This window comes from Cyanistes caeruleus, chromosome 13, assembly GCF_971803275.1.
Source record: "Cyanistes caeruleus chromosome 13, bCyaCae1.hap1.1, whole genome shotgun sequence".
Lineage (NCBI taxonomy): Eukaryota > Metazoa > Chordata > Aves > Passeriformes > Paridae > Cyanistes > Cyanistes caeruleus.
In genome coordinates, this window is record NC_141713.1 from 4546375 (window position 1) to 4675319 (window position 128945).

General features: G+C 43.4%; 1 protein-coding gene and 1 long non-coding RNA gene across 3 annotated transcripts; one reads left to right on the plus strand and one right to left on the minus strand.

Moving 5' to 3' along the window:
* The first annotated feature begins 24318 nt into the window (after window positions 1-24318).
* LOC147650659 (uncharacterized) lies at window positions 24319-89562 on the plus strand. 2 transcript variants are annotated; one of them, XR_015276017.1, is made up of 5 exons: window positions 24319-24503; window positions 48950-49187; window positions 82829-82927; window positions 84732-84984; window positions 86145-89562. XR_015276017.1 is itself a non-coding variant. In XM_086849768.1 (4 exons), the coding sequence occupies exons 1-4, from the start codon at window positions 24442-24444 to the stop codon at window positions 84792-84794; spliced, it is 462 nt and encodes a 153-aa protein (XP_086705894.1). In that variant the 5' UTR covers window positions 24319-24441; the 3' UTR covers window positions 84795-89562. The 2 variants fall into 2 exon arrangements, 1 of the variants encoding a protein (XP_086705894.1); XM_086849768.1 differs by having other exon boundaries at window positions 84732-89562.
* On the minus strand, window positions 83523-92374 carry LOC147650660 (uncharacterized). Its single transcript, XR_015276019.1, has 2 exons — window positions 86530-92374; window positions 83523-86331 (listed from the first exon to the last, which is right to left on the minus strand). It is a non-coding gene; the product is annotated as an uncharacterized LOC147650660 (long non-coding RNA).
* Window positions 92375-128945: the final 36571 nt, after the last annotated feature.

Sequence of the window (128945 nt, forward strand, 5' to 3'; positions counted from 1 at the left end):
TGCTCTCAGATGGCACTGCTACCCAGACAATGTTATATTCCTTACTTGACTTCTGGCACAAATGCTGCTTGCAATCAGGCATATTTAGAATTTTTGTACGTATCAGCTTAAAGCTTCCTTTCCTTGCTGTGCAACCCAGTGCAGTTTTGTTTCATAAAACGTCCACAAAACAGCAAGGTTATTTCAGACAGGAGTACAAAAATGGGAAAAGGAAATTAGGGCTAATTCCAAGTTGGGGTTGTTTGTCTGACAGTACTTAAAATTAGTAATTTATAATGCAAAGTTCTTCTCTTCCTTAAGAATTTGACCCTCAAATTTGGTTTAAAAATAATACTGAGATATGCCATCGTGTTTGACATAAATGCTGTTCTATTTTTTTTTTCTTTTAAACTGGGAAATCTTTAAGAATGAATCATGCTCCAGTTTTTTTGATGGCATTCAGGATCATGCCTGAAATACTAGCTTTTCCTTTAAAAAAAGAATCATATATACTTTATCATAGTATATTTGATTTTGGCTTAGTAGATGCTGCGATTATTTTTGCACACTCCTTCAAAATAAATTTCCTGAAAAAACCCCACAGAACTAAAGTACCAGCTAGCCATTGCATTTTTATGTATTCATTAAAGATAAGATCTTAAAGGAAAGAGGGAAAATACGGACATTAGTAACTCTTACATATACTCCTCGGTGCTATTATATTTTAATTAGCACAGTTTGCAGGCTGTAACCTTTCCTAGGCCTACATGATGCATGAATATTTTATTTGCATTACTATAAAGTAAAAATAATTTGATTATCATTCGTACTATTTATGATTACATGTTTCTAGACACGCACATAGCCTCTATTCATAGAGGACTTTAACGTTCTTAAATAGCATAGAGTGCTGACAAGCAAAGTATTGATGTTTACAGTATCATGCAAACCCCGAAGCCAACCATGCTCACATCCCTTTGAATTACTTTTCCAATTCGAAGCCTCTAAGAACCCAGTCCTCCTTTATCTCTTCTCGTTATAAAAAGTGGCAGGAGGCAGAGTGGCAGAATGACCCACAAGATGGCACCTGTCACCAGTGGGATTTCTTCTGCCTTCTGCAGGCCAAATTTTGTTTGAACTCACTATGGCCTCTGTCATATCCTCATTTTCCCTTCCACTCTTGCCTCTCCTCCTTAATCCCCTTCGTGCAGGCTCAGGCTCTGTTTACCCAGCTTCCGAAACCTTTTTTCTGCAAGAAGCCAAAGTAAAACTTTATTGAAAGAGGGGCTCAGGATTAAGAGGCAAAGCCCAGCGAGGAGGAAGCCGACCACAGCACCTGCTGCCTTCGCCTAAAGACAGTTCCTGCTATCCACCATTACCAGGCTCATTCTTATAGATGGGCATCTGAAATACATGATTACTTTAGGTCTCAAAGGTGAGGGAGCTGATTAGCTCTCTAATGAAGCCTTTTGTTATTACTTACAGACAAAGTACATCACACAGATGGAACCTACCAGAAGACCGGTTCCTTATGTCGGGCCAGACATATTTTAACTGGTAAGATCATCCAGAGCAATGAGGTGAAGCAGTTGCTATAAATACAGAATCAGTGGAATTTTTTAAAAACAGATTAAAGGCAGTGACAGAAAACAACGAACAACCACTGTAAGACCGTTATGCCTAAAGCCCCAAGGATGAAACCGGTAATTCATCTGCTGCATGAGTCATTCTGTACTTTGTCCAAAATTACATGGGGTAACATTAACTATCTGCCTAATAATAGAGTTATAGTTGCCTATTAATAGAGCTATGGCCAGACCATAAAGATGATGTTGATGGACATCCCTCTTCTCTTTGACTAAGGGCCAAACCAAAATGCTCTTACAGAAACACAACACACAGAGAAAACCCCTCAAGCTGCAGGTCATTGCATCACTTCATTTCACCAGCTGCAGCAGAGAAGTGTTCTTCCACACAAAATTACACAGCAGATCACAGGGACCTGGAGCAGCAAGCAGCTCTTCCTTTGGGGAATGCCACACTGGCGGTTGATTTCTTTCTTTAATGACTTCGTCATTTGGAAAGGGAAAATATCCTACAACCCGTTCCTCATCATCCTCATTCCTCCTTTTATCAAATTCAAAAATTCACCTAATTACCCCAAAGCATAAACAGGGTCTGTGAGTAGCCAGCAGCAAGGGCAGGAAGGGTTCACAGTTTTCCTTCTCCTAATGAAAGATGGCACAAGCCTTGAGTCTTACCTAGGGAAACTTCTCAAGTCATTAAGAATCTCACAGTTTCATCAAACCTAGTGAAGAAAGTCTTGTCTACATTTAGACAAGACAAATATACCTTTATACCAAATATATCTTTATACCAAGACAAAATTATTTAAAACAGTGCAGCTACATATAGACAGCAGTTAATCATAGTGTTAAAAATAACTATTGCTATTATGAAACCTTTAAAATATTAACATCACCCCAGTGATTAAGGGTATCTTTTCGATAACTGTCTACAATTAACACAAAGAGCAGATTGCATTTCTGTAGCCCATAAGTTGCTTTTGCTACAAACACCAGAAATAATTCTCACCTCTCCAGACAAACAATCAGGCCATAAATACACGTTTTACTGAAATTCATCAAAACCTGGGTATCAATACAGTTCCCAAGATGCCACCTTCATTTCAGTGCCTCCTCCATAAGCAACTGAGGGATAATCTCAGGGTATTTGCAGAAAAACAAGGAAAAAAACCCAAAACAAAACCCCAAAACATCAGTAGTCTCTATTTGAATTGGAAAATGTGGACTAATAACACTGAAGTGGGTTTATGAACCCTGACAATTTGCCTTGAGATTTTGGGGAGGGGGGATTTGTTTTGACCTTTTTGATTTTTCATTTTGAAGTGACTTTTATTTCAGGCTTTTTCTGGTAAATTATGAAATCAAGCAAGTCCAACCCAGAATGAACCATTTTGATCAATCTGAAAGGCAGCTTTTTTTGAGACTTTTCTTCTGCCAAGAATTTGAAAATGTCACATTTCATTCCAGGATGAACAGAAGCCAGATTTCGAACTCTCCAAATCCTTTGCGAAACAAAATTTCTGTCTCTTTCACAGCTCCAAAATTAATTTTTTTCCCCTCAAAGGCTGCAGGGTGGCTTAAGATAGTGGTCAGCAATTACAGATAACACGTGGGTGGATTTTAATAGCATTAGCGTGGCGGGGGCAAGGGTGGGATGGTGAAGTCGGAGCATCTCGAGGGAAGACTGGAGCACCAGCACTCCCAGCTCCTGGCTCCCAGTGAATCCCAAGCTCAGGAGAGCTGGGCTCCAGTGCCTCTCCTCAAAGCAAGATATAGACGCCGGAGCGAACGCCAGCATTTCCTAGCTCCCACTGAGTTTCTATCAATATTCTTAAACTTTAAAAAAGAAAAATACAATCTGCTGTAACAGCCCTTGAAGACTGCTGACTACTGCTACAAGAAACTCTCTACGACTGGAACCTATAGAGGGATATAAATCCAAGGGCTGACCTGTAGCTTTTCACCCAGCCAAGGAAGCTATTAAATTCTTGCTGATTTAAGTTACTCTCCAGTAATGTGCCATTTCTTGAGAAGATAAAAAAAAAAAAGTCCCAATGTCCCTTCAAAGGGCAATTACCTAAGCATTGTGATTTTTGCCTCAGAACTATTTAGGAAAACTTGGCAGTTATGAGGCCAGGTCTGCAGTGGCATCAAGGCATCACACGTGTTCTTGTGGCTCTGCACAGGGACATCTCACCCTGCCATAGACCCTGCAATTATTCTGGCATAGGCAATAGCACCACTCAGGTGAAAATATTCTCATGAAGGTCACACAACCACCAAGCCAGGCACGTAAAAGCCGTGGCTGCCACTTTTGACTGGTGCATTCCACAGACATCCAAACAGGCCCAAACACCGTTCTTTCTCCTCAGTGGACCAACACCACCCCAACATGGGATGGGCTCCTTCCCATTCACACCACGGCTTCTGGGGCCTGCAGAGGGCACAGAGCTCCCTGCTGGGCTTTGCACAAGTTGCCTGTACTTTACAATAAAACAAGATAAATTATTTGCATGTCAAGGACAGATATCATTCTTGCTTTTTTTATCACTGTTGTTTCACAGCTCTATTGCTTCTGCCACTTTTAACTTCCATCCTGCTCCCTGGGAGTGATATTTAAGGTCAACCAGTACACATTAGTTCCTGCCCAGAGTAAAAATTTCCCCCTTACATTGAAAATGACAGGCCTGTAAAACAAAACATGAATAAAAAAAAAGCCATTCATTATTTATAAAAAAGCAGAATGGCAGGGTTGTCTTTTCTTGCATTACACAAATCCAGTATGAAAACTCTAACCTGTATATTATTATAAAAGCTCTGTCCCCTGTAATATCTCTTTGTTTTTGTAATTATTTTAGGCTTTCTACTCAGGAGGAATAAAAAGAGCTTATATTTTCCCAGCACTCTGATGAAATAACTTTGAAATCACGCCTTGTAGTTTTCTTTGGTATAATTAATCTCAAGATGTCACTCCCCCCCACCCGCTATGATAGTCTCATTGCAGTGGGTTGTGGGGGGACAGTCGGGAGAAGGATATTTTGGTATTTTGGTTTTCAGCCCAGTTAACCACTCTTTCTCCAAAACTAGATCATAAAAATCAAACAAAACCTGGCAAGAGATAATCCCCCACCAATAAATTTATCAAGAGTCAATTTTCTGCAGGCTTGCTAAACTGTCATAAAGGAGAGGAGGTAGAGATCAAATATACTGTTGAGTAAGGAAACAGAGAGCACAAACTTTGTCCTCAGCTCGGGGACAATGATGCTCAAAGATTAAACCACCCTCTCAATTAACACCTCACATGAAAATCCCAGCAAGGTCATGGGATCTGTGCTGCAACTCGGTCAATCAGCATTGCCTGCCTCCATACAAACCAAGATCGAATGCAGAATTAACACTGGTCCCCCAAGCCCTCGCTCACAGACTCACGTCAGATTAAGCCCTTGCATGGAGGAGATATGAAAAGCATTTCTAATTAGGGTCTGAGGTTACTGGTTAAAATGCAGTCGAGCAGTCTACCAACCATTCTTCTCCCTTTTTTTTTTTATAATTTTAATTAAACTCAGATACTATTTAATTCCTACCTGCATATATTTAGTACTACTTGAATGCAAACCTGATAAAGAATACTCCTGATCCCCACTTAGCTGCCACAAGCACTTATTAAAAGGAGGGTGACTGTCTTCAAGATCTTCCATGGGTCCCTTTGCAATAATTACTTTTTCTATCAAATGAAAAGCATAATATTTTTCTGTAAATAGATTTTTTTTTTCCTTGTGAAATCTTGGCTTCCCTACTCTTGTGATGAAATTATAATTATAACCTCAGTGTAGTGGTTAGCTGCAGTCATTCCAGTCCATGAGGAGACTTTTTTCTGTATATGCTCTGCTCTTCTTTTTCCATTACTCATAAGATTCTTCAGACGTACACTTGAGGACATTTTGCACCCCTTTACTGTGACAGAAGCACTGCTGTACATCCTGTGTTTTGAGGAATGGGAGAGAGGGGATTTAGCACCAGTTGGATCCTGTTAAATTATTTGTAATTCTAGGCCACTCCACAACATTTCTGCCATTGTGTGATTAGCAATCTAGATCTCTCCATAACAATTTTTAATATCTACCATGACCCTGGAAGCCTGAGTGCTACATCTACAGCATACTAAAGCCTTGTGACTCCAAATTATAGCCCTGAATAATTCAGGAATTGTAACGGTAGCTCAGTACTTATTAAAGCACTGGGAAAACTTTGGGATTCTCATATCTACAGGCTCTTCATTATTATTCTGATTATAAAGATGTTTTAATATATGCTGTTGCTATTCTTACACATTACCACAATACCATTTGTGAGGAATCCATAAGTGATTCAACTCCTGTATTAAGCAGCTACACCTCAGAGTATCAAGGGATGCAGTAAAATGAAGTTTCGTTTCTTTTCTGGGAAGATGGGAATTATCTAATAATCTATACATTAAATTTTAAAATCCCAAATTATGCCTTAGATATCATAACAAAAATCTGATACCAAACTTACTTAAGCAAAACAAAATCACACACATACAGAACAACCCAGTTTTTTCCCTGATAGACTCAATACCACAAATAGGAACAAAATTAAGTCTAAACAGTTTAATAACATATTAAACACATTCTGTCTTCTGTGCTAATCCCAAATAAGCGGCTCTAATAAGCCTTAGTGACAAGGAGGATCTAATGAAGAGTTGAATTTTTCATAGAGGTTTTATTAGGTTCATCAGCCTTCTCCAAAGTCCAGACCTTCAGTCATGACAGCTCTGAAATCTGGAAGAGATTATCTTCAATTTACTGAGAATAAACATCTCATTTCCACAAGGAAAATTCCATTTGATGACAAAATTTGTCCATGTCCTAAATTTTGAAACCCTGCCACTGGATGTCATACTTGAGTAGCTCAGGGTAAACGTAAAAATAATTAAGAGTGGCAATAATATGAAAAAATCCATGAGGCATTTTCAATGCTGGAGAAATACATAGTGCAGAAAGCATCCAAAGTACCATTTTGTCAAGTATTATTAATTTACCCAAGCTGTCAAAAAAACTTCATTACTTTCTGGACAGTCAGGTATCCAGACTTTTGTATTGACTGTCCTCATCTCACTGCCCCACAATGACAAGGACTTGGCTAATGGTTTACCAGAGGAGATGTCCCACTATCCCCTATTAAAAGGAGTCCTCTAAATTAATTATAACAAAGCGTCCTCTTCCCAAAACCTTGTGAAATATCAGATGTGTTGAGGGGGAAAGTAGCTTTAGCCTGTCTCACTAAATAAAGCCAGTAAAGTGGGTCAAACCAAAATATGAAATCCTAGTGTGATCACTGCTTATGTTTTCGGGTTTAGAACAGGTGATAAGGTTTTATTTACAACAATACTCATAATATCTGGCGTGGAGCAGATGATAAGGTTTGATTATTGCTGCTTACTTCCAAAAGAAATTACTTTGCATGTGTGTAAAGCTGTACATTAGAGGAGCCTTAGGAAATCTGACTTTCCAGGAGAAGGAGGGCAAAAAGTTCCACCATGTAATACCTTTAATGAGTGGGAGGTGAAAACTGCCTGCCTGCACCCCCTTCACAGAGAAAACAGACACTGGACTTTGCTGTGTGGGTGCCTCAGTGCCTTGCAGCACAGCAAGATAGGGGTCACGTCCCCAAAAATTGTGTTCAGTCACCAGAATACCAAAATTCTGACCTAAAACCAGTGTTAGGATGGCAACCATGCACACACAGGTTGGAAAATAACTCTGGCATCTTTGGGTTTTCCTTCATTCCAATTTATGAACAAGCAAATGAAAATGCCTGGTCTGTACAGACATCAGCTGCTCCCAGGAAAGTGACACTGTCACCCTTCCCTACACCAGTGGAACAGGTTCTCAACATTGGTAGAAACTGTTGAGAACTCTTTTGTCCATCCAAAACAATTTCATATTTAGTAAACATCCTCCCCTTTCCTCCACAGATATAACCTGGTTTAGTGATTAGGGATTGTTTTTTTTTTACTGTTTTTAAACTAAAGTTTAGTAATTTCATTATTTAATTATCTTTTAAGCTTCAGAAGGTGTGGAGGTGTTGTAGAATAAAAGTACATTAAAGGTTCTTCAAGAAATTACTGAAAAAAAAAACCTGTGTGGAAAGTATTTTTTTTAATACTGTTTAACTGCAACAGTTAAAAGAAATACTGAAAAATTTGCAAAAACACCTTTAAAAAGAGGAAAAACAAATTCTGGTCCTTACTCACAGTGAAATCATCTCCAATGATTTTCTGCTCCTGAAAGATACCACAAAATCCACTGAATGTTGCAAAGGAAGGCAACAGGAATAGGCAGCACAACCAGCATCCTAGAGAACTCCTCAAAATCCTTCAGGATTAAGGATACAGGCATCATAGTGGGATCTGTTTTAGTTCTAGAGCATTTACTTTTAGAGTATGTTCTGATCTGAAACAGATGGAAACAGTAGCTTACTACAGGAAAATTATGACACTATTTTCAGATAATGGCAACAAACTTAAACCTGAAAAACTCTATTACAGACAGGCAAGGAGTAAATGGGTAATTAATCATGACAGAAACAAACCAAAAAAAAACCCTCCTAACAAAAGATTTTTCAAACTTAAATGCACCATCACTTTTAATAAGATGTGCTTTGTCACTGTTACCTATCCTCAAATTACACCCGCCCCTTGCTCACAGTAATTCAGTTTATAATGCAAAAGCACTGCTTCCCTTTGGACATTAGGAGAGCTCCTGTACAGGTTACCAGAAAAAAAAAACTTGTAGCTAAAAGAGTAAAAAACTTTGGAACACATTGTTCTTTTCTGTAGCTCATCTCTCCCATTCAGCTAACTAGTACTCTTTTCATTTAATCTGCTCAGGTAAAAATAACCATTAAACATCACCTAAGTATCACTTAAATTCTATTTTGGGGATTTATGACTAGGATTAGCTTTGTGTCAGCTTTGTGTCACCTCTTAGTACAGGGTTGAATGACAGAAATTCATTTAACCACAGTTTGAATCCCATTTCTTCCGTACCTCTGGATTCATGTACATTTTTCTTTCTAACATATATTGATCTTGGAAACCCAAAGCCACTTTTAACACTTTATTAAACACAATATATACAAAGTAACATATTGAAAGTATAATAATGAGGCCATTGGTAATACAATAATGATAGTCGAAGCTCTATCAAATATGTAATAAATATTTTAATTATATACCTCATATATCTGCACCCCACTGTGAAAAATAACTGGGCCTAGCAATTTTCATGGACGATGACAAGATTACTATTACTAATGGTCTGAGGTACAAGTGTTTATTTTTAACATTATTAACGGTACTAATTATGATGAATATGATTATTTAGAGTCATTATGTGGTAGAAGAGTTTGATGATTCACTCAGGTGCCTAGAATTTAACACTCTCCATCTACCATCTATGGAAATTAATGACATAGCTTAACTCTGTTGTTATCGTACTCACTGCCAAGAAAATTGCTTTTAAAGAAGAAAAAAAGCAGAAGATCACCCAAGTGTGCTGCCCATTTCTTTATTACCCTGCAAACGTTCGTGTTTGCAAATCAGTAAGAAAGCCTGATAATAAGATGCTTCACACTGGAAAAAATGAGACAGTGACTTTTACAGATGAAGGGACAGGTTCCACAAGCCTTCTATAAAGAATTATTATTTTCATTATTGTGGGGCTTGGAATTGGAGCCCTTGGGCTAGGTACCAGATATCCAAAAAAGCTTATGTAGGCATGACAGACAAAGGAATATTTTGTAAAGCCCATTTCACAGATGGAAGCTTACACCACAAAGATCTGAGGCCTAAGACCATCTAGTTTATATCACTCAGAGCATCTTCATGGCCTATCACCTGTGGGCAGGGCACATTTCACCTCCTGCACAGTCTGTCCACCTCAGCATCTTCACAGCTGTTTCATACACGGGACATGCTGATGAATTTGGGCAGACAAGGTGCCACACGAGCTCAAGGACACGCTGCAGCTGTGCTTGCAGCCTCACAGGTATGAAAAAACTCATTTGGTGAGCAAAAAACACCCAACCTTGGGCTTGCTGTTGGCAGAGAGTGCTGACAGAGGCACAAAGACTGTGGCAGAGACAGGCACACAACACACATTTCCCAAAACCAGGGGTGCAAGCTCAGCGTGAGGCCACCACCAGTTCACCGTCAGGGGAATCGGCGTTAGCCACCCCTGTGGCACGGCCTCACGGGGCTCAACCAAGCACTGTCTCAAGGAGGAAAACAGACATCAGTTTGCCATGGATTTTGATGTGAATCCATGCTTAACCCTTTGCAGGCCTCAGCCAAACATCTCCCTCAGCACCCAGGGATGGCTGAGGCCGCGTCTGCCCAGTGACAATAAACAACTGCCATCTCTGCAGCGCGATTCCTGGCGGCACGCAGGAGAGAGGGCAGAATCGTTAACTAGTTAAATCTGATAAATACAGACTCAGCAAAAGGAGGAAGAAAATGGACCATTCTCACTTTGTAATGCATTTCCATCGGTGACTGGCACGCTATTAGGATCGGGATCAAAGGGGGTGGGATGCTGGTGTCTGGATTTGGGCCTTTCACACTCTCTGATTGATGGAACTGAAAGGCTTCTGCTTGTAAAGCAGTCACCCCAAACAGCTGTCTCCTGCTCCTGTCCTCCTCTCCATTGCAGCATATGCAGTTCAGATTTCATTTACCAGCCCCTTTGAATAGCAAAGCTCTCACCGTGGAACTAAAGCCTTGCCTCAGAGAGGATGCCTGGCAATTTGCATGCACAGTACTGCTAAAAGCATTGTGTGGCGTTAGTTGCCAAAGGACATGCAGCAATGTGTATCTCCTATCTTCCCTACTTTTCTGGTTTCTTAAATTATCAGTGTTTTACTTCCCTTTCATGTTCAAAGCATAGCAAATTTATTTGATATATTCTGAATGCTGGAGCATGCCAATGACATCAATCAAACTACAGAACACTGGGAAAGCTGCTATAGAGTAATCAGAATTGGCCATAAGCTATAAATATCTACTGTCTCATGATTCTCTTGGCTGCTATGCAAACTTTGATCATTAGCACTGATCAAAGATCATGAGGGATAAAATGGTATTATGATATAATGGCATGTATGCTACAGCTGATACTAAGGGCTATAGATGACCTATGCTTGACTATACTCTCTTTCTCTACACACCAGAAAGATTCATTAAAATGGCAGATCTCTTTTTGCAGTACCTTAGAGGATATGTAACAGAAAATCAGAGTGCAATCACAATTGGCATAACTATTCATCACCAGCCTGAGTGGTCTGTGTTTGTATTCTCTGCAAAAACAGCTCCTTATAACACTGTGCAGGGGACTCAGACAACATCTAATTGTGCCTGAGAGGTCACCAAACACAGCTAATTGACTTTTTATTGTTTTATTGTGTTTAGATGGATTGGATGTTTCCTCTCTAATAGCAGGACATACCCAGCACTTCACAGGTAGATCTTGTGTGGTAAAGTTACATAAGTTCAGTTTTGCATTTTAATCTAATCATTACTGCGCATAGTGTCCTGATAAACATGGATTTTATTCATTTGTAAAACACCTCCCAATGCCCAAATTAAGAAATAGAATGTGGGGTCTCTTACCCTGCCTGCCAGCACTTTGTTCCATACTCTGAATTAGGTATTTAAAAACCTTAACCAGAGCTCCAAAGCTTTCAGATAAACCAAAGCAGTATCCAACCTAACAGGTGTCAAAATCATATAGAATTGCTTTGCACAAAAGAAATGAAATTAATACAGCCTTGCTCATTAACTTTTGAGTGTTCTCACAGAAAATCCACCCAGAAAGAACTGTAACTGTTTAAAGTTCTCTTAATCATCTACTTTTTCCATGAAAATTAGAACATCTGTCCTTGAAATTTAAGAGTTAGCTTACACAGGAAAAAGGATGTCGTATGACTTGCATGGACATGCATTTCAGAGCTGTTATCAATAAAATTTACATAGCTAATTTGCACATTTCAAATTAAAAGTGCTGGATACACATGCACAGGCCAAATTACAACAACAAATCAAAGTGCAGTTTTCAAATGGAAGGCTACAGGTTTCTCAGATGTCTTCTTATTCAGCATGCAGATCTCATTCTGCTTTGCTAGTACCAAAAGCTTTCTTTTGCCTGTAGCTCCAACATTTTCAAATAATAACAAAGATGATTACAATTTTCCCCTCTTTACACAGCAGGAAAAAAAAATGCACAGGAGAGAGAGGTGATCTGCCCCAAGTCTGACAGAGAGGCTGAAAAACCATCACTAGAATGGATCACACCTCTACTGAATCTAACCTGAGTAATTTAAACATAAGATCCTTCTTCAGCTGAATTGGGGAAGGGAAATCAACCAGTAGGTGAACACATTCTCATTAACTGGTTCTGTGCAAACTGTGTTCTCCCAGCCCCCTCAGACTTGCTTGAATTAACAGAAAAAAAATCATTCATACAAGTTCTTTTGGTGGCATATGTAAACCAGCTGATTCATATACAGGCTTCACGCGCCAGGTCAGAACAAATTGTCCTCAAAAGCAGCACGGTTAAATTGAGTGGAACTAGCCTCCACCAACTTCCAAGGTACATAATAGATATTATAAACTTGTCTTACTTGGCACCAATTTGACAACCTCAGTTTGAGAGAACAGAGAGTGAAAATGAGTTTTAAGCATTCAGCTACAAAGAAGTACAACATTCATTATGTACAGTCCTTTAACAGATTGCCCAGATTGTGGACGCCTTCAGCAGACTTGAAATTTAATCTCCCTGGTGCAGTTTTAGTCACTACATGTACCACTAATATATAGCTACTACTACAATATAGATTACTGTTTAATCCTGAGGTTTTCTTATATTGTCCGTGTTGCTTAGCACATAAAACCCACTCTAGTCCTTAATGGATCTGGAAGGCAAGAACCCAAGTTCCACTCCACGTAACTGAACCTGAGAAGAAGAGTTGAGGATCAGTACTTATCCCAACACTGCCCAACAGTGGGATATCAGCCACTTTGAACCTGTCCTGGACTCTCACATGAGGTCTTACTAGCATCCATCAGGTCTGCCTTGGTGAAAAATTCTGTGTGTTCCAAAAAGGTGATTGAGAATCATGTGGCCCTCGTGCCATGCAAAAGTAAATTCAGCACAGCAGCTGAATCCCTACAGATACAACCCAAAATGGTTCAGTGTGCCATTTCTGATTTACATCTGTGTAAAGGAGAAAGGAGAAAAAAATATGTCTCCTGGAGAAGTATCTTATTGTGCCTTTGATTCTTGAAAGAGTTCTTTCCCCATTTTGGGAGGAAGAGACTATTTCATATGGTTTCTTCTCCTTCTGATTATTACTGATTCCCATATCTCACCTAAAAACAAAATAAAAGCCAGAGCGTAATTTGACTTTTTCTTTAGGTCATTCTCAAGGTCACTCTGGCAGCAATCTGATAAAATAAACAGCACAAACCAAGAGGAAACCTGAATTACAAAGTCTGTTCCAGTGCCTCCCAAAATCAATGCATGTCTGGCACTGGTTAAACTGGGCATTTGATCACTGTGTTGTCAGAGACAATAATCATGATGTTGCTGCAGTGCCTTGATTACACCCCTGTGTTTTTATCTATTGCACTGGCTCGTGTGCTGGAAGACATGAGCATTTCCCAGGGAGCTTTTGGTGTCACTTTCTTTTACAGCCTTTCCCACCACCATTACTGTAAGCCTAATGCTGCATTCACACAAACAAAAAAGTAGTCCTTGTGTTTGAATGGCAGATAATTCAAGTAATTTCTCTTATGTATTTCAAGTATACTTAACTTTGCAAAGTTCCGGTTTCACGAGTCAGATGGTCCACAGGATGAATATATTCTTTTGACACACACTTTTTATCCAGTCACGCACTTGAGACCACGTGTGCATTGTTACACACATACACCTGCATCTTCCAAAACACAGAGAGCATTGCAAAGGCATTTGTGGAGTTTGGAGCTGAGCTCTGACACCTTGCCCTTAGTAAGGATTATTCACAAGGATTCTAAAATCCCAACTTCCTTAATAAAGTTGCCATCTAAATCTTCACTGGATGCACCAATGGTGAAGAGAACCAAGTGATAACATCTGTGATAAAAAGCCACTTACATTTGAAGCCTCCAAAGAAGAAACCTGTGTCAACTTATTTTTCTAAGCAAAAGATCTATGGTAAACCTGGAAGTATGCTGTAAACCTAATTACATCAGGTTTTCTAAAGCAATCATTTTAAATTGCTTTGAAGAGAAACTCCCATCAATGCAAACATCCAGGAGTCATCTTTAAAGTTTGAAAATTGTCTTTTCATCTGCCAAACAGGAAAAAATGATTGATTGCATTTTCATAAATTTGATCCCTCATTTTTAAACCAGACACAGGACTTGTGAAAATATTTCTGAGGTAAGGCACAGTTTCACTATTCTGTTTCTTTTCCAAATATATATCTGCAATGAATATTCTGACTGTTCACTTGCCTCTTTTGAGGGCCACATTATGGCAGCCTATTTCAAATGCTTCTCTTCTTCTTTTCCCAAAATTAGTTCTGTATAATCTTAGAATTTTACCCTGTGTAGAGATCTTTGCACTTCTCCTTAGATTTTCATGAGGTTACCAGCCTTCTGTCTCTCCTTTTGCTAACCAGGGATTAAAAACACTACTCCAGTTATCCTCACCATTCTACATCCCCAAACATCCCAGAAATTATCAACCTTTTGATCACATTACATTCTCCACGTCTACCTAAGTATTAAAACACTCATCACCATAAAATCATAGAATGGTTTGGGTTGGGAGGGACCTTAAAGCTCATCTGGTTCTACCCCTGCCATGGCAGGGACACCTTCCACTGTCCCAGGCTGCTCCAAGCCCCATCCCACCCAGCCTTGGGCACTTCCAGGGATCCAAGGGCAGCCTCAGCTGCTCTGGGCAACCTCTGCCAGAGCCTCTCCAACCTCACAGGGAAGAAGTTCTTCATAATACCCAATCCAACCCTACTCTTTTTCAGTTTAAAGCTATTCCCTGTTGTCCTGCCACTCCATGCCCTTGTCAAAAGTCCCTCCTCAGCTCTCCTGTAGCCCCTTCAGGCACTGAAAGCTGCTCTAATGATATGATAATCACGATATGTGTTTTTTTCCAAACCAAAAGCAGCTTTTGTAATAACTCTAGCCCTTGATATGTAAGTACATTAAAAATGCCTTTCTTCTCTCCTGTCCTAATAATTAGCCTTCACATGAACTGCTTGGAATGATCTCTCGCAATCGCGCTCACACTGCCCACCTGTACACAAAGTTTCAGGTACTGAGACAGCATAATTTTTCTGAAAATATAATAAAATGACCATGGCAGCAAAGAGGACATTTAATTCTTCTTCCTTGAAGAAGAACAACCTTGGCTGTAGGATTTTGAAAATCAACCCTACAGTCAGTTTTTTCCTATTTTTTGACAGTTCATGGCAAAGACAAACAGCACTAATGCATGCCATTTATTTTAGATAGATCAAAGGAAGAAAATGTATCATCAAGAAAAGTTTTCACACTCTCACCTGCTTTTCTAGAGGTCTTTTTAATAGGAGTTACTGTCATTACCTTGACTGAACAGGGGAGCAGCATCAGGTCATGCAACAATGCTCATGCATGACCTTGGGATTCCTGAACATGTTCCTCACACCCTTGCAGCAAGCCTCACCTGAGGTTCCTTATCAGCACCCAAGGCACTGCTCTTCATTAGAATCTAAGAGAAATAACTCATGAGGGATAATGAAGACAACTAAGCATCTGTTTGAATGCTTATTGAAACCTTGGTATTTACCTAGACTAAAAAACACAGCAAAATATGTTCCTACTTATCTTACACCAGCCAATATTAGCAGTTATTGTCAGTTTGAAATATTTACAAGCCCTTAAAACACTCACTTCAGGGCAAGGGTGCTGGCCTTACGCTGGCCAGCAAATATATTGAAAATAAGCCTTGGCAAACAGTTTTGACAGAGATATTTTGGGCTTCAAGTTTTGGTGATAATGCACAGACACAATCAGTACTACATGGTATTTTTATTAAAACTAATTGTGCATATGTTTAAAGGGATTAAAAACTGGGTGATGGCTCTCAACATGTTGTTAATAGGGAATCAGTCAAAAAACAGCCATTTCTGTGAAGATGTGCCTTACACAGCTTGTCTTGAGATAATACTGCAGAGTGTAGACATCAACAAATCAGAAGGAAATAGAACAGGGATATACTCACAAATTTCCAAAGTAGATAAGAATATGCTGGATCACCAGCTGTGACTAAAATTTGTTTGTAATGCTTGGATGTATAAACAGGGATGAAAAACTGAGGGAGAACAAGCAATATATGCAGCAGTGATATTCAGTCATTAACAAATTACTTGATATAGAAAACTAAGACTGTTTCCCCCAAATTTTTAAAAGACATAGTCAAAGTTTGGAAAACCTGCTGTGCAGGAAGAGATCTAACATGCCCTCAATCTAAAGAGATTGTACATAAAACTTAGAGTTAGCCTGACTTGGAGGTAGAAATATATATCTGGTGAGAGAGACGCTTTTCTGTTCTCTGAAGAGAGTCATGATCCTTACAGGTACATCACATCCTGCTGAATGAACATGTCTACGGCCTCCAGAGGACAGAGTGTGAGACAGGAGCTGTGACAGGAGACAGGATGAACCTCATTCTCAGTCTTCTCCCACAGCTCCACCCAGGAAGGGACAAACCTCATGGTCAGATTTAGTTTCAGGCCTGACCAAATTTAATACACACGTTGGGGGTAAAGAGTTCTGTCTGCAGAAGTAATGCTCTGGGTAAAATTCAGTTCACTGAATTTAGCTTCCCAAAAGAGCCACTCATGTTTGCCTTGAGGATTGTTTTAGGGGAAGCTGTTCGTCATGCCAATATAGTTCCCTTCACACAAAAGCACGGTTCTGTACTGGATCCTGACAATCTATATAAAGTGATGTTATTACCAGAGTCACTATGTATATGTTGGCAATTACATATATTTTTCTTCTTTCCACTGTATAAATTTCCTCTCCCTAATAAAGTGTGCAAGGTTTCCCAAAGAGTTTAATAACCCAGACTCACTGAAGTGTAGCTGTTAAAATAAGCTAAACTGGTTTAACTTCTGAGCTGTCAGACCTAATTTCAAATGACGAGATGTGACCACTGTTTTCATGTGAATTGCTAAAATTAGGTAATTTCCAAACATATGCAATAAATACAAGGAGGAATGTCAAAGTTCAGAGGTTTTTTGTTGTGAATTTGCTGTCTTAAATGAAATAAGTGGCCAAGAAAAAGCCATCAATTTATTAAAATGATCTAAAATAGTTTAAACTGTTAACATACTAATAAGCCATGAAGAGTAGTGTTCCTGCAATCTAAAAAAGTTAATTTTCAAAAGGTATTTTAACTTTTTTTTTTAAGCTATCTGGTTCAATCCTTTTTTTTTCCTTCAGGCAGTAAAAGCAAATGCATATGGCATGAAAATCTGTTAAAACATAGTACTTTACACCTTTGTTTGTACCTGCTCCAAATATATTTGTCTATAAATTAACTGCACATGGCGGTTTTCACATTGGCTTATTTTATCCATGTGTTCAAGAAATTTAATACATCACTTGAGTTCCCTCAGCTGAAGTCATCAGACAAAAAGAGGTGGAGTATAAACATAGCTACGTATTTTTGCATTTTTACATGCAATTTATGCCCAAGGCATCAATCATATGCAAAAAAGGTGAGAAAGTAACCCTGCATTTCTTCTGCATCTCAACAATTGAATTCTCTTCAAATAACAAAGTGTGAAGCAAGTGGTGGATGCCCCATCCCTGGAAGTGTCCAAGGACAGGCTGCACAGGGCTTGGAGCAAACCCAATCTGGTGGAATTGTGCCTGTGCCCATGGCAGGAGGTGGGAGGAATGGCCTTTGAAGGTCCCCTCCAACTCAAACCACTCTGATTCCATGATTTTACAGACAGAAGAACACTTATTGGAAGTGGTCTGTGGGGCAGATCATCCAGCAGGACCCACAGTAACCCCATGGCGTCCATCCCAACACCAACCATTCCTTCATGCTCTCCACTCATGACAGCAGCTAAACGCTCCAACTGGGAGCTTTTCTGAAGGAAATCCACGGATCCCAGGTATTTCCTACATGCTCTAAAGACACCCCAGGCCTGTCTCCTGCTCCTGTGAGCCAGGGTCCCTGTTTCAGCAAGGCTGTATCACAGAACGCCCCAGGCTCTCCGCCAACTCCCTCGGCACACGCTTCCATGCAAAGCGGGACCGATGTTTGTTACATGTGGGCTGGGTCACCTCACCCCTCTCTTAATTTTAGTGCATGTGAAATTTGCCATATGGGCAGCTCTGAAGAGTGAAGCCCTTCACTTTCTTATAAGAGTAGTAGAGCGCAATCTTTTCCATTACTGTTACCTTAATGCATCTCATCCCTTGACAAAACTTTTTAGGAAAACTGAGCTGGATCACCGAGACCACACATTCCTTTTGACAGGCTGATCAACCCCCAGCAAGAACTGTCTGGTCTGAGGGTTCACCTTCTCTGTTCCCACCATTGTTCCTATTCTCAAGTTGCTTTGAGATTTACTCCTGGAACAGTTCAAAGATTTGTTCTCACTTCCACCCTTAATTTAGCACCGTGTTATTGCACCAATAATATTCTTGGTGTTATGGGCAGGAAAGAGAATTAAGATTCTTCTTCCCATTCCCTCCTTCCACTGTCAGGTACAGCAAGTCCATCTTTCCTTGTAGTTAGGCTGTGACCAGAAATCTCATTTCATGTCACCCTTTGCTATTAAATAAGCCTGCTCTGGATTCAGACAGAAAGTTGGGACTTGAACTCTGTGCTGCTTCACCTGATGCAGTGGTGCATTTATTTAAAGAGGTTATATATGGAAAAGGTTAATGCCACAATCCTGCAAAAACTTGCCTAAATGCCTAATTTCAGGCATATAAATAATTCCATTACATTCAAATTATTCAAGCCCACTGAATTCAATGTGCCTATGCCCATGACGAAATGATAAGGCACAGGACTGTGGATGTAGAGATCGTTATCCATGACCCAATTTGGTGGGTCCTCACATAAATCAGATAAGCAAATCCCTTTTGCTCATGTTTGCACACTGCAGAATCCTTGCAATCCTGGATGTCTTAAGAGATGAAAACAGGGAAAAGCAGCCAAGTATCACAGGCACTATGGTGAATTTTCAACCGTGGCCTCAACTATTTAGTTTGGTCACTTTTTAAGGAAAAAAAATCCGGTGTAAACAAACTTCAGCACAGTTTCTTGGTACTACTGACATGAAAAGATCCATGTTCCAAATTTTAACTTAAAACACTAACTATTTTAACTAATAAGCACTGCCTAGAGGGTGGAAATACTGGTTTTAGGGGCTTTCTTTAATTTTCTCTTCAAAGCTTAATTATATTACAGGAAATATTTGGCTAAGGTGTGGCTATTCATCATAGTATCTCTATTACCAGCATCATCAGAGAGGTTTCTGTCAATTTTTCATTTTAACCTGGCTTTTACTTTCATAATATAATTATAGCCCCTCATTTCATTTATGTTATAAAAAGAAATTACATCTCTTAATTTTCTTTTACTAAAAGAAAAGCTTTTTCTTTTAAAAAAACCTATGTGGTAGTGTGCAACATATTTAGAGCTTACGATCAGCAATTTCTCTAAAGAGGAAGATTTCAGGAAAAAAGTGACTCTAAAAGTAATTTCAGCAGCAAAGTAGATTAAATATCCACCATATTAGTCACAGAGTATTAGATGGAATTGGATTGACTGGGAAGAGGTCAAAGAGTTGCTGAAGGTTTTAGCCCACCAGAGGAGCAATAAAATTCAACCATACTTAAAATCATTAGCTTTAAACCCTTTGATATTAGATTCAAACCTCCAGCGCTCACAGAAGGAACCTCCAAGCACCATGCCAGGCCAAAAGGAAACCCTCTAAGACATCTACATTTCATGGAAACCTTGCAGTGAAATACAGGAGTGACAACAGAAAGAACCTGCACATGATGCAGGAAAGACGGAGCCACGAATAGAGGGGAAAGGATAATGCAGCCTTTAAGGAGAGTTGATTTATAAAATAGCAAAATATTCACTTTAACAAGCACTAGTGGGGCCCAGAGGACATTTTTTAGATGGCAAAAAAACCACCCACCACTTCCTGCATAGTTCTTCCACTTTAATTCCTTGTTCCCAGTACCAGTGCTTGTTTCTCCCTTCCTTTTCTCATGATGACAAGGCACATTCCCCCTCACAAAGGACACGTTTGCCGAGCAAGTTGGGCACCAAATCGAGACAACCAGGGATCTGAATGGCATGACGTGATAAAGGAAAGATGCCATGTGCTGGCAGCAAGGCAAGGAGGAAATCTAAAAACACAGAAGTCATCTAACACAGCAACAATCGAAAATAAAGAGAAAAAGGCAGAGGAGTAATTAAAAACCCTGAAGACAGTGATGGGCCTCAAGTTTTTGAATTGTCTCCCTATTTACTAGAAAGGATGGTTTCCACCCGAGAGAAGAGAGATAAAAGAGAGACTTTGCTGTAACTAATAACCAACTGACATATTTCTGTTGGTTTTGTACATTTCTTCACTCATTTTGAAAATGACAAGTATAATTAAAGTTGTTAAATACATCGAGAGACTTGTCAGTCAACTAAAATATCAACTCTTATAAATTCTTCACAATAAGCACTGCACACAGCACAATACAGAAGAAATTAATCTCTCACCAGAAAGATTTAGTCATTTGATGATCCTAAAACAAAACAAAAAAATCACAGATTTTCTATTTCCTGGGGTAAAATGAACATCATGTGTTTGTGGACATAAAATGCATGGGTTTAATTTAACTTCTGCAGTACAGCAAAATAAAAATCTCCAGAAGAATTTTGGTGTCTATTCTGCAATATTTGGGGGTTTAACTTTAATGCACTACAGGGGAGCACATTAGAGGGTTTTGTGGGTTTTTTTTGAACAAGTAAGTTTTTTCACAAAGGATAAAACAAAAGAAAAAGGATGCTCCAGAAAGGTGACTTTTAGGGACAAGTTTCAGTGGAGAAGACCCATGGCTGCACCCTGCTGCAAGGCTCAAACATGATCCAGGCCACAATTTAATTTTAGCTATGTAGCTATGTATATGCAGGATGATTTTAACCCCAGCACAGAAAACCCTCTTAGAGCTATAGCTCTGCAAGCCATTCAGAAAGAAGCCAAACCTTCAAAGTGTGATTTCAGCACTCAGCTAATCCATGTGTGCTAACAGGTATGACATGATCCAAAAGGCTAAAAGCCTCTCGGGAGAGAAGAGCCAATGGAAACACATGAACTACTTCAGAAAAGGTGCTGAAGGAAATAAACTACCCTGGAAGGTGTGTTTTTCCACTATTTGATAAGAAATAGTGCCTCAAAGCAGCCACCTTCACTCTCCAGCATCTTATCACATTCTGATGAAACAGTGGATTAACTTCACATAAATTCATGAGCGACTTGTGCATGAGCTGGAATGTTCTACTCAGCTCACTCCTGTGCTCCACATGGACTGCACAGATTTCACAGCCACACTCACCACATGTGTGGGAATGACCACTGCTCTCACCCTGGGGGAAACTGGAGCTGGGCACAGCTCAGAGCTCACCTGGCTGCATGGGACAGGAGGGCAGCAGGTCCTTCCCTCCCCTCCTGAGAGTCCCCAGGGTAAAAACCCTCAGAGAGGTGGGGGAAAAGCAGGTCCCCAGGACAAACTAAAACTGTTCAGGGAAGCAAAACCCACAGGAACATTAAGTGTATTTAAAATGATTCACGAAAAGGCATTCAAAACTGATTGGAGTTTACAACACTATCGGTAGTTGCTGTATAAATATAATCAGAGAGGAGCACAAAAAAAAAAACAAAACAAACAAGCAACAAAAAACACAGAACAAACAAACAAAAAAATTAAAAAGACAAAAAACCCCAAACCAAACACCATGGGAAGATTTCCCTTGGCTGCTAAGACACATGTTCAAGAGCAAAGTCTGTGTGACAGGAGAATAACTTCCACCTTGTCAAAACCTTCAGTAAGTGATTCCCTTCCAGGCTGAATTCCTTCTGGTACAATAACTATGAGCTTACTCTGGAGACTGGAATTGATACTGTTTAAATTAGAATAACTGGTGCTATTACCTGGGTTCTGATGCTATAAATGAAGCATCTCTGATTATAAAATAAATTTTAATTCTTGCTTGAAACCAACCCCGTCCCACATCCCCCATCCCCCCTCCTTTTTTTTTTTTTTTTTTCTCTCTCTCCTTTTAAAAGGCTGGTTTATGCTCTGGCATTTTAGCACCCTCACTTGTTACAGCAGAATTTTTGTTGTAGGGTTTCAAAGATGATCAGATGGGAGCCAGACCAGCCTCTCCCCTCCTGCCAGTGGAAGGTCAATCCTCAAAGCAGCCCAGGCTTTGTTGTTGTTTAAACCTTGACAACACTGCTGGCATTGTCAGAAATAAGTGAAGGTTATATACAGGGAATACCTGACCACTTGGAACTGGATTGGGATCTCCTGTTCAGAACAGATTATTGATGAAGTTTAAAAATATGCTTTATAATGTAAGAAGTTTCTTCTGAATTTTGTAAGAGTAAACATAGAGACATTATAAAATTTCTTTTCCCTGATGGAGTTGATGGCTTTAAGCCATTTTGATGAGTAGGCACCAGTGTTGTAGTAGAGTGAAATGTGTACTCGCAAATATTATCTGAGAACACTCTTAAAATATCTCCAAGGATTTTATATACTAGGTAGAATACACTATCATATCAAAACAATTCCTGTGTTTCATAATTTAAATCAGAGCTGGAAGAACAATGCTGGGGTGATCAATTTCTTTTCAGGGATAGTGACTGAAAGAATAGTTGACATTTCATAGGTTTTTTAGTGCCTAAAATAGTGTGTTTTCAATCTCTGAAGGCTTATTTTTCTTTCTAAAGATGGCGTGGGGCCTGGGGGACCCACTTAAAGTTTCTTGCCATACTTGGCCAAGAAACACAAAGTGTTGGTGAAGTATAAACACAGAGCCCTTTTTCTTTGACCCATTCTGCAGTGTGATGGGATAGTGTTGTTAGTTTATGTGAGAGAAAATAGCATAGGCTTTCTGAAAAAAAAAAAAAAAGTGGAATTGGATTAAGGCCTTTGTGCAAGCCTCAATGCTGAGGGGAATTAGCAATAGTTGTAGGCACTTAAAGGAGCTCTCATGCTGAAGCTTATCCCAGATTTTACACAATAAACATTTGAATATCAACAGTGTTTTGCAACTTGCAGCACTAATGTATAAACTTCTTCCTTTTGAAACTCCCAAATCCCTCCAAACGTTCGCAATACCCTCTACATAAACATGTAGGGCCTATAGTGGAAAACACACAGTCAGGGATGTAAGTCTGATTTTTTTATTTCTTTCTTTTTCATTCCTGGAATCTAAAATGAGATCTAGTACCATTAGCTGGTTTAAGCACTTCAGAAGTTCTGTATTTTAACCAACTTTTTCCCCTCCAGCCTTAGTTTCCATTTAAAAGACAAAGATGTCAATGAGACATGAGCTTGACTTGGGTATCCTAATATTACATATTTCATGCTACAATAAAAAGGCACTACAAAACCTTTGAAGTGATTCATTAAAATACTGATCTATCCCTCTTATCAGTATGTTCATAGCATTTTTTTTTTAGCTCAGCTAACGAGCTTAAACCACACTACAACACGAAAATGTGGGCCAAGGATTCAAGTCCCTTCCTTTGCACTCATCTGCAGGTGAGCAGGACTCAGAACACAAGGAGGAAAAGCTGGACTTCTTGCTGCTGGAACTCCCCTAACATCCTTGGAGCTGCTGTCATTGGCTTAAAGTCAAGCTTGGCAGTTTATGACAGACTGAGAGCTTATAACATTAGGTGTATAAATCCACGGTGACTAGAGCTGGGGAAAAGGTCTATCTTTTCAGATAGTGATCAGCCAGATTTGCAGTTGACATGGCATCCCTACTGGCTTTTCTAGATGCCACTTAATTTTGGTATCCTGTGTAAAGGATGACAGCTGATTCAGGAACAAATTACTTCCATGCTCTTGGTGTGAGCTCAAAGTAAATCTTCTCAATACAGTATTTAATTATAAAAGATTCCCCCACCAATTCCCTTTTTAACTCCAGTTAGGTAGGTATGCATGTAATCAATTTTACATCTTTTTATCTGTAGCTGTCCACTAAAAGATGGAACAAAGAAATAAGCCCATGGTGAAATAGCAGGGTGGGAAAAACTTGGAGATCATTTTTTGTTACAGTGTTTGTTTTGTGCTTGAAAGGACTGCGATAAGAAACTCATTGCATTAAGAAAAAATGAAGACATTACTGCCCTGTCCAGCTCTGAAGCATGTTGAAGCAGTTTGCCTATTGAATTTGATACAATGATGTATAGATGAATAAAGTTATCTCTAGTATTGAATGGGACGGTGTCAGTGGGAGGGTAAAAAGGGAGGAACTTGGAATCTGAAAAGAATACTTTTCCCCCCCTCTTTTTAAGAACTTGAAGGTCAGGGTCCAGCTGCCGTAAAAGGCTAGAGGACAAACAAAATGCTGCACAGGCCCAAATAAAGACAACTATAGACACATAGCAGAGGTTTCCTGCTTCAAGTAGCTATTATATTAACCTACACTTTAGGCAAAGAGCATTTTAGGTTTCACACTGATGAAAACATAGGATGAGCAGAAACATCAATAAAAATTGCACCTTTAACGAAACAGATGAAACAGGCCAGCAAAGGTAGGAAACAATTTTTTAAAAGAGGAAATTATATTGATTCTAGTTTTCTTGAAACTAATTATTTTGATTGAGATAAGGCAGTAAACTTGCTTTTCTCTTCTTTACATCCAGCCAGGAACAATTCTAACAGATCTGTTGCCTAGCTCCTTGCAAGGCCTGTATCATAAACAGCAAGAAATACAGAGTCTTGAAATCTGAGGTAGTATATGAAAAATATATACTTGAACTCATTGTTCATTCATCCATGTTTATAAGCTGTTAATATTCTGATAAGCTGGCTTTCACATTGTGGTCTGAGAAATAAGTGTAAGAATCTTCAGTGAAGTATCAGAAGGGTTAATATCCCTGATGAGAGGGGAAAACTGCATTAAAACATCAAGTTGAGCTGCATTTTGTCATTCATGCTCAGTGCTGCTTATTGTTGTCTTGTAATTACTCTAAATTTAAATGTCTCCCCATAAGATGAAAGAATGGCTAGTATTTTTTTTTCTTTTTAAGAATAAAAACTGTGCTGTTCAGCAGGAGGGGAGGAGGGGGCTGTATAGCTTTGACTGAGTTTGCTTGTCTTTTTTTAAAACAAAAAACCAGTGGAGTTAAAATAGCCTCATGATATCAGGTTTTTAATACACATAGGAATAAATTTAGTAGCTTCAGATGACCATTATAAAAACCAACCTAATCCACTGAATTACTGTTTTTTCAACAATGGTTGGTTTTAATTGTTTAGGGGGGTTTGCTGCTTATATTTTATATCAGAAGTATAAACATAAAATATGACATAAAATTCTAAACAATTGTTCAAATTAATTTAACTTATTGATTTAGCATATACATTTTGCAACAAAGAGATCTACTGATGCCACATAATCAAATAAGCTCTTTCCAAGTTAACTTCTAGACTAGGTATTTAATCACATAAGTTGGCAGAAAGGCAAAGGCAGAAACTCAAAAAAATCTTCTGTTAAGAAAAAAAATTTTCACCTTCTGACAAAGATGTTTTAAGAAATAAAAGCTGGAAATGAAGGTTGAAGTATAGCATGAAAAGAAAAAAAGATGCAACAGTTAAGCCTTAAAACCACTGTTTCCAGGCTAATGTGTGTTGTAGATCATTAGCCGAATGCATTGTCTAATGGGCATAAATGAGAGCCTTCGTTTTGAAGTTCCTCTTTCATCTGCAGTCAAACTTTGAGTTTGATCCAATCTATAAAGATAAATCTAGGGATTAATCTGGAGGTTTAAATGGTTTAGCCAAAGGTTGGTCCAGCTTTATAATAATGACAGCTGATTTGTGTTACTTTCCACTGAGATTTCTCTTTTTTTTTTTTTTTTTTTTGGATGACCCCCCTACATATTGCATCTTGCAATTAGGCTGTTGACAACTCTATTATGCTGACAGCAGAGGTAGAGCTACGTGGGGAATTATCCAGCATGTTGTGCTGTAAATGTTACTCACAGATGTCTTAAGAGACCGCAGCTTGTCCCATGTGTTCCTATCTCTGCTGCAGCACATCTCGAGCTGCAGTTGTTCCAGTCGGAATTGGTGGCATGCTGAGCCTAATGCAACTCTTACCAACAACTTTCCCAGATTAGGAGCCTGTCAGGATGATGTCAATGGAGGTTTAAGAAGCGCTTTCTGAAGTTGTTCTGAGTTAATAATTAATGGGTTGATTATTTTACTCCCTTTGATAGTTCTTTTTATATTTGGATGCAGCTGGCTGGAAATAACCACAAAGGGAAACTGATTTTATTTGCCATTAATTTTGACTTTACTTAGCAAATTATCCTGTGTCCCACCATCACATCTTTGCTAATCTGGCTGTGCTATAATGTGAAGATGAAATCTTTGATTAACAAAACAGATTAATCAGTTTCTAGAGTGTTTTGGGGTAAGATGCATGTACACACATCTCCTCCCAAGTAGTTTTCCAGTACATGCTTAGAGATGTGTTAAGTGCTGAAAGCTGTCGAGCAATCAGAATGTTTTTGATGTAGGCTGCATCTTCCTCTTGTAGAAATAAGTGTTTTGCCAACTAAAGAAGAAACGTTTTGTGTGCACAAGGTGAAGATTTGGCAGTGAATACTGGAAAATAAAAGTTTAGGGCTCAAACCTTGTATATTTTACACTCAAAAACTCAGCTTTACAAGTGAAACTAATCCAAGTTAATTTCCAATTTTACTTTTTGCTATGATAATTCCCACAGACGCTAAATACTTCCTAGATATATGCCAAGACTATGCCCTACCTTAAATAATTGCTATTTTACATTGATTTATTTTCCAATACTTGAAATATGTGCATATGTATCCTACCTACGCATTCCAACTCTGGCACAAGAGCAAATTCACACATATATGACCTTACTTTCCTTACAAGGAAAAATGCTGGAAGATTCAGCCCTTTATGAGATCTCTGTACTGCCACAAAAATATAGTTAATTTACTTTGCAAAATACTTTTGTCAGACTGACCCAGTCTATTAAAATTACTCCATAAATGAAATCAGGGAAACTGAACCAGAAGGAGGGGAAAAAAAAGCCTTCTGAGTATTCAGGGCTTTTGTCACTGCTTGAATATTTCCATCTACAAATTATAAGTAATAGATTACATTTATATCCTTAAATTAAAAACAGTATCTTTACAGTTCAGGTAAGAAAAAAATCTAGGCAAAAGATGCAATCAAATACATTTGTGCTATTTTCATATGAGAAAACCAATAGTTAAGCGTATTTTGTAATTACTCACAAATTAAGAATCAAAGCAAAATGTAGTAGTTAACCAAGAGGTCTGTTACTCTCCTGGGTGACCTACCCAGTGTAAATGAAATCCTATAGAGACAGAACACTTTACTGGTCAGATAATGAACAAGCAAGTTTATTGTATTGATTTTTAGAGAACACACATCTCTAAGTGGCATGACTAGACCATACTACCAATTTTCTAGCTATTAGATATTTGCCATTCTGTGAAATAAGTTTGGAGCTCTTAACAAGCACATATTACAAACTTTTGCAGTAAGATCAAGAAATAAAAATAGAAACTGCTGCTGTCTGTAAGGACACTGCAGTAGGGTCCTGTAGATGCAATAAATCTACATTTTGCTGCCTGGTTTGTAATGCAGCTGTGGAAATGGGTAGCACCTGTTAGCAACTCTGAAAAACTTCAACACCAACAGAGATATGACTCCCCCCTACCACCAGTGCACATCTCAAACACATCTGAGTGTTTGAACATATTTGTGAACTATGAAGGACACCCTTAGGAGTTAAGAGAAGCTTGACCATCATGTCACAGTTCTCACTGATCATCTGTAATTGAAAAGAGCTTTTACTGCCTCCCTGCCTTCCCAACCCGTTTAAAAATTGTTTTTAAAAGTTGACAGGCATCAGCAGGGAAGCTAAAGGGACAGTGAGGTCTTTTTTAATACATCCGTACCTGTTTAGACAGATTAAGTCAGGAAAAGATGCTGTTTCGGTCACCCTGAGAATGTGATTATTATTTGAGCTGGATTTGATATTTATCAGTAATGTGCAAGTAGGACAAATTTGCTTAATCTTGGTGAGGGAACTGTAACTTTTTTTAACTTAATAACAAATAAACATATACCTCATCCTGGTTTTATATACATATTTTATCAATAAAACACAAATACATTGAACTGCATTCAAGCATAAGTCATTATCCTCTGCATTCTCTCTCCCTTTTAAAAAAGTACAAAGATAACAGGGTATTGTAAGGATTTTTGTTAATGTGCACTCTATAAAACTATCTGATTGAAACAGTATATTCTCCTGAGAAACATTAAATCTGGTGTTCTGGAATGCACTCCAATTTTAAGATAACTACAGATAACTGATTTTGAAAGGCAGCATTATGAAAGCCGAGCTTATAATATTTCAGTGCCCGCTGCTGGACCTCACAGCAGCAATTTCTCCATGACTTGTTACTACTTTAAAATTGAATTTTTATAATAAGGGAAGACTTTAGTGTTTACTTTAGCATAAGGTTAAATTTTAGCTCAGTGTTGTGTTTTTAAATGTAGAGGAAAAATTCCCGAAGAAATACTTCTGAACAAATAATTCCATCACTTCCAAATTTGCCTGCAGAAAAAGCACGCATTGAGGGTGTCTATACCTGCACTTCAGACTTACCCAATCTAAATAACAAATATTTTCTGCAAATTTTAAGATAATCTATTTTGAAACTGCAAATAAACATTTCAGATAAATGCACAGTGAACAAAGCACATAACTAAATATAGGACTTTTCTAGTGTTATTTCTAAGAGCATAAAATATGCCCAACAGCAAAATATTTTAAATTATTTAAATAAGTAACTCCTTAAAATAGTCATGTCATAGCTATAAAATTACGATCCTCAGTTTCTCATAGAAAATATTTGGTTTCTAATATGGGCAAATATCTTGACAAGTGATTTTATATGGGGATATATAAAATAAGACAAAGGAATATTTCCTGCTGCGTTAGCTCTGTTTCACTGATGTGACTAAATAGATTTTTAGCATTCACCACTTCTTAAAGGTACATATAACCAGGGTGATGACAAGATATCTGTGTCACGGTAAATTGGGAAATAATTATTCTGTTCTTTGATTTATTACATCAGCTGTAAAGTATCTAACTCGAACTGGGCACTGCAACCTATGCACATGTGAATACCTCCCCTGATGTTATTTGTCTCAGTCTATTCAGTTTGAGTTTAATTACTCACGGGCGTAAAGACGAACAAAATTTGGACCTCAACTCACCACTTTCCCCCTAAATCTTTATTAGCCTCTGTCTAAAAGGCTATACCTGGGTAGCAAGGAAAGGAGCAAATTACACAGTTGCTGCAGTGTAATTGTTTTGGATGTTTGGAGCTTGAAATAAAAGCTGTGTTAATAAGTGCACAGCTGAAAGCTTCGCTTTCTATAGCGCCCAGACGCTTGTTTGCATTTGATGAAAATTATTAATACTAACACCAAAATGGTTTGGAAACTATTTATATGGAATACATACCTATCTCTTTGGTTAAAATCAGTGATCCATTAAGGCTTTTCTTGCTTTTTTCCAAGCTGTGAGCATACTGCGTATTTAAGTGTGTGTAAGAGGGAAGGTGGGGGGTAGGTTTAGCTGAATAAAAGATTGCTTGATATCTTGAAGTCCTTTGAAGAGTTTTATAGGCTTATAAAGCCCAGTGTGAATGAATGACATTTTTCCCCCCTTTACTTTTTACATATGGAAGTTTGTTAACCTGCGTTTCAATTAGAGAATAATTATTAATTATACTAATTACAGGTTTAATGAAAACCACATACTTTGCAAAAAAAAAAAAAAGTTAAGCTTAGGGCTGAAATTGTAGCTGCAGAAAGTGATGCTTCAATAAAGGCTGAAGCAACACTTTCATGTGGAGGGTTTTACATAAATGTATACATTTCTTTAACAAACAATAAAGCACTAAAGCAACCTTTTATAAGAAAATTGCACTGAGAACATATATCCAGGAAATTATATCAGGCAATCCTGGGCTTTTTTCACCAAGAGTAATAACTATTTACTTTGTTTTAAAACTAAAACTCCGCTGGATTCATTACAATCCTTACACAAAAAAAAACACAAAACCCAAAGCTGTCTTATTTGCTTATTTAAATATACACACAAAAAAAAAAAATCAACAAGAACAAATTGCAAGTTACCAAGTGCTAGAAATTATAATAATTTATTCTGACAAAAGAAAGCATTGCCTACATTATTTAAGCTCACAATCATACAGTTACACTGAAAAGCCAGAAAACTTAGATCTAATGCTGTAATTTTGTCCTGAGCAACCCCCTTAATTATATTTCTCCTGCCAATCTTTAAAGTCCAAGCTGAAGAATCCTTAAAATGAAACCTTTCTATTTTTGAATGTCAATTTTTTTTTTAATATGTTCTGTCAATTATACTTTCAAATAAACTTTTCAGAATCTTCTTACACTGGATATCACTTCTCCCTGGGAAAAGACACCCTCGATGTTTTAAGAAATGTACATGAATTAGAAGCTAGGTTATTTCTATTTTTTGCAAATATACAAAGTAACAAAACCTGTCACTTACTAGAAATCAGTTAGATTTTAATCTAGTGTCATTTTTAACTAAGGATAGAAAGCATGACTGAAGATCATTGTTTTAAAAGCTAAAACTGTCATTACTGCTCATTCATTTTTATATAGTTTACTGAATTTTCAATTGGTTTCAAAACATAAAATATTAAAGATATAAAACCACTGTTGCTATAAAAAAAAATGCCCAATTTTTTTTCTGGTTTTCACACCAGTTTTCCATTGTCTCCTGCATTTAGTTTAGCAAGTGTTCTAAAGCGCTGAAAACTGTTTCCACCACATTATTGCACAGCAACTGAGACATATTTGCATAATGAAAAATAATTATGTAGATAATATCAATAAGTATGATTAAAATCATCTATTTGGGGGGGTTTAAGTGGGAAGATGTAACTAATATTTATAAATTACCATTGTAAAATTAATAATGTTAAACATTTTTTTTAAAGTAGCATGCAAAGCAGACAGAAATTGTTTTATTTTAAACCTCTTTTTATATTATTGTTGTTGCATTTTCCACAATTAACTGGAAACTTAATCCATCAAAAGTACATACAATTAAATCAACTATACAGAGATGAAATTACTTTTCATATTTCTCTTCCCATGCAGAGACAGAATTCCAAAATTAAAGTAAATTAACTAGGTTATTGAAATCAACTTGCAATCCTGATTTTAGACTTAAACAAATATTTTAGCAAATACTTAGACAATTACTGTTTATATGGGAAGCAGAAAACTGCCTGCAGTTTTAGATGAACCCAATTCACTAATATTGACAAGTAAATAACTGGAGCTGGGATCACACTTAATTACTGTAGTCAACAACATTCATTATTGAAGGCAGTATACAGCTTATATTAAAGTATAACACTATATATTTACATATTTGTTATTTTCCCATTTTTCTAATAAGATAAATTAGAAAAGATGAAAAATGTATAGGATGTTTAATATGCTGGTACTAGAAAATGCAAGTATATTAATTCGGCAAACTAAGCTGCAAAAATCCTTTCCAACAAAACAAAAATATTCATTAAGTCCCTGTCCTGCAATCTGACCAAAATCTTTCTAACAGTGAATTCAGCAGGGCTCAGACCAGGATCCACAACAGGCTCGAGAATTTATTTTATTTGATTTGAGCTACTCTCAAATTAAAGAACTACTGCAGCTTGACTTTCCACCACAATTACTTGAATTTTCAGACAGCAGCTTCTTTTTTTTTCCCTTTTATAATCTATTTTAGGATTAATGATAATAATTTCTATTACTGCCTGTGCATCACTGACATTAAACAGCATGAGAAGATGTGCCTGTTCCCAGGGTTAGAGTCCTACTTTTCATTGTACATTAAGGCTCAGTAGGGAGCAATCTCTGGGAGGCTGCCCTTGCACCTTTGGAGTAGTTTTGGGCACACTGTGGCTTCTTTCCCTCTTGTCCTTCTGCAGAAATATTGGTGTCTGGGGAGCTTTCCCCAGATAAACAACATCAGCCTGCACAGAGAGGTCTCTGCTGGCTTTAGCCCAGGGTGCAACTCCCTCCTATTCAACAGCAGCACAGAAATAGTTGCAAATAGCCCAAAAAACCCCACAAAATGTGACAGGTCTGGACAGGCAGCTGGTGCACACATCACACCAGGGCTGTGACATGCAGCAGCTCTCAGGGCAGCAAGGCAGACTGCAATAAAAGCAGACAGCTGAAAAACAGCCAGCAGCAACTTTGGGCATGGACCTGTCAAAAGATTCACTCACTGAGGCTCCTTGGTCCCAGAAATATTGTGACTTCTGTGTTGGGGGGTCTGCAAAACCTCCTGTGCGCATTTGGAAGTGCAGAGGACCCACAAGGTGCCCAATGGCACAGTGGAACAAAGCAATCATGATTTCTTATAAAACGTAACTTTACATGCCAGAGGAAAGAAGAAATGGCCCAGTTCTCCAGAAAACACTGCACACCTCTAATTTCCACTTCAGGCCCTTTAACAACTTTCAAACCCTTTTTGCATTAAGCCTGTTTTATAGCAATTCCCAGAAAATTCAGGCTTTACTTCCAACATAGAAAACACTTCTACATCTTCTAACAATAAAACTTCCCATCCAGTGGATCACTCAGACCTGGGAAAAAAGCTTGAATAGCCCTAAATTCTACTTGCCTGAGCAAGGATCTGCTTTCCACCTTTGCAAAGAGCACTGCAAAGGGAACAACGATACAGGGGCACTGCTCAGAGCACACCAAAAGCAAAGCAACCATGGCCCCACTGGCTGCTCTCAGGTTCGGGAGGCAGATTTTCCTTTGCAGTTGCCTTATATGAATAATGTGGATTTTACCACACAAGGGGAGCTGACAGTGATCAATATATCTGAATTATGGTATTAATAACACAACAATTCACAATCACTGTGACTGGAGAAGAAACGCAACAGAAGCAAGTCACACCAAGGCTTACTCAAGCCCTGCGCTTCTCTGTTTTCAGGAATAACTCCTGAAATCAATGGGAATTTGCTCCAGTAAGGATGATAACCCTGAAGTTAAAATATCCATTTATACTACAGACCATTTCAAGGACTAGATCTGATTATTCTTCCTCAGCAATGGGGAAAGCTATGCTCTCACATTTCAAAATCAGGGGTGGGCTGAGAGGGCTGCCAAGTCTCCTCCAGCATCATGGCACCTCATTGTTAATAGTCTTCAGAAGCCCCTTATTTCCATTTACATGAGTTCATTAGGATTACACAGGTGACTGATGTTCTATGCTAAGTGTCTCCGTGATTGCACAAAGTGCCATATTAACAAAAATCAAAATAAAAATGGTTTGTCAAACACCACACAAAATGCTGCCGAGCGCTTCACGGGCAACTGTTTTAGCCTCCATATGCCTGCACACTATGAGTCAATCTTTAATTACATGATCATATAGAAAACTCCAGCATCAGTGGCAGGGGCTCTGCAACATTACAAGCAACAAAACCCAAGGGAAGGAGCACACGGGGCTGCTGCTTCCCACTGCTTCCACACCACTAACGCTGCACCAGCACCTCCCTGGTCTCAGCTCTGGTTGTTCTCAAGTTTCCCCTGGAAGAGAGGGTTTGTTTTGAGACTTCAGAATGCAAAAACAGCTAAAAATTTATCTTTTTTAAGATAAAAAAAAAGACATCACCAAAGCCCAGCTACCTTTGAATTTTGAGTCAGGCCCATCCTGAACATTTTCTACCTGGATTAGTGCTGTTCTCCTTTCCCCTATTCTCTCATCCACATGAGGTATATGAAGTCTGCCTCTATAAACAGTGTCCACTTGAAGTTTCTTCTACAAACCTCATAATTTTCTAAAATCCAGAGGCAAAATACTAAAGTAAAATGGTAATAGCAGCAGAAACCAGAAATATAAAGCGTAGATGAAAAATGTGGGATCAGGTACCTGTCAGGGACACTTTTCTCCTGCATTTCACAGCCCTGACAAGCAGCGTGTGCCAAGACAGTCCCAGGGTGGAGCCAGGACCCCCAATCCCAGGAACAGAGCAGCTCCAGGGGGACCAAGAGGGTCCCAGCAGGCAGCCTGTGACTACAACACCCCAAAAATCTCCATGTCAGGGCTACAGGCCCTTTCCCTTCCCTCCTGTGACCCTTCAGGCCTGAAGCCTGCTGCCCTTTCCCCAAGGCAATGATCAATGTGCCCTAGGTCACCAATTTCGCCAGGAAAACAGATCAGAGAAGTTAAAGCAGTCTACACTCCATACACTTTATTTAGCATTGGATACACACAGAGCCAGGCAAAATACTGATTAAACTGATTCATCCCTGATCCTAACACAGAAGTCTAAATGCACCTTTACTGCTGGAAGCAGTCCTACCTACTTCACCAAAATTTTTTAAAAAATCAGACAAATTAGGTCATATCAAGCTTTAAACTTTGCCATTTTTTTCCCTCACATAACTTGCTGATTGATTCCCGAGTTGGGCTCTTTGAGAATTTTGCACGCTAGGCACTTGTGTGGCAAGCAGAGTGTCAGTGAGCCTCAGGTGGATTTCTGGACAAGGGAATAATATAATAACTGGAGTCTGCTCGGTGCCCTCTCCATGCACAATAGCCCTGAGTGGCGGTGCATGGTAAGCGGATGAAGCAGGAAGACGTGCATGATCTGATGAGCTTGGCTAAGCTGGGGGAGTCTCCTCTACTCTGCTAAATTAAAAACCTCCCTGCAATTTCAGTCCTAATCACCCCCTCTGATGCTGTAATTGATGATGGTCAGTTAACTCCTTCACTCCCGAGGCCGTTTATCAGAAGCTAGAGAACTGTGCACCAGCCAGCGCTTCGTGACTTAAATCGGTTCAATTTAATGGGGGTTTCTGGAAATGTTAGGGATTTGTAAGTGATATGAAGAATATGGGAAGTTGCAGCATAAATATTTCATGGCAGGCCTTTGGATACTTCAGATCCATAATGCCCCACTCCCAAGTGGTACAAGCTGTCTTTAAGCCTGGTTTGTGGCACTGAGACATACATTGGCTTCTCTGCCACTCTCCTCCCTGTGGCTGGCACAGGCAAGGAGCCAGCAGCATTATTACACCCTTGCACCTCCCAGCTGGCAAAATAGCCCTTTGCAGCCTTTACCAGTTGGTGCAAGCTGCTCTAACTTGTGTTGAGAAACCAAACCAGAAAAGAAAGTCCTATTTGCATTTTCAGCCTGATTCCAGACACAGCCCCTGTATGCTCCACACACAGGCTTACTGTTGGCTCCTACACAAGATGCTCCAAACTTAATAACGAAGGTGTGACTGGAGCTGCTAAAATGATGCTGGAGATAAATAATATCTTTCTATTCCACCTCCTATTTATGAAAGTTTTTAGGGAATTGTCTGTACAGTGTATTGTTCTCTTGCAGAGTTCTTTTAAGTCTGTTTCATGCCAAGAAGGGGGAAAAAATCTATAAGATGTGATATATGTTTATACTCCGCTGAATAAGAGGCTTTGCAGCATTGGGAAATCTATAGCATGAATTATTCTAACTGATTTATAATAGACAGGGATGCCTTAAGGACTCTATTCTGACTATTGTGCTTTCGTGACAGGGTTGATGTACTACCTGCACCGTTTTCTGTAACTAGAGCATCCAATGCAAATGCCCAGATACCTGCTTTAGAATTACTGCCCATTACTGCACTTTAGAAAAGGCCAGGAAGCTTGCCCTTGTTATATTTTTAAGGTTATAATTTTTAAGGTTGTGTCTCGAAAGACTCAAATCTCAATACAACTGATATTTAATATAGTTCCAAGATCAACAGCCAGTCATCGACCCTAGATTTTTAAACCTCTCCTTCTGTATTAAAAGGCCAGCAACTGCTGGAGTCTTATTTTATTTCTGTTGTGTTGATTTGCTTTCTTTTGTGTGTGGGGAATAGGCTTCAGAGTCTGGATAGTGTAACCTTGCTTAGTTTGCAAACCCCAGCACTGCAATTCTGTGATTAGGAAACCCAGTGGCTCAGGAAACACCTGGGTATCAAGATTTGAGCCAGCTCCAAGGAGGCCAAGGCAGAAACCCCTCTTTGTGGCCCAAGCAACAGCAGTTCAAAGCTGCCCCCAGAAGATTTCAAGCCTACTTTATCCAGTGATTAACATTTGACTGGTGGTTGATGGGAAGAAAATGGGGTGAACTTGATAGACCTTTCCACCCAAGGCATTCCTTGTTACCTGCCTGCAGAGGAGGACTTTATTTTCTAGATACTTTGACAGATCAAAGCATTGATTCTGGACATCCATTCCTACTCAGACCACTGACTTATCTTGTGAAGAGTGCAGTATTCTCATAACACTTCATCAGTGACCAACATCAAAAAGAAAAAACTACTTCTCACTTTTCTGGATGCATGAGGACAGAGTCCTGGCTGGTTTCCAGCAGCCTTTGGTCAAGCCTAACATTAAAGCAACTGATGACATAGCAAGAGGCAAGAAAATAGTTTTATTAAGAGTCCCTCTTGTTGCTGTTACATTTTAAAGAAATAATTTCTCAGGCCCCCAAAGTAACCACATCATCCCTCTTCCAGAGAGAGATGCTGCCTGCACTGTAACATTTGACTTATGCAGCACAATCCCAAAGTTCATATTAAACAAGGATACAGCAATTCAGTCTCTAACACACAACAGAACAACTGTCCCTGAAATTCTTCCAGCACAATCAGGATCCACATGGCACTGAAAGGTGGAGTGTCTGCCAGCCAGTAAATGAATTTGATTAGGCACTGGAATGCTGGTCTCATACGGCTGGAACTGTTGAGTGTAGGTGTGTGTGCATGTTCACTCTCAACACATTAGCAGAACTCAGCCCAAATGCAAGAGAATCCATTGATTTCTCCTGCAGCAATTAAGCCAAACAGACCACCCTGACCATGCCAATAGGACATCCACTGGACTTGACTTGTGGGGAAACTACTGTAAGGTTGAATGGGAACACACAGAATTTCCTGCAGGAAAATACTGGCATTCCAATTTCTGTATGACCTGGATACATGAGTATGTGACTCCTGTACAACTTAAATATTTTCTTCACTTAGAAGCCATTAAAGGCAGCAGAGAATTGAACCCGGTAATGAAAAAAAATAAAGAATATCTAAGAAAAACATCTGAAGATTAGGCTGTCTCTTTTAAAGGGCAGATTTGATAGTTTTGCTCAGAGAAAAAGCATGAAAGGAAATGTGCCAAAGACACTGAGGAAACTATTCCATTTACTGGGTCAGATACCTACATGCAGCTGTGCTTCCATATCCAAATGACATGCAAACTACTATGACTCCATGAAATGTGAAAGGTAATTTAGTCACTTCTTTTAATATGTGCATTTATATACTGACAAGCTCTCTTTTTGGGCACTGAAAGCAATACAGCAAACACCAGAATTGTTTCCTTCTGCGGCTTGGGGCAAGGGAGGCAGGGGCCACAAGCCAAATTAATTGGCCAGTGGGGATTTCCCTTAGAGAAGCAAGCAGTCTTAGGGAACACAGGGCTTCCTTCCCACCTTCCTCCATTCCCCTTTAGCAGCCTGTGACAGGAATGGGTCCTTAGGCAGGACACACAGGCCATATGGATACAGCACTTTGTGTTACAGCTCCCAAGGGCCAACACGTGTCCTAAAAGGACACCTGGAAGCCACCATAATCTGGTGGAGCCCATCATCACACACCTGAGGCTTTCCCCCAAGAGTTTTACCAGATGGAGAGACCATCTTTAAATCTTTAAGATGTTATCTTTGACCTCATTCCCAAGCAGAACTTGGGGAGAACACAAAACGAGGGACTCCATCTATTCTGCTGGCCTTTGCTGGCCTTCTATTCCCACTTTCTCATTTTAAGAGTTTCATTGTAAATGAGTAAAGCATTAGAACATTAGCTTATATTGTACTGCAAAGCCTATTCCAGTAAACCTGTCAAAATTGGCATCATTAATAATAATACTTAGCACTTACATACTGCTTTACATTTTCAGAGCACCGTAGACATTAACTTAATTAACAAGTGACAGTCTCACAAGTAGAAGCTCTCCTTGCAGCACCAGCCTGTGTGCCTGAATTTCTCACAAAATCTCAAACTCTGCATTAATCCACTTGTCTTTCATCCTTCTGGAAAGATTATCTTCCTTTTTATTCGCCTACTTTGGATATATACACGCATGCTTTTAAAACCTAAGCTATTAAAAATATTCAGGTGGAAGAACACTGACTTAACACAAGCTAATTAGAAAATCCACATTACCCTACTTTTCAGCCTAAATTACTCAAAAATCAGAGCTCTATAAAGCACATGTCTGAACAAAATAGGGCTCTAAATCGGTGTAAAGTGTACTTAATATTGATTGCTCTGCAATTTCCAAAACTGTTCAGAAACAGAGAGACATCATTAGGTTTTATTTGAATTTTTCCTTCAGGTTTAAAAAGAAAGATGGCAAAAAAATCAATACAGCTACAGAAGTAAAGTAAGTGAAACCCTGTCTCTAGCAATTTGCAGGGCAAATTCACTGGGGAGAACAGTGTTCACTTCTTAGGGCCACATTTCAGAGGTCTGCAGAGCCATTACTGATTTCCAGAGCTGAAGTTTAGGCAGGATCGTGTCACAACTGCCTTGTTTTCTACTTGTTGCCCACCAAGGAAACCCAGCACCCAAAGGACACCATTGGACCAGACAGAAATGCTTTGCCTGCTAATGAGGAGAGGTCCTTACTCACGCTGCCCTTCATCACAAAGCTTCAGTTTACAAAGGCAAAGAGAGTACTTGGTCATCTGCCCCCAAAAAACCTTTTTCTGAGGCACTCATGAACACGATAGGCCACAAGCTGTGTGGGTGGCACTCCCTGGCAGGGTGAGCCCCACAGCTCAGGGTCACAGGGCCACCACAGACACCACCATGGCCACAACAACAGGCCAAACACAACCTAAATACTGGTGCAGGAGGACAAATAAATGTTCAGCTTGAATACACTGAGGATGGTGTCTCTGCCCCACCAGGGCCGCCAACAATGCTGTCTCCAACAGCGGAGTGCCAGCTTTAACACCCCCACCACTGCTCACTAAAGCACTTTGCGCAACCAAAACCGAGTATCTCAAGGGTAGGAGCACCCAGAGGTGCTGCTGGCTTTGGGAAAGCATTCAATACCCCCATCCTGCCCTCCTCAGAGCCCCCAGCCCAGCAACAACCCTGGCATGTTCACCCCCTCGCACAAGCAAGAGGCACAAAAAGGCTCTGGGTTACTCACATGTTTGGTGCATCTCTCCATGGAGGGAACCAGGAGAGGGAACATGGAGGGAACTTCCTTCCTGGCAGGAAGGTCTGCTCTGAACTCCTCACAGCTCCTTATTTTGGAGACTTCTGGGCAAAGTGAGCAGCCCAGCCCCAACAAGCTCCTGCTGCAGCCCCACAGATGTCCACACTCATGGGGGAGCACCACAGCCCCCCCTACAGCAGCCAAACCCTTCTGGAGCTCATCCCACCTCCTTTATGGTAGGCCAGGGTGGGTTCACAGCTAAAAACCCACCCACATGGCAGCTGTAGGAGCAGGAACGGGGTGTTCCCAGTTGGTGTTGGCCCTGCTGGGGGGAGATGCCCACCACACTGCAGCATCTTGATGTGGACACTCCCAGCTCCTGGAATCAAGAGGCCGATGTGTTTATAGTCTAGTTCATGCCCTTGGTGGTTGCTTGAAAGCATTTGTGGCTAAAGCTCTCCAAAAACACAGAGCTACCCAAAATATAAAAAAAAAGAATAAAAAAACCCCACCAAAAAAAGCCACCTGAACTCCAGTGTAGGGTCTTCATTTCCCCATCCCACCAAGTGCCCAGGCTGTGCCCCCATGTCACTGAAAAGCAGCTTCTCCACACAGCACAACTGCTCTGTGGAATTAGCCATGACAGGAACGTTCATTTATAGCAGGATATTGGGAAGTGATGTTGCTTTTCAGCCACCTCTTGTGTGAAAGGTGGCACTGTCCTGTATCTGCTCCCAGTGTGACAGGCAGGAACTCAACAGCACCAAGAAAACTGCTGTGAGCTTTTACCAGTGGTACTTCCCATAGGACAAACTCTCAGCTGGTGGAAACCAGCACTGCTCCACAAAAAGTGATGAAAACAGCAATACAGGCTGTTTCTTCAAACAAATCAGTTGCTTAAGGAGTGTTTTATAATATTGAAATGTCTGCTAAATTATTTGTTCTAGATCCAGACCCTTTTTTAGACAGCTAATGCTGTTGTTGGGCTGCAGTGTATTTATGCATGTATTTGCACACAGGAAAACAAACTTATCAGCTGGGACAAACCACACACCAGTGGACAATAATTCAGAATTTCCTTTCCTCTCATAGCTCAAACACTAGCCATGCTCCTATCAGAGCATTAAATATCTGCTGTAAGCCTCTGTTTAGCAGGAAGATTACATCCCTGAGATTTCACAGTTCAAAAGTTTATACTGTCCTGAGCTATTTATAGACTGCTGACACTGCCTCTTCTTCAGTGCAGATATCCTGGGGAAAAAAATAATAATAATAAGTTCAAATCAGTTTGGAAGAGGTTTTCAAAGAGTTGTTTTCTGATTAACTCTCAGTGCTGCATCAGAAACTTGTCTTTGCTGGCTTGGGGTTTGTAATTAAGTATTATTCTGACCTCCCACTAAACTTGACACTTTGAAAAGAAAGTTAAAATTTAGAACTGGATAATCAATACTAAAATCAACATGTCCTTTGCTTCTAGTTAATCATTTACTCAGAAGGAACAGGCATGTCTTTTGGGAAAGGAAAAACAAATTAAGGAATCCACAGGTTAAAAATTATTTTGCCATAACAGAGTGATCATTAATAGAATGACCACTTCATCCTGTACATCCATGTATTTAGTTTTCACTTCCTACTGTGCATCATTTTCTTGGTTTTTCAGCACATAAATCTCTCAAACTCTCTCTTTATGCAGGACTACTTTCAAAACCCAGAATAGATATTTTTATGTCATCTCCATATATCCAGTTCTAGAGAGTTAGGACTCAGGCCTGGGTCTGATCCCATTTACAGAGATCAAAATCAGAACTCATTCCACTGGAGTGAGCAGCGTGGCACTGCTGAAAACCTGCCCTGCTTCTTACTTTTGGCAGTTTTTTGTGTGATGCTTTTAGCACATCTCTGAGCCAACTGATTTGAATGTGTTCTTTAATTAGACCACTGTTTTAAAAATCACTGGCACTCCTGCTTGTGTGATCTCTGCCCTGCCAGTGCTCTCAGGTCAATGTCCTTCACACACAGCCTCCACCCAGCCTGACCTTGATCAGGATCTGGGGCTGGCAGTATCACACTGATTTGCCTTTTCATTCCTCAGTGCAAAAGATCCGATTCCTATTTTATGGTTGTACTGAAAAGGGAAGAGGTAGAGAGAGGGAAAAGCTTTAGAACCAATGAAATGCTTCCAGGGATGGCGATCCCACCACTTCCCTGGGCAGCTTATTCCAGTGCTTAACAACTCTTTCAGGGAAGAAATTTTTCAAATATCCAACCTAAACCTCCCCTGGTGCAACTTGAGACCATTTCCTCTTGTCCTGTCAGTTCTTCCTTCGGAGATGAGACCAACTCCCACCTGGCTACACCTTCCTGTCAGGATTATTGTGTGATTTCTTCTGTGCAAACCTCAAAGCATTTCTCAATATCAATACTTGCTCTAGTTACATGCAACCATCTTTCAACTTCCAGAAATATATTCAGGAGTGATATTAAATATTTCATAAAACTGTAGCAAAAAGCTGTTTGTAGACTTTGGGTGACCTGCTGCTTATTCTGCGATGAGAGGAAGTGCTTCAAGGGTGTATTAATTTCAAATAATTTTAAAGAAGTCTTGTGTTTGTTGGAGATCTGCTTTGCCTAGCTGAAAATCAAGGCCAGGATGCCTCAGTCATTATACTGTAACATGAATTCACCATCCTCCCTGCATACAACACACAGAGCATGATTCAAGGTTAAACGTAGAATATCAAAAGATTCAGAGCATGGACAATTTTAATGGTAAAGGAACCTTGACTTTTACTGATTATATTAGTTCAACTAAAATTGACCTTCGATATATGAAGATTTCATTTTCACAAATACATGGTATGACTGATGCCTTTTATTAGGCTTACAAAAAAGTAATCAGAACTGAAGCTTTCAAGGCCACAATCTCTTTTTTCACTTCAAGCTACAGATAACAGGAAGGAGAGACATAGTTATGAGATCTTAAAAGCTAAATTAATCTTTTTGTTTGTTTGTTTGTTTGTTTCATGCTAAAAGGAGAGAGCATTGCTATTCATCAGGTCCTGCGAGCTGGCATTGCTGCTAAATAACAACAGGCCACTTCCCAGCATTATCTCCAGAGCTGTTGCTTGTGCATATTTATCCAGTTAATGGGATGGATTTATTACAAGTATTGGATAATTTGGACCCAGCCTACACTGATGTATTTTATGGCATGTGGTCAACCCAGCTATTACGGCCTGGGTCTGCAACTGCTCTGTAAACTGGAGCATGCAGTCATTAAAATGAATGAGCACAAGTGTTTGCTATGCTGGTTTTAATTATATGTTTATCTCTCCTCTCTTTTAAACTTCCATTTTATTTATACCACATGTGGTCACATATGGGCTGTAGATGTCATCTTAGGGGGTTTAGGAAAACCATAGGCAAGCAGCTTCCCTTATTTAGGAGGGTTTAACTCACCTCCTTAAGAGCAATTATAGGGCTATATATCTTAATTTAGACACATATTCCTGATTTTTAGTGAAGTCCAGTATCCAGAGATGAGGGGAAAACAGCAAATCTTCATAATTTGGAACATTGTTTTTGAGAGGGAATGTTTTAATGCTTATAGAATCATAGAATTCATTGGGTTGGAAAAGATCTGTAAGATCATCAAGTTCAACTATTGTCATAGATTAGTTTATTATAGATGTTTACATTATAACTTAGACATTTGGTAAAGAAATGTCCTTAGTAATCTCTACAAAACAAAAATCCTGGAGAATGAAACTCATCAAACTATTAGTAAAACATATAAAACTTTAAAATTTTAGTTTAAGGCATAAATAAATGATGCTTTCTGGAAATTATGCCATGTGGATAAACATCATTCCCTTTTACACTCATGAAAATTAGTGTGAAAATATAGTACAGGTGTTGGAGGACATCTCTGATAGCACAGTTCCACCAAAGAAATGCACTGAAAACACACAGATTCCATGTTATGGTGCAAGAAATCCAGAGGAATGGACCTGCTCTGCAGGGCATTGACATCCTGTTAGGTCTGTGATTTATACCATGGAAATCTTTTGACTTACAAGTTGTCTTATGGGTTTACTCTTCATGTGATTTTACTGGTGGAAACGGGCCAGGAAAACCAAAATGGGATGGAAAGCCCACTTTCAGAGAGTTGTACACCCTTGAAATTTGCTTACTAGGAATGTTAATGTCAGAACACACAGTCATCTAAGCTCTTATAAAAATCAAAGACGTTGTTTTAGACTTTATAGCTCCTTGGGACAATTAGGAGTTGAAGAGAGTAATGTCCAGATGTGTGAAAATCTCCAAATTCATTACTTTCTTCGTTGGGTGAGCTATCTGTTCCCTACATTGGCTCAAGGCCTACATCTTTCACATGACAGAACGTGAACAATTTATGCATTTAGCTAAATCTGCTTAACCTGGGTCAAACTACACCCATGTTGGAGCTCTGCCATCATAAGCAAAAAAGAATTATAGATCTGATGGTACATGTTCTGATGAAGGAGAAACAGTGACACTGGGCTGATCAACAGTTTAACCATGACAAAAGAGGCTCCCTCTGAGGACAGGATCAGGTCTATTGAAACGATCAATTTAAGTTTTAAATTATACTTTTAATTATTTAAAATAGAACGTCAGCAGAGCTAGGGGAAAAAAAAAAAAAATCCCTTTGTGTCAAACAGTAATTACATCTGACTTTTCCACCGAAAACTCTAAGTGCTGTAGAACTGCATTAAAACTGCTTAAATGTAGAAGGTTCTTTCTTTTGCATAGTTCAGACTGTGCAGTGAACTAGATAGCTTTGTTAGAGGGGCACACAGCTCCTCGTTCCTGGAACCCTGCTTGAACTCTTTGCTTAAATGAATACACTGGTTTTGCTCAGTCATTAGTAGGCACTTGCTCATATCGAAATGCACTGCATTTAATTCAGGACAGTTGGCAGCCTCTGCACGAGTGAGACTCCAAAATGAGCCAGAATATGAAGGAGTGGAATGTCTTCAGCTTAGAGCTGGGGTTACCTCTAGGGCAAGGAGGGGATTTTCTCACTCCAGCTGTCTGCTTCAGGGCTGGTATTCAGTGCCTGGTACTCTGAGACCTGCAATCCTGATGAGGGAAGGGGGAAAAAAATATTGAAAAAAAATAAATAGCCACCCAAATGCTCACTAGGAGAAGAGAAAATTGTAAATGACACACGTTAAAAAAAAAAAAATCAGAAATATACCTGCTCATGCATCAATCACCTCCATTTCACCAAACAGAGAGGATGAATGAGGGTTCAGCTCAGTTAGGGAGAGTGCAAATATCAACAGCACTAAAGCTACTTTTCAGGTTAGCATAATCTTCTGTCTGCAAACACTGTGTGGTTTATCTGATTTTTTTTTTTTTGATTTTTTTTTTTTTTATTGGACAGCTGTGATCTTCTCCTTTCAAAACCTTGTCACTGCTGTTCAGCAGAAATGTAAGTGATATGATTAAGGAACATGGCATCTTGTATAATCGGTCGTAATCATTATCTAGGGGTTTCAGTAACATGACACATGCACAGCAACAGCAGCATCTGCTATGGACTGACAGATATCTCAAGCTCAGGATGAGGGAAGCGCACTGAGGGATTTGTAAACTTGTCTTGGCTAATGCCACTACCCTGATGTGAACCTGTTGTTGGCTATGCTGCTTAAAGGCCAAAGATTAAAAGTGTTTTATAAAGTTCATCCTGTGTCTCATGAACCTCCATCTCTGGCTGGTGTGGGATGTGTTACCTTGGCAGACCTTTCCCACTTTCACTGATAGGATGGTACTTTTGGAAGTAGCTGCAAAGAGCAGAACTCTATTTTTGTAGCGTTTCCTCACCGTGCACCAGGTTGGTCTTTTACAAACACTCAGTGCTGGATTAACTGTGTTTCTAGAGTAGTCAACAAAGCTGAATTGTGCAGTATATGCTCTGTAGGTTATAAACATGAGGGGAGAGATTGCCAGCCTCAGGGACACGTGACTGTGACCAGAGTGAGTGCCACGGTGTCTTTGTGCTGGCTGAGCAGCTCTGTACCCTCCATCCCAGCTGAAGACCTCAGACCATGGCCCTGGGGACAGCAGCCGTATTCTGGAGGCTACCAGACACAGATCTGAAGTCTGTTTCTTCCTGAGCCTGCAGAGACTTAAATCCAATCTCTCCCTTTCTGCATGTGTCCCCCCACCACTGTGCTATTAAAGGTCTGGGAGAAGTGGAGATGAGAGATGTTTGCCATGCCTTCTTGTTGTAAGAGTCACTGGAAGGCAAATGGCAGTGAGCCAGGAGGAGAACAAGCAAATGAGAATCCTGCCAGAAATGAGATACAGGCTTTTTTTTTTTTTTTTTTTTTTTGCTTTTTTTTTTTTCCATGTTTTTTGATTTGGCAAAATTTAGAACAGCTGTAGACTGCATTAATTTACTCTGAGGTCTGAGTGATTGCCAAGGCCGTGGTTGGGGACATCACTTTTGCACACCAACTGTGGAAATTCGTCATTCCTCCATGTCAACATCAGAGGATTAAGACTTGGGCACTGTTCCTTTATTGTGACTCCAACATTTTGGTCACTTCTAGATGGGATCTTGTACTCAGCCTGCTCCATTCAACTTTTTGTGGGCATTACTGCAGCTGTACTCCTGGTACAGTTGCAAGATACCATCCAATGGGCAGCAGGAGGTCAGGTTTGTGCTGCAGGGAAGCAAAATCCATTTTTATGCAAACACAGCAGTTTATAAAGATAAGGTTCATCTTGACAGTCCGCTGTAATAGTGTAATTTATTTGCATCTGCCATACATCTCAGTTCCAGGGGTCTCAGTATGCAACATTCAGAATTTACAGATCCTGAGTAATATTTAGGATTATTCACAAGTACCCAACAACTATGAATAATGGCTGTGTTGAAAAAAAAGGGAAAATGTTTAAACAGGTTAAATGTATAAATGTCAGGATATTATATATTAATTTTACTCCTGAGCAGAACTGCAGATGATGTTTCATCAAAACACGTTAGCTAAGAATAGCACAGCTAATTGTTCCAAAAGTATTTATTCCCACTTTACTTTCTTCAGGTTTTAAGGATAAGGACTTTTCATAACATTTTAGAACAGTATGATTCTGATTTTGTTACTCTCATCAGGTAGGACTTTATTCCCCAGATTATCTCCTTAGGTCAGCTTTTTTGATTATGGGATGGGCTATGCTGATTTATACCATTTGAGAATCTGGACCATGGAGTTCAAGAGGATAACTAATGGAGTCAGGAGCTCATCAAGTTCAGCGATGGCATCAGAATCTGATTCTGCTTGTGTTCAAGAACAAAGGATTGATAACTGATGAAAGGAGAGGCAATTAGTTAACCACACTTATGAAGGAGACAAATACAGAATGCAAATGCACTTGCCTCTTTAAGGTTACCTCTGCTATGGCCTCATGGAACAAAAAAAAATAATAATTTCATTTTCCTTTATTCTCAAATACAAACATATTGAATGATCATTGCTTAAGTGCCAGATGACTCTTCCTTCTTGCTTTCTTGCAGGTCAAGGTTTGAAAGAAAAATATGTGTACAGATAAAACAGGCACAGGTTAGAAGTAAAAATCCACCTGCTCCATTTATTGACGCAACTCTGCACGTGAAAATACAGTGTCAGGAATTAGGCAGCATATGAAAGTACAGCTAGATAAACTTAAAAATAATTTCAGATACAGATACATTTGGGAATACGAAACAGGGTGAGCTTAAGCATAATGTAATAAAAGGTAGAGAAAACGATTTGACACAGCACGGCAGTGATCAGAATTTCAGCTCTTAGAAATTGCATTTTTACTGAAAACTTTGCCACAGGTGAAGTTTCAATGGCTGCTCCCACCTTGTGCACGGGCACGGGCAGGTGCTCCTGCCTCCTCTTTGCCTCTGAGACAAACACCTGCTAATATTAGCCACCTCCTCCCCGTCGCCACCAGAAGGAGCTTAGCAGATGATATTTCCATTGGATTGTACAATAATGTGAAGTCTTCTCTAATCTTATTTGGCACATTACCCATTGGATTTATGGAAATCCTCGGTGAGCTCTGACCCGGAGGTGTGGCAGCCGCGCAAACTCTGCGCGTGAGCGGTGTCGCGGTGGTCACCAGGAGTGCCCTTGGCTTTAACTGCTGCTGAAGTTTTTGGCTAGGCTGACAAGTAACCCTTAAATCCAAAGGGAATGGAGTGTAAAAATCAGTCTTCCAAACACACAGTGCTTTGGCTGATTAGCATGGAGAAAAAGGAATTAATAATGAGGAGAAAAAAAAGATAGCCAGAAACTACAAACACCAGGGAGCCCATTTCAGTGTGGCTTGAAAATAAAGCAACAATAGGAAGACTAGTCATCTCATTAAATAATAATTTGTTATTTCCCTTAATGCTGCACATGTTCTTTAATGGCTGTGACTTCTTAAGACAGTTTGACTATAATTCCCCCGTATTTATCAATAGGAAACTTGTATAACTTTTAATGAGTCCTTGAACTGACCACCTGTGAACAAGGGGTATCATAAACCTTGTCTCTTCAAATATGAAAAATAATTTGAGTGTAAGTTTTCCTTGATGTGGCTGATCTAAAGTGGGTTGTGAAACTACTGGCAGACAGCTCAAGTCATTCTCCCTAAAAAATTAAGACATGGCTACTCCTCTCAGGTGTCAAGGAGTGGAAGTCATTCTCGCTTCATGCATTTGGAAAATTGCAGGTAATTAGAGAAGAAAAAAAAATAAAAAAGCCTGTTTATTAAAGACTGGCTCTTCCATTAGAAATGTGTGTTGATACATTTCTTTGTGGTCAGAGTCTAGCCATCAGGAAAAATTTCCAGTTGTTGAAACTAATCTGATGGTCTTTCATGTCTTCATGTTTCGTGAGAAGAGATGAGTATGTGCTTTGAGCAGGATTCTGGACTCAGGGGAATTTCATTTTCATATGAAATTAAATTCATATAACTTCCTGCACAATTTCAGAAAAATATTATGCGAAGAATGTCATTTCATTTCAGCTGAACCAGCTTGTAAGTTTTACCAGCTCTATCTACAGTGCTCATGACTGGTTATAAAATGCAATCATACTTCATTTTATTCTTATTTATGTATCATCTGTCAGATTTTCCTGTTTCACTTTGACTTCACTGTTCTGATTAAATGTTAATATTTTGGTTTTAAATTACATATCCTCTGGCATATGATGCCACATGCAGAGATATTTTTTCCTGTAGCACTTTAATGAGATGATGCCATATCAATATATCTGCATGAAAAAATTCAATAATTAGGAAAGAAAAATGTTACATTTTCAACCAGGAATTTCCAAATATATTCAATTAAAAGGATATTCTCTTCTAAACCACAAAATATTCAGATGATACTTTCAATATGGAAAATTCTGTTTCAGCATTTGTTGTAAGATAGTTATGTTGATGCCTTCAAAGGTAAATATTTGCAAGGCATCCATTTTTTTAAAGAGATTTGAAATTCTGCATTTTTGTCCCAAATCAGGAAGAAACAAAATGGCATTTAAATTCCAGATTTACACACAGTTTCTCAATTTTTAGTCCACAGCTATCGGGATCATCCTGCTGGAACAAAATTCATGTACTGGAACTCCAGTGCCATTTTTGGGGAGACTGTGGATACACTGAAGGCATTTCCCAGCATGATCTGCAAGGGAAAATGGTGAAGAAGCCAGAAAAAGAGAGAAGCAAAACCACAATTGCACCAAGCATTTTTGCAGAAACAGTGGCATGGCCAAGCTACCTCCATCCCTTCTCTCCAATGACAATCACATCACAGGTAACACAATATTTTCCTGCTTTGGGCAGCACTGCAGAGATAACCTCTCCATGACAAACAGATTTTCAGCAATTTTTTTTTCCTGTGTGCTGGTCTGAACCTGAATTTTCTTTGATGCTAAACATAAATATCTGAACATCACTCCTATTTTCTCCTTGCATAAATAAAGTGTCTACAGGCAGAGGGGAGAGGTACTCGCTGTTGCCTTTCTGTTGTGACAGCGTCAAACAAAAGCCGTGCTCGGTGTTTTCCAGAGGGCCATCTTTGTCTAACAGAAAACGTAATTGCACCCTTTTAAAATATCATCCTGGTGCCACAGAGCTTTGGGTGGATGTGTTGAGTGATTTCCTGCTCCAGTGACAGAGCCCTTTGGTTTTCCTGCAGTTCTAAAGGTGCTGTGGGAAACCTGGGGCTACACAGCTTTTCCTTTTGTGGCGTTGGCCCCAAATGAGCCTCATTTTTCCATTTGCCATATTAGAATGAATATACAGCAGGAGGAACTGCCTTACATTTCCATCCTTCCTGCTAAACATAAACTCCCAGCCTAAGTGCTGAATGACATCTCCCAACTATTTCCTGCTCCAACTGTGCCTTCACTTGTGTTGCTTTTATTTACCGTGTCAGCCCACACCTTTCTTAACAGTGTTGCTTTTCTTCCCCTTCAAACAAATATATCCTATTCTCTGTGGCAATTTTTTGAGCTGTGTGCTCAAGTCAGGGGTTAGACAAACCTTATCAGTATGCATGTGTGTGTATGTGTGTGCACTTGTGTATGTAATTCAGGTATTTTCTCCTACTGAACAGGACAGTTGTGTTGGGAAGCTGGTAAAAGCTAGAGTGGAACAGCAGCACAATGCATCAAAGGGGGAACCGAGATTCTTTTTTTCCATAATTTTAGCTGAATGCATCACAAAGTGGCAATTATATGGCACATTTTTCTTCTAAAAAATTGGCCTCGTTGTGCCTCTAGACAACAAAACAGCATGAAGAAACCATACAGGCACAGCTTGGTTCCAAATAACCATGTTTACCTAATATACACAAATATGCCAGGCCTAACTATATAAATATTGCTGTTCTGACTTATTTCTGGAAGTTTCTAAAACACATAACATGGTGAGTAGAAAAGAACATTCGCTATTTATTTTCATTGTAGGAAAAGGCACTAAGTCTCATGTATAAATATATTTGCAATGTGATAGGGAAATATGACAGAAGTATCCATAGAGTATTTTATACCCACTCATATGGTGAAAAAAACACAATGGAAAAATTGATTTGAGGTGTTTGAATTTATATAAGAGGCATTCTGATTTATCTAAGAAATGTTTTCTATGGTATTTAATTTGAATTGATTCATGCCATGGTTTTTCTTTCTTTTATAAAATATTCAAGAGATTCTCAGGGTGACATGAAGCACTTTTAAGAGAACCACCAGTTATCTCCTCTTTTCTTATCTCTTGGGCAGCTTCTTCCAGCATTCAGAACTAGTGCTTGAGTTTTAAAACTCCCTTCCATGATTGCTGTCAGATGAGGTGTACTGACAGAAAGGTTTTGCTCTGGGGACCTAATGTAGTATTTGAATGCATCAGAAATTGCAAATGATGAAAAATGATTTAAAAAAAAAAAATATTCCTAACAGAACTCAGAAAATTCCCAGCCCGGAAACGTGACTGGTTTTAACAAATGACAGATTCAAAATGTAACAAAAGATAATTTCTGTCTGATTCCAGGGGAGTGGATGACAGATGACTCTTAGCCCGTGGCACGTGCACCTGGCAGTGCTGTCACAGCGTGCCTGTGCCAAGGGCGCGGGGCTGAGATGCCAAACCTGGCTGATAATGGGATTAAAGACTGAGAGGCGCCCGCTACCTGCTAGCTTTTGATTTGAATTGTCCTGTTGGTGTCTGCCATGAGGATTTGTACAGAACAGAGCCATGGCAGGCGCTCCTCACTCACTGAGAGCTTTCCTCCTTTGCAGTTTCTGGGAAAAACAGGGATTTATGGAGCCTAACTCACCTCTCAGCTGGTGCAGAGGTCAGGGCTGAGGTGCAGCAGGTATGACGCCCATGTGATGCTGGAGCTGCCAAAAATCGTTATTGGCACTGGTGTCCAGCTGTGCCAATCTTTGGGATGACAAGTGGCTGAAGAACCAGGAGCTCCTGTCACCTGTCCCAGGGCTCTCACAGGACGTGGTCTGTGACAGTGGCTGCCCCAGGGCACAAAATGCTGGAGTCATGCTCCGTGTCCCAGTACAAACTGGTTAAACTGGGCCACACCTGACCCTGTAAAACTGAGCATCACTGTCATTAGAAGCAGCACAAGGCAAAAGATGTGCAAGGAAGGAATGCTGGAGGGGAGGAAAAAAGTATTTATGGAAAAAAACACAAAATAGGACCCCTGTTCATAGCTTAATTTGGCTTGTTTGTTCCAAAATATTTGTCACCCTAGTTCAAGTCCTGTTACTTATTACTGTAAAAATACCAAAAATAAAGGTCTCCTCCCTCTTTGGCATTTGTTTTCTTTTTAAAGCATCTGAAACAGCATGGTTTGTGGTTTGGCTTTTTTGTTTTGTTTTTATTTGGTGGGTTTGGTGTTGTTTATTTGAAAGGACAGAGGCTCCACTCTGTTAATTTCTTATTCACCTCTATTCGTCTATTCCATAAACTTCAATATATTCCCTCAGTTTGAAAGAAATTAGATTCTACTAAACTATAACTACTTCTTTCCTCTGCACTTTCCAAGAGCCAGAAAATACTTTAAAATTCTGAAGGAGCAAAAAAAGATTTTTTTTAAAAAAAAAAGTTTAAATAAGGAAAAATAGATCACTAACATGTTTATCCACATTGTTTCCCACACAAATATAAAACTCAAGAATAGTTTTAAAAATCACACTTAGATTAGAATTTTAAAATCTCAACTTCAGGTGATGTTTTTGTATTTATATTCTACAGTTCTGTAGAAAATAAAGTATTTTTCGACTGCAAACCTATTCATTTATAAGTACATAGTCTTCATTAAAAATAATCCTCAACAGGTATTTTAAGGAAAAGAAGTAAAAAAAACAAATGTGTCTAAAAATCCAAATTATAATCAGTCTTTAATTATGTACTAATTTATTGAAGAGATGAATCTATCTCTTTAAAGTACAGAGTCACAAAACAATAGAAGATTATTAACAGAGAGCCCAATCATGAAGAAATATGGAAAGACCTCATTGGATAATTATTCATTTAGAAGAAATAATGAATATACCAAGAGAGATATTTCAGGGGACTTAGTTAAAAAATATCTGATTTCTTAAAAAGACATTGTCTAGTGTAGGTCCTTCACTGCTGACACCTTTTTGGTCAATCTTCTGCTGCTAGGTTTCAAATTCTATGCTAATTTGAAACCAGTTCCATTATGAATGTAGTCCAATTCCAGCAAAATTTAAGAAGAATTAATTAATTATTTTAGGTTAATTGTTGGATATCTTAGAGGTATTTTCCAACCTTAATGATTCTATTATTTCCTTTTTGCTTGTTTATTTTATTTGAATAATTAGAATAAACTTGTCCAGCTGGGATTGGCTCTGGATTTGTCCCACTGCCTAGACCCATTCTTTTATTTCTTTCCTAGAAATCATAAATCTTTCATGACATGGGTCCAATTGCCTCAAAGCCACTACATAAACATTATATTTCCACCAATTTGATTTAACTTCTACTACTTTTTCCCAGAGTTCTGCTCTCCATTCAAATTAAAACAAACCAAACAAACCAAAACCATCTTTTCACTCCCTTGTCCGGACGCCTTGCAAAGCAAAGAGAAGCTTTGACACGGGGAGAGCGTGGATTTTCTTTCTTCTTTTAAGCAGGCAGAGGATATTCGTGCAAGGGAAGGATCAGGGTCAGGCCAGGCACAGCTTGTAAGTGAAGTTCTCTATCTCCAGGCCACACAACTCCTCTGCAAGTTTCCCTAATGCCTTGGCAGCGCTCCATGGCCTGACCTGAAGACACTGAGCTCAGACAAGGAAGCCAATTAGGTTATAACCTGCAGTTGGTTCAAGCCCAGGTCCTGGCAGTGAGCTCTGGCTGCCTTATCCACTAAGCTGCCCTGAATCGGCGTGAGGTTTAAATTGGAACAGTTCGTTTTGGTGGGGGGAAAAAAAAAAAAAATTAAAAAAAAAATCATAATTTCCATAGAAACCAGAAAAGGATAAAATACTGTGAGAAAAATACAATTGCAAAAGCTGTCTTGTTTCAATTTGTCATCTTTGCTGTTCTCCTTGCTGTAGATTCTCTGAGAATATGCTTCTAATTGCATCATTTCATTAGCAAATCTCCTGTTTTATTTAAAAGTCCATATGTAAATGAGAACAGTATTCAGGGGAAAAGAAAAAACATTCTGGTGCATTTGTATTTGTGGAAAGGGCCAAACCATGGATGAATGGTACCATATTCAGAATTTTCTCTATATTCCTCTATTTTCTTAATACGTTTGGTGGGGAGGGGGGGTGGAATAAACATTTAAAAAAAAAAAGACATTAAAATTAAAACATGAGCACGGAACCTCAACTTCCACAAATTGGCATGACTCCATCCACCCCAGTAGAGCTTCTCTGATTTATATCAATCAAAGATCTGGGCTAAAGGTTTATGGGAGTAATGGGAACGGGAGGATTTCAGCGGCGCTTCGCTGACAGAGGAGAGGAGATGCTGCGGGGAGCTGCACATGCAGCGCGTGGCCATGACTGCTTGCACACTAATTAAACCAGTTTTATATTTTGGTACTGGAAATATGGTTAAAACCATCTGTTTCTTTTTAGAATATTCTACTAGCTAAGGAGAAAAATGTGGACAAGATTAGATCTAGGTGATAAATAGTTGTTTGGGGTTTCTTTCTTCTGCATCTGAAGGTCAAGATCTAAATAGGATTTGCGTCAGTACTTAAGGACAGATGTAAAGGTTTATTGCAGTGAGACAAACAACATGATCTTAGGTAAATCTCCAATGCTTTGTTTCAACCAAAGCAGTGATTTAATTTATCTAGTGTTCTATTTAAGCTTCCCTCTTTCTGCATGTTTTAACCCTTGCAATGTGGAAGCGTTTAATATAGTTTGAAACAAACGTCGAAAGAAATATTCCTGTTTTTTTTTATTTTTTTTTTTTGCTGATACTAATTGTGGAATATGACCCATTCTGAGGCCTCTTACACATCAGGCAATCAACAGGCTGATGCCTCAGTGGAGTGTTCCAGCAAATTACCTGGCACAGCCATCGCAGGGTAGCTGTGCTGGAGCACATCCCTGGAGCTGAATTAGAGGTTGTAAATTGCCTCCACAAATCCCTTCCCTCATAGTCACTTATTGTCCCACATAAGTAGCTATCATTTTAATTGACAGAGTCTTGTGTGAGGGATGCAAAATCATGAAAAATATGAAGTGCATCATACAGAGACAAAACACAGCTCCATTGAAATTATACCTTGTCAAGAGGGAAAATATTCTGGTTGGCTGAACATGAATCAAAGAATTTGGAGGACCAGAATGCTGGAATTACCTGGTCTCAAAAAGTAGGGATAGAAAAGGGCCTGGTTTGCTTATCTTCCTCCTGACTTATTTTTCTTTTCTGTTGGTCACAAAGAAAGGGTGAAACTTTGAAAAGGAAGAGCAGGGAAGAACTAAAATATAAATAATGACAACTTGTATTGGTGGAGTAGATAGTCCAGGAGACAGATAATGGCACAAAAGCAGTTCCCTTGAGAAAACAGCTTGAAGCCAGCTGGAGTCAGGAGTGATGGCCTCTGCAGGCTGTTCCAGGGCCCAGGGGTGGTGGGTCTGTGGGCCGTGTCCCTCCCCATATCGGGGTTTCAGTGGTTCACGGGCTCCGCATTGGCCCTACAAACAAAGATGAATTTCACTCTCTGAACACATCTGTCATGTTAGGGCTCTGACACTTTGCATGATGGTGCTTAGCAGTCGTGGTACTGTGCACACGAGAGATGCTGGTACTGCCTTTTCTCCTCTAAAACTGGTATTTATCTAAAAAAATAAGAACATGTGCAAACCTGCAATCACAGTTCTGTCATCTTATGCTGCAAAGCCACAAATGGGACATCTTGTTCTCGTATCTTTCTTGGCTTTGTTTTCTGCTCCAATCTTTGTATTGCCCTTTGAAACATGTGCATTAATAGAACAAAGATCAGGGCTATTTTCTCCCTTATTAAAAAATATTAAACATACGTGACCAAAAGGCTGAAAATTGGACAAATCAAAACATGTTATCTCTCCTAAATTCTGTTTGATTTTACATCTTGATATCCTTTGCTGACAAGGGAGAAATACCTTACACCATAGTGGAAGTAAACAAAGCTACTTCTCTCTTAAAGGCTATAGGTTGAGGAGTTTATATCCTGTTTTTTACTGAAAAGAGGGATTTTTTTCTTTTTAAAAAAGATTACATCCTTTATTGATTGATTTATTTATTTAATCCATTCACCAATAGCACAGAAGCTTCTGCCTTAGCACTCTACTGTTGCTGCTTGACTGAACTATAGAGCTTACTTTTTTTATGCAACCCTGAAATCAGCTTCAACATTGAAGCAAAGGCCATGACATTAGAGATTTTCAAGCTGATGGAGTAAAAAATATTGGGTTTGTGTGTATCAGTGCAGTAGGTGTTGAAAATATAGAAAAAAGAGGACCATTGATCAAAATAATGGATAGAAGAATTTTTTAATCTGCACAAGTCCATACATGTTTTTATCTCCAATTCTAAACACACACACACACACAAAGACATGCAGAAGTGTGTCTTTAACTCCCAAAATATTTGGCATTATAGATATATTTCAGCTTTTAGCTTGATTTCATTGACAGTTCAGTCAGAATATCATTCTCCCTTCCCTTGTGAAAAACTCTACATGTTAAGGTTTTGGGTGGGTTTTTTTTTTTGACAGAGCTCTCATGCTGTTTTCTTTCTTTTGCTTGATATATGTTTTGTTTTGCTCTTGAAGCAGAAAAGCACAAGTTATCAAAGGGATTTCTGTCACCAAAAATCAAGTGTGTTTAAAGTAGAGCCAGCTTGATGAGGGTTTGCTTGAAGGGGAGAGGGAGGTTTCTGCTGCTACCCCAACAGCCCTCGTGTTGTGCGTTGGCCAATGGAAAAGCCAATCTCAGGGCAAGGACCAAGGAGTGCAAACCTGAAGGATCTTGACATCTCTGATTTAATCATTAGGTGCTTCGCTGAGGAACAGCCTCAGGAGGAGGTCAGATTTCAAGGATAACACTTGCACCAACAGAATGGTGTAAAAGAGATTTATTTTCTCACTGCAGATATTTATTCAATATGTTGTGAGTGCCACCAGTATATTTTCTGCCCTTGCATTCAGAGCACTTTTAAGGAGAACATGTAGCACTGTAAACAGTTCATGGATGAGTAGACTGAGGCACAGCAAAAGCTAATGATCTGACAGTTCAAAATTAATAACTAAATCAGCAAAACAAGTTGCAGAGGAACACAAGCAACTAGCTGCAGTGGCTTGTTTATTATTCTAAATACATTAACGTACCTCAGGCCTGACTCCCGTTCCTGGAGGCAAGGCTTTTTTGATGCAAAGCCTCCTAATATATCCAATTTTGCTCTGAATGCTCTGGGAAATAAGAGTTAACTTTAATGAAAGCCTGTTTGTGCTTTAAAATGTCATATATATATAGCCTGATTAATGGAAAGAGGTTAGAAAGAAATATATTTTAATGTGGAGAACGTAGTTACCAGTGCACTATCAGAGCACAACTGACATGGGACGCAGTCTAAACAAAAGTCAGCAGCTACTAATGAGGCTTGTTAGTGATGCTAATCTATGTAAATGTTATTAATTGAGAACATCTATCTTTTATCTCCAACATTTGGTAATCAGGCAATTAAAAAACAATGACATTCCCGGCGGTTGTTCTCCCAGTTAAAAAAAAGTGATCAAAGAGTCCTGAATAAGGAAAGGGAAAGTCCCTTATCAAGAGCTGGGCCTTGCCTTGGGCTACCAGGGCTCATTAAAGGCAGAAAAGCTCTGTTGATCACCAATTAACCTGATTTGTAGGAACTCTGATAAAGACCTCAAACAACATGAGTTTTCTTAACTATAATAAATGACACAGTTTATTGACAAAAATAAAAACGTTTGGTTTGAAAAAGAACATAAAGGAGCTATTCAAATTGGATAGCCCTACCACACACCAGGCCTGGAAGACGTGGGATGGGTTTAACTCCACCACATTGGTGGCATGTTATCAATGCTAGATACAGTCAAACCTATTAACAGCCATATACACAACAACCAAATATATACATATTTGGTAGCTGTCACATAAATTTCTGTCATCTCTAGTCATAACAGACAGCAGATTGCATTAATTATGTATGTACTATGCTCATGAATGGAAATTCAGCGCTCTAGGGTGAACTCTGAATCTCGAGACACGAAAGTAAAAAAAAAAAAAGGATATTTTCTTGAGGCTTAATTGGTGGACATTTTGTGATTATACTTTTTTTTTTTTTTTAATCTTAGCAGTTGCTTTAAATTATCCCTAGTGTAAATTTCCATATGGCTTTTTAACCCATTCTTTCCTTTCTGGAGATTTTAATTCTTCCTCTCAGGTATTGTTCATAGTGTCACGACAACTAAGTATAACACCACAGTGTGACTGTCAACTATAACTGTAATTATTGCCAGCCATTCATTAATTCACATGGTGATGGCCTGTCCCTGTTTGCCTCTCTGGAGAAGGGGAATAATAACTAAATGTAAAACTTGGGCCTTGAGTTGCCACAGCTATTCCACCAAACCTCTGTGTTGTGAAATTATCTGCTATAAACAAATTGTTGGCATAGTGGGGATCTTGCCAGCATTAGCATGTCTTATCAAATGATACTTTGGGCTTGCATTGCTTTATATGCAACATTTTTAAGTGTGCTTTAGGTCTTCAATGATAAAATGCATTTGAGACTGTGAGATTAAAGCTGCCTTATTAGGTCTATCGAGTAGCTGATGTCCATGATCTTTATGGGCCGGATGTGACTTTGATAAGAATCAGATTAGGTCATAAAGTGAAAAAATACCACTGTCACTTTTTCTGACATATCCATTTGACACATGCAGGACTGTATCTCAGGTTTATACATCAAAAATTCAGCTCGCTTTTCTTCCTGATGATGGACACCTTCATCATTTCCACAAAGATATTTTCCACTATAAAATATTTTTTGCTCCTCACATCTGCCTTCTTCTTTCTCTGTTTGTGTCTATTCAATGCAGAACAGAAGCAGTGAAGAAAATCATATGGGGAGGTCCAACGCCTTTAAATGAGCAATTTTTAAGAAACCTCAGCTCTCATACACAAATTGATGATATGTCGTGTTTAGCAGAGAATGTTTTTGGTGTCAGAGGACATGTCTGAGAAGAAACAAAAAAGAGACATAGCAGTCAGGCTAGCATGAAGTGTCAACAACCCCTTTGAAGCCCAGACCCCTTTTTATTAAGATGATAAAATGAAAGATCAGCTGCTTTACAGTAGAGCATGTGAATATTTTGATCTGAGATGACGTCTGTGGTTTTGCTTTTTTAACTAATGCATTAGTGCCTCTCTCCCTCAAAAAAGGTAATAGTTAGTGATATCATGGGTGAGCTTTCATCTCACCATATAGATCTGAGCATGTTTTACAGCAAAGATAATTATCTCCAACCAGCGATTTTGGTTGGTCTTTGATTTAGCTGTTCAAGCAGATGCCACCATAGAGATTCTATTATGCACAAACAATTGTATTTCATTGGTAAGTGCCCCACATGCCTACCTCATTATTAGAACCCAATTAATTTTTCTTTGTAATAAAATGGAAAGACTTAGAGCTAACAGGAAGGCTACCCTAAAGAAATTTGGACCAACCGCAAAGAGTACCTGGAAGGAGCAGAAAGAAAGAGGAGCGGTAATTACGTGACACATGCACACACACACACAAAAAAAGAAAGAACATGAATTGAAGTTTCAGAAACAGGCCCAGGGAGCACAGATCGCAATCTGGCTAGATTGTGAAAGTACTACTAAGATGTCTTAATTATATGATTGATGTGAGCTTCAAAAGGAAACTCGGCGTTCACAATGGCTGCAAGGTTAGGTGTGTTATCTAATGTATAAAGAAAACCACCACTGGAGGCAAACAGTGCACGTGAAACTTGAGACCTTTCTCTTTCAGAACCAATCAATAACGTCTTATTTTTAATCTATATTATGTTTAAGAAAATGTGATGACATCCTTGATTGAAGATCACACAAATAATTATGCTAATAATGACTGACTTTGTAGGATCTACGAGGAGTGGATCTCCGAGAGCTGTCGTTTGAATTCCTGTGACACTGCATGTGAGGAGACCTGCTTCAATTACCTGATAGAAGCACACAGACTTGTTTGAGACAAACTGGGGAAAGCACTGCTTGGGGACACTGATTAACACATTCTAACACAGTTCTGATTACTTTAATCCAGTGACTTAGCTTACCAGCAAATTATCTCTTTTCAAGATAGTGGGGTTTGCTGGCACTGTGAATCTCAACTTGCAGGGAATTCTGGTATTTCATTCTTTTCCACCAAATCAGAACAAAATCATTCCAAATTCCATTATTTTAGGAACTTTTTTTTGTTGTTTTTTGGGGGGTTTTTGTTTGTTTGTTTGTTTTTAATTCCAAGCTTCTGATTAGAATGCATTTTGGAATCACTTTTATAATTACAGTTGTTATTATCAATGGGAAATAAATAAAGACAATTTAGAATCCACCAAAAGAAAAATGTTTGTAATTCGGGGTTAGAAATTCAATGAAGAAAGCAAAACAAATATTTATTATTTTTTTTTAATCAGCAAATCATTGTATTCAAGAAGGATATTTCTTCATTTGTAAATTGTAACTGGAAGGTGGTTTCTGAGCTCACTAAACTTTCCAGAAGGTGATCAAATACTCTGCATGTCTCTGGCTATCAATATCAGGCAATAAACTGCTTTTCTGCCTTTCTTTTGGTGCTGAGCTGTTTGTTCCAGGGGATATGAGGAAATGTTTCCTTTCCATCCTTTCCATACAAAATGCCTCTGTACCCCCATCTGAGTTTATTCAAACTAATAAGTATTTATTGGTGAGTATCCAAAATGACAGATCAGATGGATGGACATGAAATAAGTCTTTATCCACAATGGGCAGAAGAATGAAACTAAGGCTATATATATTCTCCATGGCAGAGCATATGTTTTTAGCACAAGCATCCACATAAACATCTGAGATGGGTTTGAGTAACCCAGACTACCCACTCTTGTCAGGGCTTGTTATTGAAGGGTAACTCATTTGCTTGGAGATACCCAAATAAAATCATAATGCAGTTGGTCCAATTCTATTTAAAAGTCCTTTTATGAGCCTTGATTGACCAGGCATGGTGGTAATAGAGTGAGAGTTAATGCTACAAGCATTACACAGAAGAGGCAAAAATAAAAGCTCTACTGAGCAGACAGGAGGGGTGAAGGGTCCATTGAAAAGCAGAGAGATTAGCAACTCATCACATTATATGTGGGTTATCAGGAGACAGAGGTAATGAAAGTGAGACCTATATCCTTGATCAATAAGAGTTTGACTGCATTTTGAGTTCATTTTCCCCTGCCGAGAGCGAGACAGCAAGCTTACTATTGATCACAGTGTTAATCCATAACTAGTCTGGGCCCTAGCCTAGTGGAACAAGGAGGAAAAATAAGATAATAAGCAGGAACTCTTGATCTTTTATTATGGTGTGCTAGATAAAGAGAGTGCAAGGTTCAAGGTGAAATACTTTATGGTTAACCCCTTCTTTGCTTCTTAACTCCAAGTGCATGAATGAAAGTAAATTAGCCAGGTCTCATGTTTAGATACATATTGACCTTGAATCCTGTTGACAAACTCTTTGCTATGAAACCCACACATGTGTACAGGTTACCACTCCACACCTCTTCAAAGCCCAGGGGATGGAGCACTCACGTGGCTTCTGAGTGATCTTGGGGTCATCCCCACAGCTGGTGAAAGCCTTTGTCAAATCCCTGAAATAAGCAGGAGCGAGTTGCTGTAGCTGAGACGAGGAGATGCATCCCCAAACCTCACCTTAGCAGGGCTGTTTGAAAATTGAACTTGCTGGTCTTAACACAGGCAACAGCTTCCATCGCTTGTGTATTCATTCCAGCCTTTGTTAGACGCACATCTGGATATTCCCTGGTCATTGCTTCTGTCTGTGAGCTGTCTTTTTCTTTCCTCTGCTGATTTTAACTGACAACATGTGCAATTAAGACAACTTACTTTTTCCCATGGCAACACCTGACTGATGTCAGAGACTGCCACATTTTGAGGTGAGCAACTGATAGGAAATATGGCAATTACTTTTTCATAAATCCTGTGAAAAGGAGAAAAATTGTTGTTGCAAATAGGTTTTTCAACTATTAATATTCAAAAAAACACAGCTTCAATAAAATTTTAAAATATCAGCATTCCCTTCAAGACTAAAACGAGCTCTGCTTCTTGATTAAAGTTTCTATTTTATTCTATAAAAATACAAGTTTTGGGTTCCTTCCACTCGGATGTGAGGAGCACACCAGGACCTTAGTCATGTTGGAAACATCTCCTGTGGCTCCTGTATAGGTGCAATAGAAATATTTGTATTTCACTAAGCATTCAGCCTTTCTGCCTCGTGTGTGATCCCATCACAGCTCACCAGATAACAGCTCAGTACTGGCATTTCCAGCCTGAGTTAAGTGACTCATATTCCAGCAGAGCAGTCCCTGAGCTGTTGGAAATGTCTTTGGGATATGACTGAGAAAAGCCTTGCAAACGTAATTTATGAGGAACTTTTTTCATTCTTTTTAAAAATAGAATAAAATTTACAGAATTCCTCTCTATACCTTGATTTTTTGGGGCCAAAAGTCACAAGTTTGATCTGCCTGGGTAAAAATTACTTACCTTCTGTAGACTGCATCAATGTACATCATCCCTGGTGAACAGGAACACAAAGATGCCAGCACACACATGGCACTGAAGCAGGATTCTTACTCATCTCAGTGTGAGTCTCACTTCAGTGTTACAACTTGATCCTACAGCTCAGCCAAATCGTAATTATACTCTGCCTGCTAATGACACGTTGCTGCTTTGGCTGGGTAATGTACTTTTCAGCTCTCCCAGGCTACACCTAACTCATTCAGATAGCCCATACAACTAATTTACAACCTCTCTGGAGCTACCTCACAGTCAGCTCCTCTTAGTAGTAGTTAATTTATCCCTATATATCATTTACATGTTGCATGATTTGGTCGGGGTAATTAATGCCTGCAAAGCACTCTGAGGTTTTGGGATGAAATGTACAGTAGAATTCACAATTAATTGTTCTGATGATGTGATGATAAATAAATACTACTGCAACAAAATAAAACCTGACAACAGCTTTCATGTGCTATTAAAAACACAAACCTGTAGCTAGAATGCTCTTTTCCAGCTGTGAGTGCCCTGTAGTCTCAGATACTCAAACAAAGAGAAGATTAATCTTCAAGTGGTAGACAGTCACTTATTCTTTAGTGTTCAGCATGTTTTATACAAGGGTGTGTAATTCAACTATTCACTGTAACATAAATCAATTTATGGACAAAACAAGAGGAGGAAAAAAATCCCATTGTTCTTTAGCTTAATAACACACACTGAAAAATAATAAAGGGGAAAATGAATTATAGGAGTCCAAAGAAACTGCAAGGGTGTTTTTTAAAAATATCAAATGGTTAAAATATTGCTGTAGGCAGCACCCACAGGTTAAGCTGAGTGATCCTTCCTGCATGGAAGAAGAGAAGCAGAGGCTCCTGCAGATCAAAAGCAAGCATCTCTTTGCAGTTTTAGGGGCTGTGTTTACTGGGCTTTCCTCCTTTATTTTATAGTATTTCAGTAGTTCAATGAATGTTATTAGTTTTACCTTCTGAAAACACAGCTTTGACTGCAGAGGCTCAAGTAGTTGATGCCTTTATTTCAAGGTGTTGGTTTTCCCCAACAAGGAGGTTTCCCCAAACTCTCTCATCTCATTTTTGCCGTGCACTTGAAAGCACTCATTAAGTTTGCAATGAAAGGAGGTTGTTAGAGCAGAGGAAATTGTAAAGTGGACTCTTGCACAGGAGCTGCTTTTATAAGGCCATGATCTGGACTGGACACTGGTGCCTTGGGTTTCTTATACAGCTATTTTTAGATGCACATGAGCAAGGCATAGATTTGTGTGCCTTGAACGACATCCCCTAAATCTTTATGGATTGCATTTTCTGACTACAAGCCTCCATTTATGCACATGCCAATATTTAGCACAATCCCTGCACAAATAAATGTTATTGTCTTCATCTAACCAAGGCAGCAACCTTAAAAATATCACTGATGACAGATGTGTGTACAGAGATTCAAACATTCAGATAAAGACGTCTGTGTTTGTCTTGTGTAACGTGTGCCAAGCCAATAATGAAATGCAATGTAACATTTATAGGCAGATCAGAGGCTTGTGGTTTTACTCTCTTGAAAGTACTACAGTTCTCAGACTGACATTTCTGCCCAAGCTGCCCCTGGGGAGGGCTGCAGAGCCCTGCTAAATATTTGCAAATGAGTCTACCCCTTGCAAAAGTCTAATATGGAAAGTTCTACCTTCAAACTGAACTGTAAATGTTTGCTGAGGAAGGAAGACCATGGTCTGGAGCTGGAAATCTGTTTTACTCTTTGTTAGGGAGGTCCCACCATGTTTCTAGAAGTGAGAATTCAGAGTCAGCCTCTGGAGACAGGCCAGGGTTGTGATTCTGCATATTGCATTTTGTTCACGGGGGAAGGATGGATAGCAAAGGAAGACATAGAAAACTATGGTAAAAATAACTCAAGTGAGATGGATTTGAATCAATTTATGGTCTATTTTTCATATATACAAAGTGTCCAGAGTGAAGATCTAAAGAGAGTCCCTCAAGTCTGCATCTGGTGCGTTCTGACATTCCGTGCCCAGCTGTCAAATAAGTTAGGGCAGGTCATTGACTGTCCCACAAAACACTTTTTAAATCAGAATTTACCCCTATGACATTTTTTTGGCCAATTTGTCAAGTTACAGCTGAGTTTCCTTAGGCAAAGTGAGACCCTCTGTTCTACTGTGTTTGAGATGCTCCAAAAGGACCGAGATGGACGTGGCAGAGGCTGCCAGGTAGGGGGGGAAAACACAGCCTGAGAGGACAGCAACCAGATGCCAGCACAAATCACAGAGTATTCAAAGAGCAGCAGACAACAGCAATTTTAAAAAATGGTTGAAAATGTAAATTTATTTTTTTTATTATTGTTTGGATCTCTTGGGTGACCTGTGCAAAATGCATTGCTCATAATTATGTCCCCAATCCATTTTGTAAAAGGCAATGCCTGGACATGCTGGGATATCTGGCATAAAAATTAATTCTCCTGTACACACTAATAAAGTGGCAGTGGGGTATTTTACTGTAACAGAGACTGTAATCACTCTGAGGAATACTGGCATGAGACGTTTCAAAGCGGGTTTCAGCTCCAGATTGTCGAAACTAACAATAATTTCTGTAATTATTTTATATTAATTATAGGTCATCTACTAATATCTTTAATTAATTAATGCTCTAATGTGATTATGTAATTTATAGTTACTGTTGAAAAAGGTTAATTTGTCAAGAAAGACACAAGGTAAACAGAAATGTTATTAAAACCCTGTATAAACATTCAATATAAAACTTGAACTAAACTAAAAGCAACAGCATAAAGAAATAAATACTTGAACATCTACATATATACAGCCATCCATCCACAGGCATTTCACAGAATGGTTGGACTTCTTACAGATTTTTAAATTTATCATTTAAAAATGATAAATTAGCTTGCTTTTTTTTTTTTTCCCCCAGTGGGAATTTTAATTTTAAAAATAAAATTCTTGTATCTCTGAAGAAATCATTAATTTTTCCAACATTATAGCCACAGGAATTTTTTTAAAATATGTTTAAGTTATTACTGTGATTTCATTTACATGGAAAACTTAGGACAAATGAAAATGAAAAGATAAGGAGTTCTGTAATCAGTCACATTTTTCTAAACAGAGTTTAATTTTAAAGTCTTTGAAATTTAAGCAATATTTTCTCTCTATAATATAGATATTTTCAATCAGTTTGCATTTTACCTTATTATCAGCCTTAAAAAAGTACATTTATCATTTTCTTGGTAATGAATTTCCCAATGCTACAGACCTTAGGAAACCAGAATTACCTTTGGTAGGATTCAGAGATCATTCACAGAGCTCCTTTCCACGCCCCAGGTGTGATTTTAGCCCTGAAAGCCTTCAGATTCCCTTTTCCCAGGGTATCCCAGAGCCACTTCCAGGTTTCTTACACCTCTGCTTGCTGCTGGATCTCACAGACTATTTTGTGCCTAACTTAGGTCAGCAGAATATTTTTTTCTGAACTCACTGGAATTGCTTTTATTTGTTTAAAACATGGCAGCTGCTGAAGTTCTTGGGAGTTCTTTGAGGGACTTCCTACACATTTGAGCTAAAACCAGGGGTGGTTTGGGTTGGGATAGTGGGGGAAAAGAGGCAAACAACTGACAGGAATCAGGCAGTTGAGAGCCACGATGTTAAACAGGTGTAGTGGGATCAGAAGCCATCCCCAGTGTTCATTACTGGCATATGCTATAATACTATCAAATTATTTCAGCAACCTGATGTGAGAATGGGGTGTGGGGTGGAAATTTGCAGATGGTAACAAGGGCAAAAAATGCCGAATGAATTTTAAATCTGCACAGCGTAACATTTTAGCATCAAAGTGAGCATTTAGTACCAAATACCATTAATTAACATTTCCATGGGCTTTTTATTAAATGCTTGCTCAGCAAGTCAAGTGTCTTTCAAGCTCTGAACAGCTGTGAATGTATAAAAATATATTGACACAGATATATTCATGCATGCAAATAAATGTATTTCTTTCATTTGTTGTGAATGATTGTTATTATATTACAGGGTTTTAACAAGTTAAAAACTAATCTGCATTATCAATCTGAGCAGCTGAAAGGGGGTTGTGCACATGGATACCTGTCTACCTGTCTGCAATCACTCTGTAGCATCTGGTTACATCTAATTCCCTGTTTCCTTCTTGTTAGTAACTCACTCCAAGGCAAGGAGAATGGGCCCTCACCTAGATTTCTTCCTGAATCTCTTTTAAGGCTACTCAGGTACTCATTTAATAGCAGCTTTCAATCTAGAGAAGTTGGTCAATGCCATAAAAAGGGCATAAATTAAGTTTAAAGTAGTGCATTGCAGTGAACACTCCTACAGTATGTGCAGTACTTACAGCTTAATCATCAGAGCCAGTCAGCAGTCACCTGATAGCTTTTGTTTTTACCCTGTGATAGTAACTAAATTAATTTGTTTCCTAATAAAATATTTCAGGATGTTGAGAAAACACAGATAAGTAGACAGAATCCTTATTAGGATCATCAGTATTAACATAAAATCCTTTTGTGCTCATTAAAGAAAATACAGTCAATTTAATTAATGCACATTAATCCCCAGTTGACATTAAAATCAGCTAAAAAACAACAGTGATATAGATTATTAAAATGAGACCAAAAAAAGTGTACAAGGTGGACTTTATAGGAAGAAAATAATTCCTGAGAGCCCAGGGTTCCTTTTTATTATTTTTTTTTCCATATGGATAATGTAATCTGGTTGCCTGTCCATTACTCCAAGGGAAGTCTGCAGCCACTGGTGGTTTTCCTGTGGGACTCAGGGGCAGAGGGAGAAACATGCTGGAGACAAACATCTGTCCCAAGCTGGGGTGATGTGGAAAAACCCTCTGTCATCCTTACACTGGTCCTTGCTGGAAGTGCAGTGCTGGCTTTGGCAGACCCTGAGCTTTTCAGGACTGTTGCTAAGGCTGAGAAACTGCTGTTCACCTTCTTTACCCCATGTGTGCTTGCTGGAGTTTGCTGCCCTGGCCACCATCCAGCAGCGTGTTCAGACATGGCATGATCCCCGAGTGGGTGTGAGCTCATCCCTGCTGGGCAAAGCCCAAACGTTTGCTTTTAGGCATGAGGTGCCTCAGTCACGTCCCTGAGATCCTTCATGTGGCTCAGTTAAGCAGGTGCTCGAGAGCAGTATCACCAAAAATACCTGGGTGACTCAGGTGTGTGTCAGCCCCATCTGACAAAGCATTGTCGGTGTTCGGGCACCTAAAGCTCCTAAGCCCTACATCCTTCAAGCGTATCCTGTGCTTGGATGTGTGAGCACACATGGAATGCCCTGGCTGGGAACAATGCAGGCATTGGAGCCCCACCTGATTAGGAGATGTTTGCTGGCACAGTGAGTCACACTAAGTGACAGTGCTCGGGGACCTCGAAACCCAGCACTGCACTGAGCTCCACGGCAAAGCTGTGCCAAGACCAGGCTGCTCTGGGTGAATTTTCAGTCTGTCCTCAGGGATTTGTCCCAACATGGAGTGGGAATCCAGGGACCATTCAGCATCCAGTCCCATTCCCTTATGAGCTGGAATGATAACTGGGGAGTTTGAGGGCTGGGGTTTGCAGCAGCGATGCTTTAGGTGTCTGAAAGCACAGGGGATTCCAGCTTCACCCAAAAGCTGCATTTCCTCCTCTCTTTCCCTGCTGCTGGCTCTAATTACTGACACACGGGGCCAGGCTCATGTTTGCATTGTCTCTGGCCCATTTTTCTGCAGTGCATTTCAGGAGGAACTGATGAAAACGTGACTCTTTTCATTTCCCAGCAGAGATGGAGCAGGAGCTTAGGTCCTCTCAGGCAGAGGAGGACCTTGAGTGTAGCTCACCATCTCTCTAGGGCTGGTCTAACCCCTGGAGGACTGATGGAAAGGCAGGGAAATCACATCTTCCAGGAGGGAAAAGAGAGCAGGTCAGTCCCCTTTCTTCACCCAGCTCATTTTCTCTTTTAAAGACCCGCAGGGCAAGAGCAGCAACGTCATTTGTGAAGGGCTCAGAGAAAAAGCAGAAAACACCAAACTCTTCAGCCTTGCCAAGGGATAGAGAACCCTAGACCTGCCCAAAGGCAAATTCTAGGTGCTAGCCAGGCTTCAAGGAAAAAAGCTGCAGTGCCTACAAATTCTGGGTTTATTTTGACCAGCAGCTACACAGACATTTTGAAAAGCCATATTTCGGACATAGATGTGTAAGTGCCTCAGTACACTAGCATAAGTTGCCTTTGAAAATTGGTTTAAGATAGTTCTATAAATATTATGATACCACTTTCTTGTTGAATGGGAATTGAAATCATTTTCCTCTATGGAAAATAAAAGGTGGGTGTTGAGGAGAGATTGATCTTCAAAATGTAGCTTAGATTTCAACTGAAGATGGCAGAAAAGTTTCCTGAAATAAGAAATGTAGTAAGTTCTGGTATAGAATTCTTGTACATATGGCAAAAATCAATTCCTTTTCGTAGAACATAGGATCAATAATATGTAGCTGTCCTCCTGGACACCAGTATTTCTAAAATACCAGTCAAGTCACAGCAGCTCTTATTTAAGGGAGTTGGTTTTGCCATTGATCGTTTGGTTACCTTGCACTTTGTATTTCTTCATCAGTACCTGCTGGTTTTATTTTGCACAGATTTTAAATCCAGAGAGACTTTTTTTTTTCCTTTTCCTCCAGGATTTTTGTCTCTATTAGAACCTTATGCCCTCCCTTCCCTATTGATTACACTCACAGACTCTTATCTTCAGCTTATAACTTATTTTATTAACTACTTTAGAAAGTGAAGATAAAACATGAAGGAGGAGAAAGGGAATTGTGTAGTTATCCCATGAACGGGGAGGTTTTATTTTTAGAGCATACCTAGGTGCTAACAAAATAGAAGAATTCTTTTTCTTTTTAATGGCATGACATGTTCCAAACTATGATAAGGTTTTGGGCTAATTAAATAAGAAGTGAGGTCTGTTAATGTACAGTTTTTATGATAGATGTTAGCATGTCGAGTCTTTCCTTCTTTTTGCTTCATATTTTAAAGTTTCCTTTTATGTGTGTGAAAAATGAGTAAAAGTGTCAAGTCTTATCACACCTGACCTTGCTTTTTGGCTAGCCTCTTTCGCTTATCTATCGAACACATTACTCTCCCCATCATAACGTGGTAGTGCAAACATCGCAGCTGCCCAGCAAACATGACCAAAGCTACCTTTAAACTACCTCTAGACTCTTTAAACTCAACTAAAAGGCTGATTAGGTTCCACCTCTTTGGTCATTATCTCATTCCGATAGCCACGCAATGAAAAAGCAATCTAGTAAAAAGCTCTCTCCTAGGAAAACTAGTTAAAGTGTGTGCTTGCTTAGGACGGTGTACTTAAAGAAAACAATTTATTCGTTCGTCAAAACCGACTGTGTAAACTAGTTTAGCTGTTTGCCGAGGCTTGGAATGAACAAACGTTGTTGTTTTCCCCCCCCCAGCTGCTCGGGGAGGGGAGCCGGGGGCTGGGGCGGGTCCGGCCCCGGCGCTCCCGCAGCGGCTCCTGCCCCGCATCCTGCCACAGACAGCCGCTGGCCCCTGCCCGCACCCTGCCGCAGCCCACGGAGGGTGCATCAGCCTTTGCCAGGCCTGGGAGAACCGGCACCCCCGCGAGAAAAGCGCTGGGAGCCCCCGGCCGCGCTCCTTCTCGCTCTGGCTGATGCTCGCCCCGGGACCGCCTCGGAGGTGCATGACCCTCCCCGCGCTGTTTGATCCGTTCTCCCTCCCCACCTTCCCGGGAATTATCTTCTCTTTTTTTTCCCCCTAAACAAATTTAGAAGGAAGAGATTAGCCAGGGGAGGGAGAGGCTGGCTGCGAGCCCGCAGCCGGCGGTGGCAGGGAAGCACAAGCCTTTCCCGGGCGGTGTTTGCTCGGCTTCCTTTAGCAAGCCAGGCACAATGGCAACTATTCAAGAATCAGTCAATATGACCTGGCACTAACAAACCCTAAAAACATATATACTTCATTCTCACAGAGACTAGGATTCGTGTTTTTAAGTGGGATTTACTTTACTTTGTCAACAGAACAGGTAATGCGGAAAGTCTCCGCTGTAGAGTAAAAGCGCTCCCCGTGCCCTCCTCCGAAAGGACCACAAAGCCTCCTTTCCTGAAGAGATCCCAGAGCAGGTGGTCCTTAGTGGCAGGATTTTCCCTGAGCAAAATTAAGCTGGGAAGGAGAAATGTGCTGGGAAATCCATCCGGCCTCCCCCGGGGGGGTTTCCCGAGGGGGGAGCGGGACGAGCTCCCATCGGTACCGGGAAGGTGGGCAGGGAGAAGGTCCCCGGCCACAAAAGGGTTACGAGCCCGGAGAGTGGAGCTATTTGTCACCGGTACCCACCAGAGGGAAAAAAAACTTTTAAAAATTACTGATTAACGTGATGTGTCAATACGCCTGTGCCCCGCGGCACTGCGGAGCTGGAGCCGATCCATTACCCGGCACCTCCTTTGCCATCTCCCTCACCTTGCCGAGCCCCTGCATCCCTCGCCTGGCCCTGAGTCATGGGTAAACAGCGCCGGGTGCCAGGCAGCTCCCGGCCCGCACCCAGCCCGGGGGTCAGACCGGCTCTGGGGCCTCCTGCGGGACAAGGTGCGACCTCCCGACAGTAAACGAGGGAGATCCCCACTTCTCCAAGGGGCACAGAGGGGAAAAAAATTCCCTCACAAGCACGGAGGGCGAAGACCTACCCCTGAGCGCATCCCTGAGCCGGCTGGAGGATGGGTTTAGAAAGAGAAATAATTACTCTTTCTTAAAAAAAAAAATTAAATTAAAAAATAAAAAAAGTTGGAAAACGTTGTTTTCCGTAACAAAACGTGTCCGCACTCAAGATAAACATGAAAAATAAATGAATACCATAACGAAGCGGGGCTGGGAGGGGAGGCAGCTCGGAGCCGCAGCCCGGGCGGGGATGCCCCGCTCTGCCCGGGCAGGGAGCAGCAGCCGCCGGCATCCAGAGCTCCCCGCCAGAATTAATTCATCACACAGCTTGTTAAACAATTTGCAGAGCGGGCATGATGTGGACTGGGGGGGGGTTGAGGGGTTTGGGGTTTTTTTTGGGGGGAGGGGGGGTGTGATGGGTGTTTTGTTTTTTATCTCCTCTCTGGGGCCAAACAGCAGCTGGCAGCCAAAAGACTTTCTGAACTGTTTCATTTGAGGAAAGTGAGGGGAAAACTGACGTCTGACTCTCTCCGCATTTTAAATATGCTTGAATATAATTGACCGGCCGCCGGTGCGGAGCGTTTGACGTGCGTGATGGTGCCGCAGCCGGGTGCTCCCAAAGTCCCGGGAAATGCTCATTTGCAGGAAGAACTTGTTAAAAATGAAGGGCTTGGATTAAATCTAGAGGCTAAAGGCGTTTGCGTGTGCCACCGTTCGCATCACGATTCTGCAAGCGCCTCTCCACCTCTCCCCGAACATCAAATTTTTAGTTCAGAAAAGCCTGGTACTGGCTCAGAGAAACCCCTCGCTGCATTTCACGAAAACCTCCTCTGTGCTGTAGGACCTGCTGTGTTAAATTATGATCCAAAGGCTGTGGGGTGGGAACAATCAATCAGAATACCTGGGGTAGTGTGTAATGTGTGTGCTCTTGCCAGCGGGAGCAAGCGGCCCCTGAACACAGTCCCCCAGCAGGTTAAATAAATATGATACTATAGACAAACCGAGAGGATCACATGGCCGCATCAATCAGCTGTTGATAAAATACAATCTTTCTTTAATACACGCTGGGAAAGTTATTTAACACTTACAAAACCTGAATTCAGTGCTGTTTCTTTTAGTAAAAGGGGAGAAAAATATTCTTTGAAAGTGCAACTCTTCTTAAAAGGCACGGAGAGGTGACAGTTGCATTTTCCTGGGGGATATAATAGAAAGCTTTTAATGAAGCCACAGACACTGTACAAAGTACGTGAGCCACGACGCTGGAAAAATACAGAAGCTGTTAAAAGAATAAGTCAATGTAGAAGTGGCCGGAGTCGGTTCCTGGCTGCGCATTAGGGTTTATTTCCTTTTCATTCATGATTTCACAAGCCGGGTGGCTAAAAGGCTCCCGAGAACTGTTTCTTCTTGGCATGCAATTAGGGACGAGCCGCTCCAAGGAGGAAGGGACCGGGGGTTCTTCCCTCCCAGCTCGGCATCTCTCGCTGCTGCGGGACAGGAGCGCCTGGAGAAGCGACAGAGACGCTTAGATTTATTTTTTTTTTTAAAGAGAGTTTATCAGATAAATACTAAAATATTAGAATTTCCTGAAAGAAATCAGTTGTCCCGGGTATTTGTTGAAATAAAAGTTTTTGGTAGGGGCTGATCGCGGGGTTTTTTGGTTGGATTTTTTTCCTTTTATTTTATTTTTTTCTTTTTATATATGTAGGAGGGGATGGGGCTCTCAGGGTGCCATGTGTGAGAAATTTTGCACACTGAGATAAAAAGAGCTGTGTACTCTTCGGAATTATCGCCCATTTGTTAACTTCCCGCTTTCCACTCACTGAAGAGTCCCTTCAGAATTCCCTTCAGAATTCCCTTGAGAATTCCCTTGAGAATTCCCTTCCCGGTGTCCTTGTCCCACTTCCCCACCTGTGACCCGTTCCCGACAGGCCCCGACCCTGCGGGCTGTCCCTGCAGAGCCCCGGGCTGTTCTGGGGGGCTGGAGGCAGCAGCGGGGGCTTCTCGCCCCTCTCCCCCACCCCAAACTCATCGAGCACGGGAAAAGCCAGCACCGAGCCCCGGGGAGACACGGCATAAATCACCGGGCAGCCCAAACCTCCGCGGGGAAAAGCGGGAGGAAATTGTGACAAGGTTTCCCCTAACAAATGGAGATTAATGCCCGCTGTAAAAAGGAAGCGGTTGGAAGTGGTGTTTGTACAAGAAAAATCCCGCAAATAGCGGAAAGACTGGAAAAAAAACCCCAAAAGCCTGGGAGGCTGCCGGTCCGGGGCTGATGTCAGCCAAAAAATCCGGGGCTGATGTCAGCCAAAAAATCCGGGGCTGAGGAGCCAAGGAGGAGTTGGATTCCCGGAGCTGTGGCTCGGCCCTGGAGAGCCCCGGAGCCGCCGTGGGGCCGCCCTGTCCCGGCTGGGCACCGCGGGGATGCCCCGGGACACCTCGGAGCGGGAGGAAATCTCCTGGAAATGACAGCTCGGGACGGGACAGGACACCCCCGGTGGGCTCGGTGCCGGGGGGAGGCTCTGCCCGGAGCCAGCCCTGCAGGAGCTCTTTACCTGCACCAGCCACCCTCCAGCACTCTCCAGGGGCTTGTTGGGCAAATGTAATGGCAAGGCCAGGGGGTCTTGTTTGGCTAGACGTGGGGACATTTGTCATGGCTGACCTGTGAACTTCAGCTTCTGAGCCCAGGACTGTAAGGAGAGGCTCGGGCTAATGTAATAAAGCGAGAGAGACAAGAGGAAAGGCCTATCTTGCCCCAGGGCCACCACATGTTCACTCCGTTTTACTGTCAGTGCTACATGGAAGCTGTGGCTTCATTTCATATTCTATTAATATTTACAGCGGCGATTGAATTTCCCATTACAAAGTTCACCATACACGCACTGATAATATGAAATATTAATAGTATTGCGCACATTATGAAAATTCTTATTATTAGAGGGGAAAAAAAAAAAAAATAAAACAACAAATCACACATATATACCGGACAATCTGCAGGGGTAACTTCATTTACTGTGTCCGCCTGGTGCAGGGGGGACCTGCAGCCCCCATCCCGCGGGGGATGCTCGGGGCTGAGCCGGGAGCAGCCCCGGAGCCCGGGTGGCAGCGCAGGGAGCAGCTCCAGTGCCACCTCTCAGTGCCACCTCTCAGTGCCACCTCTCAGTGCCACCTCTCAGTGCCACCTCTCAGTGCCACCTCTCAGTGCCACCTCTCAGTGCCACCTCCAGCCACCGGGCTGAGTCACCCACTCGTGAAAGGGTCACGTTTTCCATCTGCTCTGGGGCATCCTGAGGACAGGAGATGTCCAAAGCAGCTTTTCCCAGACCAGGGATGGGGCCGAGGAGAATCAGGTGGATCCGATGGTGACAGAGGGGTTTTAAATTTTTTTACTGCTTCTCTCAGCTCGACTTTCCGAGACAGTTTGAAGCCCAAGCAAACCCCGAGTGTCTCAAAGATGAGTAATCAGGCATCACCTTACTTTGCAGACCGCAGCTGAGTCACTTTTCAGTTGCTGCTCAGAGAAATCCTATCTCCTGTGAAAGGAAAATTGGCCGCCGGAGTCCCAAAAGCGCCCCGAGGATCAACTGAAATGAAAGTAAAGCGATAATTTCCAGATCGCGTGGAAAACAGAGAGGTATCGAATTTAAACACCGCAAGCTCAGCCCGGCAGGGCGAGCTTGTCCTGGAGCACTTGATCTCACTCCCATTCGAGGGAGAAGCCCAGGTCATTCTACACTTATTATTATTATTATTATTATTATTATTATTATTATTATTATTATTATTATTATTATTATTATTATTATTATTATTATTATTATTATTTATCATTCTGAGCACAAGCAGCCCTTCCTTTTGCTGCATCGCAAACCTGCAGGTTCATGGCAAAATATCAATTTGCCATTTGTGTGTGAGGAAGGTGCTGGGAGGGAAAAGTGTGGGGGTTTTGGAGAGCCCCATATGCAGCATCTACAGGTGTTTAATATACTAGGAAGAAAGTTGGCATAACTGGGATTTTAGATTTTTTTTTTTTTTTTTTTTTTCCCCGAGATAACTCTTCAATTACTCTGATGCCCGTCTGGAACTCAGATTCCATTAAAAAAAAAAAAAATAAAAAATAAAAAAAAATAAATCCAGCCTTGTTTTCCATCAGGTAGGGATCTGTATTGATTTTCCCGGGTATTTACTCTCTGCTGATTGCAGTGAGAACAGCTCTAGAGTCACTCACTTCACCTTGAATCCTTGGTGAAGGTTGTGTTTGAGCTGGGAGTGTTCCCAGCTCCCTGCTCCCCCACATTTAATGTTTCCCCATAGCTCTGGGCCCTGGCTACAGGGCGCCTGGGGGTTTTCTCTGGCTTATTTTGACCAGGGGATGTAATGAGATGCAGAAGGAAGTCCCTGGGCAGCCCTAGGTGCTGCAGATGCAGGTACAGAGCTCTGACAGCCAGCAGATCGTGGTGGCTCCTCTGTTTTCCCAAAGCTGCTCCCACGCACGAGGAGTAGATGCTATTTATGACTCTTAATAGATCTGGATTAAGGTAATTTAGGATTCCTTAGGGTCGTCTCTCAGCTCGGGAAGATGACAGGCTCTGGGAGGTATGGATGGGTGACATTTCCACCATGAGATCCGTCCTTCCCCCTCCCTGCTGCCCCCCCTCGTGTCCCCCCCTTCCAGCCCTAAATGTGTCATGCTTTGTCACATCCTCTGCGTGTGTGTTTTTAGAGAACATTTGAATAAAAGGCTCGATGCCAGGTATTGGTGACACAGTGGGTGGAATTTGCAGCCTTTCCACAAAGAGTTGGAAGCCTCCATTTGCATAAGGTCAGGGTACAGCTTCTCACAGAACTTTAGCAGCATCTCTGTCTCTTAGCAACACTCTTGCACTCTTGGTCCCTGCATTAAATTGACTGGTCCTTTCCTTTTCTTCCTTTCATAGGGAGGCTTACAATAAAATGTCACCCTTCCAACCTGTGCCTGTCACCCAGTAGGTCATCTGTTTCTCTTACACCTCCTCCCCCCCACCACCACTTCATCTCCAATTAGGGGATGAGATTATTCATTTGGTGGATTCCCAAAACTGCTTCATTTTTTATTTTGTTAATTAATATTAATAACATTTCTCCCTTTGTATTAATAAAAAGGAGCCCTCATAAACAGTGAGGAGATAAGGAGCAAATTGCAGGCACCTGCAAAACAATGGGATTGGAGTGGGGTAATAAGGCGAGTGGAGATAGAGAGAGCAAGGTTTAGGTCATCCTCTCCACCCATTTAGTTGATGCAGGGTTGAACTCAGCATGGAAGCCTTCAATGTGCTCAGAATATTAGAGTCACCCCTCTTGGCTCCGGCATGGGAATTGGTGACAGAATACAGATGCTGATAGGTGGTGTTAATGGAGGGTCAGGCTTGGACAATAGTATCCATCACTTGCCTCATGGCTCTGCTGTCAGATGGAGTCATTTCTGACTGCTCTATCACCAAGATTTGGGAGAGATTCAATTATTACCTTAGGCTTGGCAGCGGTAGATACAAATCTATGCCCAAAGGACTGGAAAAATCACCCCCGTCTTCTTCTCTCCCAAAGTGTTTTTTCTCCTTCCTAAATAAAATAAATAATTTTTTTAAAGGGGGGCGGGGGGGGGCGAGGAAAAAAAAAAAAAAAAAGGAAAAATCAATGTCCCTGTGCCATTCGATCTGTCCCTGTGCTACGAATTCCTGGGGGAAAAAAAATCAGCCAACACTGCCCGGCCTGGGAGTTACCCACCACTTCCACCGCACTCTTAAACTTTCGTAGGGAAGGTTATGGCAGAACCTCTAAACTTTGGAGTCTGTGCCCAGAGCTTTTCCGCCGAGATTCTGGGCTCTGCATCCCTGGCAGGAGTTAAATCCCATCTCCGTGTGCCGGGGGATGAGCAGGACACACCGCAGAGCCCCTCTCCGCCCGGGGCGGGGGGCGACTTTATTTATCAAGAGCCCTCGTTAACTTTTAAGAACGGGGCTAAAGGACAAACTTTAAGCATGAAAAAAGCTTTCCATTTCCCCTTTCTACTTTTTAAAGGTATTTAAGTGGCGATAGCCGTTTTAAATTCAGTCCGGATTTTATTCCCTGGCTCCCTGTGGCGACCTGATCCACTTCTGAGGAGGAATGGCTTGTTTTCTCTAACACGTTATCCTCCTCTTGAGTGGCGCAAATGCTAAGGTGAAACCTGGTGCTTTTCAGCGGTATTTCTTCAAAACTCTTATTCAAACGCCCCCCTCCCTCCTCGCTGCTCCTCCCGAAGCTTTCAGACACTGTAATTCCTGCAAGATAAATTCTCAGGTAATGGGTTCTGAGAAAAAGCAACAGAGGTTAGGAGTCAACTGCCTCCTCTTTAATAATTCACATGTCATATTTCTTCCACTTTGTCAAGTTGGCTAAAAAAGATGGGCAGGGCTGAGACAGGCAGACACTTGAGTTTATTATCCTAGGGCTGGGGGCTTCAGGGAAGGGCGATGCCCCCTGTGCCTCTGGCACAGATTCCTGTGCCCAGCCCCAGGTTTGTGTCTGCTCGCTCCTCTCTCAAACTGAGCAGAAGAACTCTTGGTTTCCAGCAGCCACACTCCTGCCTGGCTTTGCTCTTCCTTGGATCCCCCATTCTCCCCTCCTATTTACCTTTAAAGCTGTTTCTTGTCCCTTCGATTCTTTTGCTACTATTTTTTTTTTTTTTTAAGTGTAAAACAGGTAAATAAAAAATAAAACTCAGCAAGAGCCTGTACTTGATTTGATTTGATTTTTATTTTAGCTGTTTTGCTGTGATTTGTCTCCCTGAGTGCTAATCCACTCTTGGATGGGATATTTCTCTACTCGGGTTTGTAAAACTTTTGGGACTCGCTGGTTCAAATTCAAACAGTTTTGGATGACCAAAGGAAGGCTGAGATTTAGCAGTGAGGTGAGGAAGTTTGGTTTGGGCTCTCTTCCCCCAAAGCAGTGGCGCTACAAAACACCAAATGTAGGCAAAAAAACTTTACACCGAAGGGAAAGGAACAAATAGTTGTCTACTGGGAAATTGGTCACCCTTCTTTAAATTATAGAGGTCTCCAAAAATAGTTCAAAATGTTTATGTTGTAATCGCAGGAATCCCCACTAATTTGTCTTTTCAGACAGCTTTCAGAAAAACTTCCAAGACTTTCTGAATTTGCACTTTTCTGCTTCATCCTTGACACACGCTCCCACCACATTCCCCAGCCCTGTCTTCGAGTGTGAGTGCCGATAATGTCATGTACCTGTGAAGGTGTCAGCTGCATTTTGAAATAAAACAGAAGAAAAGGAGAAGAAAAGCAGTTCCCTGAGCTACACTGCCTGCTCTGGAAAGCACACATACAGGTGAAAACACGAGTGACAGCGGAGCAGAAAATGTCTTTATTCTTCTGGGAGCTGCCTCTTTTCCCCTCTTACTATATTATTATTTTCCTCACACTATCGTTTAAAGTAAAAATGGGGTTTTTTTCAACAGTCTTTCATTGAAGCAGCAACACATTTTAACTGATCTTTTGCAGTGTGGTCTCTTATGTGTGGCCATAGTGTTATCCAGAAACAGTAAATCTGTCTTATCTGTCAGATTTTGGTAACTTTATACATGAAAGGGAAGAGCAAGCAACTTTGGCTGATTTAGAAAAAGGACTTATCAGTGTAAGCAAGGATAACAGCAAACCCTGAGGCCCACGGGAAGTTTGCCCTTGTGATACTGGCCAGGGTTTGTTACATTTTTGGTTAGAGGCTCATGACTTTCACCCTCTCTGCAAGCATCATTTCCAGAAACAGGCAGCTCTGCTCTGCGGTGAAGATTGCTCTGGGATTTCGTTGGGGTTTGTTTTTTCCTTCCGAGGAAACCCTTTGTGTTACTGGGGCTTCAACACTTCAAAAACAAATATAAACCCGAAACAAGAGCCACGAGCCAAAGAGAAATAACAAGCTGACAGTCACCCGGCCGGCTGGAGAGGGCTGCGGGAGCATCCTTTGGGATGCAGGAGTCCTTCGTGCCGTGATTCCTGCCTTCAGCCCTCCCGACCAAACCCTGTGTGCCCCGTGGCTTGCACGGGGGTGACAGCCTGGCACAGAGGTCACCCTTAAAGCACACGAGTGTCCCCAGCCCGTCTGCGATTGTCGCGTTTCTCCCTGCCCCGAGGAGGGTGAGGGGCTGCCCGCGCAGTGCTCACCTGCCATAAGGCACAACATTACCCGGGCTGAAACTCTTAAATTCACAGTCTGACACTTCAAAACTTTTTTTTTAAATTATTATTACTCTTTCTTTTCCAGACACCAGCACTCTTTTTTTTTTTTCCTTTTTTTTTTCCCAGCTCCCGAAATGGGAGTTGATTTTCCCGGTGCCAAACCTCTCCCAGAGACACCCGGCAGGGCTCGAAGGGAGAGACAGAGCCATCCTCCATTGGCAACCAGCGATGAAACGCACTTGAAAAGCTGCCAGGGAGAATTAGGATGGTAGCCCTATCCTGCAAAATCAGATGGTTTGCAGTGTCCCTGAGCAGCTGTTAAGCTTGTTGAGGTTTTTTTATTAGTATTAGTAGTATTATTTCCCGGCATATTTTTTTAACACCTGCGAAGTTTGTCTATGAGGATGCCACTAAAGACAGAAGTACTGAGTGCTTGACAGACTCCATAAAGTCCTTGGCATCCTTCTGGATACGTGACGGGTCCAAGGAGCGGGATGCGAGAGCCGGGGGTGAGCGCGGCCCGGGGGAGCTGCGCTCCCTGCCCGCTCCTCCCGGCACCGCGGGGCGATCCCATCCCCTGCAGCCCGCAGAGATGCCCTCCCATCCCCTGCAGCCCGCAGAGATGCCCTCCCATCCCCTGCAGCCCGCAGAGATGCCCTCCCATCCCCTGCAGCCCGCAGAGATGCCCTCCCTGCCCAAAACAGGAGCACTTAGGTGCGGAAGGCACCTGCAGCCCGTCCCTCCAGCCTCAGCCGCACACGGCGCAAAGGGGACAGAGGCTCTCTGGAGGCGCAGAAAGCACCGGTTTAATGGAGGGGGGGGAAAGGAAGTTTGGACTTCTCTGCTCCTTTTTCCCTGCTGAGGAGCTGCCGCTGGTAGCGGGGCTCTGTCGGGCAACCCCCGCCCCGCTCCGGGTAGCCCCTGCCCGGCGGAGGATGAGCAGCGCTCCCGCCGGCAGCATCAACATCCCTGCTGACATCCCTGTACCGACATCCCTGTACCGACATCCTGTACCGACATCCCTGTACCGACATCCCTGCAGCAGCATCCCTACTCACAGCCCTGCACCAGCATCCCTGCTCACAGCCCTGTACCAACATTCCTGTACCGATATCCCTGCTGACAGCCCTGTACCAACATCCCTGTACCAACATCCCTGTACCAACATCCCTGTACCAACATCCCTGTACCAACATCCCTGCTGACAGCCCTGTACCGACATCCCTGTACCGATATCCCTGCACCAACATCCCTGTACCAACATCCCTGTACCAACATCCCTGTACCAACATCCCTGTACCGACATCCCTGTACCAACATCCCTGTACCAACATCCCTGCTGACAGCCCTGTACCGACATCCCTGTACCGACATCCCTGCACCAACATCCCTGCTCACAGCCCTGTATCACAGCCCTGCACCAACATCCCTGCTCACAGCCCTGCACCAACATCCCTGTACCAACATCCCTGTACCAACATCCCTGTACCGACATCCCTGTACCAACATCCCTGTACCAACATCCCTGCTGACAGCCCTACACCAACATCCCTGTACCGACAGCCCTGTACCAACATCCCTGCTCACAGCCCTGTACCAACATCCCTGCTCACAGCCCTACACCAACATCCCTGTACCAACATCCCTGTACCAACATCCCTGTACCAACATCCCTGCACCAGCATCCCTGTACCAACATCCCTGCTCACAGCCCTGTATCACAGCCCTGTACCAACATCCCTGCTCACAGCCCTGCATCACCATCCCTGCTCAGACCCCTGTATCACCATCCCTGCTCACACCTCCCTTCTGAACCCATCTTCCATCTGCCTGTCAAACATCTGCAGCGTTCCCCTCCTGCCCCTCGATTCCACTCGCTGTTTCTTCTTATTGAGTTCTCCAAGTCTCTCTGCAACTTGTCATAACCTGTAATAAAATGCCCTTTTCATCGGGAGTTAAAGTCCAGAGGGCATCAGATCCATTTCCAGCTGACAGCGGGGAGAAGCCAGGCAGGACAGTGGCGGCAGGATCGCTTTTGTGTGCCTCCAGGGCTTTAACTCTTTCCCAGCGAGGCACCCCGAGGGCAGGCGGTGCCCACCCAGCCCCTGGTAGTACAATGAGCCTGGAGTGATGTCCCAGCACCACGAGACCAGAGCTGGGGGTCCTGAGCAGCCCCTGCCCTGGGGAAGCCTGCAAGTCCCTGCCAGGGAGGGCACTGAACACCAGAACATCCTCGTGGCCCAGATTGGTGAATTGTTCTTATTTATTCTTATTCTCATTCTCATTCTCATTTTTTAAAATTCTTATTCTTGTTTTAATTCTTTATTTTTATTGCTAATATCTCCAGAGTACACTGGAAGAAGCATGACCACTGTATGATACAGAAATACGTACTATTATATATATTATATAGAATGCAACATCGGACACATGCAATGAATATTTGTTCCTTTTATGTCCACATGTCTGTGCATTGAGAATAATACACAATCACACACAATAATACACAAACAAGTGCTGTGTAAGTATTTATGCTTACATACATATGCACATGAATAAACACGCACTGTACACACGTGTTTGCACAGAGAGGAGGTGTATTTACACACAGACATAAAGACACGTTTTCCTTGTGTTACACTGCACCAAAAAAATGTTCACCCTGCCCAGCCTGCCCCCTCCTCTGCTTACAGAGTTGTGTGTATTACCAGAAAAGTAAAAATGTCAGGATATAAGGCGTGAGAGGCCAACAAGCCCTTAAGTGGTCACACGTGATTTATTTTCCTTTACAGCCCAAGCAGACAAATCACAAAGAGGAGGTTGGTTAAAAAATACTCCCAGCAAGGTGCTCTGTAACCCCAGCATCGCCCAGCGTGTCCTGGCAAGGGGTCAGGCTGTGGGGCTGCTGCTGGGGCTGCGCCTCTGATCAAGTATTTATGGCCACTGCATCTTTGCATAACATTTACTTTGCTTTCTTTAATGGCTTTCTCCACTCCTTTCCCGGCTCCTCGCTGCAAACAGCCTCAGTCAGCCCCAGCGATGATATCAAGAAAGGTTTTTCTTTTTTTTCCTATGGTCCAGCCAAAGCGAGGTCATTCTAATAATACCCAAGGTCACTGGTGGGAGCCACCGAGTCTCCCAGTCATTTTTCATTTGCTTGCAACAGTTAATGACAGTCACAGGGATGGAGCTGGGAGCTGATGGCCATGTGATGTCACCAGCACATGCTAGGGGATTATAAGGGCAGGTACAGGGCAGGGTTGTGGATTAAAAATGATGGAAAAAAAAAAAAAAAAATCACTATTAACTGCTTCACTCCAGCAGCTTGGTGGAAAAAAATAAAAATAAAAAAGATACAGACAAAGAAGGGGGATTTCTTCCTCCCACCCCCCTCCAAATCAGTCCTCTAAAATGCCAGCTCAACTGCTCCATTTTTTCCTGGTTTAGTGACTCAGCTGGAAAAGACCCGTGCAGTGTGTGAGAGGAGACACACACTGCTTGCTGTACCAGCTGTGGGCAAGAGGTTGCAAAAGCAACTTTGCAATTACTGGGGGGCGTTCCTCTCCTTCCCCCTCAAATCAGAGGCCTCATCCCTTTCCTGCTTCTGCCAAGGGCAAAGCCTGTGGTGGCACCAGCAGGAGTCAGACCTAGACAAGGTTTTGTTTATCTAGGTGTGTTGGGGGAGTTTTTTGGTTGTTTTAACTCATGTTTTCTATTCTAGCTGTCCACTTGGAAAAAAAAGAATGAAAAGGAAGCAGATCCTCTGGTTAGATCCCCTGGTCAGGCTGTAGCACTCTGTGGCTGGAGGAACCCTGGGGAGGTGGGTATTGATTTAACCATGTGCACCAAGTGTGAGGTTCGTGCTGCAGTGTCCCTCACACAGCCCTGGGCATCCTCAGAGCTGCCCCTCGCCCCCAGGGAGTCACCCCAGGGCTCCCAGTCCTCATGTGTGGCCTGAGGCTTAAACCCATGGGTTTGTATTACACCCTGGAAAGCCAGGGGAGTGCACCAGCCTGCAGGGACCAGGGCAAGAAGCTCCACAAATCAGCTAGCTACCAACCTTCCTGATAATTTAATAAATATAATCATATTCTGCTCCAAAAGGTGCAGAAGTAAGAATTTTTCAACCTGTAGGATAAGTAATAGTTTGGACAAACTGCTCTTTCTCATTGAGAAACAAACCAAAAGATAAATTGCATATTAATCTTCAATCAGCCTCTCATCAGTGAACTATTTTGTCTCAGTTATCTCATCTTATTGTATTTATTTATGAAACATGACCTTCTCATAGCCTTTGTTTCTGCATTTTTATTCTTTTCTGACGTATTAACTGTATAGTGACCATCAGTTTAATGGTTTATTATTGTCAACACATATCTTTTAAAAAAATAATTCCATGGAGAAAGTTGGATATCAGTTAAAATCTTCATCCAATGATTTTTATTAATTCAATGTACAAGAGCAAAACACGACAAACCAGAAGAAAACAATTATGACAAAAAACAATATATGGTTTATATATGAGCACCTAATTTCTAAAGCTGTCTCACAGCCTCCAACCATTTATGAAACTCCCTCTACTAAGGTCAGTGGATTTTGGATTGACTCCTACATAAAGCAGGATGGATCAATGGAGTGAAGGGATGAGCTCAAACTGATGCAGTTGTCCAAAATACACTGAGGTGCATCAACCCCACACTTGCTGCTTTCTGTTTGTTATCTTCTCTTAGTGCTCATCCCTGCAAATAACTTTTCCTTCAAATCTTGTGTCTCATTTGGATGGGAAGGGAGAAAGAGCTGCAGCTGGAGGCTGAATCTTTGAGCCAAACTGTGCTGCTCTGAGCTGCAGTGAACCCCTCTGAAGGATGCTGGGCTGTGGCAGTACGATACCAGCTCTGAGACGTTTTGTTAAGGATCTGCAGGTGTTACCAGGCATTTACTGTCAGAATCAAAGGCTGCTGTATTTATTGCTTTTCCCTGGGAGGACACAAACCCCTGTGCTGCCCCTCAGATGGGAAGAACGTGGCACATCCTTCCTCTCTGCCTGTTTTCCACAGAAATGCCTCACGTCCCGTTTACAGCCGGGCCTGACTTGATTTATCCTGGTTAATAGGATTAGAGCATCAGCCTTTCTGGAGGATATTGAAACGCAGGGCAAGAGTGGCACCGAGTTGCTGGTGTCTTTCTTCTCCTCCTGTGATGGGCAGAAGGACACACCTCCAAGCAGAGGGGATTTGTCCAGTGGGAGCAGGCAGATTATCTGTATCTAGTGAAACAAGGTGTGCATGGCAACCTTTGCCAAGGCTCAAAGCCAGAACCTACTCACTATAAAATAATTGTGTCACTACCTAACCAAGGCGCTCTTCATGTTTCATTTATCTTTTGACTGTAATTGAATGGTTGAAAAGCAAAAAAAAATGTAGACAAATTCCAGCTGTATTGAGATCTGTTTCTTTCTCTGCTACCATGGCCCATCATTAGATAGTTTCACTCTCTGTACAGAAGGTCAGAGAGTATAAATATAAATTGCATTTTGCATTACTTCTAGATGAGTGAAGCTGTCAAAGCAATAATATAAGCTTTCAGTCCCACATTCTACCACTTCTTTCCCATTTTTTGGCCAGGAGGTCATGTGCAAATTGAACGTGACAGCCCAGACGACATGTCCAACAGACTTATATTGTTAGACAGTTCTGCCATGGCACCACAAATTAAACCCACGTCGGACTTGGAGCTCTTCAGAAGCTGCTAACAGCAGCTCAGGCTTCTTGCAAAAAAAGTTTATGTCCACATCAAGCCTATACAAGAATAACAGCAACTCTTTTGGAGGATCTTGTCAAAAAACAGGAGAGCACAAGGAGAAAAAAAATCTGACAGGTAAACCTGAAAGAGCTGAGCACAGTAATGCAGAGTTTTAGTTCTTTGAAAGGTGGGTACATCTGTGCTATGTGTATGTGTGTACTCTTCACTTCTGTCAAAACTCTCTCCTCCAATCTATTATTAATAGGCAGTATTTGGTATTTAGTGGATATTTTTGCTAGCAGCCTTCAAAAGAGGGGGAGCAAACTCCTAATTTTCCAGCTCTTCTTATGCAAGCAAAGTTAACTTTGTGTCTGTTGATAAAACACTGTGTACAGCAGCTAAGACATTGTTGGTGATTTGGAAATAAATGTATATTTATAGCATTAAAATCTGCATGGGCAGCTTCCACTAGCACCTATTTGAATGATGTAATCTAAATTAATTTGTGAAAGCAGACGCTACTGAATATTTCTTTCATCTTTATTCAGAGCACAGTTTTCTACAGAAAACCAGAAGGATGAAATTGAGGTTGTTGTCTTCAGCTGGAGTCAAATCAGGTGTCAAAGTGGCTTTAGAAAGTTCTTTGTGCTTGTGTACAATGTTGGGGGAAAGATAATGCTGAATGACAGTGAAACAAGATCGCTCTGGGGACAGCAAACCAGATTTCCAGCCCTTCACCTTTAGGTGTCTAAAAATGCAGCACAGGTTGTGAATGACTGCAAATTCTCAGCATCTGGCAGTGTCTGCTGGCCCGTGCTAAAGAGCTGGTGGTCCTGGTCCAAATCTTGGCAGAAAGGAGTTCACATTACAAATGACATTATCTGGCAAATCTTTGCAGTAGTCTGAGCAGAGGGGCCAAGAACTCACTTGGCACAGAACCTCCTGCTTTCCCTCGTGGCAGAAATGTTCTCCCTAGATAAGGGCTGAGTATGGATCAAGAAAAGTCCCTGCCACTCTTGCTCTACCAGCTTCCCATGAATGAACAAAGAACTTCATTTTCAAGGACTACCAGGGCTTTTTTTTTTCTTTCTGTCTCTCTCTTTTTTAAAGGACTAAACTCAGAGTGAAGAGTTTGAGCCCCATCTGGTACAAATCGGTAGGGGCTTTGCAGGCTTCAGTAGAGCTACACTGATTTACACCAGATGATGCTATTAGAGGACTGAACTATCCAACAATAATTATAAAAAATGTCTTTGATTATGCATGTGCAACAACTATTTATGTTTACATTGCAGAGATTTGCATGTAGCACAGTGGGGAGTATTTTATCTCTTGAAAACATTGCACCAGCATAAATAATCCACTGACATTCAAATGAGCAAAGAAATACCCGCGTTTTACCACAAGATGGACCATAAAGGATGCTCTTCACGCGTCTTTTTCCAGCAGATTTGTCAATAATCCTCAGCTGCAAAGTTCATTCTAAAGAAAGGAAGATGGATAAAAAGAAAAAGGTAAAAGTTATGTTCTGTTCCAGGTGGTCGCATTACAGATCGCTCTCAGCTGTGGCTCTCGGTGCTCGGATCTCGGATCTCAGGTGATCCTGCACTTGGGAAAGAGGATGGGGGAACCAGGTGAAAGCAGGACATCCAAAATGCCCCACAAAAGTCAGTACCATACCTCGTTGGCAGCATTCCAAGCAGATTTTCAAGGAACGTGAGACAGTTCAAATCCAGAGCAAATTGGACACAAACCTATCAAAGGCAGAGATGGAGATAATAATGTGAAAACTGGGAGATTTTGCTGAAGTACCAGCCTGGAACAGCACAACAGAAATTACCATTGGGGTAATTACACTGACATTTAAGCTTTCAAAACAGAAAATGCTTAAAATATGCAGTAATATGTTGTATCTTTGACTCACAAGAGGAAAGGGAGATGAAAGCACAGGTAATATTCCTTTGATGTTTGAACTACATACTCAGGTCTCCTGCCTTGACTTCTGGGGTTTCTTTATTTGCTAATTGTGCTTTGGTAGTGCTTCGAAGGCATTAAATTTCTCAAATTAAGGCATATTGCCCTACTCCAGATACAGCTTTCCTCTTGAGAGCAAGGGAGAAGAGTGTTGCTGACATTTTAAGTTCAAATGCCCAGCAGAGAATTGGAAGATCCACAGACATCGTTTTCACTGCCTGGCTCCCCCTTTTTCACCTTTGCATCTTCCTGATGAGGAAAACCAGGAGATTCTCCCATTATACCCAGCAGAAGAAGATTTTGTCCCACATGTCCTAAAAACACATTGCCTCAGTTTCCCTAACAAAGGAGTGAGGATGTGATAATGATGATCTCCCTCTTGGGAGCACTGTGAACAGTAATTTGTGGGTTTATTAGTTCTTCCACAATGAAATATGTCACATAAATGGTCAGAGTTATTAAACTGGGCTTAATTGGCAAGGGCTTGAGAAGAATTTCTATTATAAAAGGATGTCTTTGAACAAGTGAAGGAGTTGGTGGACTTGATCCTGGCACAAGGCTCCCCTTTTGTGTGTCAGAGCAGCATAAAATGGGATGGAGAAGGGGAGAATTGATGGGAGAAGGGGAACCATCCCACCCTTCCCACTGGGTCCTCAAATGAGAGCCTAAGAGAAGACAAGGTATATGCTCAGGATCAGTGTGAGACAGAAATCCCAATTAATTTCTGAAATAAACAGAGTGAAAGTGAGCTTCCCAAGAGTCCTGGCTGCTCAAAACAACGTGAGAACATTAAAAACAGACCCAGGTTCTAGTGGAGGAAATGTGACAAGGGGAACACAGGCTTAGTTGGGAGCTTTGGAACACCAGTCAGATGGGATAAATCTACTTTTGCATCTTTATGGATTTGGTTTTCTCTAAAAGCTGAGCTCTATTTTGATGGCTGGTTTGAGGAAAAACTAAGCTGCTGTCATTAAAACCCAAACTGTAATCCTAGCAAATTAGCCAAACCTCCAGGCACTCTGCTCACCAGAATTTCCTTACCAGAGGAATCTGTCACTTTGTCACTACAAAATGAGGCCAAATTTTCAAAGATGTCTCTGCAATGAGACTCATAGGTCTGGTACTAAGCCATCAGGAGATTTGCATTCACAGTTTGGGTTTCCAACACGACAATAAGAAGTTTAACTCCAAACACAACTGTGTTGCACGAGTGCATTAAAAAAAAAACAAAGTGAGAAAAAGCCTCTTTTCATTTTCTGGGACAAGCATGAGTAAACTAAAGTGACAACTGTGCTTTTGCTTTGCATTCAGGCTTCCTTTGATTTTTCGTGAGAGCTTGGACACCCAGAAGCTGTGTTCATAGGAACTAATCAGGAAAATAAAAGAAGTTTTAAAAACTTCTCCTGTGTTGAAATCCATGGATGTTGAGGACTGAAGTCACCTAATAGTTATGAATACCATCCTCCTCAATTTTTTTTCTGTTGATTGCAAAACTAACTAAAAACCTCTAGGTCCTTACAGGGGATGTAGATGTTCAAGATATTAGGGTGTATAGTGATGAGTGGCAATGGTTTTAAACAGAAATAAGTTAGATTTAGATTAGATACTAGAAATGAATTCTTCCCTGTGAGGGTGGTGAGGCCCTGACACAGAGTAGCTGTGGCTGCCCCATCCCTGGAAGTGTCCAAGGCTGGATGGGACTTGGATCAAGCTGGGCTAGTGAAAGGTGTCCCTGCCCATGGCAGGAGGGTTACAAAGAGATGATCTTTGTGGTGCCTCCCAACCCAAACCACCCCAGGATTCTCTGGCTCTGTGGCTCTCTGAAGATGAATCTGAGAGTCTGAGTCCAATCCTCTGCCAGCAGGGACAGCAGGGGCAGAGCTGGGTCACTGCTGCTCGCTGCTCCAGCGGAGGTGGCTGAGACTCTGCAGGGCACCAATATTATGTGTAGGTCTGAACAGAACTGGGCAGTTTTGAAGTGGTTATAGACATCTCTTCCTTAGTGGCACCAGCTCCTGCAGTCTGCCAGATACATCAAGTGTGCTTCTAAATCTGGTGTTTATTTTTCACTCCATTTTGCCCTCCATCATGATTTAACCAGCTGGGCACGCAGTGCTTCTCTTTCCAATTTTATCACTAACAGGTTTTGCTGTGGCTCGGTTTCATCTGCATTTTATGCATTTTTAAATTGGTAGCTGCTTTAATGATATTTGCAGCTACTATATCCCACCCCTGAACCACATCCACTGCACTTACAGCACTCTAACAAATCCCTGTGCCAGGGCCACAGTGTCACGGGGTTTCATCTTCCCACCCTGTCTGAAAGGGGAGTTTGGGGTGGTGTCACCCGTGTCAGATCATTCATTTATGTGTATTTCCCAAATTGTCACCTTAGTGCAGCCCCAGAGCAGGGTGTGTAATGATGCAGTGACTGCTGTTCCAGTCACTGGGCAGTCCAGCATGGCCTGAGATCAGTTTTTGAAACTGGGCTCCGTTTTCTACAAGTGCACTATGTGTGCACACTCACCTGTGAGTTTAAAAGGTATATTTGAAGATATTTCATTATTTGTTTATGAATTAAATAATTGCGTATATTTTCATGTTACGTGATAAAATAAATTCAAAACATTTACAAATTTATCAATCCAGAATCCTTTTTATTGTCTTTTTTCCTCTTCCTCTTTACTGAATTAATAAAAAAAACAATGTTTAGGGAACCCATTTATCATGCAGAGAAAACTTGTGTTCAAACCTTCTCTTTATTTTTCTGTTTCACTCTGTGGATATCTTCACTGTGGGTCAATTTTTGTTTTTCTTCTGGGAGGATCTCTGCCTCAAAGGTTTTGTCCAGAAAGTAATACCTAGATTGGAGAAGTCTTACAATTTAACAGAAATAGATGCCAATTTTATAAGCATTTTTATTTTCCAGCAGAAGCAATACATGCACATATGGGATTCAAGCTAAAAGTCTCAGGGTCTCCTCTGCCAGAAGAGTTTCTTAGGGCTGAGAGTTGGAAGAGTCAACCACAACCTCTTCTCTTTCTCAGGAACAACATCTGTGAGGAGGCAATGCCTGGGGTGACAGGAGAAACAGCCAGCCCTCCTTGGTCAGGGAGAAGTGACCCTTTAATCAATTCACAGTCACCACTTGCTTCCCATGTCATCTCCTCCAATACAAAATTTCATACTGCCCTTATTACCAGTCTTGATTTTTGGCATGAGTTTCTTAATTGTTTGTGTGTTTGTTTGGTTCGGTTTGTTTTTTTGTAGAATGAAGAGCTGCAATCCTTGGCACTATTTTCTGCAGCTCTAAGTAAAAAACACGTATCACTTTCTTACCCCAAAGCATTCGCTTTGCAGATCCCCCTTACCAGACTTGCTGTAATAAACCAGTGTTGCTCTTGAGAAGGCTGAGGGTTAGTGAAACATTTCATAAATAAAATGCTCCTGCTGCACAGGTGAGCAGGAGCAGGAATGCCCAACACTTTCAGCAGCTCTTATTCATTACCATTGCAGGAGCAACTCAAAACAGCAGCCGGAATTTTAATTTCTGGGCAGAGGGAGTGCGGAGGAGATGGGGCTGAAGACGCCGATCTCCACAAGTGTCTGTTCCTTTGCAGACGTGCTGTGAGCCGAGCGCTGGCTCTCCTGCTTTGTCACCCATCTCGAGCTGTTGCTCTGACACAGCACAGCCAGCCAGAACCAGACCTGGCCACCCTGAACGCTGTCACCGTGCTCCCCATGCTGGGGGTGTCTGGGTGTCCCCCCACGGCTGAGTGACAGCGCCGTGCCCAGGGCTGGGCTCACCTGGCTCTGCAGGGCTCCCCCAAACAGGGGACACCAGGTGGTGCAAAGCCACTCTCGTGGAGCCGCTGCCATCTGCCCTTCTGGCCACGAGCACCGAGGCTCTTGGATGTGCCAGGGAGTCCTGGCTGCCAGAGCAATCCCTCGGTGCCGCTGACAGCTTGTAGGAGGGACAGGACTGTGTCCAGATGGCCCCAGATTTTGAGGAAGTACACTGAGAGATGGAAGCTGAACTCACCCCTCCCATGTCAGCGGTGGGGGCTGAGAGCCCCTTCCTCTCCCGCATTCCCCATTTCCTACTCCTGTCATCTGCCATCCCTGACAGTCCCAGCGCTGACAATGCCACCCCATCGCCACGCAGGCTGGCAGCCATGCCGCCCCCACAACCTGCACCGCCTGTCACCTTCCCCCAGCTCCCTTCCCAGGGCCAGCCTGGTCTGCTGTGTGCCCCTTTCTGTGTCTCCTTCCTCACCACAGCCTCCGTCTGTCTGCCCATCCCAAAAACCAAGTGACAAATCCCTTTTCCCACCGTCCCGTGCCTATCCTCCAGATATCCTTTACACTGCTTTTTGTCCACCCTTCAACAAGATCCTGCTTCTTACCCTCACCTCACAGATGCCCATGTTCTTTCTTCTTTTCCATATTTCATTCTTTCTTACTATATCTCAGGGTTTTTTTTTTCCATCAGTGATGCCTGCTTGGGTCGTCTGTTTAGCCACAATTTGTGCAACTGCCTCTCTTCTCCCATTCCCCCAGTCCTCCCTCCGTGGCATTCCTTCTGCATCAGAGTGGATTGTCCCCCTTCCCTATCACTTAAGAAATGGTACTGAGGTGACAGCTTCTAAAAACATTGCCAAGTCTGTAATGGATAGGTCAAATACAGCAGAAAATCTGTCTCTTAAGTTGTCCCTTAATTTCAAATGGACACTGGGAGTTTTTCTTCATTTGAAGTTTACACTGTAAACACTTTTGGATTCAAAGAGCACTTGCAGTGATGTACATGGATACCACTTAACAAGGCACATGCTTCCATCTGAACATCTCCACAAAAGCAAACAAAACCCTCACACAATTTATTCATATTTGCTTTTATTTGGGATGGGTTTACTTGCAGGACCAAGGAGATTGCCTCCCTCTTCCCTCACTACCAAACAAGCCATGGATTCCCAAGAGGAGAAATACACCTCCATCTCTACAATGGTGCAATTCAGGTCCATTTGTGAAGAAAACCTGGTTTTGCTGCCAAAACAGCCCTTCTCTCTCAGTAATCTATTTGATCTGTGAAGTATTCTTTGTTTCTTCATGACTTTTCTTTTGTCTGCCCCAGGCATGCCATGAGCTCTTACTTATCACCTCCTTCCTCTTCTCACCAGTCATCCTGTCACCAGTGACCACTGATAACCATCCCAGGCAGCTTCTTGGATTGTAAAACAAACTTCTGAGTAGACCCAGTGGGTTTTTTCCCTAATTTATACTTCCATTATTTTACCTGGCAGAACCATGCAGCAGGTGATCATCAGTATGCCTTGATGCTCAAATTACATGAGCAGTGTTGGTTGGATCACAGAACTTTACCTGCTTTATTATTGGGAAGTTCATGAGAGCCCCTGTGATTGATACCCTGTGTCCATCACCATTCTTGTCCAAAAACATTGCTGCTGGACTGGGTGGGGAAGGAGAAGTGACACTAAGGCAGCGCTGAGGCCACAGACCTTCTCTGCGTGCTGGTTTTGCAGCAAAACCTGCTCTGAAAAAGACAGAAAGGGGTAATAGAAAATTTCTAAATGTTGCAGAGGAAAGAGGTACCCTCCTTTTCCCAGGTTTGATCTCCAGAGAGGCACATAACTCCGTTTTCCTGTGTACACACGTATGCCTGTGAGGAGAAATGTTCAGATTACACATTTAAAAACCAGACTTTAAATCCTTACCAGGATTTAAAGGACCAAAGCAGTGCAAAAATCTCAGAATCAATCAAATGACTGCTGAAGAAAACTTAAAAATGCTGGAGATAAGGACACCCAAGGAAATGTTAGCACTTTGATATTTAAACCAACTCTTCCTGTTGTATACAGAGCTCAATGAGCAGTCCTCCCATGCTTCCTGTGGCAAAGGAAAAATTTAAAATACTTGCAATTGAGGCTGCCAGGCAGAACAAAAATAAAATGCTGCTCGTGGCACTTTGCTTGGTGTGTGTGAGCATCACACCAGGCCAATGACCCTGAGAGAGGCTTGTTCTGCTCATTCACATTCCTCCAAGCAGCTGTTCTCAGCCTCTGGCCAGGGAAGACCTTCTGGTCCATGAGGCAACCTCCAAGTGACCGGAGAGGCAGCACCAACTGGCAGGTCTGCAGTCAGCAGGGGAATGGCAGGGGCTGGAAAAGTGAAATGGATTGAAAAATCCTGCTGTATGGGAAGAAATTAATTTAACTCTTTAGTTCTAGTTCCACTGCTAGGCCAGGATAAAGCTATGGGACAAGCTGCTCAAATTACACCCAGGGGAAGAATTCTTCTGGAGGTGTAAAAACACTCAGCGTGCAGTTTTATAGATGAGCCATTCAGCTGGCAAATATACCTTCTTATCACATTAACTTCTAATGCAATCAGTTTGCCACAGTTAAAGGCTTTGTGGGGCCCTCAGATGAAGATCAATTTGTGGGTCAGGAGTGGCTGCTTCAACCTCCTCCTCACTGGGAGCCCTGGGAGGATGAAGCCACTTGTGTGTGCTTGGATGTCCGTGAGTGGAGCAAAGAGAAACCAGTGCTGCAGTGGAACCTCCAAAGGAGGATTCCTTCTGCTCCATCCTCCTGGTCAGAAATGGACTCAGCAAATAAAAGCAGAACTGCTTTTATTGCTTCAGGCTGGTTGACTGGGCAGTCCCTGATGAAACCATGCCCAGTGTGGACCAGAGTAATACCCAGGTGGGGTCTGCAGGGACATCATTTTAACAGAGTAGATGAGAAAGGGGTTTAATCTCTCCCTTTGCATCAATTTCCACTCCTTTCCTTTTGGGTGCATCTATTAGAAGTGAAATATGTCTGATGCATGTAAGTAGGTGCTTGTCTGCCATAAACCATCACAGGATTTTTGAGAAACTTATGATAATCTTCAGGTCCTCTTTGTAAAGCATTCAAGGCAATACCTCATACAAATCTTCTTTCTAATTTAATCCAGACTAGTTGGGATGGGTTACATTTAGAGCAGTGAAAATCTGGTTGAAAAGCCATCATCCAAGCCAAGCAACGAGGGGAGCAAATACCAAATCAGCAAACCTGGGGCAGGTGTCCCCTGGAGAAAGGCTGGTGAGCCTCCCTTAAAGGCTTATTTTGTGCAGGGGAAGGCTCTCACCTCCCAGAGTACCAGTTTTGTCACAGATTAATAGTCTCTTTCCATAGCAACACCTGACCCTTTCCTCCCCTTGCCTTGATTATACATACATATATACATATATATACATACAGATATATTCCCTGTCTAGGGAAAGAATGGACAGCTGACAATTTTCTGTGGCATCAGCACAATTTAATGAAAGGGAGGCTTAAAAAAAAAAAAAAAACAAAGCAGAGAGAGCTGGAATGTTACTTCTATAAAAAGAAATATGGGGAGTCAGAGGATCTGCAACCGTGTCAACAGCACAACAAGCTGTTATCAGGAGCTTCAGACAGGATCCTGAAGCTTCCTGAAGAGCCTCTACTACGTCAAGTATTGAATAAACGTGGGTGACAGCACTTTGGAAGCAGGCCACTGCTGGGCCAGCTGCAAGGACAGCCAGCAAAAGGCAGATGCCTGCCCAGCCCCTCTCGGGCCATGCTGTAAAACTTGGTCTGCAAGTGCCTGGCTAAAATGCCAGCTGAGCTCTCAGCATCTCTGGCCACAGGTTCCAGATGAAAAGCACCCACTCGGGGTTAGAAGCAGAGACATCTCTGATGGCTTCGTTCAGCCCCTGGTGTGCAAGGTGGCTCGGGCACAGCTTGGCCTCCTGCCTCCTCTTGCAAAGATAAATAAAAGCAAAAGTCCTGCACCTAGCATAACACAGTACCTGGGAATGAAAATAGGAGCTGGACAGGAAATTCTTTACAGAGGAGGCTCCATCAGTAATATTGCATTTACAGGAAAAGTAATTTTGCACAAAGAACTGAAGAGTTTGGTTTGCAAGAGCTGAACCTGTGCAAGAAACCAGCACATATCCAAAGGGAAAAGGTGATCAGGTCATGCTGTAGCACCATTCAGAGTCCACACAAAGCTGCTAATAAAAATCTCAAGGGGGTTTTATCAATGCCTCAATAAAGCAGCTGGCACAGGGGAGTGTCCACCAGCACTGAGCTATGGGTGGGTGACACTGAGATGTTCTCAGGGTGAGAAAAAACAGCTCCTCATGCCTGCTCACCACATTTACAGGGTGTGGGAACATTTGGAGGAGGTGAATCCTACAGGATAAGCTCAGGGTAAAAGCAGATCCCCTGGCCACGTTAACACAGAAAGAAAATGCTTTTAGCTCTTGTAGAGCTACTGAAGAAAAAGCAAAATTTTGCACAGGAAGATGAGAGCATGTTTTAGAAATCCAGTATGGAATGGATCCACATCCCAGGGAGAAGGGAACCTGCAGGTAAATTGGAGGCTGGCAGTGACCCAAAACTGCTAAAGAGCACAATGCAAAGCATCGAGTGCCTGCTACTGATACTCCAGTGATCTGATGTGAAGAAAAGGTATTGCCCTGGGGAAAAGAAAAAAATCATTCCTAGGGGCCAATAGATTATGTAGTGTTTGTTCCAGCTGTGAGGAGCAGGAGGCAGCCTATCAACATACCAAAATATCTTTGCATCTCTCATTAGAGCTGATGATTTTTTTCCTTTTTTTCCCTCTGATGAAACAGATGTCCAATTCATCACATCTGAAACATTTTGTTTCATCCCCAAAGATCTGGGCTCCTCACCCTGGGGCAGTCCCCTGCTGAGGCTGTCCCTGGGAGCTCGGGGGCCTTGGGGCTGTGGGTCAGGAAGGATTCCTGGGTTCAAGGCCCCGCAGCAAAGCCAACAGGCGTGTTCCAGGGGAGGCTGAAACAAAAGGGGGTTGAAATTCCCAATTTGTTAACCTTATGGACCCTCCGAGGCTGCTCACAGCCATAGGAGTTAAAAAGGATGGGGAGAGGTGAGAGGAAGGGAAAAAAAAAATAAAGACAGTGCATTCCTTGCTTGATGTTATTATCCCAGGGCCAGCGTGGGCTGGGGACCACTGGGACAGAACAAAGGGGAGCTGCAGACATCAGTGTGCTCAGATGGAGGGTCCCACTTGCTGAATGAACCACAGATTTTTGACTTTTTAATGCCAAGCTCAGTCAGAAGGTTATTAGACCCATGAGCACTGTGCCTAAACCAACAGCAGGCCCCTGACTGATAATTTCTATGGATTAGATTGATAAAATACAGGATTTCTTTGAAGCCAACACACATTTCTGCTCTTGCCATACACAAACCATCCCCGAGAACCACATGTGATGTATTCCCTGTGCATTCCTCTGGCATTCATGTGCATCTCCAATGAAATACAGTCCACTGAAGTCAAAGCCAAGCTATGTTCAGCTGAGTGGGAGTAATAAAAGCACACATTACGTGTAAAAAGAGCTTCCAAATTAACAGAAGAAACTCACAGATAAAGGTAAAACTTCTATAAATAAGTTTGAAAGAGTTAAAACCTAGGAAGAAATTGTTAGCAGCAAAATTTGATGGAGTAAGGCTCTCAGCAGAGTATCCTTACTCTGTATTTCCACCAAGCTCTCAACATTGCAGCTGAATTAAGGGTTATCTTCTACAAATATACCCAAACCTGATGTTCAAGACTGAAGGGAAAAATAAACTCACTTCAAAATAACAGTTTGAAGTATACTGTTCACCTTTAAAATCCTGATAATTATGACACTTTTAAGACTGGGAACTCAGTAGAATGAATTATAGTCCTGATGTTGAGCTGCAATTTCAATTCAGCATCTCCTCACTGCGAGTCTCCTCACAGACACACCTACTCAGTCTGTGCTGGCCTGATATTTCTATATTTTTTCTTCTTAGAAAGGTGGGAATCACTAAATGTAGGCATAAATTAGGATAATCGCCTTAAGAGGCTGAGTTATTTTTTAATTTCTTCAAGGTTTTCTCTTTTTTATGTCATCTATTGGGCAGAGAACAGGAAAGATTTGCCCACCTGGGTGTCTGTAAACTTTCCCAGGGTCTGTGTCAAGCCGATTTTTATTTATTCCCTCTTGGAGAAGACTCCTCTACGGGGAACAGTAACTTCAGATTTACAGTAGGGAATATAAGAACTAAATTAGAGTTGTCATGAGTGTAAAATAAGGATAATCACAAGAACCGCCTTCAGCTCAGTCAGACGAACAAAGTTTCAATCAGAAGGCAACTTTAATTTTTTTTATCAGTTCCCACCACACCTATTAGGTAGAGCCATCTCAGTCGAGAGCCTGGGGAAGATGACGGCGCTGAGGGGAGCTGCTCCCCACGGCGCTGCCAAAAACCCTCGTGTTCTGTGCGCGGGCATCCCCCGGGGGCTGCACCCCGGGAGCGAACAGGTTAACGCCGTGCGAAGGGCCAGAGAGCCCCGAGCCCTGGGGGAAGGGTCCGGAGGGCTCGCTGCCCCCTGCCCTCCCTCGCAGCCACAGCCCCGTCCTTGGCCCGGGGCTCGGGGGGCGCTCAGAGCGCAGGGGATGCACTGGGGATGCGCTGGGGATGCGCTGAGGATGCGCTGAGGATGCACAGGGGATGCGCTGAGGATGCGCTGGGGATGCGCTGGGAATGCACAGGGGATGCGCAGGGGATGCGCTGAGGATGCGCTGAGGATGCGCTGGGGATGTGCTGGGGATGCGCTGGGGATGCACAGGGGATGCACAGGGGATGCGCTGGGGATGCACAGGGGATGCGCTGGGGATGCGCTGAGGATGCGCTGGGGATGCGCTGAGGATGCGCTGGGGATGCGCTGGGGATGCACAGGGGATGCACAGGGGATGCACAGGGGATGCGCTGGGGATGCACAGGGGATGCGCTGGGGATGCGCTGGGGATGCGCTGGGGATGCGCTGGGGATGCGCTGAGGATTCACAGGGGATGCACAGGGGATGCACAGGGGATGCACAGGGGATGCGCTGAGGATGCGCTGAGGATGCGCTGAGGATGCGCTGAGGATGCGCTGAGGATGCACAGGGGATGCACAGGGGATGCACAGGGGATGCGCTGAGGATGTGCTGAGGATGCGCTGAGGATGCGCTGAGGATGCGCTGGGGATGCACAGGGGATGCACAGGGGATGCACAGGGGATGCGCTGAGGATGCGCTGGGGATGCGCTGGGGATGCACTGGGGATGCGCTGAGGATGCGCTGAGGATGCGCTGGGGATGCGCTGAGGATGCACGGGGGATGCACAGGGGATGCGCTGAGGATGCGCTGGGGATGCGCTGGGGATGCACAGGGGATGCACAGGGGATGCGCTGAGGATGCGCTGGGGATGCGCTGGGGATGCACAGGGGATGCACAGGGAATGCACAGGGGATGCGCTGGGGATGCACAGGGGATGCGCTGAGGATGCGCTGGGGATGCGCTGGGGATGCGCTGGGGATGCACAGGGGATGCGCTGAGGATGCGCTGAGGATGCGCTGAGGATGCGCTGAGGATGCGCTGAGGATGCGCTGGGGATGCACAGGGGATGCACAGGGGATGCGCTGAGGATGCGCTGGGGATGCGCTGGGGATGCACTGGGGATGCACAGGGGATGCGCTGAGGATGCGCTGGGGATGCGCTGGGGATGCACAGGGGATGCGCTGAGGATGCGCTGAGGATGCGCTGAGGATGCGCTGAGGACGCGCTGATGATGCACAGGGGATGCGCTGGGGATGCGGGACCCCCGGCGGGGCAGTGGCGGCAAGGCCTGAGAGAGCAATTAGCATTATCTTGATGAATTTCTAGGCGGCGAGTCCTTGCTGTGCCTTTCAGAAGTCGCAGGGCACTCTGTCCCCATCTGTTCCTTTATGATTATTACTTTACTTTTTTTTTTAATAGTAATCGTTGACCTGGGACAGGTGACTGGGGGAAAGGAGGGTGATGTGGCTCCTACAGCGTCAATCAAAACCCTTCTCCAACCCTCCCCACACGACCACTTTCTATCTCCCAGCTGTACTGGCAAGATGTTCTTAGCCAAATACATGATTCTATTAATGAGCACTTATATTTGCTAAGGAATGCAAATTCTTTCTCTCCGTGTATTATTAGCTGTATCAGAATGTTTGTCCTTTCAGTCCTCTTTGAAGTTGAAGGAGGAAAGGCTGCTATGTGGCACTGAGAAGGGAAAAAAAAATGAGAGAGAGGAAAAAACACTTCTAACTCCTCCGGGTTTTTATTTGTTCTCTTGCCAAAACCGCCAAAGGTAGCAAAAGTTACAGAAATTATTTCAAATCTGTGGTCTTTTCCCTCCAAATTAGATAGATTTTTTCCCAACTGATCATTCCCTTTTCATAATAATAGGATCTAATGAACAGCCTGGTTTGAATTTGCTTTATAAAATAATCTCTCAGATGCTCTAGAGAATCTATTTCTCGTGGGATGGAAATAAATCCAATTTCCTCCCCAAACAGGAGAGCGGCTGTTTTCGGTGCTCCGGGCTAGAAGTGAGCACCCTGTCCCCGTCCTGTGCCGGTCTGCGGCGGATGCTGCGATGGCCCCGAGGCTCGGGGCTGATCCCGGTACCCGCTGCAGCCGGGAATTCCCTCGGGATGCGCCGAGCGGGCCCGGAGCGCCTCTCGCTGCGCTCTGCCAGCCCCGCTCGGCTGCGGGGATCCGCACCGCTCACCCCCCGAGCTCCTCATCCCCCGAGCTCCTTATCCTCCGAGCTCCTCATCCCCCCAGCTCCTCATCTCCCGAACTCCTCATCCCCCGAGCTCCTTATCCTCCGAGCTCCTCATCCCCCCAGCTCCTCATCCCCCGAACTCCTCATCTCCCGAACTCATCATCCCCCCAGCTCCTCATCCCCCCAGCTCCTCATCCCCCGAGCTCCTCATTCCCAGAACTCCTCACCCCCAGAACTCCTCATCCCCCGAACTCCTCATCCCCCCAGCTCCTCATCCCCCCAGCTCCTCATCCCCCGAGCTCCTCATCCCCCCAGCTCCTCATCCCCCGAGCTCCTCATCCCCAGAACTCCTCATCCCCCCAGCTCCTCACCCCCAGAACTCCTCATCCCCAGAACTCCTCATCCCCCGAGCTCCTCATCCCCAGAACTCCTCATCCCCCCAGCTCCTCACCCCCAGAACTCCTCATCCCCAGAACTCCTCATCCCCCCAGCTCCTCATCCTCCGAGCTCCTCATCCCCAGAACTCTTCATCCCCCGAGCTCCTCATCCCCCGAACTCCTCACCCCCAGAACTCCTCGCTCCCCGAGCTCCTCACCCTCGGGTGGGGGCTCTCCGCAGTGAAGTTTTTATTCCATATAAACCGGGGCGGGAGGGATAAAAGGGGGCCCCGGCATCAGCTCAACTTTAGTCATGTATCACTTTTCCTCTTGAAAGGTGTTATAACAGCAATTCAATTACAATAAATAGTGTACATCATCCTCACAGCTGGAAAATTCTGTAACTAACTGTGACCAAACGTTGTAAAGGAATATAGCTTAACCAGTATTAGTTTTTTTCTTTCTTTTTTTTTTTTTCTTTTTTTTTTTTTTCTGCTGACCACAGGTTAATTAATTTCAAGGAGCTTAGTATATCTAAACAGAAACACACTGTGATGCTGGCAAGAAATCATAAAATATAAAACGTGGAATTAGGAAGATCATGTGAAATCTCCACAGCAGCGTTTGGTGCCTGGGAATAATTCTGGCGGTGTCCCTCGGCCGGCCCCCTCCGTTCCTGCTCTCCCAAAGGCACCGGAGGCACGGAGCCCTCTGCAAACACCTGGGGGCACAGGCTGGCATCCCTCGGGGGGACATCCCCTGTGTGTGCCACCCTGTGACACCGCACGCCCCTTCAGCGAGCCCCGCGCCCGCCAGGAGCGCTTTATATACGTTATACACCACATTATATACATTACAGGCCGTACGTATAGACCTCGGTTAAACACTCGCTGCCAGCCCGGGATGAGGAGACGCTGAGGGTTTCACGTCAGGGCTGTGCTCGGAAAGAGGGGTGCGAGAGGAGCCCTAAATCCGCCCAGTAAAAAACCCCGAAGTCCCCGAGAGCCAAGCGCATCTTCCCTTCCCGCTGCCGCTAATTTCAGCTGCCATCTCTCAGCTGACTTTTTGCCAAAAGTCGCATTTGGGAAGGTTTTAGGAGGATTTCATTGACTCGGGGGTGGAGGAATAGGTGTTGTGTGGCGTGGGAGGTGTTTTCAGCCCGACACGGGCAGCTGGGGGGGGTTCCCAGCCCGCCGTGCCCCGACCCCCGCCCGCAGCGGGGGGGACGCGGCTGGGGGGGAACACGCGGTACCCCCGGAGAGGGACCGGGATAGGGCTCGGGAAGTCACATCCAGCTCCCGGAGCCGGCTGGGACTCGGTCCCGCTGCTCGCACTGAGCCCGTGGGGCAGCGGGAGGCTGGGTGGCGGAGGCGGGGCGGGGAGGAAGATGGGATGGGGCATCCCGGTTTGGGGAGTTAAAGCTCACACAACCAGCACTCCCCCCAAAATTGCGGAGAGCCGGATGAGAGGCAGGTGGATTTCCCTGAGGAAGGGAGACAGGATCGGGCCCGCTCGCCAGCCCCGATTTAGGGACGCTTTCACCAAGCGGGATGGGGACACCAGGAGAGTCCCCATCAATTTCTCAGCGAGCTGTTGGCCACGCTTCAAAACAAAAAAAACAAAAAACCGGGGGGGGGGGAGGAAAAAAGAAAAAAAAAAGAAAAAGAAAACAACCCCCAAAAATCCACTCTCTGTGAAAACTTTATTGCGGAAAATAAATGTCCATCCACGGATCGCCCTGTTTTTCTTTAAAAAGGGAGAAAACACAAATCGCCACCTCCAAATTGCAATCGGCAGCCCCAGAACAAAGGTCCGAACCCCTGCGTTTTGCAGTTGTCAGGACAATCTTGCCCATCTCTAGGGTGAAAGGAATACAAATTCCCCCCCTCCTCTCCCTCAGCCCGCAGGAGGGGGCATCAGCACTTCAATCTGCGCCCACCGCCCTCCCCGCAAGCCGCCTCCTTAATATTTCACTTTTTCTACTCTTCCCAAGTAAAAGTTTGAGAGTTCAACTCCTGCCCCACGTCCTTGCCCAGAATGGCAACCATTCCCTGCTGCCAAGTTCGTTTGCTGCTTTTCCTCCCCTCCCTCCCCTCTGACCAGGTACGAACTCCCCGCAGCGGGACGGGAACTTTCCAGACATTAAAAAATATCCACGCGATGCGAGCACAAACGTGCTGGTTTATAGGGCAGCTCGATGGCAAAGTTAGAACTTCCATCATTTTTTTCGGCTTTTTTTTTTTTTTTTTCCCCCTCGAATACAGTGTGTTCAGCTGAAAACGGGAAATTCGGCAGAAGCTGGAATTTATGTTGTTCATATGGAAAAATTCTCGGGTTGTTTTTTTTTTTTCCCCAAGCAGAGAAATAGCTCTTAAAAACCGACTTATTTCAGTTTATCCCCGCTCTCCGTATAATGCTTTTAATCTTGCGTCTTTCGAATTCTGTTTCTCCGATTTTCTGTCTTTATTTCCTTATTTCTAGAGTTGCACCAGAAAGTCTGGATTGCAAACACGTCCCCATCCAGGTACAGGCAGAGGGACACAAAAACCCGAATCCTCCTAATTCTGGTTTATCTTTTCTGGAAAGAAGAAACAAAATCTCCCCCAAGATGATATTTCTAATAATCCTTTGAAACAACCCATTTCTGCATGTTCGAATTATTTTATTTTAAATCCTTTAGCCTTGTCTATTATTTTCGGGAAATTGCTTCCACTACCGCTTAAGTTTATTTTTGTGACATAGCCATGAAACATTCCCAGCAGAGGAAAATACACCCCAAACGCATCCCTCAAAAGTTTGTTTTTTTTCCTTTCTTCACACCCTCAAGTTCGTTGTTAATTTTTTGTCTAAAAGTTCTCATCCTTAATTTAGAAAAAGTGGGGTCCACGAAAAACGAGGGGGTTATTTGTTAATTAACTGGTTGCTTCAGATGGCAAGGTTAAAAAAAAAAAAAAGTGTTTTGTTCATTATTGAGATGTCATTTGCCAGAGTTACCACTGTCACATTCGGGGAGGAGCGGGGGAACGGGAAACTTTGGCGGTTTCAGATACAGACTTTCTGATCGTAACTTTAACAATGCAAATCTCATCATTTTAGGCATTTTGCAGAGGTTATTTTCTGCTTCCCAGACTGGTCAGGGTGGTTATGTTTTATTTCTGAATAGACTGTAGAACTTCTGTTACTCAGTGGAGTCCAAATTCTTTTTCATCCTTTCCAAGGAGAAAAAAAAAAATCATCTTCCTTGTTAATATTTTTTTTCTTTCATAAAGAAAAAAAAAATTATATATATATATGTAAATGGTCAATTACCAAAAGTACATTTTCTCTGCTTCCCTGTCCTCTCTCTACCTGAAGAAGTGCACACGGCGCCACAGAAATTGATTTTTAAAGATCAATCCAACAAAAATCCATGCAGGATGTGCAGCATCGGACACTTTTTACTAATTCTTAGGACCTGTCTTGCAGAGCATCCAGGAGTAAAACGCAGAGAGGGAACCTGGGGGCGGTTCGAGGTCCCAAGCACTCGCCTAGGAGCTAATTAGGAAAGAGCATCCCGGCAAGGTCCGATTTCCAAACCCAGCTCGTTTCCTTTGGAAACCTACCCGCATCATTTCTTTTAGAAACCACAATAATTAGACCTGAGCTAACTACTCTTCCTCCTGGTCAACAAATCAATAGCAATTAATTTGAAATAGCTGAGATGATAAAACACTTCCTATTGCACCTGACCTTGCCAAAAGAGTTATAAATAGGATATACTGAATATATGTTTTAACACAATTCCCGTTGCTTTAATCCTTATTTTGCTGTTCTTCAGCTCTTTAGGACACCTCTAAATTTTCTATTTCCGTATGGTTTTATGACTTATTTTTTCAGAGTAATATTTTATTAGAACGATTTAATGTTTTTAATAAAACTGTAACGGTACAAGAGGTTTGTAGCAAAAAATCATGTCGTTACATTAAGTTCGAGTAAATAAAATTGTAATATATCTCGTGGAAGAATATAGGATAACTGCTAAAGTATTAGACACGAATATACATGTAGCCAGTATTTTATCACTTGTGCACACTGTTTCAGAGGACCTGGATTGATCTAAGATTGAAATTGTAGAGAAGAAGAAGGTGATGGGGTGGGAGGACTGTAAAGGGAAGAGATCAGAAACGTTTAGGTGTGGAATATTAATTATGAAACACAGAACTCTCTTCACTTTTCTTTGCTCAGTAAGAAAGCCTCGTCTTCCCCCGCTCCCCCTCTTGCTCCTTCTCCCTCTCTTTTATTGGAAAGAGGATCCTAAATTCCTTTTGACTGATAGGAAGTTACAAGACAAGATGCTATTTTCCCTTTCTTTTCTGACAACTCTGTCATCCCTGGGATCATAGTCATGTCAGAGTGTCTGTCTGGGAGAAGAAGAAGAAGAAGAGAAAAAAAAAAAAAATCAGTGGAGCCTGTGGCCATCTTTGCATCAAAATTTTCCAGACCTCTATTTTTGATTGTGATCCCGCTGATCTGAGTTTGAAATGCGAACACAGCAAAGCCCCTAAGCCTTCAATCGTGTGAAATTTTCAAAAGATCTCTAGAAGCAATCTCAGGCTGTCTGACCCCTGACAGGCGGAGATCTCTTTATACCTCTCTCTGCCAGCACTTCATTTGTTGGAATATCTTTCAGATTTGCACCTCCAGATGACAACCTGAGTGTTTATTATGTGTATGAATCTGAAATCTTCACTGCAGTACAAAGGAGACGTCTTAAACATCATGTTGAATTTCAGATCATAATTACCTGCTCCTCTTTTGCTTCTAATTATCTATTCCTCCTTCCTCTCTCTGGCATGTTGATATTTTGTTGATTCTCCCTTTTAATCAGCCTTTCTTGCTTACTTTTTTTTTCTTTTCTTTTTTTTTTTTTTTTTTAATCGTATTAGTTTAGTCCACGGGGGAATTAAACATGTCACGGTGGACACACATCCATGCCTATGTGGAGAGAGAAAATTCTGGCGATGAGTATGTGCTCCCTATGGCTCTCTGTATATACGGATGTGCTCTGGAGAAATAATAACTATTCCTGCCATTATAATCCAGGTTGTTAGCATGCTTCATCTCCCATTAATCTTTATACATCAGTTTAAATTGGCAGCAGTGTTTATGTTTTGTCCCGTGACGTAGCAGCAATGTCATTTGATAGCAACCAAAGCAGCCGAAGCCCTTTAGCGTCCCTCCTTTCAGGAAAGCAGAAAGGGGGGGCGGAGGAGGAATGGGAAAAATACAAATAATATGTAAAAAAAACAACAAAACACCCCCAAACGTCTCTAACTTTCCCCCTTTTCTTTAAAGGGACTTTTATGTCTCCTTCCTACGCTCCTGTTCACCTGTTTAAAGAAACCCTCTGCTCTCCAGGCTCTTTGGAAAGGGAGATGGAGCTGGTGATGCCGATCCTGGTAATTTTTATTTCATTTTACATTGTTGGCGTTAATTTCTCAGGTGGAACAGCCCTCCATTGAACTGCATGGTAGGTGTCATCCCAAGTGCCCAGCTCATTTTCATTTTGCTAAGGTAGAACCCCGCCTAGCTCTGCAGCTTAAAAAGGGGGGAAATAAATGACTCTTGTGGGATGGCAAAAGCCCGCAGAGGTGGGAGGCTGGTGAGGGATCCCCGGCGTCCACCTCCTCCCCGGCGACCTCCCATCTCTTCCAAGGTGCTTAGGAGTTGAAGATTTTTTTTTTTTTTTTTTTCCTATTGGGATTTCACATCATTTGTCCCTACCTCGATGCTGTAGACCCGTGGTGTTTCTCTGCTGAACTTATGAAAATATCTCCTCCTTACTTTAGTTTGCCCCGAAGACGCTTTGCCTATGTGTTCAGCTGTTTCTGTGTTTATCCATTTTTCCCATAAAACTTGTATTAAAACAAAATGTTACTTTTCTTTCTCTCAGGAGCTGTGTATAGAGACCCTCCCTTTTTGAAATAGACCGCAGGGACTGTCATTAGATCAGATGGCAAGCCTTTATAGAAAGTGTTTTGCATAATTACATACCAAAGCCAGAATAGTCACCCTCACATTTTATGGGTCACAAACCATCAACAATTGGCACATTATTGTCCAAGAAACCCAGTCCATTCACTGATAGAGAAAACTAGACTGCCTAATCTAGAACTGAAGAAGATTGAAATTTCTTCTAACAAGAACCCAGAGAAGATTATTTTCAAACTGACAACGTGTTTACATATAGTTATAAAGTTCAGAGGACCGGTGGGGAGAGAGAAAGGGTATAAACCACTAAACATGATTAAGAATCGCACAGTGGCCTAATATAGATGGTTCATCAAAAAGGAACAGACTGAAAGCTCCCCCCCCCTCCCCGCCCGACCCCCCCGCCAGCCCCTCTCCTTTTCAGATCTGTTCCCTTTTCTACCGTTGTGATTCAGTAATTAAGATATTCTTATTTGGACAGACAGCTCCTCTGGTAACTGAATAATATTAGTTCCCTTTGATGTCAAACTTTTGACAGTTATCACACTAGCATTGGGCAATTTAGCACAAATGCCCTCTCTCTCTCTTTTTTTTTTTTTTTTTTTTTTTTTTTTAAGGGGGAAAAAAAGTCTTTGAAGAAAAGTAATAAGTGTGATCGCTATCAGCAAATGATGTAAATCTCAGTGGACAGGCATCCCTGGGTATAAATTACATTTTGTTGTGTATAATGAAGCGAGTTTTGTTTTTACCTCATTCCCTTATCAATGTCCAAAATTAAGGCAATAATCCCACTTCCTTCACACCAATTCACCACAGTCCCTCTCCCCCCTGATTATTTTCTTTTCTTTCACAGGAAAATTGGACGCTTTTCCAAGCCCTCCCTCCCTTCCCTCCCTCCACTCCCCTGCCCCGCTTCCCACCCACCCTGCGCAGCGCGGAGCCACCGGCGCTGCTGCGCGGGGGAGCGGGGCTGCGGCCCCGGGCCCTGCTCCGAGCTCCACCTGAGCCCCCGAAACCCCTCCTTTGGCCAGGGCCAAAAAACCCCAGCTACCCAAACCGCACAGCCCTGTGCTTGTGGCTCCCGGCAGCAGCAGGGGGGAATAGTAATAATAATAATAATAATAATAATAATAATAATAATAATAATAATAATAATAATAATAATAATAATAACAACAGTAGGTGCGTCCCCGAGTTGATTTGCGAAGGGCGTGGAGCACGGCTGGCTGGGAACAGAACTGGTTCCTGCGATGAGTTGGGGGTGGGGGGGGTGGATTGCAAGCATTGCAAGATCCAGTTCGGGACTTTGGGAGAAGGGGGGGTCTGCTGGGGGCTGCTCGCCTCTCTCCAGCATCCCCTGTCCCCAAGCAGGGGATTTGCACTGCAGCATTAGGGATGAGCCCCCCACTTGCCCCAGCGCCGGGCAAGAAACCTCTCCGGTCCCGGGTGGAGATGAGGTGGCGGAGACAGATTTATTCTGCTTTTTCCATCATAACTTTGGCCGAGGGGGGCGGGGATGGGGGGGAAGCCAGCTCTCGCCAGGTTTGCCTTATCGCGAGATCTGGGCAATTAAAATAATATGAAATGGAATTTAAAAAAAAAAATATAATAAACCCACCCTCCAGTTCTTAGCGGAGGTGGAGGGAGGGAGGTGCGGGGTGAGAGGGTGCAGCTCCCTGGCTGCTGTGTCCTTGCTGATCCCGCGCTCCCCGGGACAGCTGGGTGGAAGCGGCGCGTCCCCGTGTGCCGCCAAGCCCCATCCCCATCCTCCCCATCCTCCCCATCCTCCCCATCCTCCCCATCCTCCCCATCCTCCCCATCCTCCCCATCCTCCCCATCCTCTCCATCCTCCCCATCCTCCCCATCTTCCCCATTCTCCCCATCCTCCCCATCCTCCCCATCCTCCCCATCCTCCCCATCCCTCTGCTGCCGCACGCAGCGACCGCCGGCACCGGCAGCCCGACGAGCGGCCCCGCCGGGGGCGAAGCAGCGACCCCCGGTCCCTCCCCAGCGCTCACCCCCGGGACGGGGGTGCCACCCGTGGGCTCCTCCCGGCGCGGCACAGGCGGCCCCGGCCAGCCCTCCCTTCCCTCCCCGCCTAATTAGCAGCCGTGGGGAGCGCCCTGATTAATTTAAATGCTTTTTGTAACACTGTAAGGGCGAGAGCCATGTCTGCGGCCGCAGACGGGTTATATTATTTTCGGGCTCAGGTTTCGGTGGCCCGGGAAGAGGGGAAACGCGGCGGGACCGCTGAGGATGCGCTTGTGCTTCCCGGGAGATAACGTCGCCCCCAGCATCGTCCCTCGCCCCCAGGGAAGCGGCCAGGCTTTTCTGGACGCTTTGCTCCAAGAGGGTATCCTCGTGTTGTGTAACATTTTCCGAGGATTTTCATTACACGTTCAGCCAAAGGTAACACAATCAGAGAGGGGAAAGTTTCTTTCCGTGGCCTTTTTCCCGGGGCCGGCACCCGGGGCCGGTCGGGCCGGGGACTCGCTCGCCCGTGGCGAGGCCATCTCAGGGCCGGTGGCCCGAGGGGTGCGAGACAAACTGGGCCCAGGTCACCCCACGAACTCCTACCGTAAAAATAAATCTTATCCCGCAGCTGCTCCCGCATCCTCCGTGCAAATAAACCTCGGGGAAAGCTCCCCGGAGCTCCTGGGAAGCCCACGCAGGCTGTCGGGCGAGGGATGCGCGATTCCCCAGCGCGGCGGGGCTGGGCTGTGGGACAGGCAGGGGACACCGAGCCCCCCACTGACCCCCCCTGCCAAGCACGGCACCGCTCCCACCGCAGCCAGCCCTCCCCGCAGCCGCCAGCTGCTCCTCCAAACCGGGGGGACGGGGGCAATCTGCACTCGCAACAGGTAAAAAGTCATTTACCTTACTCCCGAGCTCTTCTCTAAAGAAAGAGGCTATTTGGGGTTTTTTTTCCCGAGAGAAAAGGGGTCCCCTCGGAGGATCTATTGTTTTTCTTAGGGGAAAAAAAAATAAAAGAAAAGAAAAGAAAAGGAAGAAAAATGTATCTGCGTCTCCATATTTTTCAAGGATAAAGACTTGAGAAGTGCAATGTAAGAGACAGCCTCAGCTTCGAGAGAGTGTTGTCAGCCAAGGAACTTCAAATAAAGTCCCTGAGCGGTGAAAGAGAAAGTGCGGAAACTTTCCCAAAGGTCACCTTTAAAGCAGCAGAGAAACTTCTCTCTCAAGTTCTCTGCTCTGACATTTCTCGGGGGAGGGGTGAGGGCGCCAAGACTGGCCTCAAATCGATACCACTTTCTAGAAAGAAGCCCGAATAACATCTCAGACACCCCCCAGCCCCAGCTGGCAGCCCCTGGCCCGCGTTTGTGGCCGCCGGTGCACCCGCAGCCTCCGCCCGCGCCCGGGCGCGCACCCTGCCCCTGCCACCCTGGGGGAAAAACCCGAGGACTACAAAAATCAAGGACAGTTAGCAGTGCTAGGAAAGGAATAGCAGCGCTTTGATTTACATTGTCTTCGGGAAATATAAAGGAGGGCGGGGTGGAAAAAAGGCAATTAAAAAAGCCACCCCCGGCCCTGAATCCCAAGCAGGGTGCCCGTCGTTTGTTTTGCTATTTGCAGATTATTTCGAAACCATTTTACAAACTCGAAAAAGTTTATAAACCCTCGGGAGGTGTTTGTATTTCCCAAGAGCAGAGGGAAAGCCCCCGCGCCCCGTCCCGGGGCTGCAGCCCGGAGCGAGATTTGGGAAGGGCGAGCCTGGGGGAGCGAACCCTCCGCACATAACAGCAGTCACTGATTCATTCCCGAAAATTCATTGGGAAGGAGCTTCAATTCCTTCCTTTGAGAGACTTTTCGGGTTACACGCGAGGCCGGGAAGGGACGGGAGGAGCTGGCGGTATCCCCCTCACGCTTGCACTTGCTTCGCTCACCAAAATTGCCTTTTTCCCCCCGAAAAGAATCGACCATTTCCTCTTCTGTTATTCCTCCAGATTTTTATTCATTTATTTCCTTTTTTTAAAAAATTATTTTTTATTTTTTTTCCCCCTCGCTGCGCCTACAAGCATGCAGGTAATAATCGAACCAGGTAAAGGAGAGGAAATGGCCCATATTTATTTTGAAAATCTTCCTGGTGGAGGGTGTGGGTTCGGTACAAGGATCAGTTTGGCCTTAAATACCAGTAACGCGGTGAGACCCGAAAGGCCTCTAAAAATGACGAGAGGGGGAAAAAAAGGGGGGAAAAAAAAAAAAAGAAAAGAAAATAGCTGATGCCTCCCTTTCCCAGCTGGATGTTTGGGATCGTTTAAATACCCCTTTTTCCCTTGGAGGGTCCATAATAAAAGCGGTGAAAATGACACTGGTTTCCGCACAAGGAGGAATGTTTTGCTGCTTTAACATTGTTATTTTTGGCGGCGGGTGAGGCTGGGGAAGGCGGCAGCACCCAACGCCGCTGCGCTCCCGCAGCTCCTACTGCGACACTGTATTAACTCCTAGTTAAGCCAGCAAATAATATTGTTCATTCATCTTTTTCAAAGTTGATTTATAGCAATCGACAGGTTAAAGCGTCATCTGACTTCATTACTTTTAAAAGCTGTCTATTTCAGAACTGTCACTTTTCATCACTTAAACCGAATAAACGGTTGAAGAAATGAATTGAGAGAGACTTGGAGATCGTGTTTATAATTCTTTGTCTCGACGTTAACATTCCTAATGACCTGACCTGCATGGGGAACCTGCGTGCCTAACGCCGAGATTAAAAACAATAATAAAAAGAAAATCAACATCACCCCACCAGCCTCCAAAAGTTACAGGGAAGGCGAGGAAGTGGGGACAGAGGAAGAGCAGGACCGAGATGCTGCACTCGCACGGAGGAAGCATCATGTATGATCACACATGTGCCCACGCACGGAGATGTGGAACTTAGCACTGGGTTAGCCACAAATAATCCTCTTGTGTCCATTTCTTCCTCACACTCCTATCGCGGCTGTTTAAAATATGGGGAGGGAATAATCATCATCATATTATAAAAAACATGAAAGGAAAGGTATCTCGGATCATTTTAGCTCACTGAGTAATTTTCATACACTATTAAGACATTTTTTTTAAAAGCGACAAGCGATCATCTCCGAGAAGGCTGCAGGTATTGTAGGAAAAGGATAGACCCATAAAAGATTTTTTTTTCCCACGTTTTTTAGAGACCTTAAACCAGTAAACAAAAAAATCTAAATCAAAGAAATGCGCTCCTCAATGACAGCACGCGTCAAAGCTCTCAGGAGTTTCCCTGGCCACATAAAAACTGTGCTGTTCTGTGTTTGCTGCCCATGCTGGGAATTCACCTTTGTGGGAGTTCTCCCTGCGCGTCCAGGTTCCCGCAGCGTGTTTGGCTCTATAAAACTATTGCCAATAACCTGCGTTTATTAATAAATCCGCAGCAGAGATGTTTCCTGGGGGCAGAGCCGTGCGAGAGGGGGAATTATTTTAAACAAAGCAGACAGGTTGCTCCCTACCTTTGCTCTCTCTTAACGCCGGGTGCGTGAGCTCTAAAATAAGAGCGACCACCCCTAAAAGCGGAGCAGAGGTGCCGGGAGAGCCGGAGCCCGCTCCGCGGCCGCGCAGGAGGCGGGATGCGCGGGGCCGTGCGGAAGATGCGCTGCCAGGGGAACCGGGGAGGGAACGGGGTGCTGGGGTCAGAGCCCGGCGAGGCTCCAGGCGTTTGAACAAAAATCCGTGTTATGGCTCGGGGTGGCGTTTTTCCGCGGGGTGACCCCGCTGCGCGGCCGCGTCCCCCCGCGCCGCGTCCCGCCGCGCTCCCGAGCGCCACCTCGCTGCGCCCGGAGCCGCTGCAGCCGCGCAGAGCCGCGCACCGCCGGGGACACGGCCCCGGGACACGGACCCCGCGCAGGTCCCGCCGCCAGCCCTCCGCAAAAAAACGTCTGCTGGCTTTTTGCTCGCTTTCTCTGCAAGATTTTTATATATAAAAAATAATATAATGTATGTAATTTATATTACTTGCATTGTATGTATTTTATATATATTATATATATATTCTTGCATTATATATATATATAATATATATATTATTTTTTTTTCCCCTCACGGTGGTGCCTGACCTTGCAGGGAGATTGAGCTCAGAGGCGTCCCAGAGCGCAAAGTACTGCTACAGGATTGGATATTCAGTTAAAAAGAGCAAAAATCGAAGGAGCTCTCTCAGCCCGCTATGGCACGGGCGTTCAGGCAGCAATTTCTGCACAAAAAAAAAAAAAAAAAAAAAGAAAAAAAAAAGGCATCAACTACTATTAACTACTTTGGATCAAAATGGTACTTAGAAGGCAGAGTCATTTCCTGATGGAGCGCGTGCCACTGGTTTTTCTCCAGATAATTTAACATTTTTTAATCTGTTTGCTTTCCCCAGGAAAAAAAAAAAAATAAATTAAATGGTAAAACCCCCAAACACCAGCATTAGCTGATACAGTTCGAAATTCCCACGTCGCTTAAGGGAATAATCACAATAATAATGGAATGGGAAACAGTGAATAATGCAATGTGAAGAAGATGATGAAAACTTAAAGTCTCGAAATAGTTCCAGCGCTTGGAGGACTCATTTGGGAAATTACTAAAAAGAAAAAGAGAAGAAAGAGAAAAGAGGAAGGCCACTGCTGGCTCACAATAGGGACAGTGTCACATGCGCTTTTCAAAGCATCCCGCGGATCTCTCCGCTCGCAGGCAGGTGGTGAGAGGGGAGGCGGATTTGGGGGATCCCTTTTCGCTCCTGCTGAGGACGGAGCAGTGGCACAAGCAGGGAGGAAAGGAAAATCCCCATCTCCCAAGCTTTTGGTGGCTTTGGGTGCCAAGGGAGGGCAGACATCCCCCGGATCCTCTTCGCCCTCCCGTTCACAGAGAACTCCTGCCCACCAGCACACATGGCAATTGTTTAGCATGAAACGTGCTATTAAGTATTGATTAAGAGCATCCACATGTTATTCCGAGAACGGAAAGAGCTATTAAGAGCCATTTGACTTTACCAGAAAGTAGCGAATATTAGTTAATGAGAAATGGAGAAAATAGAGAGGTGCGGGGCGGCGGGCCCCCGGCCGGCCCCAGCACAATTGGATTCTTTCAAAGAAAGCAGAAAAGAAGAGGAAAAATCGCTCTATTTTTTAATTCCAGCGAGAATTTCAACCGAGAACAATATAACCCAACAGCTGCGACAGGTGGAAGAGAGATAATTGAGCAAAGGCTGCTTTTGACAATTAATATTGCGGGGAGATAATGTCCCCGGTCGGGTTTGTTCAGAGCCCGGGGATGAGAAGGGGAAGTGCGGGGGATGCAGCAACACCCAGAAATAATGAAAAAACACTCAGAATTATGGAAAAGGGGAAAAAATAAATAAAACCAAACAAAAAACCCACAGGAGAGTGAAAAGATTGGGAAGAAATTCCCCCTGTGCGGTGCGGACAGCGGATCCCCCAGGCTGAGAAGTTGCCCGCCCTAACATCACCTTTCTTTGCTTTTCTTTTTTTCTTTTTTTTTTTCCTTTTTTTTTTTTTTTTTGGTTTAGGAAAGAGTATTTCAGGTAGACAACTTAATGCCCGGAGTCTTTTTTAAAAAATGCTTTTATTGCTATTGCGCTTCCTACCACAAGATGCAGAGCAAGTCAGCGGAGTTTGTATTACAACTATGTCATAATGTTTCACTGATGCAAAACATGTAGCCAGAGGGGGTTGCTAATGATTCCTGGATTAGAGAGAGGGAGAGCGAGAAGTGAGAAAAAGAAAACCTGGTTTCTTTTTCTTTTTTTTTTTTTTTTTTCTTCTTAAAGTACGTAAAACCTGCCCATTAATACCCAGCCCTTGCGACATCCCAGTGTCTTGCACAGACACGCGGACCTGCCATGAGCCTTTTAAACACCGCAAACGTTTTGCATATTCCACCTATTAATTATGTTTGCAGCCTATTAATTTCAGGAGGTTCTTTTCAAGAGAAGACAACTTCCAACTTTGTATCCGTGTGGCGGGCGGGATGCTCCAGGGGCTGGGGATTTCCGCTCGGGGTGAAGATCGCTTCGAAGTTCCCCTACCCCTGCCTCCCAAAATCTCTCCCCTCTGCCCGGCATATGCGAAACCTCTGTCCCGGCTCCTCTCAGGGCGTGCAGGCCCCTGGGGAGATGGAGAGAGGGGTGGGAAGGGGAGATGTCGGCATTAAGGAGCACCCTGGGGAGATGGAGAGAGGGGTGGAAGGGGAGATGTCGGCATTAAGGAGCACCCTGGGGAGATGGAGAGAGGGGTGGAAGGGGAGATGTCGGCATTAAGGAGCACCCTGGGGAGATGGAGAGAGGGGTGGAAGGGGAGATGTCGGCATTAAGGAGCACCCTGGGGAGATGCCACCCGGCGCTGCGGGGCTTTCCTCGCCCTCCTCCTGTGCTGGGCTCTAGGCCCGGCCGCACAGGCTCTCCCGGGCAGGGTGGGGGGTTTGGGAGGAGGGCTGTGAGCCCTCCTGCACCGTGAGCGGGGTTCGGCAGCCCGGAGCAGGGGCTGCGGAACCGCCGGGCTCGGGGTGCCCGTTCCCGGCCTCACGGTCCTTGTTCCCCGCAGCCTCTCCAGCAGGGCTGCAGCTGGAAAAGATTTTCTCCATTTGACAAGATAGTTTTCTTTTTTAATTTCTCTCTCTTTTTTTTTTTTTTTTTTTTTTTTATTTTTTAAATTTTTCCCCTGAGGATGAGCGTCTGAAGCCCGTGCAGGGAACACCTGATGTCCCGGGGAGCCGGGCAGTGCTCAGACAGCCCGGGAACCTGGCGGGGGGACCACTGCCACCTCCTCTGCCCCGGCCACCATGGGCTGGAGCCATCTCCATCCTTCCCGCAGGCTCCGGGTGCGATGCTGGCCGCCGTCCTCCTCCTCCTCCCCCCAGGGGCAGCCCCTCCGGCTCTGTCCCTCTCCTCCGAGTGACTCGCTGCCCGGTCCCATCCCTGTCCCCTCGGCCCAGCTTGGCCTCACCCCTGCAAGCGAGGCCGGATCAGGCCCGCCGGGCTCTGGGGAGGCAGCGGCGGGGCCAGGTGGGACCGAAGAGCCCGAGACCTGTAGCATCCTCGGGAAAAGGCAGAGGAGAGGAAAGGGCTCGGGTCATGGTTACAGCCCCTGAGATCTGCCGGGCAGGCATGAGCTTTGCCCCTAAATCCCGCCTAAGCAGGAGCGGCGGGCAGCTCCCAGCCCCGGGGGGCGACCCCGACCCCAGGGCTGCCAGCAGCCCCGGGCACCCGCCGGGACGGGCAGCGGCAGGAGCTGTCCGGCCCTTTCATCTCCGCCCTTCGCTCGGGAGAGATGAGAAATAAAAAGTTTCAAATGTGACCTACTTCCATCTCCCCCTCCCCCTTCCCTTCAGATATTCACGTCATCTATTAAGGGAGGGTGGGGGGGGGGAGAAGGGAGAAGCTAAATTTACGAGGTCTGGTGGGTTCTGGAGTCTGGGTGCTGGGAAACAGGTGTTGGCAGTTCGCTAGAGTGTCAGTCAACTTTTGGAGATGAAGTCATTAGGGAGGTAGTCTCCTCGGAACAATCTGGTGGTTTCAGTCGGAGTTAATTTATACCAAAAAAAAAAAAAAAAAAAGGAAAAAAAAAGAGAGAGATGGAAAAAAAAAAAAAAAAAAAAAAAAAGAAGAAGGAAAGAAAGGAAAAAATAAAAGAGCCTGTAGAAATACCGAAAGGGACAAACATAACGAGAACAGATTCACACTCCCACAGATTATGCCACTTGGAAGTCACATCCTGAGAAAAATAGCCGGCTCTCGCACAGCAGCGGCGCGGGGCGGGCGGGGGCTGCGCCGGGGGACGCGCCGGGGCTGGGAGGGCACAGCCGGGGCGAGAAGAGGTCCTGTCCACTCCCCGCACCTCCACCGCCTCCTCTCCGGCTCCCGAGGCGACAACTGTCCGGGAGGGGACGGGCCGGGGTCACCTTCTGCCCGTGTCCCCCCCCACCCCGCCGCCACCGGGGCTGGAAATTGCCGGTGACCCTGAACTGTTCCCGGCTGTCTGTGAAAAGGCCGGCGATCCGCGGGCCGAGACAAAAGGTTTCATGTGCACAAACACAATCTCCTTCAGGCCTGAGCACGGCGCTGCTCGGAGCCGGGGCCGGCCGGTGCCGGTGAGCCGGGGGGCGGCGGGGGGCGGCGGGGAGGGGGGGCTCCGGCAGCGCCGGCTGGGAGAGCCCGGCAAAGGCGTGGTGTGAGCTCTGCCTGCGAGGCATCATGGCATATCATGTGCTTCAAAAGATGGGGGGGGAGGAAAGGAATGATGCTCAGATCCCATCGCCCACCCCCCTTTGCAGTTGGGTGACAAATCACCTCCGTTGTATCAACCACTTGTTTCTTTTAGTATCGCGGAGAAAGATTTCATTAATGCTCCTCCAGCTCCCCCTTTTCCCCCCCTCCCCTCCCTCCAAATCTATTTTCTTGCTCAGAGTGTGTCTTCTAATCATAATTAAAATCGTCTCATATACATCGGCGTCTCTGGTGTGCATATTGAATTGCAGGTGACTGGGCGGAATGTTATTTCACTCGTGTCTCTCATTTTTACATTTACACTCACACGAAAACCACAACAACAACAACAAAATGGGGGTGGGGGGGGGGAAAGAAAAGGGAAAAAAAAAAAAGCAAGAAGCCCAGCAGCCATCGCCACCTCCCCGGCCGCAGCTAAGTGCATTGTGAGCAGCGATAGAAGGCGATAGTCGCGACCGATGCTTTACCAGGCACCCGGCACCCATCGCCTTCAGCCCGCTACTCCACTTAATATAATTAAGATTAAAACTGAAGTGCTGGCGGAGGGAGCGGGTGTCGCTGGCTCGCAAGGACAGCAGCGGGATGTGCTGGCCCGGCTCAGGCACGCAGGGGTCACCGCTATTTAGTGATTTCCACCTTATTTCTGCATCTCTTTAGGTGCGGGCTGCGCATACGCGCGGCGCTGCGCGCAGGTTCCGCTCTGGCACTGGGTAGAAAGCTCACCCTGATGACCTTTTTCCTTTTATTTTTCCCCCTTAAAAGCAGAGAAAGATGATCTCTGCGCCGTTATTTACAGCCAGGTAATTAAGTCAATATGATGGTTTCGAACCAGAATCCCAGTCCCACTTGCAGTGAAGCCAAGTTTATTGTCTATCACTTCAAGGGATGGGGGGGTTAATTTAAGCACTGTTATTATTATTTATATGCGTCCGAGGCCACAAGCAAAGCATAAACCGAGGTGCTGGGTGTTTATTCCAGGCGATGTGACAGTCTGGATGCAAGGCAAGGAGGGAGTGTGGGAGAGTTCAGGCGAGGGCTGAACCAGCCCCGCAAGCAGGGCTGAAACCCGTGTCTTCTTTTTCTTCCAGCCTTACACGAGGGCTTATCATTCGTTTCTGTTTCTTTACTGGTTTTTTTATATATATATTTTTTTTTTTTTTTAGTTTTTCTTTTAATTTAATTTTTTTCCCCTACTTTGTTCATTTTACTCCCCGACACCGTATTCAGGCTCTGCACCATAAAGTCCTTTGAGCGATAGGTCCACGTTTATATCTCCTCTGGAGCAAATGCAAAATACACTTCAGCTCAAGGGCTGGAGAAAAACCTTCTCCGCAAGCAGAAGCTCTGTGAGCAGCCTGGTGCTGCTGATTATATAGTGCAACTTGAAATGATCTCAGCCGGTGGAATATTAATCAAATCAATCAGGGTTGACAAATGAGAAATATTTGAGGGAAGGTGGTAATTTACAACTTTGTTATTAGTTAAGAATCTCCCGCCTTGTAAGAGTAATTAATAACTCCTGGATGGGAACAATTTGGAGAAGGCAAGAAGACAGAGTCTTGAAATAAAACAGGATAAAGAGAGGGGTTGAGAAGTGAACTGCGCCTCCGTGGAAGAGAAATTGCAAATGATTTTTTAAAACATGTCTACAGGGGCATTATATATATAATATGTACATAATGTATACACAAGTATAAATATGGCATGATCAGGCGAGCGAGTGAGTGAGACTGCACAGGAGATAAATACTGAAAAAATAAATCAAAACATTGATTCTTGTGGTCCCGTCTCCCATCCAAAGATTAGGCAAAACGCTGGGTTTCAAAGTACTTCAAAGAAATGATCCCCAAAATGCAAAAGTGCAAGGCAGAAACCAAAGGAGTGAGTCCGGAGTGATTTGAGAAATGTATTTTCCCCCCTCTCTCTCGTTCACCCACACTCCCCCTCTTCAATGCCTGATAAATGTGAAGACCCCTTTTCTCCCCAACTCCCGCTCAGATGGGAAAACTCAATTGTCTGCAATGTTTATAGTGTTAACCCTACTTATCTACAGAACCCTCCCCTCCCCACCCCTCCCTTTTCACTTTCCATAGACACACATTGATTATTAGACTGTATGGACCCCCCTCCTTTTCCACAACCCCACCCTCAACAACTGACCAAAATAATGACTTGTTGGAAAACTATAAATCATTTTCGTGTTTCAATCCCTGAAGACTCTATTTAAGTAAATAGGCTTACTGTGAAACAATGCATAGATCCAAGTCCTTCTCCGGATTGCTTCCAAATGCTGCCATCTCCAAAACTTTTATTTACAAGAGAAGAAGAGGAAGAAGAAGGAGGGGAAGGATTAAAAAAAAAAAAAAAAAAAAAAAAAAGCAACCCAAACTTTGGCAAACTTTATCTCTTCTTTATTATAAGCTTCAGCCTCGCCTTGGTAAGCCCCAGCCTGTTCTACAAAAGGTGGCTAGAGATTGAGATTTATTGGTTTCCAAATGAAAAGATTCATTCGATATAAGAGGTTAACTCAAAGTTCCTTAAACCGTGACTAGCATTGGCAAGGAGCTTTGCCTAGTCAGCACAAAGGCAGTTCAAAGAAACCTTTAAAAATACACACAGATATACATACACACAAACACACTCTCACACTTTAGCCTCAACTGCAATTTTCTTTTCATTTTTGTTTCTTTCTGCCATTACAAAGCCCTGAGCTCCTTTGTAGGTAGCTGGAGGTTTTTTTTTTGTTTTTTTTTTTTTTTCTCCAAGCTGAACTTTGCCATTTTGGTGTTGACCAACCCCCTTTTCTTTTGCAACCAGTGAATGAAAAGACTCGATGAAAAAAAAAAAAAAAAAAAAAAAAAGATTAAGAAGTAAACGGGGTGAGCAAAAAAAAAAAAAAAAAAAAAGAAAAAAAAATCCTTCTAATTTATAGCGAGCAGAACAACGTTTAAAAAATAATACAAGCCCAAAGAAAACCCCAAATCCGTACAAAGGCGGGGGGTCAGGCAAGGTGACACGGGAGAGAGAGGCAGCGAGCGCGCCCCGCGCTGCCGGGGGAGGCTTTGGGGCGCTGTCACCGCACATGTCCCCGTGTCCGTCTGTCCGGCTGTCCGGCTGTCCGGCTGTGCGGCCGTGAGCGCGGCCCGAGCCGCACACAGCGGCTGCGGGCTGCAGGGCTCCGTCCTGTGTGTGGAGCCTGAGCTATGGAAATGGTAATGAGGGAAAATTAACCCGGCCGTTTGTTACATTGCAGAGAGATCAATGCCTGACCCGGGGCTGAAGGATAGCTTACTGCTGCAGGAAAGATATGAGATAATCGCTCTGAAACACACTGGTGCAGGGGACAAACAGGCACCCATTTGAATATCAGTACCAGTAATAATAATAATAATAATAATAATAATAATAATAATAATAATAATAGTAGTAGTAATAATATCAGCACCATGAAGGTCTCGCCTGAGCGGGGGAGGAGCGGGAGGTGCTGGGGCTGCTGCCGGGGCTGTCCCGGGGGAGGGTGCGGAGCCCGCAGCCGGAGCCGCCCGGAGCCCCGGCCCCGCCGCTCCCCGGCCCCGCCGCTCCCCGGCCCCGCCGCTCCCCGGCCCCGCCGCTCCCCGGCCCCGCCGCTCCCCGGCCCCGCCGCTCCCCGGCCCCGCCGCTCCCCGGCCCCGCCGCTCCCCGGCCCCGCCGCTCCCCGGAACGGCACCGGAACGGGAGCAGGGACTGAACCTCGGGGCTGCGGGAGCCTTGCGGGGATATTAGAGCCGGCAGAGGCTGACCTTTTGGGGATTTCATAGGTTTATTTCAGTGAGACCTCGAAATAAAACATGAGAAGATGAAGGGGTTGGACAAATTCAGCTGGAGGAGAGAGACTGAGCTGCTGTCTAAAAAGCAGCCAGCGGAGGCTAATGAGACCTTCGGGGTAGGAAAAGTGTACTTTTCTTTTTTTTTTTTTTAAGTAAGACATCAGTAAACCCACAAAATTGAAAATAGTGACAGTGCAAAATGAATCATCCCCCTATAAAGGGACTAGGAAATACAAAACACGAGCGGGGAGGGGGTGTCTATCAGGCGTGGAACATAATAAAAATATCTTTTTTTAAAGGCAGCTGAGGAAGGTGGCAGGCTTCTTCCCATGTTTCAGAAGACAATATGGGCCGTGTGATCTGCTCTGACCTGCCTCCTATTGTACAAGTTCACCACTGGCTTCAGCCAGGGAAAGATCGAGTTTTATCTGAATAAAGTCCAGCAAACTTTGCTGGATGACAGCCCTTCCTCTCACTCCTCCTTTGAGCCTCATGCAGTGTCAATGCAAAAACTAGTCTGGATGTCAAATGTCTCATTTAAAGCTTTATCCTCGAGATATTTTGCATATGCTTCTGTCAGAATTGTTTAATACTATTATTATTATTATTATTATTATTATTATTATTATTATTATTATTATTATTATTATTATTATTATTATTATTATCTTTAGGGAGTTAAAAAAAATTTAGCTTCTTTTTAAGGCTAATTGAAACTGTCTGCCGAGAGGATGAAATTGGAGGTCACTGTACAGTTAATTTCCAGGGGTCGTTCACTAATAACGGCGCAGGAATTAAGGCAGAAACTTGTTGGCTGAGATGAGATTCTCCAGGAGGGAAAACCTGCGAGTGAAATCCATTACATCTGCAACGGGGGACGACTTTCTCGTCCAGAAAAATAAACGTTGCAAAGAACAGGGACGGGCAGTGATGTCCAAGGAAGAAAAGGAAGGAGCTGGGATGATTTGGGATGCCCGGAGCGGAGCTGCAGCCGCTGCGGCCCCAACGCCAGAGCCCTGCAGAGGGTGGGGAGCAGCTCTGCTCCCACCGCCAACCTCAGCCAGCAGAAATGTGCTCTGGAAAAGGCTCTGGGGCAAGGGGAAAAAAAAAAAAAAAAAAAAATTGGAGAAGGATAAAAAATCGCACTTAAGATGACTAAACAGTTTGTGATCAAGGGAAGAGAGCGGCTGGTGAAGCCGCTTTTAAAATTAGGATTATCTTTAAAGCTGGGAATTAAGAGTGGCTGAATGTGGCTTCGCCTGCGGGGCGGTAGTTTGTGGGTAGCCAAGGATAAAGTTTTAACCCCAGTACCTGACAAATAGAAATAATCACGGGAATGGTTAAAAAGACACTGGGAAGTATTAAACGGAAAAACAAACAAACAAACAAAAAACCAAATCGCGAAACTGCCCGGAAAGCTCAAAAGGGCACGAAAGAGGGGATTGGGCGAGGGGGGGGAAAGGGGGTGGAAAAAAGGGAGAGAAAAATGATTCTGTGGTGCCTGGATATTCTGACATGAATAAATGAAAAATGAGAAATCGGAGAAGCGATTCTGTGCAGCTTCTCTGGTCTATATAGCAGGGACTTCAAAATTACATCTGGAGCAGAGCTGTTCTTGGCAAGTCGTTCTTGCTCTTTGATATCGTATATATATATATATATATATATATATATATATTTATGTGTATTAGCAACAAGTATTCAAGGATCTAAACTAATTGATTCTGAAGTTTCTTGGAATTTGTCCAAAGAACAATATAGTTTTAATTGTACATTGCTTTAAACTCCATTTCTCGAACTGTGTGAAACAAGTCGTAAAAGTCATAAAGCGTATCACTGTTTTTTCCCCGCACGTAAAGACTCGTCCAACACCCTCAATTCTCTCCTGATACTCCTAAGAGGTGCAAAAATAATTTCCAAGACGTGTAACTGCACCATTACAGAAAGCTGGAAATTGATAATCCATTTAAACTGATTTAGAAGGCACTTCTGGTTTTTAGTGGGAAAAAGAAAAAAAAAACCAAAAACTAAGACACCTTCCCAACTATTTCTACTTACCCACGAGCAAAAAAGGTTTTGAAATCTAATTTTAAACCTGAACACTAATGTTCCAGTTGGGCTAATGAGGTAGAACTGGGTTACTGTGCAAAGTATTGGGGTGGTGATAAAAAGGCCTGTAAAGTTTATACGCATTTCTGTTTTGCTCATCCCGCCCTTGGAAACACAACCCCAGCTAATCAGCCAGAACCAACCTCAGCAAGCGAACTTTTTTTTTTTCAATTAACAACACTATATTTTCAGCATTAGAGGCCGTGGCTATAAATATCTGACTATTTCTCTTAAAAAAAAAAAAAAAAAAATTTACGACAGAAGACTGACTGCCCCCTCCCCCCTTTCCCTGCACACCCACACTTTTCGTGTCTAAAATTAGCAGGAAAACTATGCACTGGAGAGAAAGTGCGATGTAGCTAAAGGCAGGGAGGCTTCATTAGTTCCTGCAAAGGCTTGGGTTGGAGCTGGGGCCGGAGCGCCAGCCTTCAAAGGAAGCCAAGAGCATCTTTGCAGATCATTCTGGCGCTTCAGACAGCGATTCAGGCTGGAAATCTGTAAAATCCACGCAAACCTTTCTCCTCTCGCTACTAGGCACCCTTTGACACAGTCGTATTGAAGTTGGGGCTGGAAGGTCCTTGGAGGTCTCCGAGTGTGACAGTACTTAGAATAGCGGGTAGATGGCACAATTTTCTAACATTTAGAGAGAAGAACCCACGCTGGGAGCAATAAGTCCATTTAAAAGCCCTTTATTTAAAAGGAACAAAGATAACTGACAAACAAAGTACAGAGACATCTCAATGAAATTTCTAGAGAAGAATAAAAAACTCTCTGCAAAGGAAAACACAAGTTCTCGGGTTTATTTATTGTTGTTTTAGGTACAATACCGAAATTAAATTAAATTAAATTAAAATGTAGATGTATCTAACAGGATGGTAGATACGAGGATGTTTAAATCAGGGATCCAGGATAGTTAGATACGAGCAGCTATTTGTAAGGAAGGAAATTCAGAAAGCAGGGATAATATTTCAGAATGAATACAGCTCTCACATGCCCGTTGTTTAAAGGGCTCCATCACATCAGCACATGCAATTTTTTTTTTTTTTCCAAGGCGAATCGGAGAAAGATGTGGTCAAGGGTGTGTGCGTGTGTTTGTGGTGGTGGGGAATAAAACCAGGGAAGAAGGGGGGAGGGGGGAGAAACCTGAGGTTAGGAGCTACTTTCTAGGAAAGGGAAATAATCCTAAGGGCGCTATGTGGCTGCATTTCAGTATTTCTTTCTTTTTTTTTTTTTTTTTTTTGACAGTGCTGGAATCCAACAATGAATGGTGCTTCGTTCTGAGTTCATTCCTTTTATTTGTGTACAGGCTATCGGGTAGGGTTCAAAGCAAAGGCTAAGAAAAAGGAGAGAGGAATTTCAGCAGAGGTAGGCAGCATCTCTGCGAGGTGGAGAGGCTCCTGAGAGCCGCTCGCAAGCATTTATGGAGCGACACGCAGATAATTCAGGGACAATTCCCCCCACCCCCCTTTTATTATTCATCTTGGACTTCGGAACTCAACGGGTTTTGATACCGAACACACGTATGTTCGATATTTTGGGTCTGAAGGAAAAAAAATATCCGTGAAAGTAGGGGGGAGAAGGGAGAGGGTGATGCCGAGAAATTAGGCATTGATCTGGGTTTGATCGAATCTGGGAGCTTCCACCAGCAATAAGCAAGCAAACACTCCCAAAACAGAGACAGACACACGCTCCCAGCTCCACTGATTATGTTAAAAAGGAGGGAAATAAAAGGAGTACGGGTGAAAACAGGAAAAAAAAAAAAAAAAAAAAAAAAGAAAGAAAGAAAGAAAAAGCGAAGCACAAAAAAAAGGCAATAAGCTGTATGTTCCCTCGAATGTGTGGTGCTGTAAAGAAATCAGTTTCCGTATAAATGATTGTATTTGGGTGGGTGCTTTTCCGACTTATTTGTTGAGTAAATCTCTCTCACCGCGCTGAAGGCGAATCCCTGTTGATAAATCCATCATTACCGTTTGGATACAGGGAGACAGCAGCGCCACTAAATTTATCTTACATTTGTAGCGCTTTAATAGACATTTATTAAATGCTTTCAGAGAGAGACATGGGGCGCCTGATTACATCCTAGTTATAGACAGAACATAAAGACACACGTTAACAGCAATTTACAAGAAGGAGGGAAAAAAAAAAATAAAGAATAAAGAAAAGAAAACAAAAGAAAAGGCAAAGTTTGGGAGTGAAGCTGCTGGGAACCAGGCAGCCTGAGCCTCTCCGTATGGACGCTAAATACCAGCTTTTTTTTCTGCATTTCTGGGAATATTAATCGTGGCCTATAGATGTGTGTGCATGTCTCCATACAGAGAATGAGCCATGCACTCGCACTCGCAGATGCGCGCCTATGGATCAAACAAGGCGACGCAGATTTCTGTTCCATTCCCCAACACGCAAGAATACAGGAGAGCATTTACAATAGATTCATCACCCTCTTCCACACTCGCCCTCCACCCCCTTACCCCTATTACACCCCCCACATCCCCCCCCCTCCCCCCGCCAGCTTTTAACTCTAATTTCAATCTTCTTCAACTGGAGAATCTCCAGGGACCTGGGCAAACTTGTGTAAAATAGTTAAACCAAGCGTGTTTCAAAGAGGATTGCTGAGTTCCTCTCCCTGCCTTAATAAACCGAAAGGCCCAGTTCAAAGAAAACACGCTGGAATCAAAATTCAGAATATCTCACGACTCGCACGGATGGAGCAGGCTCCGAGCGATGGGTACGGCTTCATGCGTTGGTGGGCATGTAGTGACAAACACTTCACCCTCCTTTTTGTGTGTGTGGAAACCCTTCCTTCGGGCTTTTTCTCCCTTTCTTAAATATATATATATGTATATTTTAAACCTTTCTATTTTCTTTCAAACCCCTTCCTTCCACCGTCTCTCAGGTACACGTTGAAAGGCACCTCTCGCTTTTATAAAGTTCACCCGCTCCTGCGGAGATCTGATCAAATTCGGGTTCACGCCGCTCTCTGCCCTCCGCTCCCCAGCGCGTCCGCACCGCGGAGCCTCTGCCTCAGGACCAATGATTTGTACACATATACATGTATTTATTTATTTATTATTATTTTTATTTATTTATTTTTTTTTTTTTCCGGGCGTCTTGCAAGGATCGCCTCGGCGTTACCTTCCCAGCACCCGAGTCACTCCAAGGGCAGCATCGCCCGGATAACACATGTAGCTCGGAGCTTCTCCTCCTCTAACACCCCGTGGGTCGCCTTTCAGCGGGGACAGGGACACACACACACACACAGACACACAGACACAGCCGCACAAGCACAGAGTTGATCCCTGCACCTCCAGGAAAATAAATAAATAAGTAGCCACCACGAGAAACCTTCCCTCCACCTCTGCCCTTTCGCGAGAACACTTCTTCTATCTAAAACTTTCCGAAAGAAAATAAATACAAGTGACACAGTGGTGGGGGAAAGCTCATTAGTTCGTTGTCCAAGTCTAATAAAAGAACAGAAGTGCAAATTATAGAGTTCAGCTTCAACACACGCTCTGTCAACTAAAATCAACCGAGTGCAGCCTTGATTCAAATAGCTGCGAAGTTGGTCCGCAATTCAAAACCACCTTCCCTGTCCTCCCTTCCCCTTCCCACCTCCACCCTCCGCCCTGCCGCAGGGACATTTGCTTGGAAAAATATTGTTCCAAGGAAGGTAATGATAAAGCTTAGCATTAGGAAGAGGAGTGCGCAAACTCATTTCCCCATCGGTAATCCCAGTGAAAGGAGCGTGGTGCTTCGCTGGGAAGGGCTGGGACGGGGGCTGCGTGTGTGTGAGGATGAGGGGGGGGAGGAGGGACAGGACTCCTGAAATAACATCTTCTTTCCAGCAAGGTAGAAGAAGAAACGGCCCCTTTGTTTTGATAATTAGCTAAGCCCAAACTAGGAAAGCAGATGTGTTTGCTTAGCTAATCATAAGACAAGTTTCTTTCAAAGAACTTCATTGAGCGATGGCAATTCTGAAGGAAGGAGAAAGATTTCATTTTCCTCTCTCCCTTACCTCCCACCCCCCTCTAGTTTTATTATTTTATTTTTTTTTTTTCCCCTATACTTCTAATATGATAGAAACGCTTCCGATTACCTAGATGGGAAGAAAGCAAACCCTCTTCATCCTAGCACCGGGCTCGCCCCCGGAGCAGCGCAGCCACCTCGGGCTCTCCCTGCTGCACGTTACCAGCCAGATCTGTTGACATTTTACTTCGGGGGGGATGGGTAGAGAGAGGGGGGGAAAAAAGAGAAGTGGGAAAAATAAAGTTTTAATGACATGTATGACATATTAAATTAGGCAGTTTTACAATTGGGTTTGAATGCGATGCTAACTGATTACAACTGTGTTATCAAAAGGGTGATAAGATTTATAACTTCGCGAGCACAAGCCTCTCCTCTTAATGACAATAGATGTTCAATAGCAGAAATCTGGTTTCTATTTCCCAAGAAGAGACGCTGTGTGTCTCCGTTGCCCCTTTATTACCGCAGGATTCAAGATCCTCTCTAAAACAGCTCGGCACTTGGAAATGCACAGGCCAGGAATACCTTTATGGTCCCTATTAACTACTGTGTTATTTACACTTTCGCTGGTGCTTCTCACTCAATACCCGTATCACATACGAGGGGATAGCACAGCCTCTCTCCTTGCCTTGCGCTGCCTGTTTTGGGTTTATATTTTGCATTTCTTTGCTTTACAAAAGGTGTGGGGGGGGGGGAAGGGGAGAAGGGGGAAAGGAAAAAAACAACCCCACAGCTCTGTCCCTTACACCCTTCTCCTCCCCAGCTCCCTAAACCAACACATTAAGCAAACTTTAAAAACTGGGTTCCTATTACAAAGCAGCGCCCAGGACTAACTGCTTTAAAATTACTGCATAATTAGATTTAGTTGAATTTCACCATTAATTAGGCAGCCGCACTGCGGGGAGCCTTTGAAATCTGAGAAAATGGGAAAAATCATCTGAAGCACGTTTTTTAAACCCAACTTCAATAAATCCTGACAAGGCCTGCATTTCTCCGTGTATCTCTTTCCATTCTACAAAGCAAAGCGAAGCGAGCGCGATCCCCAGGACCCACTAAAGTTTTAATTAAAAAAAAAAAAAAAAAAAAAAAAAAAAAAAAGGAGAAAGAAATAAAAATAAAACCCATCTCCATTCCCACATCCCGCTCGTTATCAGCGGCGGTTACGGAGCGCTTCGAAACATCCCATTTTCTCCTTGCCTTTTTCCTCGCTATCCCTCTTTCCCCCTTTTTTTTCCTTCCCCTTTTCTTTATTTCCTTTTTTTTTTTTTTTTAATTTTTTTTTTATTTTTCCCCCCCCCTCTCCCCCCTTTCCCTTTTCGGCCCATCCCGAGGATGCCGCGCTCCCTGCGGGCGCAGACCCCGCTATCCCAGCCGGGGTCGGTGTGACCCCGCCGCACCGCGCCGCGCTCGCACGGGGGAGATGCTTCCACAGGTCATTGACATGCGGATGGGATACGGGCTGCGGGGGAAGCGCCTCCCGCGGCCCCGGCCCCGCGCTGTGGCCGGGAGCGCTGCGCGGGGCCGGGAGCGCTGCGCGGGGCCGGGAGCGCTGCGCGGGGCCGGGAGCGCGGCTTGCGCGGGGCGCGCGGGTGGCGCGGGTGGCGCGCGCTCCGCGGGGCCGCCATGTTGGCTGGCCTCAGGGACCGCCGCGCACTTTCCCACGCGTCGCCCCCGCGGCCGCGCAGCGCAGCGCGCCCCCCGCTCCTCCTCCAGACCGCCAAACCTCCAGAAACCTCCAAAACACCTCCAAAAACACCCTCCGGAAAGCTCCGGAAAGCTCCCGGCGGCCCGGCCCCGCCGCACAGCTCCGCGCACCGCTCCGCAGCCGCGGAGGCGCGGGCACGCACACGGATCCGCACACAGCCAGAGAGCTACAGACACACGGCCACAGCTGCTCATGGCACAGACACACGGACACACACAGTTACACACACACAGACTCACACACACTCAGTGTCACGCACTGGCACAGTCACACACACACAGACACACACAGACAGTCACACACAGACACACACACGCTGTTACACACTCATCACGCACACACACACACAGACAGTCAAACACCCATTCACACACACTGTTACACGCTCATTGCCGCACACACACACACACACACTCATCATGCACACACACACACACTCATCACACACACACACACACACTCATTCACGCACATACACACACAGTCACACACTCATTCACGCACATACACACACAGTCACACACTCATTCCCGCACACACACAGACACACACTCATCACACACACACACACAGGCACAGACACACACACACAGACACGGTGTTACACACTCATTCCCGCACACACACACACACACACACTCATCACACACACACACACACACACACACACACACTCATCACACACACACACACACACACACACACACACACAGACACGGTGTTACACACTCATCACACACACACACACACACACACACACACACACACACACACACACACACAGACACGGTGTTACACACTCATCACACACACACACTCATCACACACACACACACACACGCTCACTCGCGGGCTGGCACCGCCCGCCCGGCGCCTCCTCCGGCCCCAGCCCCCGCTTTTGTCTGAACTTGGGGAGCCGCCTCCTCCCGCGCCCCCTCCGCGCCCCGCGGGGCCGGGGGAGCTTTGGGAGAGCGGCGCAGGGGAGGAGGAGGAAGGGGAAGGGGGGGTGAAGAAGACCTTTCCCGAGCTCTGGGTTGCACCGCGGGCGGCTCCGCAGCTCTCGCTGTCGTTCCGGGTCGCCTTTGGGTCTTTCCCCGCCAGTCCCGGTGGCAAGGGGTGGGGGGGGGGGAAGGAATAGAGCGAGCTGAGATCAGATTAAAGCAGAAATTATAATAAAAGGGAGGGTTGGGAAGGGGAGAACCGCAAGGAAAAAAAATAAATTAGAGACTTAGATGGAAAGAGTCGCCATGTTTAG

What these genes read in the sequence shown, in the direction of transcription:
- LOC147650659 (XM_086849768.1), top strand. Translation starts at nt 24,442, where the DNA reads ATGAGCAGAAACATCAATAAAAATTGCACCTTTAACGAAACAGATGAA. An exon ending in GATGAAACAGGCCAGCAAAG is followed by an intron (nt 24,504 to 48,949) that starts GTAGGAAACAAT and finishes CTCAATTTTTAG; the next exon opens with TCCACAGCTATCGGGATCAT. An exon ending in GCTGGAGGAACCCTGGGGAG is followed by an intron (nt 82,928 to 84,731) that starts GTGGGTATTGAT and finishes TTTTTTGGCCAG; the next exon opens with GAGGTCATGTGCAAATTGAA.